Source organism: Anarhichas minor, unplaced genomic scaffold (genome assembly GCF_050575085.1).
Source record: "Anarhichas minor isolate MPS153535 unplaced genomic scaffold, ASM5057508v1 ptg000055l, whole genome shotgun sequence".
Classification (NCBI taxonomy): Eukaryota; Metazoa; Chordata; class Actinopteri; order Perciformes; family Anarhichadidae; genus Anarhichas; species Anarhichas minor.
This window is the reverse complement of record NW_027466501.1, coordinates 4,428,451-4,567,923: the sequence shown is the minus strand read 5'-3', so window position 1 is coordinate 4,567,923 and position 139,473 is coordinate 4,428,451. Positions and strand designations below refer to the sequence as shown.

At 43.5% G+C, this 139,473-nt stretch overlaps 2 protein-coding genes across 10 annotated transcripts; both read left to right on the top strand.

Annotated features, from left to right (window-relative positions):
• Positions 1-5,396: 5,396 nt before the first annotated feature.
• Positions 5,397-13,675, top strand: LOC142931894 (uncharacterized). Of its 2 annotated transcripts, XM_076076020.1 has the most exons (8): positions 5,397-5,557; positions 5,679-6,125; positions 7,063-7,384; positions 9,095-9,318; positions 9,404-9,473; positions 9,599-9,689; positions 10,261-10,364; positions 11,356-13,675. In XM_076076020.1, the coding sequence occupies exons 3-8, from the start codon at positions 7,105-7,107 to the stop codon at positions 11,706-11,708; spliced, it is 1,122 nt and encodes a 373-aa protein (XP_075932135.1). In that variant the 5' UTR covers positions 5,397-5,557; positions 5,679-6,125; positions 7,063-7,104; the 3' UTR covers positions 11,709-13,675. The 2 variants fall into 2 exon arrangements, with proteins under 2 accessions (XP_075932135.1, XP_075932136.1); XM_076076021.1 differs by lacking the exon at positions 5,397-5,557 and having other exon boundaries at positions 6,108-6,125; positions 9,098-9,318.
• An 8,658-nt stretch (positions 13,676-22,333) lies between these two features.
• Positions 22,334-110,535, top strand: kcnc2 (potassium voltage-gated channel, Shaw-related subfamily, member 2). Of its 8 annotated transcripts, XM_076076187.1 has the most exons (5): positions 22,334-22,937; positions 101,332-102,265; positions 103,362-103,532; positions 108,375-108,507; positions 108,998-109,677. In XM_076076187.1, exons 1-5 carry the CDS (start codon positions 22,383-22,385, stop codon positions 109,281-109,283), a joined length of 2,079 nt encoding a protein of 692 aa, XP_075932302.1. In that variant the 5' UTR covers positions 22,334-22,382; the 3' UTR covers positions 109,284-109,677. The 8 variants fall into 8 exon arrangements, with proteins under 8 accessions (XP_075932302.1, XP_075932308.1, XP_075932307.1 ...); XM_076076193.1 differs by lacking the exons at positions 108,375-108,507; positions 108,998-109,677 and adding an exon at positions 110,516-110,535; XM_076076192.1 differs by lacking the exon at positions 108,375-108,507 and having other exon boundaries at positions 109,453-109,514.
• Positions 110,536-139,473: the final 28,938 nt, after the last annotated feature.

Below are 139,473 nucleotides of genomic sequence, written 5' to 3'. Positions count from 1 at the left end.
AGGTCGTCACTGTCACACATCTCATTGTACCCGTAGTAGGAGGGAGAGGGGCAACTACCTATGTAATATTGATTCGCGCAAGTGTTGAATTTGTGGGGAAAATATCCTTTCACCAGATCCTCAAACCCCAAAGCTGCAGGTGTTTTTGACAAGCGCATGGGTAGGAAGCTGAATGAATCAATCCAGCGCTGTCGGAGTACGCTGTCATACATCAGTCTAACCCGACTCCCCCCTCATTGTCAACATAGGTGTAATCTGTTGTTTGACAAAGTACTCCAGCAGGATGTAATTCAAATCCGGATGCATTATGTGCGATGAATGTATACCCACGGTATTTGGGTTCTCTGTAACGCTTCACAAAAGCATCCACACAGTTCAATGTATTGAAACAGAACTTGTTTCCCTCCATGTCCATAGCACATACAGAATTTGCCTCATGCTTGCCGTTATGATACAGAGTCTCAAAATCAAACAATATGTAATTCGTGTGCACATCTTTTTTCTCCAGAGGCTGAATAAAACACTCATGAGCTTCATCACTCTCCGCTCACCACAGTGTGAACAAACAGGGAGTGCGCATTTGTGTGTCTTTTTACCAGTCTTGTACGTTTTACCACAGGCCTCACAGTATTTCATAGCATCACAGGGGATGATCCCATGGACAGCTTCTGGAAGCTTGTCTTGGTCAAAACAGTGTGGAGATTTACAGATTCGTTTACAACCGTCACATTTCTGTGTCTGGCCTGGGTGCGTATGGCACGCTGTGAAACAAACATTGCAGTGGTGTTTACAGTTATATATAACCAGACGGTATGTGTGTGGGGTGTGTCATGTGTCTGGAAACACTGCAGTCGTTTAAGGCCGCCATTGTGGTGAAATGTTATAATTTTCACCCCCAGATGTGTCTCAAATTTGGTGACATCAGCGAATGATACACTGTGCATGTGATCAAAGCCTACTGATCTGTGCAATAGGGATGCATATTCTAATTTATCATGCTCGGTCATAGAGGCGTTGTTAAAATGTGCGAGACAGAGAGAAACAGATTGTGGCCGCCTTGAGGTGCGGGGTTGTATAGAAGACGACATTTCTTAGCGAGTATCTCATCATATGGGATATTTCCCAGCCTAAGACGCCCTCCCCCGCTTCTATTTTGCGCTACAGTGACTATCAGTACCAAGTCGTCGTCAGACACCGACTCATTACTCTGCAGGACCTGTGCAATTTGTTCCATTAACAGGTCTACATTGTATGCATCGTCTGCATTTAGAACAGTCTGTACATCACTAGCCAGGGAGGGACCACGCAGCACCACATTTAAAACACTGCCAGCAGGGGAATCATCTATAGCCCGAGTAATCACGCCCGACAGGAGGCCTCGGACCATGTTGGGACTTGTTCAATGTCATTTAGGTTAATTCCTCTGAAATCAACATGTTGCCTCAGTTCAAAGGCATCAAAAGAGGGTATTGTCCGTCTAAGAATAGGGTTATCAGAACACTCTGGGGGGCCCACAGGGGGCATTACCCCTCCATACTGAACAGTGACGCAGTTATTCGTCTCCGACACAATAAGCACCTCTGACCCCTCTGTTGACTCCACAGGGACTTCCTCGTCTGCCCCACAGTGATCAATGGAGCCAACACACCTCTCTGTGTATCTATCACAACACACAGGATGACTAGGGGGGGGGGTCACTATCATTAGCACAATCACAGACTTCAGTACATAGAGGTGTTCCTATCCCTGTTGTGGTTAGGGCCTCATAACATGTTGGGAGTGAATATGAGGAGGGGGAGGAGAGGGGTGAGGAAGAGGAAGAAGAGGGTGAGGGTGAGGATGGAAAGCATGAACCCATGACTGATTCATGAGCCCCATACAACATTGGAGTACTATGTGTATGTTGTAAGTCTATACTTTCATCACCGCATAATAAAACACCAAGTAGGTCTTTGTACCCCTCGTCTACATAAGATAAAGGCTGTTCTGTAAAATGCCTCCCCCACCCCTTCTCAGCAGCTGCATAATCATCAAATGCAGCAGCATCCTCAGCCTCATCAGCCGCAAGCATGCGTTCCTTCCGTCTACGCATTCTTTGGGCTTGTATAGTCAGCCTTTGTATCAAGGTTTGTCCCTCATTGTTAGAGCCATGAGTGCGTATAGTAGATGTAGGGGCTATGTCATAAAAAGCATGGTCAGTAACGAGAGTGTCTTTATCACAAACAAGCACACGGTCACCCCTATTATTAACATCTGTACTAAGTTTTAAAAAAAATTCGGGGCGGAGACATAATGGCGCCAATGCGCTCCTCGACACCATGGTCCGCAAAATACGCTGAGGGTCCCTCGGTGATCTGTGTAGTAATATCCTCTGCTGTCTCCTCAGCGTGGATGAGCGCTTCCACTGTTATGGTTTGTACAGGATCGACCCGGGTCGTAGTTCGTATGGCTGAGGCCTCTCAGTCAGCACCCTGATCAACAAAATATTAGTTAGATATAAATATATGTATAAAAATAATACACAAGGGCACATTAAATAACTAATCTTTAATGAGTGCATACCTTGTAGTTTTCTCCCTAGATGGCTGGGTATCCACCGGTGCGTCGTTAATTTCTTCACACACATGAGGACCGTAAGATACACAAGGCTCCGCATATAAAGAGGAGCTTGCGTATGGTTGCGGCCTCTCAGTCAAAACAAGTTAAATATACATATATAAAAGAACTTTGTAAATTAAACTAGTCTTCAATGAACACATACCTTTTTTAATCATTTTTCGCTCCTCCGCAGGTTTTTCAGTCCTCTTAAACTTTAAGGATAATCTCTCGGGCTGGGGTGCGTTGATAGCTATTTACAGGGCATGAAATGAATAGTCTCTTGTGGTAAAAGAACTAAATGGCTTTACAGACGAGGGTCATTACTCACCAGTTTTCAATGTCGTGGGCTTCTGGATAGAAGAGGTCTTATGGCATGTTTTCACTGTGCCCCCGTTTGGTCAAGGAGACGATTGAAAATCGTCTGATGAATCTACAAGTATATACATTTGAAATAAATAGACGTAAAATAAAATGGAATAAAAGTATTTAAACCACAAAACTAAATACTTACCATACACTGGAGCAGGAGGCCTGTTTTCGGTATCGTCATCACTGATTTCTCCAAGAATGAGAAACTTTAAAAACAATCCTGATTTTAAAACGCACAGAAATAATTAAGAAGAATAAACTACTCACTTGTTCACGAGCCATGGATATAGCAGTGCAAGACAACAAGTTCGAAGAAATGAGATGGATTCATTCCAAAATAGCCTCTTGATAGGGGATAGAACGGCTGTCAATCAGAATCAAATAGGCCGCATCGAAAAGGAGACAGCACGCGCGCGTTGTCTCCCGGCAAACCTGGAACTCCTTTAACAAGTTTACGTGAAATGTCTGATGTTTCTTTACTCTCTCTGGCATATAGATTTCATAGGTGACCTTCCCAATCCGTCTTGTGACTTCATAAGGTCCATGCCACTTGGTCAAAAGCTTGCTGTCAGAAGTAGGAAGCAGTAACAGTACCTTTCCCCCTGGTTCAAAAACACTCTCTTGCTTTTTGGTCATACCACTTCTTTTGGTTCTGTTGAGCCGTCCTCATGTTCTCCTGGGCCAGTGCTGACATATCGGCCAACCTTTCTCTCATCTTGACCACGTATGCCACCACATTCTCTCCTTTTGATGTAGGACTTTCCCAGTAGTCTTTCAGAAGGTCCAGTGGCCCTCTCACCTGGCGTCCATACAGCAGTTCAAATGGTGAGAAGCCGGTTGAAGCCTGTGGCACCTCCCGGTAGGCAAAGAGCAGATAAGGCAGCCATTGGTCCCAATCAGCTCCTGTGTGGGACACAAACTTGCGCAGCATGTTTTTCAGTGTCTGATTGTATCTTTCAATCAGCCCGTCCGTTTGGGGTGATAAGGGGTGGTCTTAATTATTTTTAATCCTAACAGCTGATAGACCTGTTGTAGCAACCTAGACATAAAAGTTGTCCCACAGTCTGTCAGGACCTCTCTAGGTATGCCTACCCTGGAGAACAGCTGTAAAAGGCTTATATAGTCTGCCACTAACGAGGACCTCCACATCACTGTAAGATAGGTGACTCTGCCCCTTACTCTACAACACAATCCCCTAATCTACAACAAATACATTAAAATGGATGCCTAACATGCTAAGGTCAATTATCTATATGATCTCTATTGTGGTAAGACATCACCATCATATCAGGCCCGAACAGAGGATTCAATTTCCCTACCACCCCTCTAGTAATTACCACATGGTACCTTCCCGGAACTATAAAATGGTGCTCTTGTATCCTGGGGACTCTTTTAGGATGAACACCCTGGAGAGGAGACACAGCAGAGGTAAGTGCTTTGAACATGCATGTTATTTGACAGCACTATTAATATATTCAATCATTTTAGTTAAAGATAACCAAACCAATAATATGTTTGTCTACAGGCTCGACCTTCAATAATTACTCCTGAGACCATATCAGAACCTTACAATAAACATTCAACTCTGTGTGTGAGTCTCTCATTGTCTTGAACAGTCCACCAATGCCTGCAATGGAGAGGGTCCTTGTCACAGTTGCCTTTCTTAATGGCTATCTCATTTGCTTGTTTACTTATGACCGGGCGCCAAGGGACGATAGTAAATCTGTTGTGTTCACGTCAGTGTATACGTAGGATGACGTTTCCTGATTAGGGTAAGATTACCCTTTAACAGAACGAATTGGCAAAGAAACGGCTCCAAAGTGATGTGTCCAGAACTTATGCAAATTACTCTGTTCCAACGCACTTGTATGTTATCCTCAGTATAAATATCAGAGACTCGGATACAGACCTCTGAGCAGCCTTGATACATGACCTGTATGTGTTTCAACTCTGTCTCCTTCTTGCAAGAATAAATGTCCTGTTTAATTATTGTTACATCGGCCTCGAGTGAATTTTTCGAACATGTTAAAAAGCACCTTATTTGTTTAAAGTGTTTGCAAACCAAATGTTGGTGCACTTTTGTTTATATAGCAGTACTTTTAAAATACAAGTGCGAAATGCATCATTTTTGAAGTGTGTGTGTACTATTATTAAGTACAGTGACCATGTGCACAGACAAACTTATCAAAAGTCTCTCCAGCTGTTAAAGCCGACTGACAGCTGATCCAGCTGTGATCAGCTGATCCTCCGTCATCAGAAACAGACGTCGCTTCACGTGACGCTTCAGGGGAAAGGTCGTCTCATATCTGTTAACCATATTTCCTCGTTTCCTCTCTTCGTATGGTTTCCTTGCGTCTCTCCATGCATCTCTGGTGGGAGGGACTAAGACGCAAGGAAAGGACCCAAGTGAGGGAAACGGGGATGCAATTAAGAGACTTGGGATGTACCCCAGGGATGTACCCCATGTCGCTCATCACAGTAACCTCCCGTCAGTATCTACAGTGGAAGCAGATCCAAGTCGAACCCACCAATGGAAACTCCTGGCTCTTTCAGCAGCGTATGCCCCGCCCACTACATCCAAACTCAACTCGTAGGTTTTTAATTTGAAAACAAAGGTTTTTGATTTGCAGCCAAACATTCTAGTTAAGCAAAACGAACAAATCATTTATTCTCAGTTTATTTTTACTTACAAACTTGATTTTTGATTGCAGTGCGAGTCCCTGTGGTGAGGTCCCAAAACCTTATGCATGTGTCTCGACTGCACCATCTGTCTCGTGAGGATTGCTGTGTTGCACGTGAGGTGAGTTACCGGTAGCACTCCTGAGCACTCCTGTGTAGTCTGCCTCCCCACCAGTGGCCGCTACTTAAATCCCATGCACATGCTGCTTAGTTTATGTTGGATAGGACATTTTAAGATATTAGATTACAATGTAGTTTTAGAATTTTTAGTAAGGCCTTTTTTTAATATGTAGTAAATACTTATTTAAGATTGGTTCCGGTAAGTTTCCACACTGGCCACTAACCGGCCGTTGAAGTTTTCTGTCTCTAAACAGACATGTAGGGTATATCTGAAGCTCGCAGGGGGCAGTCTCGGGCTTTCCTTGATGTGTTAGCCTACTACCAGAGAAGAAGTCAATGGATTAGTCCCGGAAGTTTGGGTACGTATCATTCAAAATAATAGCTCAAAAGTTGTCATTCTTTAAAGTTGGTACATAATGTGTTGTGTATCTAATCATCACACCCATTAAAAACTAATTGATATGTTACATTTGAAAATACCATCACATGTTTATTTTTGGACTGTAAGGTTATAGGTTGCATAGTAGGAGCGACATATAAGTGGGTTACAGGTAAATTACATACTGACTATTCCAGAAGGTACAGTCAAATCACCCAGTGCACACTTTTTTTTTTCTCAGCGCAGTAATGTAAGTATTTCCAAAAAACATTATCCCAAGTATTTTCCAACATAAAAAAATGCAGGCCCTCAAATTCAGCAGTACTGAACAAAAGTGAAATGTAAAGGGCAGACCCACCTCTTCCAATGCTGATTCATATTGTGTATAATTCCATAATGTATAGCGCCACAAGAACAACCATGTCATACCTAAATGGTATAGAAAGGAAAAGTGCTGCCACACACAAAGACAATTAGAGGAATACTTCGACACAGGTACCATCCACAAGTTGTTTTCAGGCCATCGCATGCTAGTGTTTTAACATCTAGCCCATTACTTCCACATAAATTGGGGAGCATGTCTTTACACACCGCTGGTCGCCTGGCAACCTGACAGTGAGGAAAATAATCCCATAAATCACTGATCCCATGCAAGCTAGTCTACAATGCATGTGTGCGCTCCTGCCATCCGGAAAGCAATACAGAATACAATATTTGAAAAAAAGCTCTCATTGTTTCCTGCTAAATTGTATAATTCAATTAAAACAGACTGGATTCACCACTATTTATTTTGTTGTATATACGAGTTTAAAGTGCTTTTTAAAAAACAGGCAGTTTCATGGCATGATCTAGTTTTTCCATTTTACGCTTTTATTCTGAAAATGCTCTTCCCGGAAATCCTGGTTCTGTTATTGCAGAGACTCGGAGCACAGCTGTTTTGAGCAGAACAGTCTACATTCATGGTTCAGATAACACATTGCTGCTCTGGACGTTATCCTGACTACTCAGCGGTTCCTGTCCTCTCGTCTCTTCACATCTTCGAGCGGCCTCGCGTTGCTCCTTTTCGGCAGCCGTCTCGTGCCGTGTTCTGCGCTCACGAGAGGATGGTTTTGTCAACATCACACCAAGTCGCTCTGGCGTTCACGGCCGTGCTTTTCACGTTCGTCGTCCTGCCCAGGATGTTCAGCAGCGGGACTGTGGCGAAGGAAACGAGAGTGGACCCCCGCTACAGCAAAAAAGGTAGGAAAGCTCACTTTAGTCGCAGAGGAAAAGGACACGGCAACATGGGTACTGTGCGCGTGTCCTTACACATGTAATTTTGCCTCGAGCGCACTTGTCGCTCCACTTTGCCTCAGCTAACGCGTGGACTAACAAGTAAAGATCACGAAAGAAGACCATATGCACAGTTTATGGTGGAGACGGAAGGGATTCTGTCCCGCACATCAACGTGTGATTGTGCACCGCGTCTATTAAAGGTGCAACGCTCCGTTAAACACAATTCAAGTGATGCAGGCCAGTAAAATCGGTACCGACTTTGTGTCGACCGAATTGTTTTCAAATGTTCACATCTGTCTCTTAAATCAGCGCAATGATTTGAGCTAACAAGAAGTATACAGTGTATCATTTATGTTTTGTTAAATGCTCTCTGTACTTCCCACACTGGGAGTATCAAAGGGAGAGCCACTCTGGGTAAAGGAATATCATATCTGGCGTGGGTTTGTTCCTTTCTGCCAGCTGTGACTCATCTGTGGCTTGATGTCCAACCGACAGCGACACAATAGATTTCAATTCAATTTATTTTGTACACCCCAAAATCACAAATCTGCCTCAGAGGGCTTTACAATCTGTACACACGCAGGGGGACCTACTGGCCCCCCAATACACCCGGTTCCAGAGCGCTGTTGTTTAGGTCTGGGTTGGACATTAGCTGGACTGAATCACACTTTTAAGGAGTAGAAATTACATTTCATTATTTTTCTTACCATGGGCCACCTTGACTCTAAAGTAATACTTAAAGACGTTATGTTGCACAAGGGGAATTATTTGTCCCCCTCCAAATTACCTCAACTATTCCCTTTTGATTTACAAATGTGTTGAGTAAATGTAAAATTGCAAGCTTCTTCCTTGATTCAGACATTTCACATATTTATTGGGCGAATACATCAACAGCTATTTACGTTAAGAAGCTGATAAACGATGCTCTGAGGAGCTGACGGACAAATGCAGTGTAAGGTGATAATTCTTTGTTGGTCACATTTGAACAATTGTTAACATCAAAATATTGCTTGAAGCAGCAGCTTCATAATGTATATACCTCACTGGGATCATTTGACTGAATGAAAGATGTAGAGATCTAATCATTATGGGTGCTATCGCTGTGGTATAAATATTCATGTCAAAAAACATTTTGGTGTAACTTGCATTTGTGTATAACCTCAAAAGTTTGAACTTGTTATTAAAGGAAACACCAAGGTGGGAACCAGGTCTTCTCAACATGATCACACAAATGTCACGGTCCTCTATGATACATGATGATTTATGTGTGAATCATAAAGCTGGATTTATATTTTCATCTTTTGTTTACTATTATGATAAAATGCATTCTCGGTGACTGTACACAATTGGTCACTTTCTCGATAAACAGTCCTTCAGTTCAGAGTATTTTATCGAACCTCTTCTTTGAACTGCCATTTGGTAAACGAGATGTTCCTGAGTGGCGTTTAAAACGGCAGCTCGGAAAAAAGCAGGCTTTATTTTGAAATGCCTGTCTAACGAACTAAACCAGGATTTGAAGTGTCTCTTAGCTCACGTTAAGTCTTAACTTTAACACGTGTACTAACCAGCACGTCCACAGTGCAGCAGTCAAGAGTCACCTTCAGGGGGAACATTTTGTCTGCGTTTTAGGTGTGCAGATTGATTGTAGGACACTGATCATTGTTGTATTCGTAGCAGCAGGTCCGGGTGCAGTGAAGGGTCAGCCCGTCAACCCTAACGCCCCCGGTTCATCTCAGACCGCCGAGAACATGCAGCAGATGAAGAAGCTGATGGAGCAAGAGCTGAAGAGTGAAAAGTACAACCAGTACAAGTCCAACAGCAACAAGAGCTACGTGTTCACGCTGATGCCCCTCTACGCCATCGGAGTCGGAGTGTTTGCGGCCTACAAGTTTTTGAAGGTAAAGTAAAGACGCGTACATTGAGACAAGCTACAACTTTGAAAGAGAAAAAAATGCAGATATCACATCGTTCTTTTCAACTCAGATCAAGTCTGCAGACGACCAGGCGCAAAAGGACAAATTTGCAAAGGGAGCCAAAAAGTCAGTGGAGGCAGGTCTGTGTCGCGTGCGCTGGGCTTTCTATTTGCATATCCGTGTTATGTCTTCTGGTCAAACATATATTTGATTACCGCGAGTAATTCAGATATGGGGTTTCTTCTTGTGTGTGTTTTGCGTGCAGAGAACCAGCTGAGCGAGCTGGAACAAAGGCTAGCACAGACGGAGAGGATGCTCAACTCCATCCTCACGCAGCTGGACCCGCTCACTAACTGGTGAGTGATGATCGGTGTTAGTTTTCATGCGCTCTGTTCTCCACCACGCCTTGTGTACAGCTGCGGTTTTGAAACATGATCCCCACTTTACTGTCCCTTTTTTCTTTTAGCAGGCCTGTAGTATAAAGCAGCATGTGTAAGCATTCAGTGTACCTTCAGTAGCTAGCGTAGCATAGAAGCCTTCAACCCCTCCAGGTAACAACAGTCACTATTCCACAGCGTTTAACCAAGAGGAGCTCCAGATCCACCAAACCATTGCATGAGAGTCTATGGAGCAGAGTTCAGATCGTGGTCGGACCCTGGTCACAGCTGGCTGATGCTACGCTATGATTGGCCAGTCTGTGTTCGAGAGCCAGGACTTAGCGAAGGGTTAATTTGAGCTTCGGTGTCTTGCCCAAGCACACTTGGACAGGGATCTAAACCACCGACCTTCTCCACAGGCGCCCCATAAATAGCATAATAGTTATTCCAGTTTCTTTTCTCCTCCACTTAAAGGGCAGTGTTTGTTAGACCACATGCTCAGAGGAGCGCCTCTGAGATCGACGTGTTTTCACTTCTTATTTCTCTTCAGTGTGAAGTCCGTGGCCCAGGAGCAGAAGAACGAGATCATGTCTCAACTCCAGACCATCCGGCACCTGATGAAGAAGAGAGGAATGGACTGTCCCCCCCTGAACGGTGGGCTGACCGACTGTCTCCGAAGGAATTAATATTCACACGGTTACTTAGGCTCAATTGGCTCAGGAATCACAAACCTCCAATGTTCGCATGCGTACATGCAGGATGCTATCCGAGGGTGCGTTTTTCCAATGAAGACCCGAAACGGCAAACCCCAGGCCAGATAATAAGCTCTAGAACACACAGCCATGCTTCATGCCGCGGTCACGACGTGTGTTGGCGTGTTTGGTTGTGACGAACCACAATTTAAAATTCAAGTCGAGTGGCCACATTGAGACGCATCACTTCCAAACAAATAGTTTTGAATGTGATTTTACTCTCCCCGATGTGGTGGCAGTCTAATGTCTGACTCACGTCCCATTAACTTTCCCTGTCTTACATTGAGCTCTGGGAGACATTGATCAAATCAAATGTCTGTACTTTATTGATAGATGGTGATATAATGTGAAAATATTATACGGTAGGGACGGTCATTGATACTTTCAGAAGACATTTATACAAAGCAGATGCAATAGAAACATCAGATAAAAATATATATTTGTATTGTATTTTGTATATATTTTTTGATAACGATGAAAACAAATATGTACTATGCTGGACATTTATCTCTGGTGGACAAATGATGGGATGGTCACACCGTCTCTAAATCACTGGCAACACCTTGTTACTTAATGTGACTCCATTATACACTGAACACAGTTATAAATGCATCGCTGTTATTTTCTCCCCTTATTTGTAAAAGTTTTTCTTTGCACACAAAATGCTTATTTCTCTCCAAGCTTTGTGCACAAGTTTGTTTAAATCCACGTCAGTGAGCACTTCTCCTCTTGTCAAGATGATTCATCTCCATGGCCACAAATGTCTGTTTTTGTGTGACGTTGGTGTTTTAAAGGGTGAGTTTGGTTTCACCAAAGTCCCACTATAACTTTAATTAGTTTGTGTCCGGCTCCTCTTTGTACTGCATCTTCACTTTGCCTCGCTTGTCTTCCAGAGGCGTCCTGCGAGCGTAACCTGGACGACCTCATCGAGTCACTCGGAGCCGGCGACGCCTCGGCAGCGGAAGCTCCTCTGGCGGACGAGCAGAGCTCTCCAGGGACAGCAGAGGCTGAACGAGTCTATCAGAAGCGTTTGGAAGACGAAGCCGCAACAGAAGGTGAAGAGGTGAAGGAGCCCGTACCAGAGGAGTCAGACGGGGAAGCGGAGGAAGATGGCAATGTGGAGGAGGAGGAGGATAGAGAGGAGGAGGACGAATTGGAGGACTCTGAGCTCAACGAGACAAACATTGGGGAAGCTGGAGCGAAGCAGCCGTCGTCCGGCCTCAGGCGACGCAACAGGCCTGACTGAACTCACGGCGGGACTTCTGCACTGTGCAGAGATGTGACAGATTGATATTTATTACCTGAAAGACTTTCATTCCAAAAAGCTGTCAGTATAATCACCAAAAACATATATTGCATTATAACCTAACAAGGAAAGCTCGCCAACACACAGGGCTTTATTTTCCTGTCACACTCCCAAGGACCAGCACCTACATGTGTGTTACATGTAACACATCACGCCAAAGTCTCCCATAGAAGGCCGTTAGTGATGGCTTTGTTGAAGCACTGAGGCTTTAATGCCAGCTGCATTGAAAGCTCCGCTCCACTCTTTTTTTTGGTTTTTCATTATCATATGTTGTGTATCGTACCTGGTACATTTAAAAAAAAAAAAAAAAAAAGAAATTAATTTAATAAAAAATTTTGGTACCACATCAGTCGAGGTTCCAAGCGAGCCGTGGCGACACTGGAAGTAATTAGAATACTGCAGGCCGCTGACTGGTTAGAGAAAATCGTCACGGGACATCCTTCACAAACCCGCCATTTCTTTAAATCCCCATGATGCCGTCAATGGTGACCACAATTTTTTTTTGTCTTTATTAACATGACCCAATTTTTTTTAAATTGGCTGCTCTCAAAACTACGCACACAACTAACAGAATGCAGAGGTTCCTCTGTTCGGTTACCGATGAAAGGATTCAGCAGTTTACGTGCTGAATATTACGTATTGCGCGGTGTGTCGGCTGAGAATCCCGCCCACACTGAGGGTTTACTGTCTGCAGTGGAAAACTAAATGGAGAAAAGGACCAGGTGCCTAAATATTGTTCTGTAAATATTGACCCCATCTCAACAGCTAGCGCATCACTGATCCTCCTCACCATTCAGGGAGCTCTTGTTCCCTCTATGGAAGCATCTGTATTTGCTTTATTTCCCACCACATTTATTCCGATTGTTCCTTTTTAATATGTCACTTATCCTCATAATAATACCGTGCAGTCCAGACATAATTGATTTGTAGCGGTGAGGGATGAGCGATTCATAAAACTTCTCATATTACCCTCGCACAAAAAAACGTGCAAAAGGTCTGAAGCACGCATGACCGTGCAACACATTGCCACCATACTTGGTGCTTTTATAAATGGCAGTTTGTCATATTGGTCATTGGTTTAGGTTTGCACTTGCTTGAATGCCAAACGTGTATAATCTACATATAATGAGGTGGCGGTCGGTCGATACCACCAATGGTTTTGGCCTTTACCATTACATTTCTCACGGTGGACAACTTGTCCGATGTCACTGATAACAGTCATGACTGCGTTCTATTCAAATTCAGTTCAAGGACTGTCTTACTGGGACACTAATGGAACAAAACCACTGTTAATGTTGTTCGTTCCCCGTGTCTTTCCTGCCATGAGAAGTGATGATTCCACCACGATTAATGCCACAGGACATGAGCCTGGAGCTCTTTATAGACCCGGCTTCTCTGTTCTCATTGTTGCATCGTGACCCTGCACCATCCTGTGCTGCCTCCTGCTAGCGGGGATGAGACAATTGCAGAGTTGATGTTGCTTTCCTATTTTATTAATGCATAGTAATAGATGACTTTTTTTTATCACAGAGGGATGTTGCTGGATGTGATGAGCCTACTTTGACTCCAGAATTTTCTACTGTACATAGAGGAAGTGTGAACTCGGGCTTGCGGCATGCTGCCTATACATCGAAACGTAGCTGCATGTCTTTTTTCATCTTTTTTTTTGGGTGTCTACACATTGTGACTGTATGGTGTTTTCATTTATTTATTCAATAAGTTGATCATTTGATCAACCAGAGAGACATTAACTCTCGTACCATTTTTCTACCGTTGTAATAGGTTTTGTGTGATTGTTTGTTGGATGACAATATCGCGATAACGCAAATCAGAGCTTTCTATCAGTATGGCATGAAGTTGTAGAAGAAGAAGTTGGGGAACAGCGAAAATAAATTAATTTGACATTATGTGCGACATATAGCAAACAGTTGCTTTTTTTATACACACCGCAACATTAACATTCATTCGGAGTTGTGTTTCTGGACACCTGACAAATGTAAGTCCATGATATTATATTACATTTAAGCTCTCCTCCCACTTCTGAGGTTTAGCTAACGCAAGCATTCAGCGCATTGCTAGTTGAGTAAATGTAGCTATATAATTCAGTGTGGCACACTGTATATAATCCATCGGGCTTAATAATCATAATATTTATTCAGAAAGCTTGCCGCGCTTCTCCTCACACAGCGTTGCCAACACCTGCGTAAAAAATACATCAAAACGTGCGGCCTGATCGGGAATTATGTGCTTTCTATTTTCTAGAGAGATTCGCCCAGCGGTATAAAAATATAAAAAATAAATTATACAAATTTTCAATATTTGTGGTTTTGAAATATGGAATGCACCCAGTAATATTTGTAAAATATGATATCTGCGCAAAAGATATGCTTTTCCTGCTCGTCCTCTCCGCCTGTCTGCGCGTCTCAGCTGGCTGAGGCGCTGGAGAATCTGCCCACAGGAGGCGGGTCTTTGAAGCAGTTTAGCCAATTGCTGATTAAAGATCCAATCAGCCAATCAGCGTCCTCAAATAGATTCAGCGATGGGCAGAATTCAGATCAGAGTCACACATCTCATCTGCTCCTCTATTTCAGAAACTGCAGATTCTTACTATTTATGACATCAATATTTCTCAAACTTATGTTTTTATTTATAAGATACTTTCAGGTGAAGGAATATTCCTGATCATTTCAAGACCTACTTTAAAGTCAATTCACAGTTTCACTCTTACTCAACTCGTCAATCTTCACATCTTCATCCTCCTAAGTTACTGACGAGCAGAGGTACATTTTCTGTAAGATTTAGGAGAACCAAATTATGGAATAACTTTTCCCACCTAACAAAAAAATGTTCCTCTATAAAATGTTTCAAAAGGTGCCTAAAAGAAAATCTAATTTCTGTTTTGTAACAGTTCTTTTATGTCTTATTGTTCATGTCTTTCTTGTTTTAGCTGTTATATTACATTTATAGTAGTTTCACTCATAGGGACTTAGCATTAATGTTGCTTATGAGTTACTGCAGGTGAATAAAACACTCGACACAACTACATTATTTTTTTCTTTTGTTGTTTATAATGTATTGATATTATTATATATATTTCATATCTTGTAAAAACATCTTGGCAATAATATTTTACGTAGTCATATCTTATGCATATTCATTTTATGTTCTCTGTAATATTGTGACATTGTAATATTATATAAGTGGAGGCTTCAAATAAGCCCTGTTGGCTTTCTGCCTCTTTCTGCACTGTGATATTCATTTATCTCTCTTATGTTTGTTCATTTTGATTTTATTGTTTAAATTGTGCAAAAAATATAAACTGAACTAAACAGCAAAACAACATTTCAAATACCAATAAAACATTTCAGGTTTCCTAAATGTAAATCATCACATTGACATACTCGACCTCTTGATTGTGTCATTGTAATACAAAATAATATTGTTAAAATATAACAAACAGAAAGAAGCCAGATATGAAAATAAAGAATCTGTTATCGACACCTTGATATGATCTGCTATTAAACTGTAGTGAAGTACATTTGTAACTATGGACCATTTCCTTTGAAATTGTATCTGAAATTAGAAGGAAGCTCATGAATGAGATTGTAAAGGCTTTCATTTTGGAATCCTACATCAGAACGTCCTGATTGTCTCTGGGTAGCACCTTGAGGTGGTCTGCCATTAACCTGTAGTGAAACTATTATGTAACTATAGACCGATTCCTTTCAAATCTAATCTGAAATTAGAAGGAAGTTAACTCATGAATGAGATTTGAAAAGGCTTTAATTTTGAAATGCTACATCAGAATGTCCCAATATTCTCCGAGCTACACTTTCACGTTGTCTGCTATTATTATGAATATAAATAAACTTGTAACTATCGACAATTTCCTTTCAAATCTAATCTGAAATTAGATTGAAAGTTGTCTCATGAATGAGATTTGAAAAGGCTTTAATTTTGAAATCCTATGTCAGAATGTCCTGATTATCCCTGAGTGACACTCTGAGCTGGTGTATTATTAATCTACTATCATCTACTATCATCAATATGCTTATGTATCACTTTCACCATTTCACATCTGGATGCTGTCACACCTCTTGTGTGCATCTGCAGATTCCCAGTCGGCTGCAGTATGTGATCCCTGCACTGGATTCAAACTGAAGGAAGTTGGTGCTCCCCTTCTTATTCTGCAGATGGCGCCACAGGTACACAGTTAAAGCAAAGGCAATAAGGTAAGAGATGTCCAACACTGTGCACTGGGTGGCTAAAGCATATCATTCATATGATATATCAACTTATAAATACTCAGTTTTCATTCATTCTGTAGGTATAAAAAATATAAAATGAAAAAAGATGTATGTAGAAATGACTAGAAAACCATGAAATGACGTGCAATCAACATCAAACCGAAGGACAAGCTCCCCTCCTTATTAATTCCAACAAAATGTAAATATTTTCAAGAGCTTCTCCAAAGTATCTGGTTAATTAAACCACCCCCTCTAATCATAACTTATAATTAGACATACAGAGTTTATTAATGGCTTTCCCTCATGCAGCGGAGGAAAAGACCTGGGATTCATCGCAAATTAGCTCGGCTCTCTCAATTAGGAAAGCAACATTTAATCAGCTCAATTGTCTTCCACTGGGACTTCTGCCTAACTCCATCCAAGGGCCTGTGGTTAGCAGGAGAATGTGTTGTTTTAATTGTACACTATGGTTGGGACTGTTTGCAGCAGAGCCTGCATGAGCTGCGAAGAAAACTAATTCTCTCCACCACTCCCTTCAGGGCAAAAGTGGACTTCTACTCACACACACACACACACACACACACAAAAACATTCTCAAGGGTGTTAAAGCGTTTATGAAGGGTTTTTATGTGTAAGGACTGACATGTTTTAAGGGTGCTCAGTAGCGCTTTATATGCTTATTCATAGATTACATGCTCTTTGATCAATCTGATGACTTGGCTGTAAATGTTAGCTGCTGTAATTGTTTATATGATGGACTTGTACCCAATTTTATTCCCCAAACGGTCTTGGTTATGTTGCCTCAATCAGGGTAATTTAGATTTAAACGCTGGGGAGTAAAGCAGAGTGAAGAAGAGCATGTAAGTATTTCAGCTTTTTTGTCATTATTTGAGGGGGTATTTGAAATATATGTGAAGTTTCAGACAGTGAACTGTCCTTTTGGTCCCTGGATGTCTTCCCTGTCTGCAGGATTGTCTGTCAGACCTCTGGGAGGGAGGCGGAGGTGTTGTGCTTCATCAGATATAAACCCAGCACACAGTCTGTGCAGAGAGTTCAGACTGAAAGGGCAGAAAACTCTCCCTGCCTCTGTCTGACATGGCCGCTGCTCCGTAGTACTGTGAAAGGAGACCATTTCAATATTAATCATAATCTAATTCATTTCTCTGATTTTCAAACTAGGATACAATCATTCATTCTTTATTCTATTGGCCAAAATGTATTTGGTCCCATTGAGCATTTGTATCAGTTCCAGCTTCTTGTCCTCTGTGTTCTAGATTAGCTTTTCATTTTGAGCACCGTTTTGTTCCTGTTCATTAGGATAAGACACTGACACTTGCTTTTTCTTTTCACAAAACCCTCTACTTGCGAAACGTTGAACATCATCACATCATGCCCTGTTCTAGCATTTCTGATTGATGCACTTGTGAACCTGATTTGAAGCAGCCGAGGCCGCCCGTCTAGCCGCCAGCCCCCTCTGGAGCTGAACCTGTGGCTCTACTTGGGGAGAATGGACTGGCCAAGGACCATGGCTTTTCTTTTTTCTTTTTCACTCTCCAGTTCCCAATAAAGATCAGCAATCTGGCTGTTCTATTTTTAGTGAAGATATTACTGGGAGGGAGAAGGGGGGCGAATGAATGCTATTCGCTTCCTGTGCTGGTCAGTGCAAGGATGGCTGTTTATAGGCAAGGACCGTCTTGACCCACTATAAACTGCTTCACCACCTGTGATGCATGGCCTCGTTAGTAAACCATTAAAGTACTCACGATTTCAGAGTTCACCGGCTGGTTCGTTTTAAACTGAAATGGGAAGCAGCAGGTTGTGTAATGAGTGATGCTACCACAGGAGATGGTGTTTGACCTGGATGGGCCTCTGTTGGTGATCAGTGATGCGTCCTGTAAGGTTGACCCGGACCTGACGATGTAACTGATGTAAGGGACTCCACAGCAGATCGTACTGCTCTACTCCTCGATACACCAGTCAAAGCCAACTCCACTTCAAAATAACTGCACTTTTTATAAAGTACTGAACATATTGTTCATTGATTGGACAAAGTACTTTGTCATCTAAAAATCAAATATGTTTAGAGTCTTTTAAACAGTTTTCCACAAGTATGACTAAATCGAATGAGTCAAAAATATCCATTCAGTGCAGCAACTCCCAGTTCTGTATATTAGATAACAGCATCTTTATGAGTCCCACAGCGGGTACACGTGCTGCATTACAGCAGCAAAGTGCACCGTGCAACAACAAGAGACATCATGTTTAATGAATAAGTAATCGAACAGTGAAGGTATAATAAATAAGTAAACCGAAACAAAACAACAACAAGTAAAATACGATATAATTGGACTGAATGGGCGGGTTCACATTATTGCACAGATGAAGTAAATATGACGTGAAATATGACGTGTTGAGTTATTGTGTTACATTGATTTTGCACATGAATGAATGACTAATTTGCCAGTTTTTATAAATACTGCTGGTGTACCGCTGCTATTTTATCTTTTTCTTTGTAAGGTATTATAATATTTTTTTTTTTTGCACAATTCAAACAATAAAATAAAAAATAAACAAACATAAGAGAGATAAATGAATATCACAGTGCAGGAAGAGGCAGAAAGCCAACTGGGCTTATTTGAAGCCTCCACCTATATAATATTACAATTTTACAAAATTACAAACAACATAAAATAAAATATGCATAAGTCATTACATTACAACAAAACAAACAACGAAAGAAAGAAAGAAAGAAAGAAAAAAAAAAAAGAAGAAATGTAGTTGTGTCGAGTGTGTGCATGTGTGTGTGTGTGAGAGTCAGCATGGGCTTGTGTTTGTGTTTGTTTTATTCACCTGCAGTAACTCATAAGCAACATTAATGCTAAGTCCCTATGAGTGAAACTACTATAAATGTAATATAACAGCTAAAACAAGAAAGACATGAACAATAAGACATAAAAGAACTGTTACAAAACAGAAATTAGATTTTCTTTTAGGCACCTTTTGAAACATTTTATAGAGGAACATTTTTTTGTTAGGTGGGAAAAGTTATTCCATAATTTGGTTCTCCTAAATCTTACAGAAAATGTACCTCTGCTCGTCAGTAACTTAGGAGGATGAAGATGTGAAGATTGACGAGTTGAGTAAGAGTGAAACTGTGAATTGACTTTAAAGTAGGTCTTGAAATGATCAGGAATATTCCTTCACCTGAAAGTATCTTATAAATAAAAACATAAGTTTGAGAAATATTGATGTCATAAATAGTAAGAATCTGCAGTTTCTGAAATAGAGGAGCAGATGAGATGTGTGACTCTGATCGGGTTGCGATCCTAACATAACGTTTCTGGAGGACCAACATTTTTTGCAGAGTAGTAGGAAAAGTACTTTCCCAAACTACATTACAATATGAACGATAGGGATAAATGATACTGTAATAAAGAATAAGGAGACAAGAAGTCTAACCCTCCTTATTACTCCAGTAGATTTGTTTATTTTTCTACTAACATAGTCAATGTGTTTACTCTAATTTAAACTCTCATCAACAATAATTCCTAGGAATTTTGTAGATGACACTTGAGGCATCTCAACAGATTCAATTTGAATTTGTGAACTGCAGTAGCTCGCAAATGACACATTTTCACAACGGCCATACAAGACAAATAACAAGAGAAGCAGGTATTGGCTGCTCAAAATGTTGAAACAATCTCCCAGATGAGGTTCCATGTGAATTTCCATACATATTTAACCTATTAGCACTATGGGTTAATGGCTTTTCTGACCAATTAATTAACTTTATTCCGACTGGCATTGTTGTCCAATTCCCTCGACTAGTTAAGGCCCAATTAATGCCGATTAAAATGCTGAAGAGACATTATAATTTGGACCAAACTATGTCAGCATAGCCCACACCGAGTCTGAGCATCATTGTTTTATTTTTTTTATTCATTGAAAGCCATCTTTAAACACAGAATTTAGAACCAGAAATAAAACTTCTCAGCAGATTTAAACGATACGAGTAATGAGTAATTGGGTTACTCAGAGGTTGCAGCCTTGCATCAGGGAATAATGATGCATGTAATGTGTCTCCTCATTGATTGAGCTGCGATTCCTGAAAGATGTCACTCTTTCCTCCTCGCACGCTGTGGAGAGTGGAGGCTGCCGGGTCACGGGTCTGGTTGTAGACACTGTGCAGAGAGAGTGCCCAGATTCTTTAGCATTCATCTCTCTGTCACAACTCAAACTGGCATCAAGGCTTCTGTCTGTGTTGGGAGGATAAAGAGAGAGAGGTAACATCCCAACCAACACTTTCACCATTTGTCCAAAGGTTGGTGAATCTGCAAACAGACTGCTGGAGGACCCTGTGTGTCACTTGATCTAAAATGTCAACGTAAAAATAAAATCTTAATTTAATATTGTGCATATTGTTAAAACGCAAATGTCTGGTTTCTGGGGCCCTAAGCAACTTCATGAAGCTGTTTAACTGAAGCTCTATAATGATGACATACATGTGCATACCTCTACTTATACTACAACCTCTACTATAAGCTAAGGTGCTGCCTGTCTCTATTCTTAGCAGCAGTATTGCTATGGCCTCCACTACAATTACCCCTATAAGTACTGGTATTAGTGGGGCATTGCGTTAGTTCAGTCAGAGCACTGAAGTCTCACTGGCATCAGCTGCTTCATTCACAAGCAGTGACTCATTCTGCGTGTGCTGGGCTACCAGCTGACTTGTATCATTAGATCAGATATGTGCAGGTGTACAGCGTGGCCTTTAGAACCGGACACTTCACTTCTACTCAGCTGGTACCTTCATGAAAACACTGTTTGACATCAGGCACACCAGCTCTCTCCACCGCCCTTATCTCCTTGTCTCCTTATCTCCTTATCTCCTTATCTCCTTCCCTTATGTGAACACAGTTTTGGTTTTGTTGGCTTCGTAAGAAACAAAATCCTGAAAATGAAAAAAAAAACAATAATGTATGTTGGTACAGGCAAAGATGAAGTCAACTTAAACCCATTGGGAAATGATTAGAGCAGAGTGATCTCAGATTAGACACCACGAGAAGATGCCACAAGCTGTTTTATTTTTATGATGTATTATTATTATCTGATTATTAATATGACTGTTATTAATATTAATATGACCCCCCCCCCCCCCCCCCCCCCCCCCCCCCAACAGTCCAAACCTAAATGACTTACACAACAATTATTCACATCAGAGAAGCTGGAATCTGTCCATTTTTGAACATTTTTGTTATAAAATGCAACCATAAGATTCATTTGTTGTCAAAGTCATTTCCGGGATCATTTTCCGTCTCCTGACTGATGAATCAATCGTCCAGCTCTACTCCTGTCGACCTATAAAGTCAGGGGAGCACAGGTCACGTGTACCTGAGGCTGTGGGGTGTTAGGGATTCATGCACACATGTTGAGAGAGGATGTTGATGCTCAAACACAAGGCAGTGCTGTTCCCTCACTCTGTGAAAAACAACCTCCTCTCCTCTTAAACACACATACATGTGAAATCCCTCGAGCCTATAATAAATGAATCCAATTAAAGCAGAAGGTAATCATAACCCACTGAAACAGTTCGAGGATAAAAGGATGCTGTTAGCTGGTCCTAACATGACCTGTGAAGCATGACAGGCTTACTATCAAAATCAACAATCGTTTTTCTGTGAATCCTACTTTTTATAACAATTTATTGAACTTGTTGTTTTATAATAGTTAACTGTTCAGATTCAAATGAACATTGTTATTTTGTTCGATTCTCTTTCAGCACAAAGTTAGTTTCCTGGTTGGTTGTAGCTGATGTTCCCTCTGGTTTGTGTTTATCGAGCCAAGACGGTGACAGCAGCACCGGAGATGAGCGCCGGTTGGTTTCCCCGAAGCCAACATCTCCCCTCAAAGGCAAAGAAACAACAGCACAACTGAAATGTGAAAATCCGTGTAACGGGAGACTGATATCTCTGGTGTTGTGTTACATGTTTTTGAGTAACGAGGTCGACGCTGACGAGCGGCTGTGCGTCTTGGAGAGGGCAGGGACGCCAGAGACGCGCATCGGCAGCAGCGCAGTCTGGTTGGAGCCGGCGTTTGAGATCATTCAACACTCCGTGCACCGGATGTCTGAACGGATTGTGGGGTACGACACCTATACCGAAATCCTTCCGTCGCGAACGATGGACAGCCTCCTCGCCCCCCCCCCCCCCCCCCCCCAAATAGCCACGAAAGCGTCGGAAGAGTGAAAATCCTGGAGCTTTTTTGAACAGAACTGTGGGTTGTGTGCGCGCGTCGGGCTCGCCGTTGCCTCCCGACTGCACTCGCCAACTTCCCCCGCTTTCCATCAAGTCATGTCTGATACAGAGCGATGGGCAAGTTTGACGACAACGAGAGGATAATCCTCAACGTTGGGGGCACCAGGCACGAAACCTACAAATCCACCCTGAAGACCCTGCCGGGGACGCGCCTGGCCCTGCTTGCCTCCGACTCGGACATCGACTCCGTGCTGGATCAACTGCAACAAGTCCCCGGCTTCATCGAGTACAACGCGCGGACCAACGAGTACTTCTTCGACCGCCACCCGGGCGTCTTCGCCTACGTGCTCAACTACTACCGCACCGGGAAACTCCACTGCCCGGCGGATGTGTGCGGACCGCTGTTCGAGGAGGAGCTCTCCTTCTGGGGCATCGATGAGACGGACGTGGAGCCCTGCTGCTGGATGACTTATCGGCAGCACCGGGACGCGGAGGAGGCTCTGGACGTGTTCGAGCTCAACGTGGACAACGGGGAGGATGACGACGATATAGGGAAAAGGCTCGGCATCGAGGACGTGGCCGCCGACGGTAATGTCAGCCTCTGGAGGAAGTGGCAGCCGGTGATCTGGAATCTATTCGAGGATCCCTACTCCTCCAGAGCGGCGCGGGTAAGGGCGCACCGCTGCGCGTGGGGCTCTCCAAACACGCACAGTAACCCTCACTTCACACCTTCTTTTCATTCACAGTAAAGCGCTGTATAACGTGTCCACATGAACGCGTTAGTTTAACCCCAAATCCCCCACAAAGGGTACAAAAAGAAATCTCATGTACAAGTTACTATAAAGTGGCAGAAACTTGTTTTCCTTTAAAAAGAGAAGTGAGATGTCTTGCAAGTGGTATGACGTCATCTCTTTCCAACCAATTTATGGTGTATGAATGATGCTGATACAATTTATGTCTACTGAAGTATTCTGCCTTATTTAGACTCATTTCAAGATCACATTTTTTTAGAGCCTGATTTGGGAACAGGTGCAATTATCACTTATAAAAAAGGCAGATTTTTTCCGCTTGTAATATAAGCAAACTAGATGTTAACACCGTCAGGATGGATATTGATAGCTGCGGTGTATTTTAGGTGTGGAGGCCTGTGCCAAACAGAGTCTATAGCCCACATTTGTTGCACACTGATGCTGTTTATTTTAGTCATGCATCCTCTCTCCGTGTTACTCTGTTGTGTTTATTGGGCTACAGCTCTAGAAATGTCCCATCAACAGTCACAGCGTGTTGGTTCCTCCTTTAGATCTCATTCAGAAATGCTCGATTTCTGATCAACGCAAATTAAATGTGTGGGACCAAAATGAGTGCAGTGTCTCGTGCTGGTAATAAGAGAGACGTTAGCTTATGAGCCACATGTGGCATCTTCTGACATTTCTTTTTGATCATCATTAGGCTACTTGTTGTTTTTTAACACTCGGGCACAATAGTAAAGTGTGTTGTAAATAAGGTTAAGTTTAGAGGTTTGATCTGGATGGAGTGCAGCTCAGAAGCATGCACTCTGAGATTTGACATCACACTCGACAAAACTGATAAAACACCAGTTTGAAAATAACACCACAAAAACATGAGTTATTCTCTGATATTATAAATCAATACATCAGCTGTTCATCAGTAGTTTTCGAATACTTAAAATCCATTGTGTTGAGTGGCCTTAATATCAGCGTATCAAAGATCGTCTGCAGCAGTCTCTCTAAAGACCAATCACCTTTTCATTTGAGACCCCCACTGTACGTGAAGGACAGGGGCTCCGCTCAGCTTGTCGCAGGCTGCTGGTGAATTCTGGGTAATGGATCGCAAATTGATCCCTCATTGGCAGGCTGACGTGTTTCAGGAGCGACTGCCGGCTGTGATGTCATGTTGTGTGAATGGAAATAAATGCAAAACAGCCACACACGTCTTCGTGATGTCACAGGCAGCATGTCATTGTGATGCAAACACACCACGGTTAAAGCTGAAGTGTTGAAAGGAGCATTAATACAGCAGCAAACACATGTTGTCTTTGTAAAGACATAGTGGAGTATTGTCTACCTGATGAAGTCACTGTCCATCAGTGTGACTTATTGTCACAGCTTGTCCTTGCTTTGTTCGCTGGGCTGGCCGCATGTGAGCGTGCCCCACTTGTTAGCTAGCATTGCTCTCATTCGGTGGTTACAACTGATAACGCCTTCCCGTGTCCCCCTCAACACTGTGGGATGTGTCAGCACTTTTGCCTTAGTTTCTGCTTTTAGCATCATCAGCTATGAGCTCTCCGTCGACGTTGAGAGCCGCTTTGAGGCAATTTTTTAATAATTTAACACTAAGTAACTACAAGAAAGAAAACTCTCTAATGTTTTATATCTGCTGTGAAAGTACCTGCTGTGACATCACTGATTGGGGTGTGGCCAGAGGTGACATTGCCTGAAGGTTTCAGCCCCTAGAGGGCAGTGCTGCAGCAGTTGTTTAGATGTAATTTTACCCCTTTGAGCGTCAAATATATAAACAGTGTTTGGAATTGAATTTTGCCTCCATTTCTGGTGGCTGATATTTTGCAGAAATATTCTATTTAGATACAATTTGATTTGCTCTCATGGCAAAAAGCAAAGCACTTCTTCTTTGCCATGCTTCAAATAATTCAGATCATTTGTAATTTCAGAAGCGATAGATGAAAAATCATTACCACTCTAATGTCAGTCCAATGAATATGTAGCTACCGTTAGCATAGCTTAGCATACAAACTGGAAACTGGAGGATCTACAAGGAGTCTTTCAAATACATGCCCATCCGTGTTTTATTATCTACGCCAACTATTACATAATTGTAAGTTACTTTGTAAGCAACCACGGACGCATTTGGCTCAAAGTCAGCAGTTAACAAAGTGGTGTGGATGTTTGAGGAAGGGAACACTGTTGGAGAGAAGATGGCTCACCAGCATTCAGTATTGACCCTCGAACTATCAGATAAAATCCAGATTTTGTGTTTGTCCAGAAGAAAATAATTTGAGGTATGGAACCCATAAAGTGAAATGTACATTTATCGTCACCGATGAGTTTGTCCTGTTGATTCAATCAATATGTAATTGTTTCGTCCATCGCCTGATTCCAGAGTCTGACTGCCATCTAGATTTTGAACTGGAGGGGCTGGGCTGGAGGAGTGTGCGGTGTAGGTGAGGGTGGTGTTGGCATTGACCTTGCCCCGCATCAGTTGTCTTCCTCTCGCAATCCATCAGTAGTTCAGTAAGGATGAGGGCAGGGATTTGTCTTTATTTATGAAAGGACTACTGATACATGGTGTGTGCTTTATAATGAAAAGAGTGTAATATTTCAACTTGATATTACACCGAGATATTATCCCTAAAGCTAAATTTGAGGTTACGTTAACTTCACATTACAGTTCAATCATTAATTTTTTAAAGGGAAACTGGAGATGACCACAAACATTCTGTCAGTCTGCCGTCTGTTGTACTCTTCCACCAAATTGAATTGGTCATTCCTTGTAAAGGTTTTCCGGCGATCTCCCTGCAGACGGAGGAACTAGCGGGGATGTAAATATTGAGTTAGTTTCAGCGACGCTTCACTGGCAGAAGGGAGCGGTTGGACCCGAGCGCTCATGTTTACAACGCGCATATATCTGTCTCCCCGCACCCGACACCCACCCAGCAGGCACACACAGAAACAAAGTCCCGCCACAGTTCCCTGCCACCAATACCACACAGACGGCAGCATCTGTTTCCTTGAACTGCCTTCAAAGCTCCGTTGCCTGTGTGTGAACCAAGTTCCCCGATGGCGGTTCCACCTGCATTCACGTCAGGCCTCAGTTTGGTGTCACGGAGGCAGCGCGCAGATTGATGCCTTTTGTTTGCTCTGTTATTAAAGGCCAGCTGGCTTCTTAAAGTAACAGAAAGAAGGTTCTGTGTATGTGTCTGAGAGAACGCGTGGTGTGAAAGCGAGCGTGCGACTTAAAGAGCACCCTGGGGTGCACTAATCCACCCCCTGACAAGGGGGCGTAGAGAGTAGCATTGAATTATCCTCCATGGAAATGAAAGGTCTGATTTCAGCCTCGTGACCCCGTGCCAGTGGAAAGCTCTTACACGCTTCACCTTTGACCCCGGCACCACAGATGTGACGGTATACACTGAGGGGGTGCTCTTTAACAGCAGACAATCGATCGCCATTAGCAGAAAGGCTCTGAGTCATCATGGACATGCGCTAAAGACGTCTTTTGTCTCAGCTTAAAATAAGGTTGGCCAACTCTATTCTGTCAAAAGCTGTCTTCTTAGGTGACTTCTTGTCCACTAAAAATTGAAGTTTAATATAAAAAGCAATAAAAACATAAAGAGAAAACAACAAATGAATGGAGAGGTTGTGGTGTTTGTATTTTTCCAAGTCTACTGCATCTTAATAGAGGTGACCGAGCACCACGCTGTCTATCAAACTCTCATTTGATTATAGTAATTACAATGTATCCATTAACTTCATTAACAGCATAATAACGGACATCAGACCACCACTCTGTGTCAGATCAGCTGGGCTGTCAGAGAGCCTTTCATGGGTCTGTTTCTGCAGGTGAGCAGAAAACCCCCCAAAAGTCCGACGGTCTCTTTAACCAACTTGTTCTCGAGTGTTCATGTGCCAGCAGTCAGTGGCAGCGGGCGTTTTCTCACTGGGCTCCCCACGCTGTTTCTATTGTTGTAGCCGTCCTGTTCTCCCTCCGCTCTCAGCGCTGCCTCTTGAATCTGCATGCAGTGTGTGTTTAACAACGGCTGTCGGTGTGTGTGTTCACTCGTCTGCGTGAGATAGAAAGAGCGAGAGCTTCTGGTTGATTTTCCTGTTTATGAATTTTTTTTTTTTTTTTACTCAAATGAAGAGTGAGGCTCCAGGCCTTGTATATGGCTGTGTGTAGATGTATGTGTTCTCCAATGTGTTAGTCTGTGTGTTTGTTCCTCTCATATCTCTGTAGTTGGCCATTGCTGGATTGGAATGGTAACAAAAAATACATGAAAAAAACAACAATACCTTTGTCATATTCCATGTCTGTGTCATGTCAGAGGTTTAACCGATGGCCTGACTGTGTTGTCCCCCCCCCCATGAACCCATCTGAGACTGCAGCTTGCTTTCTTCCACTTTAGAGGTTAAAAACCCAAACAGTCTGGGTGCTGCCTGCGTGCGCCTGAAGATAGCACAGCCGGGCTGCACGCTCAGCCTGCCTGTTGTCATGGCAACATCATCGCTCATCACCACGGCCTGTTTTCATTCAGATCCGTCCGGTCTGTGAAACTAATTGATTTCAGAAACCTGCTCGACCATGAACCCTTATTGCCCTTGCGTGCTAGCCTGTTGGTTTTTTAGGCAGCGATGCAAAAATACGAAAGGGTGTCAGAGCATCACTAACACAACCAACTCATGTGTGCATGTCTCTTTAACTGCTTTCTTACTGCTGTCAGAGGGGAGACGTGGTGATGTGCCTCAGCGTCTTTACTTCTTATTCTTGTCTAACCAGAGCTACAGGTGCACAAGGGCCTGCCGGCCTCATCAGAAAGCCCAGTGGAATCAAAGTCTGATGTTGTAGGAGACCAGGAAACAGACGGCACGGCCTTGCTGAGTACAGACAGTCTGATGCGTACACAGCAGCAGACCTGACGCCGGGTATAAGAGAATGGCTGCCCGAGTGTGGACGGTGACGGCACGCCGCTGGGCATGTTTGTAGCCGCTGCCAGCCACGTTAATCTGCCCCGCCAATCATCATCCTGTATGAGCTCAGTGTGCAAGCGCAGTGTGTATAAGGAAGACTTTCACGTTAACACTTTTGGTTGTTAAAGGTGTAATGTGAGAAGTCTGCCTCTTTTTTTACTTTTGGTGGTGTAGTTGTTGCTAAGCGCCCATCACTGTGGTGTTCATGCACTGCAGTTTGCATTCATCAGCCGTCTGTGATGTCTTCTTCACTTTCAAAAAACTCTCAAAGTATTATAAACATAGATAATCCGTTATGTCACACGTTGCTGTTGGGTTGAGCCACTGCAGTAAATTGCAGTTCATGCCAATTTTAGTGAACAGGATATAATGTAGTGTCATCACTATTGTACTTTATTATATTGTATTTACTCATATGATGAAGAAGTGAGCGTCCACCACCAACAGAAATGATGAAGTGCAGGAGTGTGTTTTTGTGCTCCTACGAGAGGCCTGTTGGATTAATGAAGGCGACTGGCTCTGTATGCATGGTTGGAACCTTGCCTCACAGCTGTACACTATATACAGCGTCCCATCAGGCCTTGCTCTCTCTCTCTCTCTCTCTGTCTCTCTCTCTGTCTCTGTCTGTGTTGTGGTCTCACACACTCACACACACACTCCAGTGAAATGAAGAACATGCTCACGCTGTCACTTGCAAAGGGACTTTTAAATGATTACGCAGTAGATTAAAGTGCCAGATTTGTCATATATGATGCTGTGGTACTGGGTCCCCGTGACGGATTCTTTCCCTTTGTGTGGCCTTTTTTCAATTTTTGTGATGATTGTAGAATATTCATAAGGCAATTAGAAATTTTTTTAAGAAAGTTTTTAAATAGAATAATGTTCGGTTTATCACATTTGCTTGGAATCATTTCAAATTGTATCTCAAAAGCTTTGCCTTTGACGTCTTTTGGTTATAAATACTCGGATCATTGTGTTTCTTTCAGTTTAACCGTTTAAAAAGGAGAGAGGCAGGAGGAATGACGTGCGGATGCCTTTAAGGATGAAAGAGTAATGGATTGTGGGTAACCATTACTTTGGAAATCTCTTCGTCCTTGATGGAATAGCTAGCGAGCCTGTCTCTGCTCTCAGAAAGATCAGTTTTGCAAATTAGTCACAACACCAGTCGGCATGTCATGCATTTGATTACGAATGAAGCATCTTGAAGCATGAGTGCATGTATGACTTTCCATCTTTCCATGACGACAGTGCTCCTCGTTGTCTCATTAAAGGTTTCTACAGGTGTTCATTCAACAGTGCGTATGACATAAGCAGTGCATTTGTTGACTTGCTCCCACCCACCTTCTTCCTGCTCCAGGCCTGCTTTCTACAGGTGCTTGCCTGACTAAAAAAAGACCAGAACAAGGGTTAGTCATCAGATCGTGTGAAGTGTTAAAACGCTGTGTGTTTGTAGTGGAAATGTGCGAAATAAGAGTTCTCGGTGTGACAGTCACCTCAAAATGGAAGACACGGTGGGTGGTTTTCACTAAACGCATACGACTCAATGTCATCCAAATTGGACAAGCTTTATTGTTCAATTTGCAAATAGAAAATTGATGTCACCCGGAGTGAAGACGGCGAGGAGCGCTGTCAAAACCGGAGCGGATCAAAGAGAAGGAGAGAGGTCTTGTTCTTTGATGTCCATCTCAGCAGGCGGACACCCTGCCAGAGACCGGATTATATGGTAGATGGATATGCTTCAGAGTCAGAAGTGCACTTAAGAATGGGTCAGAGAAGAGTTCAGTTCCATGCATTTATAAATGTGATGGCATGCTAAAGGTATGCTCCCCCCGTCTACCGCGCACCGCCCACCTCCCGACGTTGCCCCGAGCTCCGTGATCCACTGCAGACGTGCCCTTTGTTTGGGCTTGATGCTGAATAATTAATGCTCATCAATTCACTCTAAAAGATTGAGCTCTTCCCAAGGACAATGGCTTTACTGAAAGTTCTTTTCTCTGCCACCAGCTGCACAACCCCGATGCTCACCCATTTAAAGGTAATTAATAAGTCAGACTGTCGGGCGGGTTTGTGTTTCTTGACAATGTCCCAGTTGACTGGCTGAGGCTGAGTCGCTGTCGTAAAGAGCACAGCGGGAATTCAATGAGACCAGGGGCCGTATTCATGAAGCTTCCTACAACAAAGAATTGCTCCTATTGATGAACTTCTAAGAAAGTTCTCAGAATGATGTCATTTTCGAAGAATTTCCCCTTAAAGTTTAGACATGATAAAAGTTAGGGTATGAGAGTTCCTACGGTGAAAAACTGTAAGGAGTAGAAAGGAGGACTTTTAAGAGGCTTAAGAGTTCCTCAAGCAGAGGAGAAAATGGTGAAAAGACGAGGACGGAGGAGACAGTGAGATCATGAAACACTACAGATTAGATTGTGCAGGGATGTATGCGGTTCATCTCATTAGAGATGCGCTCACAACTCCCATCCAACAGGGTTGGAAATAAAAGTGATCACACACACACCTGTATTAACGGGGCAGTCTCGCAGCAATAACAGCACCATCAATTACATTTATATAACCACAATGACACAAAATCACATTTTCCCCATACTTTTAGGATGACAACATAAAATATGACAAAAGACGAAGCTTCTTTCGAAAGCCTCAATCAAAGCTCCAAAAGTAAAGAAAACAGTGATATTCAATAAAATGTTAACTAAAGTGTGAGCAGGGTTGGATCCATGGAAAAGAGATTGCAGGCTGGTTTCTAATTAAGGATATGAAATCCACTCATGTTTATGTACAGGACTCTGTGTCAAACATGCCACTCCATCCGAAACATCTCTAGATGCACAGATTCTATAGATCTTAGTTCCCATAGTAAGTTCAACTCGCCTTAATGCCGGCGTAGGAAAAAGCGATTGCCGATCATCCCTTCAATCGTCAATATACGATCCAATCACCAATCAGCACAAGCCTGATATGCTTTAAGATAAAACAATATATATATTCCTGTCTGTCTACCTCTTCTGTCTCGGGTTTTAAGTCCCGTCACTTAGCAACTGAAGGCTGATCCAACCTAATAAGCTGCACAGCCTTCAAACCTTTTTTCCCACCTATAAGCCACAGTGTAAGTATTGAGGAAGCTCTTTCCCTCTGCTTAGATGAACTCACATTTGGTAGGAACGCAGCCACAGAGCCCTGCACACTTCACAGGCAAGGGTCAGTCCCCATTGTCAGAGAGGTGGTTATCTGTCACATGTATAGCACGGTAGGCTCTTGGGTGACAGCACAGGCTGCAAACAGAAAAAAAAAGTCACACCAGCAAGGAGACGACAGGGGCGTGATGTGTACAGAAAGAGTGTTAACTCGTAATAACCGTCTTTGGTCGCGATGGAAGCCGTAAAATGTAAAAAGCCTTTTTTTCCTGTCCCTACAAAGCGAGGCATGGTAATGAAGTGGATGTCTTGCTAACTTTGTGTGATGCCGATCGCGCGCTTGGTCCCACTACTGGATCAACCACTGGCTCTCAGCTCTACCCACCGATCACTTATGCTGGTTCAAAGACCCAAGCTTTAAAGAGGATCCACCGTCTAATACAGCCACATCTGAACAAGCGGGGCTCAATTAAGGCACCTGTGATGTCGAATCAACGCACCAAGAGACGGAGGTGGACAGAGCGAGAGACAGGCGGACAGGGGGCGTGTCATAGCTACAGTTTGAACTGTATTTAGCACTGCTCTACAAACCATTAAAGTGCTTCACAACCTAGAAATAAAACCTAAAAACCGAGATTTGTTTTTCATGCCTTTGCAACTTTTTCCGTGTTGCCTGCCTGTATGTCCATCAATCCATTCATCCGTCCCATTCTTGTAAACGTGATATCTCAGGAGCACTAGCAACATTCTTCAAATTTAGGTGAAACATCCGTTTGGACTCGAGGATGAACTGATTAAAATTTGTAGGTCAAATGTCACAGTGACCTCATGTCCATGTGGGGTGACTGTGGCTCAGTGGAGAGCAGGGCCGTCCTTCAATCAGAGGATCGGCGGTCCGATCCCCGGCTCCAGCTCCGTTAGTCGCATGTCTATGTGTCCTTGAGCAAGACTCTTAACCCCAAAATATGGATGAATGTGATAGAATCTGAAATTGAAAGTCGCTTTGGATAAAAGCGTCTGCTAAATGACTGTAATGTCCGTCCCATTCTTGTAAAAGCCATATTCTACGAACACTTTGGGGGAATGTCTTTAAACTTATCACTAGTGTCCACTTGGACTCATGTATGAACTGATTATAATTTGGTGGTCAAAGGTCAATGTGACCTAACAAAACGTGTTTGGCACACAAATGTCTAATAGGATGAAGTGATGACACTTTGGACAGACGTGGATGTAAACTGCGACTGGTTGGTGGAGGCATTTAGCCGTTTATCTGGTTGGTGCATTTAGCCGTGAGGCGGTATTTCTAGTTTTTAAAGTGCTAACAATCTAAAAATAAAGTGTAAACCATAAGGTGTCAAAGAAAGTGTAATATGAATAATAATTAAGTGCAAGTTATTAAACACTGAAAAGGCAGGAAGAAAAAGAACAAACTTATATTAGTATTTCAGTGACGAGTTAAACTTACTGCCACTTCCACAACGGTGCATGTATCCAACTAACAAGTAGTGTGTGTGTGTGTGTATATATAAAACCTGATATATCTTCTACCTCTGTGCCATTGTTGGGAACGAAAAGGAGCGTGTCCGAGTTATCAGCATGTATAAAACTAAATTATTGACATCAATAGAATTATTAATGTCAGTAAGATTATTAACGATTATTAATAATAACGGGGCACCACCCTGCGAACAGGGACCAATAACCAAACTATAAACTAAGTCTCATAATTAGTGTTCACTCACAATGTCAATAGTCTGAGTACTATTACACATTCAGAGTGAAAGTGAAGGTTTAAGTTCGAGCAACAGACCACATATCAGCTGTTATCACAATACACATGCACAAAGTAATCACAGACAGCTGCTCTTTAAAGCATAACAGAGTTTATTAAGTTCCAATAATGATGATCTCGTCAACTAATATCTAAAACTAACAACAACTATATATTCATGAGCACGCTATCTAAACTCAACAAAACTGTGGTAAGAGGGAGATTGTGTGTGTGTGTGTGTGTGTGTGTGTGCATACATGTGTGTGTGGGGAAGAGGCGAGACAACTGCTCAGACAACGTGTGATGTAATATCAACGTAGCTACGTCACGTGGAACTACACGTTGATGATAGGCCGAACTATAATCATGGAGTTTGCACGTGACCACCTCGCGAGACCACTAAATGGCGCGGGACTCTAACATGGCGATAGACAATAGAGAGAACGCTATCTACACGTGTCTGAAGCAGTTAGCTCACCCCGGAGCTACATTAGCTTAACGCTATATGTGTGTGTGTGTGTGTGTGTGTGTGTGTTAGTAAAATAAGAGAGAAAGCAAACAAAACAAAATAAATCCTCCAAAAATAAAATAGGATCCTCCCCGCCGCGGTGGAGTACGGATGATTGTTCTCTCATCTACTGAAATGAGGCCTTTGAACTGATGAGAAACAACTTCCGCCTCCGCTAGCGGTGAAACATCTCAACGCGATTGCAGCAGTATGAAATACACGGTAACTTCTACACTCCATTAACGATCTTGATCGTTAATCTCGGCGATTGTTGAGCACACACACCACGTTATAAAAATGACAGTAACTTAAAAGCAAGACAAACAAGATAATAAACACAATAACCTAAATCTGCCCAGACTCTTTGCCTTACTATGAGTAAATTCCGTGGTCTTATCGGTCGGTCCTCCGACGGAACTCAGGCGGCACGGCTCCATGCAGCACGGTGATGAAAAACTGTGTGTCAGAGATACTTCCTTCGGCTCAGTAAGGGAATGTGTCTTTCCTTACGGCTGGAACAAAGGCGGCTTGGGTGGAGAGGAGAAGTGTGCTTCTCTCTCTCTCTCTCTGAAGAATCCGTTTTTTCACGTCTGCAGGAAAATTGTCCACTTCTCCCTTTCTCAGGAAGTGAAACAAAAACAAAACAAAACAAGTCTCTATTGGTCCAGCAAATATAAAACTGTTTGACCTAGGATTTTCTTTTTTAAACAGCAACGTTGCGTTCTTACCTCCTTACTTGCGAACTGAATCGCATGGACTGGCATAGAGGTGGAGGTGAAACCAGTGGCGGGCCGTGCATTTTATACCTGGGCCTTCACTGCTGTCCTGCAGCTGAAACACAGCTACGGTTATTATTTGTTTCGTGTAAAAATGAAGCCAACACCTATAAATACACTAACTACAGAGAATACGCTGAGAGTGCGTCTCCTCTCTGCTCTAACTGCTGTGCGAGGCTGCTGTGAGAGTAGCCGCCTGTGAGTGCTTTTGGGCGGCTCAGGGCAGCACCCGCTGCTCGTTCACCACAGTGCAGAACGTACGAGCTTTCACGTCAGAGTCAAAACAACAGAAAAGTCTCCAACACCAGAAAAAGTCACTAGATTTGTCACTAGTAGCTTTTGACAAAAAAAGTAGACATGAGGGTTTGGAAAGTCACCAGATTTAGCGAGAAAGTCGCCAAGTTGGCAACACTGGCACCGACTAAATATGTCCCCAGAGCAACATTGGACGTAACAATAGTTCCTATCACATATAAAACCAAACAAAAATCAATCTTCATAAAAACAAGTTGTACAAATAATAATATATCAACAAGCATATTAAAGCTACTGCAGATGTAAAAACAAACACATTTAACTTACCAGAGCTGCTGTTCACTATTTAAAGACAAAGTCCATCCTCCTTTCTTTGTTAACAAAGAGTTTAATCTCATGGTTGTTCAGTACATCCGTGCATTTTAGTTCCAGTAAGAAGTCCTTCTCGATTCATGGACGCCAGTGAAGACAGTCGAGCCTCCCCAGTTGTATTTCTTGAATACGTTTTAATGCGTTTGAGGCTGAAAATGTCCACTCAGAGGCAGCAGATATTGGGATTGTCACCGCCCAACATGTCACGCTAGCCCACTGACCAATCACGTACTTGTAGGCCAGCTAGCAGGCTCTGACACGTCAAAGAATACACCCAACAAGTCAAACTAAAGATCTGATTGGTTGAACACTATGACAATCAACAATATCGTCCCCATTCACTTAAGCTGCACATGGATTCACTTGTGAGTCTGCAGGCCTCGGGCCTCTGTTCTTACCTAGAGACACAGAGGTGAAATCTGATTGGATAAAAGCTCTACTTAAAACAAGCTGCACTGGAAGCAGATCAACTGAGGAAGACAGTAGCTGTGCAATGAGAAAATAAGATAATGGGGAAAATATTTTTATAAATTATAATACATGTAGTGTATTTATGAAAAATTATTAAATTATAAAATAGATATAACTTTGTGATTCTGTTTAGGCCAGCAGAGAAGGCCTTGCTGGCCCTGACGGTCCACCACTGGGTGAAACACGGTTTTGTAAAAGAAGGGCTGAGCCGCAGGGGGTCCTGGGGTGTCTGTGGCCCTCGGCCAATTAGATCGCAGTGTTGATGTTTTATTGCTTTCGCATCTGAACATTGTTTGGAGCTTGCTCCTATCTCAAACTCAGATCAGGCTGCAGATTGCTCTGCAAAATAAGAAGGCCAGGTTCCTTTGTCTCAAAGCACATGGTCGGCACATGGCCCCAACACCATAGAGCTCCATTGTTGTCCAAGATCCATTAAAAGCACATCAGAGAGACACACTGTTTCATTGGGTGACATGTTACTTCATCACCACAGACTTTCACACTGTAGTTCATTTTGACCACATGCACCGTGCTGCTGCCAGAAATACTCACTATACAGCACCAAACGAAAACAGTCCCCAACAAATGCTCTATTTCCTCCACTTTAAAAAAAGATTATGTTGCGTGTTAACTTATGTTATGTCTTCTCTGAATTTCTTTGGTCTTGCTCAAATATATTATCATCATTGACTGGCTCAGAGAGAAACAACATAAAACATTCAAAGCTCCTGAAGGTACCTTGGAGACCAGCCTCTTTTCTATGGAACTGTAACTATATTAAGGTTGTTATAAATACTGTTAATGTAGCGTATTTCAGAACTGCCAGGGGTGTCTCTGGCTGATGATGATGACATATGGTAATGCAGGCTCTGCCAGCCTGATATCGACTGCCGTCGGTAACAGAAGCCTCCCAGGACATTGTCTCTTGGAAAGAAGAGTAAATGGTACAAAGGGTCGGTGCACTGCCTCCACCCTCTGGCACAAAAACCCAGTCACACATGGAAGTGGAGCTCTGGAAAATGTTTATTTGCGTAGCATCGCAAATTTCCCCAAGACAGGAATTTGCATGAGATGAAGATTTGATTTTATTAAGGATAAGACTGCATTTGATTAGCACAATTGCATGAAGTAATGACTCGGATGTGAAGCTAAAACTTAGATCTGTGTGTCCTTTGCTGATGAACCTTTGCTAGTTCAATTTTGGGAGAAAATTACAAAGAAATAGATTTTTTTCCCAATTTTTTTGAAACATATATTGTTAAATAGGTGCACATTATGATCTAAAAGGTTTAAAGTATTTTTTCATTTCATCTCCACTTCAACAAACTGAACCTCCAGTGTGACGTGCAGCCTGTCATGAAGCGGAGAACGTTGTTGGAGAGACTTCATGCTCTGCTGAACAATCTGCTCCATTCAAGCTCCCTTCACACAGTGCTGTGCTGTCAGTTGTGGTATGCCGTTTACTGTATTAAGAGTTTATTTTCTAAATGCTACTTTAAGTATTCACTTTTCATATTCAGATCATCAGATGATCCCGTTTCTTGTCACTTTTTGAATATTGGTTGGTACGGACGTTATGCTCTATAACAATCTACAGCAGTTGCACAAACACAACATTTCTTCAAGCAAAACATTTTTTGTGGGCACTAAATGAGCATGTAAAAATGACCTGGCAATTTCATGAAACATGTTTTTAATGGTTGCGTTTGTACTTAAAAGAATAGAAAAGTCTTGAGAGCTTTCACATAAAAATCATTTCGTATGCTTGTTTGAACAAATCTGTCTTTTTTGTGTTTTTCATCACAATGAATGAATGCTCGGACTCCGTTACGCCTTGTGGCTTTTTTGCACAATTTTAAAGCTGCATTAATCATTACTTTATACAAGCAAAGATTGAAGTGAAGGATTGTTTATAGTTCCTCATTTTAGCATCTGTCAGGTCATTGTTCATGGCCGGCACCCTTCTGTTAGGGTGTCAGCACGTTAACACTGTACTCTACCTGATCAGCAGACAGGGGCAGTTAGAGAAGCTGCTGAACATAGTGGAGCATTTAGCAGCTAAAGACAGTTGGTGACCAAAGCAGAGCGGTGAACACTGGACTCATTCATTGTGTGGCCAGTGACACAAATTCCAATGAATGCTAATGTTAGCCTGTGTCTGCTGGATGTGTAAATAGGCAAATATTTGCCATAATCAGTTTTAAGGCGATCATATGTCAGTGTTGTTTTTACAGCTCGTTCCACTGCCCCCCAAGTTTTAGGTTTAGGTTATAGGGGGCAAATGCAATCAAACTGTCAATTGACATTCAGTCAATTAACAAGTCGATCAACTTTGAATTTATCCAACAAAATGTGTTGTCCTTTATTGCAACTTTGTAGCTAATGACAAAATACCCATATGTATATAACAACCTTCACATGTATCAATCCAGAAAGTGTATTTTGGGCTGCATTATATACCACAATATTTAGTTTTTTAAATGGAGGATATTTCATTTGGCCTTAAGTCTTCATATTAAGAAGTAACTTTAAGTACATTGGTGAAGAAGTATAATTCTTCACCTGGGGATCATGGCATGTAGAAGAGGACAGTGTGTGCTGATCATATTGAATAAAGAATATACCTCCGATTTTAATACAAGCGTGACATGGTTCTCTCTCCCTATGAGTCCTGAGAAAGCAAGCTGTGGTGTGAGGCCGCATTACAAGTCTGGAAGTAGGAACATTTTGAGGGAAGACATGAAAAGGTCTTATCTAATAAGGCTGCTTGTTTTAATGGCATGTTACCATTTTGAAAAGAAGCAATGGCCTTAACCTTCAGCCTGTTCAAACTCCACTCTAAAAGTTTGATTTGTTGAAAGATGACTTTAATGTGAATAAAGGTGGACCCTTTAGCTTCATTCATATTAAAAGACCATGACTCATATTTCTCACACATCCCGAGGGAGGTTGGGGACATGGAATCCGAATGGACCATGTTCAAAGCCTCTATTGTGGACGCGGCCGCTAGGAGCTGTGGACGGAAGGTCATCGGTGCCTGTCGTGGCGGCAACCCGAGAACCCGGTGGTGGACACCGGAGGTGAGGGAAGCCGTCAAGCTGAAGAAGGAGACCTTCAAGGCCTGGTTGGCCCAGGGGTCTCCCGAAGCAGCTGACAGGTACCGGCAGGCCAGAAGGGCTGCAGCTGCGGTGGTCGCGAATGCTAAAACTCGGGCATGGGAGGAGTTCGGGGAGGCCATGGAGAAGGACTTTCGGTTGGCCTCAAGGAGGTTCTGGCAAACCATCCGACGACTCAGGAAGGGAAAGCAGGGCTTACCCCAGGCTGTTCTCAGCAGGGGGGTGGAACTGCTGACCCGGACAGGGGACATCGTTGGGCGGTGGAAAGAGCACTTTGAGGAACTCCTAAACCCGACCAATATGTCCTCTGCAGAGGAGGCAGCGCCTGAAGATCTAGGGGGAGGCTCACCCATACCCCTGGCAGAGGCCGCTGAGGTAGTCAAAAAGCTCCTCGGTGGCAAGGCGCCAGGGGTGGATGAGATCCGCCCTGAGATGCTGAAAGCGCTGGACATAGTTGGGCTGTCCTGGCTGACACGCCTCTTCAATGTCGCATGGGGGTCGGGATCAGTGCCCAGTGCAGACCGGGGTGGTGGTTCCCATTTTCAAAAAGGGGGACCGGAGAGTGTGCTCGAATTACCGGGGTATCACACTACTCAGCCTCCCGGGGAAGGCTTATGCCAGGGTGCTGGAAAGGAGGCTCAGACCGTTTGTCGAACCTCAGATTCAAGAGGAGCAATGCAGATTTCGTCCCGGCGGTGGAACAGTGGACCAGCTCTTTACCCTCGCAAGACTACTGGAGGGGTTCTGGGAGTTTGCCCAACCAGTCTACATGTGCTTTGTGGACTTGGAGAAGGCTTTCGACCGGGTCCCTCGGGGGTTCTTGTGGGGGGTGCTGCGGGAGTATGGGGTGCCGGACCCGTTAGAACGGGCGATCCGGTATCTGTACGACTGCAGTAGGAGCTGTGTCCGCATTCTCGGCAATAAGTCAGACACGTTCCCGGTGGGTGTTGGCCTCCGCCAAGGCTGCCCTTTGTCTCCGGTCCTGTTCGTGACTTTCATGGACAGGATATCTAGGCGCAGCCTGGGGGTGGAGAACGTCAGGTTCGGGGGTCTCGGGATCGCCTCTCTGCTGTTTGCAGATGATGCGGTCCTGTTAGCCTGGAGGTTTTCCAGGCACGTCCAACTGGGAAGAGACCCCGGGGAAGACCCAGAACACGCTGGAGGGATTACATCTCCCAGCTGGCCTGGGAACGCCTCGGGATCCCCCAGAATGAGCTGGAACATGTTGCCGGTGAGTGGGAAGTCTGGGTCAGCCTGCTTGGCCTGTTGCCACCGCGACCCGACCCCGGATAAGCGGAGGAAAATGGATGGATGGATGGACTCATATTTCTAAATGGTTTGTAGAAAAACTATTCATTTCTTGTTCTGTTGCATTGGCTTCATGGACCGACTGAAGTGAAAGCTTGCTGACCCTAACCCCGCGGTGCAGCGCCGGAGTCCATGTCTGTCTGAGTCTTCTATGGTTCGCTGATACCGACCTGGCAGAACCAATCCTATTAGTAATTCTCTGCTGGATCCAGGCTCCTGGGGACCCAGATGAGCCCTCCGCTCCGGCAGCCCCCCTCCTCTTCCCAGGAGTTTGCAGACAGCAGGCTATTCACGGCTGGGTGCATTTGCTCTTCAGTAAGAAACACGAGGGGTTTGCCGGCACAAAGATAGAGTCCCGTCTCTGAAGGACGAGGCTAAAGGGCTCCTGCCGGAGGAAATCTCCCTCTTCCCACTTTACGTTTGCAACAACTCTTTAAGCTGTTTGAGGCAGACGGATATTTTAGACCTTTATTGTTATCCACGGTGGTTGATGGAGAAGCCCCAGTGTGACCAATTCCTCCTGCATGCTTTTCATACTAGGAGTGAGAAATTTGCTTCATCGCACATTGGATGAACTGTAGTGCGAAATCAAGCACACAGTGTAGGATGTGGGGGGCAGAAGTTGAATCCACTGAACTTTATGCAAATGTGCCATGAGTTTGCCACACAGGAACCAATCCAATTGGCCAAAGAGGCTTTCACCCACTTTTCTATTGTCAATAAATACTCCAGATTTCCATGTGCAGGCCAATGAATGTGGCGCCCCTGTATTGGATAAGGCATCCTACCAGTGACAGGTGGTGGAGTGGTAACCTCCACTGATGACGTCGGGTCTGGGATGGGCCTGGGATGCGTTATGTGGCGTTATGTGCGTTATGTGGCCTGCAAATCCGCCGGCAAAAAAAAGAAAAAAGTTAAAAAAACAAATGAAGTAAAAAATTAAATAATTAAAAGTTAGACTTGATAATAAAAATATCCCCATAGTCGAAATTATGAGATAGAAAGTCGAAGTTATGAGATAGAAAGTCATAACTATGATAGAAAGTCATAATTCTGAGATAGAAAGTAATAATTATGAGATACTTAAACACAGTCATAGAAGCAGCTCTTTGGCTGGTTACTGTACACTTGACATGGAAATGTATTGTGAGTACATTGAAGACTACTTTAAACGTGGCTTTACAACACATGAAATACTTCACGTGGGATTGTGCAAACGCACCCTTGAAAGGATTTTAAACATTGAACAAAGTTATTGTCATAACTTGTGTTTGATATTTGTGTTTGATATTTTCTTTAATAGTTTGATCTTTGATAGAGTAATGTGGGTTTCTTAACCCTAAATTAAAAGTATTTAATAAGTTATAATAACAGAAATGTGCTTAAATATATTTTTACATTTATATAACTGCATGTACAATATTTTTACACTTGAATAAACAATAATCAAATGCAGAGACAGTTATTTACCAATATGTTAGGAGTAGTTACATTTACACAGTCTTACATTTACAACCGGCCCTTTGAGGGCGACCGTGATGCTGATGTGGCCCAGAGTGAAGATGAGTTTGAGACCCCTGTGATAGATCATTTTTCACTGCCCTACAAAATGGATCATATGACAATGGTTAAACTTGAGCAATAAATGGTTTCAACATGCTTCAGATGAAGTGATTGTTGGAATTGTCTCTTTTCGAATGTCTTCGGAAAAAAAGTCGTTATCCTCATTTTTACGGTTGGTCATAACTCCGTCCTCTCTGTGACGGCAGGCTTTATACCCAGCCTTCAAGTGTGTTCACCACAAACAGCTACAACACATTTGTTTTCAGCCAAGGTCAGGTGACACTTCATTGAATCCAAAAGCAAAATAGTTTGTTTTTAAGTGAATCCTGGCCTTAAAATTACTTGATTAAGGTTTTGAAAAGATTGTTTGGTTCTCTCAACCACAATGCCATTCACTGTTGGTAGGAAACAGGAAGCAAACCACGGTCTGTGGTGCCAAAGTTGCTCACTTTGTAAGCTCAAGAGATTTGGGCTGGAGAGATATTAACTCACAATGTTGCGCTACTTCTATTTCATTATTCACTGCAAAAAGTCCATTTTGGGGAAAATGTAAGCATTGGTTGTTTTTTAAACTTTTGACCAAATGACCAATGCTGTCATTGTTCTGTTGAGAACAGTCCGAATTTTACTCGTTGGTAGTGTAACAGCAACGCACTGGACTTTTCAAAACATGGACGTGCTTGAATTTCTATGGCTGGCAATGTGATCTTAGCAAAGGAAATAATGTCTGCAGTGTTTCAAACAACTCATTGGTGGCAGACTTTTGACAGTTTACTGACATGATTCACTTATTGCCAGTACATGGTCAATAAACTTCAATACGAAACAATATGTATGCAGGTCCACATGCATCAGACTGAGATTTAATGTGACCATGATCTGTCAACTTTTACAGAGTTTGAGTGAAGATTGTAACTGTATGTTTCCCAAAAGTAACTAGCATTTACAGTAACTACGAGGCTACCAAAGATTAGCTCTTGCAGAAAAAGCAAGTCAAATAGAGTTTGTAGAGGAATTGACAGGCAGATGGATGATGATACTTTATGCTCGCTTAACATTTAATGATGTTATGGTACCTTCAGTGTAAGCTGAGTCTGTTGAAAATGCCACTAGGTATGAACCTGACAAAGAATTTCACTTTTTCCCGCTTTAGCACACCGATCAATCAATTCATGCAAATCAGCAAATCATTTCTTAACAATCTCCTCTGCAGGTTCCCAAGTAGACATGTCGTGTAAGTTATTCATGATCGTTTGGCCCCAGGTGTCTTTACACGGATAAAAAAACAAAAAAAACGTGAGGTTCCCACAGGACGAGTCGGTACTGGCAGGATGTGATTCATTATTCACCTGCCCTTGATAGGATGTCAGCACTTTTCCATACACTGATCAATTCCTCACCATAGCTTTGGCATTAACAAACTACCTTAGGAGAGAACGAACGTACAGTGGTTTGACTCCCAATTAGACATCATTCTCTAAGGCTACATTTGAATTGTGCCTTCGAAGGACAGGTTCGTAATGGCTTGAACTGAAAATTTCAAAAAGACTGTTTTCAACTGCAAAAAGGTTGTGGACATTTACTAGTGTTTGTTATTGTTGTTGCCGAAGGCGTTTTTGTCTCTGGATCATTGCAGTGCAAATCTAAGTCAGTATTACAACTCTTACCTGAAACATTGTCACAGCTCATTTATCTTTCGGAGCGTTAAAATGAACAAACACTATGCCCGTATTTACAAGTTACTTGAACACCTTTGGTCACTATGACGAGCTGCCTCAGAGCTACAAAGTCTCACTGATGATTTTGAAGTCAGCACTTATCAACTCAAAGCAAGTGTCACAAAAGTTCAACACTCTCTAACACTGGTGTTGCTGGGTGTTATATCAGCTTAGCGTTATAACCAAAGCAATGGCTGAATTATTCCCAGACCCCTCTGTTTATTCCAATGTGTCATGAATTCCAGTACAACTTTAAATCGGTAAAGTAAAGTCAAAATGCTGATTTACACCGTATTGTCACAATCAGGCTTTGCCCTGTGTGTTCTGTGTCTTTGTTTCTTTCTGTAGCTCCTCACTCACCTAATCAGTTCATTCAGTGCACCTGCCAGTCACACTCAGCTCATTACTCTCACCTGCTCACTCTGCCTCCTTCACTATTTAAACCCCTGCCGCACACACACCCACTGCCAGATCATTGTTTGTTTTCCTATCTACCCGCCCGTTTTGCTCGTCCTGTTCCCAGTTTTCCAGTCTGCCTGTTCTGCCTTTTCCTGCCGGATTTTCCCCCTCGTCTTTTGTCTTGTCCCTGGATTCCCTGTTTGTTTTTGGTTATCATTAAAACCTTTTTCACTACACCTGACTGTCTGCGTTTGAGTCCTCATCATGCCCCGTGACAGAATGATCTGGCCCAAGATGGACTCAGCAGACCACGGTATGGAGTGTCGTCTCCCCGACTGGTATGAACAGTTCATGGGAACCCGTCTGGCCTTTGGAGAACCTCGAAGTGTCCAGAAGGCAGACCGTGACCTAATGGACATCCCGGTCAAACCTCGAAGGAGACAGAGGCAGAGGAAGGGCCACACTCCCTCTCCCGCTGGGCCGCAGTTATCCCCCGCTCCCGCTGGGCCGCAGCCGACTCCAGCTCCCCGTGTCAGGTCGGCGGTTCGACCGACTCCAGCTCCTGTGTCCGGTCGGCGATCCAGCCGACTCCAGCTGTCGCCTCGGAGCAGCAGCTATCCCCGGACCCGGCAGCCGCGGCCTCGGAGCAGGAGCTATCCCCGGACCCGGCCGCCGCCACCTCAGAGCAGCAGCTACCTCCAGTCCCGGCCGCCACCGTCTCCGAACAGCAACGACCTCCAGTCCGGGCCACCGCCGTCTCCGAACCGCAGCGACCTCCAGTCCCGGCCGCCGCCGTCTCCGACCTCCCGTCCCGGGAGGTCGAGCTCCCTACCTCCAGCTCTTTACCCCACTGGGTCATCAGTCTATCCCCCTGAGCCCCAGTCTATGGACTCCGGTTGCCCGGAGCCCCATCTCCAGCCCCTGGAGACCTGTTCCCCGTCTGATCTCCAGCCCCTGGAGACCTGTTCCCCGTCTGATCTCCAGCCCCTGGAGACCGGTTCCCCGTCTGATCTCCAGCCCCTGGAGACCGGTTCCCCGTCTGATCTCCAGCCCCTGGAGACCGGTTCCCCGTCTGATCTCCAGCCCCTGGAGACCGGTTCCCCGTCTGATCTCCAGCACCTGGAGGTTCCCAGTCTCTCGGGTGCAGTTCCCCTCCTGGTTCCCAGTCTCTCGGGTGCAGTTCCCCTCCTGGTTCCCAGTCTCTCGGGTGCAGTTCCCCTCCTCGTCCCCAGTCTGACTATTTTGCAGGTGTTTGGTCATAAACCAAAGCATTTGACTCGTTAACATTTTAACCTGCTGATGCTGCTGGATGCAGAGCCTGTGGATCACCAACGTCTTCACACTTCGGCCTGGACCAAAGTGAATCTGACAGACGGACCAATATTGCCATCCACAGAGCTATGCTGCTAGCTATTGTGCGATACAAAGAATGTGGCAGGATTTACTCACAGTATTGATAAACGCAGGGCGTAATATCATCTTTGCTTGGATTAGCATTAGTATTGAGTCGGGGTTAGTGTGTGGAAAAGCAACACAAAAGTGGATGGATCACTCAAACATCTCCTGGTGCTTTATTAGATTAGTATCAACATTAAACTGTGTTCTTTATTATCTCTCCCGTCCTGTTTATGAGCGGATGTGACTCATATCTTCCTTAATATTTGCCTTTGCTGCTGGAAACGCACATAAAAAACGCTCTTTTGACTGTACCCTAGTCTGAGTATAAATATTTTTCAAAGTGATGAGAAGTAAAGAAGAGAGGGTATTTTATTTTACATTTTTTGCATGTGTGTCAGAACAATGCTGATTTACTCCCACGTGAGCAATTTTGTCATCGACTCACACATCTTCAGTGTTGCAGGAATCTAGCTGGGATGAGAACATTACCCCGGGCCCTTTCCATACATGACTTGGAATTCATTTAATTTGTTTGCTGATTATACTCTAATTAAAAGTCATTCATGGTACAAAAGCCTTGCATCTAACCCAGTGACGTCTAACCACGTGTCTACTGAGAGATCCAAGCTGCTGCAGCTCATTCCACTGATTTTGCTCCCAGCTGGCTCAAGGTTTTCATAATCGGAGAATAACCTGCCTACAAACATGATGTTAGACGGATGGTTTAGTTTGCTCATTTATTATTTTATGGGGGGATTTTTGCCCGTTAACGGAAGTGAATGGTAAATGGACTTTCATACACAGTATATACAGATCCTTTCTGTCTTCTGACCCCTCAAAGCGCTGTGACTGCAACTTTCACACGCACATTCATAAAGTGATGGCTCAGCCTTCAGGAGCAATTTGAGTTATCACTATCTTTGACACGCGGACCGGAGGACCCGGCGATCGAACCGGCGATCTTCCCGTTAGTGGACGACCCGCTCTATCTCCCGGGTTGAAGCTTGTACAAACTTGAAGTAAAGTCTTGCCGCTCTGTGCTTAGAATAAATGCTAGCTAATGATTCAGTGAAGAATAGCTGTCAGCAGTGCAGTAATGTAACACACACAAAGAGAGAGATCAGCTTGAAGTGTATTAGAATATTCGTTGAGGCTCACAGTGGAGAAAAACCTGGCCAATCGGGCGGGGAGTGGTGCGACAGTAGGTTTTGCGATGTTATTTAAAGAGCAGCATCCAGGGACTGATTGGAACAAGGAGCTCGGCAGAAAGACCATTTGTCAGATCAGGGGTCTCATTTATAAACACTGCGTCCGCACAAAACAGGGTCTGAAAGAGGCGTACGCCACTTCCCACGCAAACGTTGTGATCTATACAAACAAACTTGACAGGAGAATGTGATCACCTGTACACAAACTCTGACCCATGCGTACGAACATTTTGGAGACACGTGGTGAGGTGGTGAATTGAAGTCGGATTGTAGAAAGGAAATGAGAGGCATCATTACAGCTGTAGTGATGCCTCTCACATTTCATTTTACTGGATATAACACGTTACTTTGCACTTCTATATTCTCTTTTTCATTAACAGTCAAACCAGCCGTGTTATTTGTGCTGGTGCTCGTGAGCCAGAAGCACTTTTTAATTGTTAAAGATATAGACCAACTCAAACCTCAAATCAAATTTCACTTAATATTTAATCAGCGCTGTCTGCACCTCGGAGCGCAGAGCAGAGACCGACACCGACACTTGTGGTCCGCTGATGAAATTATCATCAGCTGTAAGATAACATCCAATAGTGTTAAAGAACTGCAGGACAGAGAAATAATCTTATAACAGTGTGAAGATATCACCAAGTACAATCTCAGCTTTCATTAAGTGTTTGTGAGTAGAATCGCTGCAGTGAACACGACTTCATTGATTGATTTATGGTTTATATTCCATAGTGACAGACGCAGCAGACTGTACACAGACAGACTGTAAACAGCCATCTGATGAGAGTATCAGAGCTCACTGGACCAGAGGAGTCACCATGGTGACAGTCACACACCTTCATCTTCATCACCTGCACATAACCATGTTGGAAATTAGCAAAGTGTGTAAATAAAGCCAGTGACAGCTCTCGTACGATCACTCACACATCCTCATCAGTCCTAATCATAATGCCATAAGAAAACACAAGTAAATAGTGTTCACCTATCAAACCTCCTTTATGAAATGATATCCAGGGTGGTGGACTCCACCGATTGTCGCGCTCAGTCTGACTGCTGTAAACATGAATACTACGATGACACTCGTGATGTGTGACAGTAGATACTCTAGAACTGTTAGGACTGTGTAAATGGAAGAATTGGGAGTGAACGAGTGTTCTTCCTCTCCGTAGTCTGTGATTCACCATAAAGACCTTCTGATCAGCAGCTCATGTTTATGCATCAACATTCATAAGGTGCTTTGCATCGACCATTTATGGTTGAATGTGGGGGTGTAGAGGGCGGCATGTGAGGCTGAACCAGCTGCTCACATTTACAGGTAGATTTTGGATTTATAAAAGGAAGCAGACATGTGCAATCTGAATATGTTTTGCCGAACGTGTATTTCCTCTTTTGAATGTACGCAAACATTTAGTGTGGATCCTACGCTCTGTTTTATAAATGAGAGCCCCGGTGATGTCAGACTTGTGAATGGAGAGACTTTGACAGCGTGTGAAAGCAGAAGTGAAGGAGAAGATTAGAATACAACAATAAAGGCATTTAAAAAACTTCATGTGATTATTTTTTGTTAAAGATATGATTGTCACCTAAGGCCAGCTGGTGGCTGGATTTAGATGTGGTCATTATTGTTATGATTGGCTGTGACTCTGGCACGCTACTGGACGATGATGTTGGATTAAACTGATGCAGACCAATAAAAATTGTGACATCGACTTTCAAGTGTGACTAACAGGAGGTGTAACTAATTCATGTAGCAGCTACAGTTCAGCTCCAACCAATGTTAAACAACGGAACATGTAATTAACATGAATGCACTGTATTGTACATCATTTGAGCATTTACTAAATGTTGACGTCCCTCGCAGTGTACAAGCTCCGTACACTGCGAGTGTACTATTTATTTATTTATCTGCCCATTACTTTCCTGATTTATCGAATAATTATCTATTCATAAAATAGAAAAAAACCGTGTAATATTTGTCAGAGCTAGAGGTGAGGTATTCATGTAGCTTGTTTTATCTGTCCAACTGTCCACACACACACATCAGCGTGAAGCTCACTTCCAGTCTGAGCTCTCCCACCTGTTCGTTGACAGTTAACCTAAATTCTGTGGGAATCTGATCGTAGGGGATAACAAAGCATCTGCTCACGCAGGCCGAGGGGCCATTTTAAGAGCTTGACTTCAGTGCTGTTCGAGCGCGAGGAATGCAGCCTCTCAGCATCACGCCTGCTGCCGTCCAAGGACGACCGTGTCTCTCTCAGGCCCTGCTGTGCAGAGGGAGGATGTGAGAGTCCTCATCTGAGCAGTCGCCTGCCACCGTTTGCCAGCGATGATGTATCTTAAATTGCCACTGCTGCTTACTGTCGGAAGGGAAAGTGGTGTTTTAAGTCGGGCACGTGTCTCGGCTAAATGGCTGTTAAATCAAGCAGCAAGCATCACAATTCGGTTCAGTGCAGCTTTACTGGCGGTCCCCCTCGCACAGCTGTGGAAATGACTTTCTTGTTGGGAAAGCACAATGCAAATGAGAGCAAGTATGGATAAATCAAAAAGGCACTTTGCATCAACACAACATTGTGCAATGTGGAAATACAAAGTCGAGTATGTGACTCCGTAGAACCCAGTTTAATGGAGGACCCGATCCCACGTGACACGTCAGTAGGAACGTGTTCAGCAGCACAGGCTGGTTTCCCTACGGTACGACGTGCGCTCCTCTCTCACGTCGCGTGGCTCCAGCAGTGATAGAGGCAGCCAATCAAACCATGGAAGAGATTCACTTTTTTTACTGCTTTCTTCCTGTTTTGATGCCGGTAGATGTTGTAGGAACGGTGGGAAGTAAAGGCAAATGCAGACAAACGGTTGATATTAGAGGTATGTATGTTTCCCCCCCCCCCCATTAATCACATTTGATCGCACGCGTTCCACAGGCGCACCATGCTGAGGGCTGGGTCAACGTAATCAACTACAAAAATACGTCGATTTGAACAACAAACATGGGAGCGAGAAACAACTCGCCCACGATGGCGATTATTAACTCATGGAATGTGTTTCTAGTTAGTAGTAGTCACTTCCAATTTCTTTTCCAAATGTTTCTTTATAGCCTGCATGTTAAAGGTAATTTGGGCGCCACTGCTGTTATGTAACACTACACCATGGTTCATCTAATTAGTTATTCAGCTGATTTATATTTTCTGTTTAACGACCATGTTTGAGTGAGGAAATGGCTTTAAGTAACGTTAGTCGGTTGTCGCAGCATGTGACCATTGCTAAAATCTGTAAATGGTATCGTTACTTCCCCATGCCTCGCCCTGATGCCTCGCCCTGATGCCTCACCCTGATGTCTCACACTGATACCTCGCCCTGATGCCTCGCCCTGATGCCTCGCCCTGATGTCTCGCACTGATACCTCGCCCTGATGCCTCGCCCTGATGTCTCGCACTGATACCTCGCCCTGATGCCTCACCCTGATGTCTCACACTGATACCTCGCCCTGATGCCTCGCCCTGATGCCTCGCCCTGATGCCTCACCCTGATGCCTCACACTGATACCTCGCCCTGATGCCTCGCCCTGATGCCTTGCCCTGATGCCTCGCCCTGATGCCTCACACTGATGCCTCACACTGATGCCTCACACTGATGCCTCACACTGATGCCTCACACTGATGCAACAATACTTTAGTTTGTCTTAACTGCATGTTACTCCAGTGATGAAATCAATCCATGTCTGGTTGCAGTGTTGGTCCAGTTCAGGGAGAGGGTTGCTAGGACATGAAGTGGTTGACTTAATCAATATGTCGCAGCAAATTTTTCGTCGTTACATTTATTTTGTTTTTAAGATATGTATACAATACAATATTGAAGTATTAATGAGACAAGTTTTTAACATTTATTTTTGGTAAATTAATTACTATATAAATCAGGATTTTAAAAATGATCGTTATTTTATCCACTTCATGACATCTCTGTTTGTATGACCCAAGTCTGCACATTTGGATTCAGCCATTGACACTAGGGAAGTCTTTTTCTTTTGAAACGTAAGTCACTACATTCTTTTTCTTTTGTGACTGATCTCAATATCTCAATCATAGTTGATTTTACAGTCAGAGAAAGGTACATATTAAAAATGCCAGCAGAATTAACTGCAGTTTAACTGTGTTTTTCATTCAGCAATGCAACATAAAAACACAAGAGCATAATTAATGGTATTGAGTTCTTTCTTTTGATAGCCGGTCTGTCCAAGAAGTGTTGACGCTGAGAGTCGACTTTGATGTGGAAATCTGTGTTCTCTCAGACCATAGTCCCTCCTGTTACCTTGGTGATCCATCAGCCAGAGGTGCCACCTTTATTCACGACACATTTCATGAACAAAGTCGCCTCCTGCTTATTTCATGAGCACTGAGAAGAAGAAAAGAACGGATGAGGAGTGTAGTCACCGTGTCTGTTATCTAAATGACCTCAGGTACCACGTTCACCCAGATGCTGAACTGGCTCTGATTCTGAGGCAAACCGCTCGACTTTGGGAGGATTACACTCAGAGTTTACGGTCGCAAAAAGTCGGAACTCCTGCTAGACTTAAGACATGCTCAAGTGTCAGTCCTAGACCTCATGGACGCTGGGAGATTCAGACCGGCTCAGAAGTGAACGCTGACATGCTGCACTCAGCAGACCGCTGCAGGCTGCAGGGCTCAAATCATCTGAGCTTGATGCAAATAACTGTTCCACATTGAAAATGTATGACACAGTCTGGTCTCAAACTAACAGAGCGGCACCCTGCTGATTGTCCTTCAATTCAAACTGAGATTTGAATTTCTTCTCACTTTTGCCTCAGTATAAACTGCAATGATACTGCAGTTGTGCATCTTTTTTTTTCAGGAGGATAAAGCCATTTGGTAAAACTTTATATACCATCATTAATAAATAGTAAAATTGACAGTCAATTAAACTTTAGTTAATAGTTATTTTGCCATTAACAACAATGAAATGATAATTAATGTTTAATAAAGTTTAATAAAATAATAATTTACCATTTAATGATGGTTATTAAGTGTCACCAGTTTCTCTTTCCACTTATTTGTGGAACCTAAAGCACAAGCCCTAGTGGGTGTTTCCTATGTCAGTGGTTGACACCTCAGTACATGAGAGCTGGTCTTCTGGGGTTCTAGCTAATGTTAGCTGGTTCTCTTTCATGGGTCCACTTGTGGTGACGGCAAAGAACCAGACTGTGAAAACTCCTGTAATCTCACAATTTAGTTTGGTTTTCGACTGCAAAGACGCTAAACCTTTACTAGCCAAGTTGTGCCTCTTTTTCCCAACTCAAAAACGTTTACTGCCAGAAAGGACATATCCTTGCTCTGTATGTGCAACGTGAACCATCATTTAGAAATATGGCATCAGTAATATTGGTGTATACTGATCTTACTTTTCAATATTTTAAATTACAGTCATTTAGCAGACGCTTTTATCCAAAGCGATTTACAATTCAGATTCTATCTTCATACACCGTAGGCGCAGCTACGGGATTATTTTGGGGTTAAGTGTCTTGCTCAAGGACACATCGACATGCAACGAGTGGAGCCGGGGATCGAACCACCGATCCTCTGATTGAAGGACGGCCCTGCTCTCCACTTAGCCACAGTCGCCATTTTTCAAATTTTCAATATTTTAGACAACAGACAGAATTCATCCAGAAGTTTAGATTCGGAGTATCTTCAGAACAGTGGTAAGTGTTGTTAAATTGGGGCTTATAAGTAATATCTCAATACTTTTAGACATCAGATTGGTATTTTTTGACTAACTGTTTACACAATTGAATTTACATTTTTCTCTGAAATACAGTTTGCGGGCAGTATTTTTTTATTGTCTTTCATTATATTTATTTTTTAATATTCATTTTGTTATTTATTTTTTTACTTTTGTAGTAATTGACAAACTGAATGAAGGAATGTGAAACTCTTATTTAAACGTCACTTCTTGCTTTTATTTTGACGTCAGTTCTTACACGCTGTTATCGTAATGCCTAGTATATATAAATATATATTTACCACACAATTATGTGGGGGCTAGTTCGACTTTTTTTTTTTTTTTTGAAGGGGAGGCTTGTATCTTCCATCACCGTTACTGAACTCAACACTACTTCACAAATAGAACAAGCCCACCCCTTCGTCGAATGATCTTCTGCATCTTTCAAAGTTTGTCGGGTATTTCTTTTTTGAAAAGACTGGATCTTCGCTCTGTAACTTCAATGTAATGGTAATACTCAAACTGGGGTCAAACCTGTACCTGCTCACTCGTTGGCTAAAAACAAGCGCTTAATGCCGTAACTAAGCGCGACGAGACTCCCACTTGCTCTCCTCGATTCTCACCTGCTAGCGTTACATGCGAGCTACTTGCCATGCGGTGCAATATAATTCCACTATTTATGCAGAAAGCGGTCCATGGGAGTAAAAACAATCAGGCGCCGCAGGAGTTCTGCAGGCGTACCGCCGGCCACAGCGTCAGATTTAAATGCCGTGGTGTGTCTGCTCGCGCTCACAGCTTGGCATGTAAATATAACCCTCTCCTCTGTAGCACCCTCGTATTCCCGCCCTCCTCAGACACAGGCAATTATGCTATTCACTCTCTGCCGAGCTCTGCCTCGAACCGTGACTCTCTTCCCATTAGGAAGTCACTTAAGCAGCGTGCTAGAGGAGGCTGGTGGAGTTGTGGAGAGGGTCTCTTTATCTCACACTCTTATAGCGGTGCGTTTAAGTGGCTCTCCAAACACTGAGAAGTCTTAACGTGAGTGAGAGGAGCAGCAGCTTGTCTTCATCCTCCATCGTTCACCTCCCCCCCACTTGAGCTTCCAGCACCTGCTTAGACAGGAAAGTTTCAGACATGTCTGCTTCCTCCTGCTGTCCATTTCCTCTATTCTTGTCTTTTTTTGGTGATAATTAACATAAAAATAACATAAAAAGTCAATTTGATGTGAACACACCATGAAGGTAATTATATTTTGAAAAAGAAAACAAGGTGTCGATTTAAAATGGATCAAAACAATCAAATCGTTGCCTCTTTGATACGGTCTTGCAGACTCTACTCTCAGCATGTTGGTTAGCAGGTGATTTAACCCAATACAGTACCAGTATATCGTAGATGCCTATAATGATACTGATACTTTTTACTAGTATGGACACGGATGTACATTAATGGAAGAAGATGTTTTCTAAATATATAATTAAAACAATTATATCCCTTTCACAACATGATCTTAACTCAAGTTCCACTTGTACATTTTTTTTCCGGAGCTCTCTGCTGCATCACACAGTCTGCAAAGTTGTCGTAGAGAAGACGTTTGTACACGTCACATGACGTACACGTTAAATCGGACCAAAGCGCCACACTCAGGTCATGTGATGACAGTGTGCAGCCTATCGCTAAATGAGAAAACTCAGTTTGTGTCTCTCTTGAATTCAGGCGAACCAGATCTCGAAAGTAACAAGAACCTGCTTACATTGCATGAGCCTTCTTGAGGTTTGCAACAAGAAGCCCACTGTCAGATCAGAGGATGGTAACTTTACTACGAGTCTTCGTCACCGAGAATGTGGATGTGTGAGTCCAGTCATTGTTGCTACCGTGCGAAGCGTCTCCGCTCTCCCACCGTTGATCTTTTGCTCCCCGTCTGTGAGAGCAGACGGCAGGAGGGCCCCGCCCTGACACCATCTGTGCAGCCCTGGTTCTCCGCACTCGCCATCCATCACATGATGACGCCAACGTCACCGCGCAGCCAGCAGCAGACCGGCGTGCAGCCATGCGTGTACTATACAAACACACACATTTCTATAGATACAAACTATATTTACATTCACAAGACTTGGCCGATACTTCAATACAAACTTTCAGAGTGATGAGTGTTAATGATTCAAACAACGCTCCGTACAGGGTGCTACAACATTATCTCACATAGACTTCCACTTAAAAGTAGATCAGAGCTCGTAGTGTTCTTTACAAGGAGCTAGGGCTGCACAATTAATCGAATTTTAATCGCGATCACGATTTTGGCTGCCACGATTAAATGAGCATGATCGTCAGCGATATTGACTTTAAAATGCGTGCTCTGCTACATACCAAATCAAGCTCTTCCTCAACTAACAGTCAGCCGACCACCAGGGGGCGAACGAGTTGGGAGGTGTCATGCGCGCACCCTGCAGCGGCAGCATCAAAGAAAGTTCTGTCTGCAGTCGAGTAGAAGAGTAGAGAGACAGACAACAGAACAGACGGTCACGGGTGTCGTGTGAAAGGTAAATCTAATGTCAGGAGCAGAAGGTGAGGAGCTAGCCCCTCGAAAAGGATCATCATCCGTTGTCTGGAAGTTTTTTGGATTTAGGGCAAGTGATGTTAACCAAGAACAAATCATATGACAGAGTGCGTTAGAGTTGTGTCTGCGCCGCATAGCAATACAACTAACTTGTTCAACCACCTGAAAAATCACCACAAACCACAGTACGATGAATGCATTAAGGCCAAAACTAACGTTACCTCACTGAATCTCCGTCCATGTCCAACGTCAACCCAGAAAACCATAACAGCGACCCTGCATAGCGCGACAGCGTATCCATCCACCTCCCAAAGACACGCTGAAATAACGGATGCAATCGCATTTCATTTGGCCAAAGACGTGTCCAATAAATGCTGTGAGCAACACACATTTTATTTATATTTTGCTTCAGGTGATCAGTACCGTATACGTTGTATTTTGATGCAGAGACGTGTACATTAGCTGGAATGTAGCACAACAATGGATGTGGAAGCAGTGTTCTTGTTCATTTAAACGTGAAAGTGCAATAAAAAGATGTTGTCCCTAAAATGAATGAATAATCGTGATAAATAATCGTGATCTCAATATTGATCAAAATAATCGCGATTATGATTTTGGCCATAATCGTGCAGCCCTACAAGGAGCTGCCGGTTGTATCAAAAATACTTTCCTCAAGACGTAACAAAGCACTGAGCTGATGTTTATCCCAATGGGACATGATAGACAGTAGGGTGTAAGCTAGAAAGGGCAAGAAACTCTTTGAAATATTGCGTATGGTGAACGCTGACTGGCTATCGGCTCTGATAACATGGTGCGTTGTAATTAATACAGGAGAAATATGTGGTTTTTGACGCGAGTCAGAAACTGAACTGTGAAAAAGTGCAGGAAACACTGATGTGATGCTACTTTTTAAGCCTGCAGCCGCTCCTTCTCTCTGTTTGGGTCTGCTCTGGTCGATCTCTCTTTGGATCAGTCCTGGTTATACTCGCGTCTAACTGGATTGTAATTTGGGTTCCTTCTAGTTCTATAACTAGTAACTAGAACATATTTACATGCTTTAATGTTCAAAAACACTTTACTGCCCGTCTCTTTAAACCCTCCCTCTCGAAACAACTTAGCCTGCTCTGATTGGAGTGAACAAAAAAAATATGGTGGTGAGGTAATTCACAAGCCATGGGTTGAGAGACTCAGATGGGGGGGTTTGAAAAACTTCAGGGGGAGAGAAAGACGTTAGCTTACCAGACCTCTGTCGTCTGCTCCGTATCTCTGCTTGAGGCTGGTTTTTACTTTAGTTTACCGGTCTATTTAACAAGGGCCATGCACAACAGATTTAGCTATGTAGCTAATTTGCATCTGCGGTCCCTGGGCGGGGACACATTTCAGAACAATACAATGCAGTACAATACAAACAATACAATTCACGTTAATAAATGCAGTGTATTTGGCTTCTGGAGGAATACTGAACTACCTGACTAAAATAGACTAAGTATATTGTTCTTGCTTTTACAAGTTGCTATTAGCTGTACCTAGGCTGCTTCAGTGTTAATGCTTTTGAAGTTTCTGTCTGTGTAAGGTAGGTGTGATTTAGTTTTACTTGGTCAATTGCCCTGTTAAGTGCCAGGGGAGTGGCTTACACTCCTGGCAAACAATGAGCAATCAGTAGGTAGCTGTCCCTAACCTCTGCTGGTGGTTGGAAGCGTCAGTGTCAGCTTCCAAGCGTCGGGCAAACAAAGGCAACAGGGCGACTTTTTCAAGTCAGACTTCGTCAAGCAAAGACTTCTCGAGTGTGTACTTGCGGGTCAGTAATCTGTTTATATTGACTACCATGTGTTTGCATCCTATTTTTGTCCGTTCCTCTGTCCGGTGGTCACGTAGACATCGGGTCACTCCCAGGTGCTGTGACCCCACTAACCTAATCTATCCTTCTCTCTCAGCTCATGGCAAGCAAGTGGTGGCAGTGGTCGGCAGTGCCGAAAGCTGAGTTCATCTCAGGCTACGCTTCCTTGCTCTCCCTCAACTTTCTTATTCTAACTGAGACCTGGATCACGCCAGAAAACACTACCACACCCACAGCTCTGTCAGATGTGTACTCTTTGTCTCTCACTCTGAGAGCTGCGAGGCGAGGTGGTGGTACTGGCCTGCTAATTTCCCCAAAATGGAAATACACTCTTGTCTCTGTTCCACAGTTCTCCCCGTCCTCTTTCAAAATACATGCTGTCACTGTCACTTATCCAGTGAAGCTCACCATTGCTGTTGTGTATCACCCACCAGGCCCTCTTGGTGAGTTCCTGGAGGAGCTTGACACATTAGTCTCGCGCTTCCATGACGATAGCTCCACACTCATCCTGCTCGGCAACTTCAACATCCAGACTGATAAGTTAGAACCTCTTCTTTCCTTCCTCTCCTCCTTTGACCTTTACCACTCCTCTTCTCCTCCTACCCACAAGGCCGGGAACCAGCTGGATCTTATCTTCACTAGACACTGTTCTACTGCTAACCTCTCTGTCACTCCCCTCCAGCTCTCTGACCACTATTTCATGTCCTACTCCCTCTCCCTCTCCTCTCCCCCCTTACTCCCTCCACCTACCCACATTTCTACCCGTAGTCATCTCCGCTCCCTCTCCCCGGCTGATCTTTCCTCTTCTGTTACCTCGGCCCTCCCTGACTCGGAATCCTTCTATCTCCTATCCCCTGATACTGCTACTGATCTTCTCCTCTCCACCCTTTCCTCTTCTTTGGACAACCTCTGTCCCTTCACCTCCAGGTCTGCACGGACAACTCCACCTGCCCCATGGCTGTCGGACTCAGTGCGTACTGATAGACGGAGCCTAAGAGAGGCTGAGCGTAAATGGAGAAAAGGCAAACTCCCGGAGGGCTTTCTTAACGTTTACATCCATTATCGTTTACCTTCTTTGACAAGAAGGTAAACGATATCAGATCCTCCTCCTCTCAGCCCCCCCTCTCCCTGTCCACCCTCTCCCTCTCCAGCTCTTCCCCCTTAGCTCTCCCTACCCTCTCCATGCCTCATCTTATCCTATCTTGCTCCCCTCTCCCCTAACGAGGTCCTCAACCTTGTTACATCTAACCACCCCACCACGTGCTCCCTTGACCCGATCCCCTCCCCTCTTCTTCAGTATATTGCGACTGAACTCCTTCCTTTCCTCACCCACCTCATCAACACATCTCTTGTTTCAGGATGCTTTCCCACGGCTTTCAAGACTGCCAGAGTCACCTCCCTTCTGAAGAAACCATCACTTGACCCTTCCGATGTCAAGAACTTCAGACCGGTTTCTCTTCTACCCTTTCTATCCAAAACACTTGAACATGGTGTCTTTAACCAACTGTCTTCCTATCTCCACCAGAACAGCCTCTTGGACCCCAACCAGTCCGGGTTCAAGGTGGGTCACTCGACTGAGACAGCCCTCCTTGCGGTGACAGAGTTGCTTCAGGCCGCGAGAGCAAACTCTCTCTCCTCTGTCCTGATTCTCCTGGACCTGTCTGCAGCATTTGACACTGTGAACCACCAGATCCTCCTCTCCACCCTCGAGGGGATGGGTGTCTAAGGCTCTGCACTCTCCCTGCATCCTACCTGACAGGTCGATCCTACCAGGTGACATGGAGGGGGGCCGTGTCGGAACCACGCATGCTGACTACGGGGGTTCCACAAGGCTCAGTCCTGGGCCCCCTTCTCTTCTTGCTCTACACAACATCTCTGGGCTCTGTTATTCGCTCGCATGACTTCTCTTACCATTGTTATGCCAATGACACCCAGCTGGTCTTGTCATTTCCCCCCGGTGACACTCGAGTGGAGGCACGCATTGCTGCGTGCTTGGCTGACATCTCGAAGTGGATAGCGACACACCACCTGAAGCTCAACCTGGACAAAACTGAGCAACTGATGAGACGGCGCAGGTGCTCATCCAGGCTCTTGTCATCTCCCGCCTGGACTACTGCAACTCACTACTTGCCGGAGCCCCGGCATCTGCCATCAGACCTCTGGAGCTTGTACAGAAAGCTGCAGCTTGTCTGGTGTTCAATCGCCCCAAGTTCTCCCACACAACTTCCCTTCTCCGTTCTCTACACTGGCTCCCTGTAAGAGCTCGCATCCAGTTTAAGACTCTGGTGCTAGCCTACAGGGCAGTGAAAGGAACAGCTCCTTCCTATCGCAAGGCCATGGTCAAGCTCTACACCCCCGCCCGACCACTTCGCTCTGCTGCCTCGGGGCGATTGGTTGCCCCGTCGCTCGGAGGTCCCTGCGGCCAATTGACCCGGTCACGGCTTTTTTCTGTCCTGGCCCCACAGTGGTGGAATGAACTCCCCACTGACGTCAGGACAGCGGAGTCGCTGCCCATCTTTCGGCGCAGGCCGTACTACCCTGAGCCTTCCACTTAGCACTTATTGTATTCGTATTAGTTTGTTGCACTTATTGTATTCATATTAGTTTGTTTCTGCACTGTACTTTTACTCTGGTTTATGCTCTTAGATGCTTTAAAAAAAAAAGGAGATGCACTTATGACTTCTGGTGACTAGTAGTTCTCTTGAATACCAATGTTGAATACACTTATTGTAAGTCGCTTTGGATAAAAGCGTCTGCTAAATGACTGTAATGTAATGTAATGTAATGCAGAGCAGTTTGCAGATTTTACAAAAAGCACATCATACATATGAGGCGCGAGGCCACACATTAGCCGCTACTAGCTGAACTCTCTGCCCAAGCTGTCGGTGGTAGAGTTGCATTGTGGGTAATGTGGAATAGAAAAAGACAATATCTCTGTTTCTGCTCCATTGGGTTTACTTCTTTTTTCACCTGTCCATCGTAACTCAATAATTGTTGTTGGGGTGCAATGCTAAATCAGTGGACCACTTAATTTGAAGATTTACAAACGCTGCACCACATATAGTCAGGCTTTTATAAGTCTCACACAGAGAATGTCTCCAATAATTTTGTAGAAAGGTGGTCTGTCTCAGAGTTTCCCTTACCAGTGAGTATGTGGGGTGAGTCATCATGCGTGCCTCAGATTTAGTGTCCCATAATAGTCACAATGCTGTCTTTGAGGCGTTTCCACCTTGACAACATCAAAGTTGTCCTTTTTGAAGTCCCATGTTCCACACGCACACATTCCACCTGTTAGTTGTTACAATTCCTTCAAAATAAGAAAGACCAATAAATTGGTCTTGTTTTCCAACAAATGCTAATGGTGTGCATGAACCTGCAAGTACCTTGGTTATATTAGACAGACTTTTGATTCTGTGATGAATTATGGACTTCTTGCCCTCTTTGTTCTTGAGTGTGAGTATCAGTCTAATCTGCAGTTTGACCATGGCTCATTTTGTGATGCTCCGCTTTCCAACTGTGAGAAACTACAGGCTGCCACATGTACACATCTCTCTCCTTGAACCCGTGAGCCGTGGCCTTTTGGAGGCGTGTCTGTAGATACTCCAAGTTTGTTGTCACTGTGAACATAGGGTACCAAAGTTTGAGGAAACGACTGTCACTTTGATTTTCAATAATTTGGTATATGAGTTTGGCTGACAGTGCTCTCCAAACCGAACACATGGACGAGACACATCAGAAGTCAACTCAACACCCTGTTGCCCAGTTGCCCTTTAAAATATGTTTTTATAAATCCTCATAGTTAATTTACTTATGTAAGCCACATACATGTTGGCCCCTTTTTGTAATGTTTGCTTTATAGAGTTGTTTAAAAGTTGTGGCATGTAAAGCTACTCAGGAGAAAGTGGGAACAGCGCCCCTAACACCCAGCAGACCGCCCACTCACCACCAGAGAGAGGAAGGGTGTTTTTAATACCAAACATCTCCGACAAAGTTTAGTCTCTTGAACTTCGCCAAAGAGATGTCAAACTTATAGCATTGGACAAGCAGCTAAGTCTGACTTAGCAATCACTTCAGTGCTGCAACTCATTGTCATCTGCTATAGTTGTTGTTTATTCACATCAACTGTGGACAGAGAAGAACCTTTCTCAAATAATTATAGACATTTGCATCTTTTCACCAAACCCCTTCACCTGTCCACGCCCCCCCCCCCCCCCCCAAAGTTTTTTTGAACTTGCTAAAAATCGAATACGTCATTGTAAATTTAATGCAAATGTTTAATGTCATTCTTTGTTCACTTAGCTGTTCTCCTTCATTAAGCTTTGTTAATCACGTAATTAAACATATTTTGTCTGCGCTATATTACAAAATGTCTCTTGTAAAAAAAAAAAAATGCAGAAAATGTCCATATCTAGATTTAGAAAAATGACAGAGTAAATCTCTGCTGAACACTGATGTCATCGTCAAACCTTCTAGTTTCACATTAAAGGCCTACCACTACCCTGACATCAAAATGCATTTATTGTGAAGTACATGCAGGAAGTGGCGTAGTAGCCGCTTGATTGGGTCAGTATTGGTGCTGATACCTAAGTGATTTATTGGATCTGTCCTTCTGTAGTTTCATTTATGGTTTCCATTTTAGTTGATTGTTACGTTGTGAGAGACTAAAATTGATGCTCCAACCTTGACCTCTTGCACACGACGCCCCCAAATTTGGGGGCTCTCGGGCTTAGGGGGGGGTTGCAAATATCGTCCAAAAATGGTCATGTTGATAGCGATTATTGTCCATGTGTACATTTTATATACCGGATTAAACAGCAACGTATGGGCAACACTATCATATAAGTCACTTTTTACACACTCCAAACACAACTATACACTGCTAATATAAGCAACTAGAAAATGTGGCATAAAACCATGAATTCCTGGGCAAAAATCGCCGTTTTATTTACTGCGCTTCAATATTGGAAGACCAAGCTAACGGCTACACTGCTAATCAATACGTCCCAGAGCTTTAGCATTCAACGCAGAACCCATAAATGCCTTCGGTTTTTCTCTCCGTGAAACCAGTACAAAGCTGTGAGTGAACAACGGCAACACAACAGTTCCCTTCACCGGAAAAAATCGTTGGTATCTGCTTACCTTTTATGAAGAATCACAAAAATAACGGCGAAAATGATCCGGTTCAAAGCTAGAATCATTGTTGCCAACTACATCCTGTCTGTTTCCCATCTGTTTCTTGTATAAGGGGGGTCAATCTAACTTGCTGGACCCGTGGGTGGGTGGTCAGACTTTTGGTGAATGGAATTTTACGCTCTGGGATGAGCGGCACTTCTTGCAACTTTACTTGCTGAAAGTTCTGTCAATCAACACCCGGCTTCGACGACAGCCTTCCTGAGACTCTGACGCGTCGAAGGCGGGCTCATTGACTGAAATCGACCGATGATAGACGGAGCTACACTCCCATACACACACAGCAACTTGAATTCAGACGAGAAAATCCCATGGATGAGAGCCAGAAACAGGCTCTGAGAGGACCCTGGCTCTCAAAATGATGCCAAACGGCTGTATTTGGATGTATTGAATAATATGAGTGATAAAAAAAGTGAAAGTGAATCCTAGAAACGCCCCTGAGTTATGGTAGCTTCTCCGGTTTTGGAAACGTCTTGGTTTCACAAGATGATGAAGGAAACAGCCATAAATCACTATATAAAGTATGTTTTTGTGTTGGTGCACGTTGTTCTTTCAACATCTGCTCCACCCCATGAGATCAAAGCTAACTAAAGTACAAGGTTGATGCTAATCGACGTCTTGTTCTCTCCGTCCTTCCTTGATTGTCCGGATACCATCTATGTGCCAGGACACCCAGGACACCCTTCATCCTCCTTCTTCCTTTTGTCGGCGGGCTTTCGCTAGTCTGTATTTATGCGTGTTTAGTGTCCCTGAACACAGGCGATGGTGTCAGAATGGACTTGTAAAACTGTCATGTTGGGAATGGAAGGCGCCCGCCCCCGAGGAGAGCGATTAGAGCATGGGAAAAAAATCACGTTTTATGGGTGCTTCTTTTAATCCTGTGACTCAAAGATAGCTTTCCAATAACTGGTATCATGAGATCAGAATACATTATTTTGAGGTTTGGTGCTAAATGCATTTGTACTTTTGAACATAGCTGATATTTGATGTCAACTCTTGGCAGTTGGATGCAAAACAAGATAATTTTCTCGCCTTTATCATATATTTTCTATAAAGGAATATTCCTCACTTTCGTAAGAAGGGAATTAGATCACTTAAAATGTGTTAATATGCACTGTGCCCTCTTGTTGTGTTCCATCCTTAGCTATCAGTTTGTTTTTTCAAGTATTGCAAATACCCCATTGAAACCAAACTCCTCTCCTCTAAGACTGAAAGTTTTCTCAGAAGTCAATTCTGTTCGATTTTCTATTTCAAGACGTACAATGGAAAGGATAAATCTGGAGTTTAAGCCTGAGAGGGGACCGGGTACGAGGAGTTCCTGTCACCGGGACAGAGAAAGATAGCCACAGGCCTCAGATCCGGACCACATCTGAGCCTCTGTGTACTTGTGCCAAGTACAAAGTGGTTCTACAAAATCACACTTCTTTCTTCACCCCAATCTCATTCCCTTAATCCTCATCTGTCAGCAGTTTCTAAACTCGCCCTCTGGCCTTTCCATTTAATTCAGGGTCATTTTATGTTTAATCTTACACTGGCAGCATTTAGCCTGCGGTAGTACTGCGGACCATCATTTCCTCTTGGTCAAACAATCGAGGCAAATTAAAGTGGCGTTAGGTAATCGGTGTGTGATTGACCTTTGTTGGAACTGAAAAGAACAACACAACCAGATATATACCCGTAGGTGATAAAAAAAATCACCAGTGTACAAGGTAGTTAAGTTGAACAAAGAACCAACAGCAATTGTTTTGTGCAAAAAATGTCAAAGTTTCCTAAACCATTAATAGCTGGAGATGCATCAATCCGACTTTTCTAGTCCCGATACCTGGGCTTCTGGCATCAGCCACTATTGATTAAAGTTACTATGAGGAACTTTTAACTGGTTATAAAACAGTCTTAATACTGACGCCTCTATATGACCTACACAACTAAACAAGACCCTTTTGTACAGAGAGAGGATTGGCTATTTAAGATATATGTAGATATCCTTAATGATTGCAATCGGTGCCACTGCTTGTCATCTGTGGATTCCGCACAAAATCAGATAAAATCATGCAGGTTCACCAGAAAGTCCTTTAGCTCAGAATCCAGCAGGGCCTCCGGAAGCAACCAGCCCACTGTAGAAAGACCCATATCACCACGATGCTCTAGGCCCAGTTAAATGAGAGGTTTTCTAAATGGACTCTGGTGCTGGGAAACATTGCCAAAATCAACATAAAATGAAAGTTCCTTAGTAGTGGCTTTAAAATGATTAATCGTACACCAGAAAATAAAAAAATCTTCAAAATGGATAGAAATTATAATTCAAATGTAAACCTATTTAATGCTGCACTTTATCAGTCAAAACAAACAGTATATAATGTATATTGTGCATAAACGTAGAATAGAATGGATCGGCCCTATAGTCACAGATACCTATTCAGCTATTTGAGTCATTATCGGCCCGATGTCCGATATTGGTATCGGTGCATCCCTATTAATTACCCCACCTGACAGAATTCTGATGGCTATCAAGAACAAACCGGAGTCCTTTTGGTGATTGTGTTAAAGTGCTGCAAAGTATCAACAGACATAAGATAAAGAGTGGAAGCTGTTTGAATAAAAGAGGCTTTAATCAATACCCGTTAGTGGAAAGTCTAATGTTTAAGTGCTTTGAATGGCAACAGACTCGAATGATTCCGCCTCTTGTGGCGGCACCTTTCTGTGTAGCCGACTACAGGCCTGGAGCTGGAAGAACAAAAGGAAGGCGGTGTCTATTATTACCTCGACACAGTTTCCGGGGATGCGTCGCCCTCAGTACATCAGGAGAAGGGTTGAGTGGTCACGAAGAGACAGCCCCGGGCCTGAGATGATTACTCAGTTGGATCAATTTTTATTTGGGACAGGCACCCGTCACCACGTAATGGTAGAATAATGTATGCTGCTATCTCAAGACAGATGAATTTGTCTGGGATTGTGGACGCTAGAAGCGTTACAAGCATTCTGGGATGTCCTCCTCTTGTATGTGTGTAATAATAACTGGGTGGGGATGCCTCTCGGGAATTCTGGTGCCCCTGGACAACATACTGGGTAATCGACCTGTGCAAAAATCAGAAACCTGTAAAAGGATCTTAAATATGTATTTGACGGCCTCATCCATGATAACCTGTAACCCAGACATGCTAACATTAGCTACTTATCTTAGATTACACTGAAACAGTCACATCCATTACTTACACTATTGCTCTCTTGTTTTTTGGTTTTGAAAAGGTGCCAAGAAGATACCTTCTATGACTATTACTACAATTGTTGATGATCCCTTTCAGTGCACTATGAAAATCAACTTGCTTAAAACAACAAATCCAATTCATGCTTACTTTTGCTTTGATGACCTATCTCAAACAATTGTTGCTGCAATTTGCTTTTCATGGTGTGCTAGTATGAAATGAAACGACGTATCCTCATACAACGGTTCATATGATATCTGACAACAAGTTACTCCTAATGAAAGCCAGCTACTCGTGTCAATTTTTGTTCATTATACCCATACAGTCTTTTCAAAATAAACTATATACTAAACCGTCTTCACAGGAAACGAATCAGTTAGGTTTAGGCAACAAAACTACTTTGTTATGTTTAGGAAAATATTGTAAAGTACTTTGATAGGTTTAAGAAAAGAAATCGCCATTTGGTTTAAAATAAATCCGGAAGTGCGTTACGTGACAAATGTTGGGAACGAAAAGGAGCGTGTTTGAGTTAGTAGCATTTAAAAATCTAAATTATTGACATCAATAGAATTATTAATGTCAGTAAGATTATTAACGATTATTAATAATAACGGGGCACCACCCTGCGAACAGGGACCAATAACCAAACGATAAACTAAGTCTCATAATTAGTGTTCACTCACAATGTCAATAGTCTGAGTACTATTACACATTCAGAGTGAAAGTGAAGGTTTAAGTTCGAGCAACAGACCACATATCAGCTATTATCACAATACATGCACAAAGTAATCACAGACAGCTGCTCTTTAAAGCATAACAGAGTTTATTAAGTTCCAATAATGATGATCTAATCAACTAATATCTAAAACTAACAAGAACTATACATTTATGAGCACGCTATCTAAAATCAACAGACTATGGTAAGGGGGGGGGGTGTGTGTTTGTGCATGCAGTGTGTGTGTGTAGGGGGAGGGGCGAGAGAACAGCTCAGACAACCTATGATGTAATCTGAAACGTGGTGACGTCTCTCACGAGACCACAAGATGGCACGAGGCTCTACGATGGCGGTAGACAATAGAGAGATCGTTAGCTACACGTGTCTGAAGCCGTTAGCGCAACCCTGGAGCTACATTAGCTTAAAGCTATATGTGTGTGTGGGGGTTAGTAAAAGAAGAGAGAAAGCAAACAAAATAAATCCTCCAAAAACAGATTAAGATCCTCCCCGCCGCGGTGGAGTACGGAAGAGTGTTCTCTCAGCTACAGAAACAAAGCCGGCGACTCTTTGTCACAGCCGCGGCTCTGGCCTTTGAACTGTTGAGAAACAACTTCCGCCTCCGCTAGCGGTGAATTATCTCAACACGATTGCAGCAGTATGAAATACACGGTAATTTCTACACAACATCAACGATCTCGATCGTTAATCTCTGATTGTTGAGCATACACACCACGTTATAAAAATGACAGTAACTTAAGCAACACAAACAAGATAATAAACACAATAACCTAAATCTAGCCCAGACACCGTAAGTAGCTTACTATGAGGTGATTTTGTGGTTGAAGATGTGGTCCTTCTGAGTTTGTCGGTGGAACTCAGGCAGCGCGGCTCCATGCGGTGCAATAGATTCTCTCGGTAGCAGAGAATTTCTTCGGCTCAGTAAAGGAATGAACCCTTGCCTGCAGAATCGGCAGGCCCAGATCTCTTTGTCTCAAAGCACATGTGAGGACAAGGAAGCACGTGGGCCCAACACAAATCAACGGTTACATGGTGAACGAACAGTCGTCTCCTGGCTGAAAGATCGCTGTTTGTTGGACCCATCCACCAATGCTGCAGCCTGCCCTGTGTGTGTTCTGCTGAGGTCTTTATACTTCCTCATTCATAATTACCTGGATAACATACAAAATGATTTGGTAGGATATCTACGGCCTGCGGCGTATCCTTTTTAGTTGGTATATCTACGAATGCGGGATGAGACCAGCCTGAATGAAACCAGTGCCTGTCTGGTAAAGAAGCTTGCTAAAAAACCTTTGGAATATGAGCTGCAGTAGCAGAAATAAAACCTGATTTAAAGTTAATGGACTAAAACCTGTAAAACCACCAGCACCGTCTTTGATTGGTATGAACATTAAAGGAGGAAGGTAAAACAAGATGTTAATAAATTATGGTAAGCAAGCAAGACGTTAGTAGCTCTTTAGCACAGTGATTTGTCAGAACTATCGGGCTGATGGGAAAAGATGGGGTTTTAAAGTTCAGCTGGAGAAAAAACCTTCCTGTCACCGGAAGTGTCCCATCTCCTTTAGTTCCACTAGTTTCATTTCTTGACTGTGAGCAGAAATGCTCTCTAGCCGGCTGCAGCCGTGTCGTCGTAGTTCTATTTCTCAGAGCTCCGGTCAGCATGTATTCTCTGCTCAGGTGAGCAGCAGAGCAGGCAGGCTCACCTGTAGAGGAAGCGGGGGTGATGATCAGGAACAGCAAGAACACACAGACACACTGGGGACCAGCTCAAGTATCCTGGTGCTCGCTTTACACTTCTCTTTGTACTGACTTTGGCCTACATTCACAACCTTTTTAGGTTTCTGTAAGCAGGATAATCTTAGATGTGGGCTGTCCCAAGAACATCATTCTTGAGGGGGCGATTGTGGTGCCTCTTTGCGTTAAAGTGGATCCAATTTTCCGACTGATATAATGTTTCAACTTGTCTTTGGCACTTGTGTCAGGGGTTCAGATCCCACTAGTAGACTTAGTCCATATTTCCGCCCTCTGTTAGCTGTACTTCTCTGCGTTGTTTTGTTCAATGAGAAAAGGATCTTTGACTGAAAGAAAGCTGGACACTTGATGACCATTAATCAGTGAATCACTGCTAATGATGCTCATTTTCTGTAATGATACATTTGAATTTCTGTACTCAGAAGATGAAGGGCACTTTAGACAATTCCTTTCTTCTGCTAGCATCCGTAAGCACATTAGCTTTGTATGTAGCAAGCTATTCAAAACCCATCTTACCCCATAAACTGCTGAATTGTTCTTTTGGCAGACGAGCAAATTCACTTTGTTTGCGCTCTCTCCTCTGTACTTCCTTCTTTCTCCATGTTCTTTGTCTCCCATGTTATCCCCACTGAAATGCTACACATTCCCCTCACACGGCGGGGTAAGACGAGATGTGTGGACGCCTTTCTCCAAGTCTGCATTGATCCTTCTTCTTTGAGGCAAAAAGCTTTTGCACACTTTTTTAACGAGACAGCGCGGCTCTGCTTCCCCGGCCACACAGACGCACAAATACCAAAGAGCCTATTTTCCTGCTACACACAGCATGAGTTCTGGATGTATTTCCAGAAATTCTTCTTTAAATTTTTTTTTGTATGTGTTTTTTGTACAGCAAAGCCATCCTGCTCACGTGGCTTCTCTGTTTTCCCACCTTCCCACCCCTGGAGGTACGCTGCTGTTTGAATGCGGGTATTTTTAGAACATTAATGAATTGGGTTAAGGTGTAAAATGGCTGCCACGGTAAGTCAGACGCTGGTCATTTGTCATCGGGATGAAGTAAGCAAGCTTAAAGACGTAAATAGCTTTGTTTGGAGTGCCAAGTCATCCCAAGCCAATCTACTGGAACCAGAGGGCCCTGCTATTTTGCAGGCCAGATTGGGGAGCCAGGCTCTCCATCTCTTCCAGGGTCTCCTTCATCTTGTTCCTGTCACACATAGCCTGAAGGCATTGTCGGCCAAACACAGGCATAAACATCCAGCACCATAAGAAAACGTCTCTCCCAAATGTCTAATAGTGCCTGTGAGCATTGCACAATAGTGTATATAAAGTGCCTTCGGTCACCACAGGGAAAAAACGAGCCTCCGGCGAAAAATGTTCTCATATGTCCCACAATTTGCAGGTATTCCACCAGCTCACTTTTTCCTTTCCTGTAACAATTTATTCCAATTCCACTGAAATCCCTACACTTCTATTAAGGAAGGAAATCGGCTCCATTCATCAAACTTACAGAAGCTTCAAACCAAATCTATCTGCGCCACTGCAGTTAAGTAAGTCGTATTTGTGAAGGTTATGATGGGGGGGAAAAAAACCTCAATGTACAAATGTAATAGCAGTGAGCAGTAAGGGCGCTGTAAGGCGGCAGCCAGCAGCTCAAACTGCCCTCTGAGGGCCAGAACAGGACGTCTGCTTTGCTCATTGCAGGCTTATTGGGTTTTAACTCACTGTGCCTGACATGCGCCAGTAGGCTTACTCACTGTCCACTGTGCCTTTTTTCACCAAGCTCTAGTATAGAGAATATGCAGCCACAGAGACAATGTTCAAAATGATCTGACTGACTTCAAGGACTGATATTGAAACATTTATGTTATATTAATTTGGAGTTAGAAAATGTCTATTTATTGCGACTACATGTGCTGCAAAGAGTTTCAGGCATGAATATACAGTTGGTTTGCAGAGACACAGGGACCATTTAAAAAAATGTTCTGAAGAAGTCATTATTGAGCTCTGCATCGTGACGCGTGTTCTGATATAAATATCTGCAAGCACGCCATCTGGAAACACTTCTCACAGGGATGAAATGCAGCTCCCCCGTCAATAAGACAGGAGACCGTATCATGAATGAAAATGTTTAAATTGAAATGTTTGTGAGGCATAGTGCTGCGCCTGCTATCGTAGCTCCTTGTTGCTGTGTAGTCCCGGACCAGATTCTGTTCTCCCTGTGGGTCCAACGTCTGAGTGAAGCCCAATAACTCGTTTAAAAGAGTCTCCCAGTCAATTGAAAGGCCTTTCTCTTTCGTTTACCTGCCGCTGTGACAACAAGCCCTCAGTCTCCATCGAGGGCTCGCTTTAAAGGCTGTGATTGGACGAAAACCTGCGAGGTGGATGTGAAGGTGGAGGGGGATGATGTGTGAGGTGTTTTTCACTCCAGGTGCAGTAGAGCGTAGCGTCCACTCTACACCAGACAGCCTCATTGGTAGACATTTACACATGAAACGGACCATTAGTCACTGGTCATTTATCATGTCGTGGACTGATACAAATACCACTAAGTACCATTCATTTAGTACTGTTACTACGAATCACTACTGCAATTAAAACTGCTACTATTCCTGTGACTACTACGACTATCCTACCAATATGCAAGTACTACCACTACTACTGTTTCCACTTACCAAACACTATTACTGTGGTACTTCCCTTATCTGTGACACATTAAATGGAAACAATCTCTCAGTGCAGTGGGAACTGAAGTTGATCTTAATTCTATTTCCCCCTCTATTGGGACTAAGGGGTCTGCTCTATAAACACATGGTTTTGTATAGTGTAGCTCTAGGGATGGCTATGCTGGATGTTGGTATGACGGTCAGTTAGGTGGACCTTAACAACTACTGGATCGATTGTCATGTCCCCTTCAGGATAAATTGTAACAACTTTGTCTATCCCTTAACTTTTAATCTGGCATCATAATTCGAGATTGTCATTGTGAGCATTTTAGCATGCTGTCGTTAGCATTTAGCTCAAAGCACCGCTGTGCCTCACAGAGGTGCCAGCATGGCTCTACACTCTCTGAAGTCTGGGAGGCACAGCGGCCTCTGTCTTGTTACAAAAAGAATGCTGAATTAATTACAGTACAGTAAAATGTGCATATACTGCTTTTTGTGTTTAATCCTTCTTCTACTGCAGTCAAAAAATCTGGAAAAGATCTAAAGGAGAATAGATTAAGAGCCAATTAAGTCCTGTCTATCGTCCTCAGTCTTGCATCTCCTCAATCATTATAACCACACACACACACAGAGACCTCTGTCTCCTCCCCGTCTCTGTCTCTCTCTGTCCATGGATGGCAGTGACCTTGAGGCAGTGGAGAATTTGGAAATCACAAACTCGTTGGAGAGTCGAGGGAGGGATGGATGTCGATGTTTTTTTTCTTGGCAGATCCCAGGCCTCATTTAGAAGTTGGGGAGTGGCATCGGGGGAAGTGTGTGCTTTCATTATAGGAGGTGATACCCAGACTGGAGGGAGAGAGACACAGATAAACTGGGGGAGAAAGATTAGACGGAGAGAGAGAAATAAAAAAGCTACAGGATCCCAGATGAATGCTGGGTAATGTGAGAATACTTCTGCCATTCTCTTTTTGAATCTTCTTGAACTCCCCCCGTCTCTACTTTTTTTCTCTTGACTTTCACATAAATACAGCAGACACAAATGCAGACGCTACCATCACACTGCTACGTGACAGCTTGCCACTCACTCTCCGAGCCGCCTCATTCACAAACAATACACATACCCACGCACACACGTTACAATGCTGACACACGCACACCCTCAACCTCCATCGCCGCTTGATCTCTCATCATATCCCAGAACACTGTACAGCTTCCCTCCCTCAGGCAATTCATTTCATGTTAACACAACATCAGTCGGCACCGCTGCCCTCTCACTCCACACATCCATCCATCCACCGCTGCGCGGCTAATCTCCATCACCTTCAGGGAAAATAAAAGATGTTTATATCCATCACCTCCACCTCACTGTTTGTGTGGATCCCTACACGCTGCACCGAGGCTGGCTGGCTCATGCTGGAGTACGGCGTGTGTAGGCAAGTGCTGTGCTGTATCTGTCCTGCTGAAGTGTACCTGAGCAACACACTTCACTCCTCCCGAACTCTAAAGGGGCCAAATGGTTTAAAGGTGTGCCATGTAGCATTTTAACTTCAAAGAATAGTTACCACATATATTTTGAGGCTATTATATTACAAACGAGACTATTGTGGAGATAATGTTTAGTGTATTTAGCCAACATCTTCTCACTCCCAGCTCATCAAATACCGTCGCTTGGTTGGTAGCCCTTAGCTTGAAACTGTGACGCTCTAGGTGCCCATCTAGCATCATTCTCTGGCATGTCAGGGACAGCGTGTCTTTTCAAAATAAACTGTGTTCACAGGAAACCTACAGTTTCCGCTCGTTACTTTCTCTCTCTTTTCAAAATAACTAACGTAGTATCCCCGTCATGCAGTTGGTCATTTAAACGTTGTATTCTGGTTTCAGATACCTGGATAAGCCCTCATCTCAGTTTTGAAAGTCCTGAATATTTTGGCTGTAGTGCTCTGATGGAAACTGTGATCCTGTGATATGTGATCACCTTTTCCTCCTGCCGTGTGCACAGGTGTCCACTTTGGTGCAGCAGCAAACTTATGGGAGACTCTTCCCAGAGCCACACACCCTGTCTGGCAACAGCAGTCAACCCGTCCTCACTCCCAAAATCGCCAAATTCTGCCGCTTGGTCCTTGGCGACAGATACCAACGCACCGAGGCACCCTTTAGCATCCTCAACCAACTTCAATCTTCAAACTTTCACCATGGAGACAGCTGTTCATGTCTCGTGTCAAACCAATATAAGACTGATTTATTTTTCTGTACTTTTTTTTACATAATTTCTGTATTTAACTAACGGCAGTCACGTATCAAACATACTTATTTTACGTAACAAATGTACCTATTCTTTTCCTAAACCTTACGAAGTAGTTTTGTCACATTGTAAACTTAAAAACTAGGTGAGGTTTATTTTGAAAAGACTACCGTTCTGTTCTGTTCTGTAATGAGTGGAAACAGTTGGAAACATGGTGCATCCTGAGAGTCTTAGTTGAAGCTCAGGCCACTAACCAAGCGTCAGCATTTGACGAGTTAGAAGTGAGAATGTGTTGCAGCAGAAGGTGTGATCAGCAAATGTAAACCGGGATCAGACCGGGATCGGGATCAGAAAACCGGGATCAGAAAACATTTATTAATTTGTTTCCTTGAGAGTGTTGCACTATGTTATATTTTAAATTTTACTTTGAGTCTTTTAGGTTAGAATCACAGGATTTGAGGTGCTCGTCTCTGTTCTAATCACTGCTGTAGGGCTTCGTCAGTCCTCTGTGAGACGTTCCTCTCAGCAGCTTCTTATGAGATGGCTCCTCTCGCTCCCTACAGGCTAATTGGCCCTAACTCGATCTGAGACGGCAAATAGGTTCACCCATAATGCCTAGCGTTAATACCTATCCCCTGGGGGCTGCGCTTCTGTGTTTCAGCTAACACACCTCACTGCCTGTGTGTGTGTGTGTCTGTCTACAAGTGCGTGCCAGACTGTCTGCATGGTACAGTGCGAACACACCGAACTCTGGCTGCTCCCAAATGTCAGTCTGTGCTGTGCAGGTTGGCTGGCTGAGTGAGGTTGAGTGAACGCGCTAATTTGACGAGACGCCACAATGTGGTGAAATTGATGCAGATTTGCTCACTCTTTATCCAGATTATCATAATTCCAAGCATTACGGTATTATGAAAGCTTAATATTGGAAATAATGAATCCCATTATTGTAATTGCTGTGAGACTGGGAGGCTCAGTCGGCTGTTTGGCACATCGCCATGAAAAGGTTAATGTGAGTCTGTGAGGAATTGGGAATTACCTTTTGTAGGTTTTTAAAGGAGCTGCATTCAACATTCAGAGCATTCATTTAGCAACAAACAACTATTGTAGGAATGTCTACCTGAGCAGAGAATAGAGTAACTCTGTGTGTTGTGATCTGAGCTTCTCAAGGGTGTAGGTTTGCATATGAACGGTATACCAATATTTTGGGACGACAGAATTGTCCCCACAAATATTTGAGCAAACTTCTCATATAACGTTTGCATTGACAGAGAGAGGAGCAGAATCGACTGGGTTGTGGTGTGATCGTCGTGGCCATAGTCTGCTACGAGGTCACAGTATTATAAGATATTATCTAAAACTATTGGCGTTCTGTTGTGCCATTCTTTAATGCTATTTGTTATGTTATATTTCTATAACGGATGACGATAATTTCATCAGTTGCTCCACAGCTGACCATGAGTGTCTGTAGCAGACAGTCCTCCCTCTCCTCTGACCTCAGCAATGTGATGGGAAGACAGTACTGATATATTACAGCACATATTGAGCACAATCTGATTTAAGATCTGAGTTGGCTTTCATCTTTTACAGTTGAAAGGTGCTTACAAGTGCAGTTAATAACAAATAGCACTCGGTTTGAATGTTTAGGATCAAGTGGATCTCCAGCCTGTACTTTATCAGAGGTGGGGAAGTTTACATTGATGTGGACAATAAGACACATGTTAGTGAGATGTATGCCTTATCAAAAGTGTTTTCTGTTAGTTTAGGTTGTAGAGGGCAGGTCGATTCTTTTCTTGAAATATTATGACTTTATTCTTGTAATATTACGTTTTTCTCAAAATATTTAAACTGTTTCCTCGAGAGAACACAGATATGTGGGAAATGTTGTGAATAATGAGGAGAAATCTTGTTGAAACACACATGAGCTAATAAATTGTTGAGGGTCAGGGAATCAATGAAAATAAATTGAATCTATCAGGTGAACAGCTGACACTATGAAGAGGTTAGAGACACAAAACAGGAGGAAGAGGAAAAAAATGAATTGAGACAAGTTGATCTACAGCAGAATAAATATTTGAAAACAATACAGAATTATATAATGGAACATAATGCAGCCTTACTGCATTATGTTCCATTATATTTTTATATTTTCAATTGTCAACTGGTGCCTGAATTTAGTGTTTTCCTTTTCCACCACAAATTGATGCAAGAAAAATTCACCACAATCCTCATTGCTTTGTTGACATAGCCAGGCCAGCCGTGCGCGCCTTTAAGTGCATGTTGGTACATGTTAGCACTCGGAGTTACAGCTCATCTCGGAGGCGTAGCGCCAACCTTCCGGTTCCCCCTCAGGTAAACACTGCTCTGCCAGCAGTCGAAATGCTCCCAATCTCCCATCTTGCATCTTTAAAAATGTTGCGGGCATTGCTGTGTTTTGCTAGACACTATACTCTGACTGATAATGCTACAGAACAATGTAAAGGAATGAGATTTTGTCAGATATATACTGAAGGTTTTGAACTCGGAGGTGATCGATGCCTGTGGGGGAAGTCCATGTCCTCCATAGAGAGGTCAGGTTTAGCTATAGACCAGCACCGTAATGGTAATTTTAAAATGTTCATTGATTGCATGTGATAATATAGAACATGGTATTTGAGGTTGAAGCAGTGAAATAGAAGTGCACAGTGAAGATTGAAAGGAACTGAGGAGTCAGTTAAAGTATTAAATCTGAAAGCCGTTGAAATCAGTTGAAGTTTGATTGACTTTCAGTTGAAGCCCAGTAGGAAGTTGGTTTGTTAGTTTGTATTTAAGTCCTAAAAGTAATTTTAAAAAGTTTAGGAGTAAGAGTTAGAACTGTCCGCTGAAGTGTCGGAGATGAAAGCAGATCAAGTGTCAGTTTTCTTTGCTAAAACAGGAGAATCCAGTGTCACCTTTAGCCAAAACATGGCCACGTGTTGATTCCAATGTTGCAAATGTTCCTTAACATATGGTGCATTTATTGTTTACAATACGTTATACACCACTGACTGCTCTGTTTGAAGTTTTACTGTGAATGTTGTTTTGTTCTTTCACCCCTAATATGTCCACCAATCATAAGCAACCAAATCTCAAAGCTTGTTCTTCCGCACCGTCAAAGGGAGCAGCTCCATGCAAAGCACTCTCCTGGTGTAGAGTTGACTGAAAATGACTGTAGTTCAGTGCCGACCTCTGACCTTAGAAGCACACCGAGCGTTGCCACTGCTGTGTTATTGTTGGACAGTTCGAACAGAGGAGGGGATTGTTTGGAGCTGCTACAGTTGGGCTCCTCCCCGGCCTCCTCTCCACGTATTGCTCACAGTTTCTCGGGAAGTTGGCGTGATAGTAATGGGAGCCGCTTCATGAATCATTAAGCACATTTTCTTTTGTCGCACAATAGAGTGCAATTTGGCTAAATGGATGTGGCCGATGAGAGCCTTTCCATCTTCTCTGTATTATTTAACGAGGACCGGTCGGACGATGGATGGTCCGGACCGTAGTGCGCGAGGCTCAGCGAGCCGCCACATTCATTATCATCCCTCCCTGTCCCCCCCCCCGTCTCTCCCTCTCCTCTTTCATAATTTATTTTATCTTGTTTTCCCCCTGCACTCTTCCATTCTTCATGCCTCCCTTTCAGCACCACTAGTTATTCCTTCCTGCAGCCGCTGTCTCTTTATCTCTCATTCTGTCTCTTTCTCCCTGAGGGATTGTATCTAATCAGCTCTCTGACAGAAATGTCATTATTGTACTAATGGTATATTTGATTCCAGAGAGCTTTTTGGCTCACTGCCATGACACCTAGGCATAAATAAGTTGTAATCAAGGAGTATTATTCGACATTTTTAATTTAAAGAAAAAAAAAAAGAAAAAAAGCACCCTATTTTAATTGTGCAAGTGTGCAGTGGTGGTTCTCGTGTACACAGTACAGTGTTCTCCACCTGCTATTTTGGTCCATAGGTTTAGCATGATTAATAAACACTTTACATGTAAATCCAAATCCTGAACATTGGATGGTGCTTTAGAAAGGTAATTGAGGGACCAAAATGGACAAGTTCATCCTCCTGAACAAATATATATACAGTATGTTCTGAAACTTATGTATATATAGATATAATAATCTGCCCAATAGTAAACATGTGGCTTGATTTGGCACCATAAGGTGGCACCAGAGAAAAAATCATCATGCTCTTGGGATTTATGACAAACATGCCACGAGTGGAGATGTCTCGTTTCCTGTCCCACAGATCACAGTAACTGGATGCAGAAACGTCTGCTTGCATGTGGATACGTGTGCCCGCTCCGCCACCCGTTAGACCTGTCGTTGAGAAATAAGAAGTAGTGCAATTTCACCAATGCAAAACAACGACAGGCTTCATTTTGCAAGGATGTGGCTATTGGTGGCATCCGCACCACTAATTCATCACGTTTCTGTGGACCATCCACCACACTCAAATCTCAGCCATCATTATTGTTGGTCAGAAGGACGATCGATTGAGGACGAACACTTTATTCAAAATGTTTTTTTGTTGAAACTGACTTGACAAAGTGCCTCGCAATCTAGGATGAAATTAAACGAAAACTGACGAGATGATGCCTCGCATGTGAATAAATATTATGAAATTCATCACAGATAAATCATTTTAAATCAAGTATATAAATGTGTCTTTGACTGGCATTTTAGAAGTCTGTGCAGCCAGAAAAACAACCTATATCAACCTAAAAACAAGGTCATATCATATCACACGCCACTATCTCAGCTAAAACCATGTGTACTGGTCTGAAGTCTGCGTGAGGGGCGTCCGGTTGCCTTGTCTCACCTAATGGCGTATGAATGATTTTTTAAGTAAGTAATTCAGCGTACAATGACAAGGCCATTCCTGCTTTTTGCGTCTGATTTTACGCTGTGTAGTCTGTACTGAATACAATGTAGACGCATACGAGTGAATGTGCTACGCTCAGAGCTAGTGATGAGGTATAAAAAGTGAGAAAGACTACTTATGGTGGGCAGCAAGGGAGGTGGATGGGTCAATCAAACACAGGACTTACAACCAAGTTATTCTGAAGTCAGGTTAGTTATGTTTGTGACGTGTTTTCCGTACTTTGGTCACATTTGACTTACTTTACGAACTTATTTTAAACCCAACCATGATGTTTTTACTAAACCTAAATAAGTGGTTTTGTTTTGTGTGGCCGTTTCACAGTAACGTGACCTAAACTGACCTAAAATGAAACCTAAAATGAGTAAGCATGACACACAATGTCTTTTTAAAAATGTGGTGCTATTTATACGCCTTCCAATGAGATCAGGTTGGTTGTGCACATTCTCACAACACATTCTTCCTTTTAGAACTACCAGTTTGTGTGTGGGAAAAGGTGTAGGCGGGGTCTATGCATCCGGCCACTGGTCCCTGACCACCGAATTTCACTGAAATACGTTCACCTGCTTAACAAACAGACAACCAAAGATACAAAGGTAATAACGATTGATATGGTTGCTTTTGAACTTTTGAACCAAACCTCCTTAACAGTAATGGGAAATAAATGGGTGTAAATAATTCCACTTGATTCCAGAATGCATCATCAGAAGAAAAAATACAAAATACTAGAAGAATGAATGCTGGAATATTTTTCGAAAGACTTTAAGTGAGTGAATTTGAAATGCAACCTGAGATTCACCTCTACGATTCAGAGAAAGCTTCAACATGACACCGTTACCTGAGTGATCAGCCACGACCAAAATACACATCTGATATGAATAATTCAGCAGGCAAGCCGAAAATAGACTTACAGGAGTGGCAACAGACGCAAGGCTTTGTTCCTTTTTGAAGAATAAACGGCTGCAAAAACCTGGTTGTTGCATCAGACATCCAGCATGATCACAGCAGCACTGTTGAGTAGAGGTCACCCAAATAAGCTGGCTTGAATTTTTTACTTTTTTTTGTGTGTGAAGTGTTGTCAACGTTCTGCCACAACAGATAAATAATTCATCTCCTGGCCAATTATCTTGCTCATAGCTCCCATGGGTGGAGACAAACTGATTGTTATATTTCCGTGACACAGGAAACGAGGTGTGTCAGATTGAAAAGGTGGTGTTGCACATTTAGCCGCGGGACACTCATCAGTCACAAGGCTTAGATCCCATACCAGCACAGGCCTGATTTTAGGGGAAAAGAAGAAAAAAACCCACTGCCTTGACCTTCATTTGCATTAACATTCAGGTTTCTAGACTTCCCGTCTGCCTCCCTGCAGGTCCCTGGAGCCGGTACAGGTGAGATGGGAGTGTGGACTATCTGGCCACATCAGAAATTAATTTATTCATTGTTAAGGCAGTAAAAACCCGAGAGACTTGTAGAATCTGCTCCATTTGGCAGGGACATCACATTCCAATTTAGAGGAAATGTGATTCATGGTGGTCGACACTCAGGATTTGGATCCTTTATTTGTTCATTTAGTAAATTATGGTCCCATTTAGAGTAAAAAGACCACAAAGCAGAACATGTTTTAGGGCTACAAGAGCTACCGGAGAGGTATACGGCATCTCTACGTCACTCCGCAGTCCAAATATGGTCACTTTAGTTCACTGGTTGGAAAAATCCAAGATGGTGACAGCCGAAATCCAAGATGTCAACGGCCAAAACACAAAACTTGAGGCTTCAAAACGGCAGTCCACAAACCAATGGGTGACGTCAGGACGACTACATCCAATTCTTCTATACAGTCTATGGTCTATGGTCTACACTGAACAGTGTTTCTCCTATATTCATTCTACTGCTGTGCGAAGATTTTTCACAAACATTATTTTTCCTCTGTTCTTGTGTTTCCGCAACTGCAAAGCTTGGTCTCTCTACACAAGTGAAGATATTGCTAATGTACGGGTGACAAACCGGCTCCGTAGTGAATACTGTTCGATTAGATTCCAGTGGTGGCTGCGTAGGATTGTTTTCCAACATTTCCAAAAACTCAAGAGTGTTGTAAATTCCAAAAGTTGCAAACCAAATCCCGCACACTGCCTTGCAAAAGATAATTTATTGCACCATTTCAGTGCCAGATCTTCATCCGGAAAATGATTTGTCACAATGAGAAGCCATCTTGAATAGGAAGTAGCTGCAAGTATGCAACCAGTCACACATTTCATACCTTAATACGTGCAATAGGAGGGCATTAATACCAAACATCAATATACTCTATGGCAATCACCATGTATCACTCTGTACTGTAACAATCACAAATGTGTCCCAAAATGCTTCCACTAAATGGGGAGATCCCTATAAATTGAGTGCTTAAGGCCCCAAAAGGTAAAATCCATCCTCAAAAAGATACATTCCCAAATATTGCAGGAAACATTTGTTGATGAAGTTACATGCATATATCTACATGACAGATGAAGAACAGGATCAATAAATGAACAGAAATCTCCCTAGTAAATGAATTCAATTTAATATTCATTAAAAGGTTGACATTCAACGTGCTTACTGTTCTTACAGGAAACAAATAAATATGCTTAATCAAATAGCATTTTGCTAGCCTTTTCTTCGGAACTTTAAGTAATGATGTATGTTTTCACTGACTAATAAGTTCATTTTGAAAAACAAATTAATTCATGCCTGAAATTACCACGGCTTCTCCTGCTTCACTGTCCATCATTTTAAATATAGCAATGTTTATCTGCCAATGACAGGGCTCATAGAAATATGGGACGGTTCAGATTGTGTAGACCGATGGTGTTTTACTTTTACACAATAAATATGTAAACTACATTACATATGCGAAAGTCTTTGTACTATTTGTGGTAATTAGAATTTGAACACTCCATTTGGAGAGTAAATTGCTTCGTAGTGTGATTTCTCTCTTGTGCAATCTCATTTACACATTGACAGTACACATTTTTTTAAAAAGCAAATAAAAGTGATTTTGATTTCATAAGTCAAATGACACAATTTCGAGCAGTAAATTATCAAACGGGTGTTTAGCGTAATGGACTATTTTGCAGTCGATGTCATGATAACGTCACAGTGTTAGATGGAGGCTAAACACGGGAAAGACTGGAGCCAAATATCCGAAACATGTCATATTGTTGTGTGGTTGGGTGCCAGAATAGATTGCATACATTGTAGATGATAAACTGTGTTTCTTGTTTCGGAGTTGGAGAAAAAAAAAGTGCAAATAGTTTAGCTTGAAATTCTGCTAACTTCCTAAACCATGCAGCAGACGAAATTGGTAGAGAGACGGAGAGGAAGGTTGGCAACAGGCTAAACTATTATAGAGCTAGCTTGCTGATTTCGACATTCACGCAACACTGGTCACAGAAAATGATCCGAAAAAATGAGTCACTCATCTGGCAATAGCGATGTGCTTTCCTACGCTGTGGAGGACGTATTTAGTTAAATGTGACTCATTTAGTGGCTGGCTAGTTAATTTGCTATTTCCACCATGCTGTCACGCTAACGTCGCACTGGTTACAGAAAATGAGCCCAACAGCGGGCTGGCGGCAAGCTACAGCGCTGGTTTTAACGGTCCCTCTGCTTACGCCTTGCCGCTAGGAGAGCAGGCGGGAGCTCCAGAGACTAGCTAGATAACTACTCAGCTCTGGAGATGGACAAGCTAGCATCGAGGGCAACTCAAATTCTTAATTGACCGATATTTAAAACTTTAAAACTTCTTCACAAAGAATCACACTAAGGCACTACTTTAAATCCTGTGTTCACCAGAGATGTGCTCATTATTTTTTTGGGAAATAAGTCATTCAGCATGAAAAAAAGCATAAAAAATTACTTATTTACTAAAGAAATCATTGACTAATAAACCCTACTCTTGTTGTTGATGTGTGTATTTGATATTTTGGCTCGTGATAGTCTTCTAATTTCATCATGTTACTGAGTGTGGCTTGAAGAGAGGCATATCAAACAACACATCTTCACAAATGTTGGAAGTTGTCCACTATTTCGTCCACTTATCTTATTTCCACCCAGGCATCGATATTGAAACTCCAGCCCATCACGCCACTCCATACCCCGCCTGTATTACGTTCTTTGTGACCTTTAGTGGGTCAACAGTAAATCCCACGAGGGATTATATCACTGGCCGGACTACTCTATAAGGCATGCTGCTATACTCACTCACAGTTTGCCCGTGGGCGTCTATCTTGCAGAGCATAATAGCAAAGTGAGACCTGCAATTTGAAGTTGCCTGAGGGAGGGGGGGGGGATTTCACATGGGCCAGCTCTGCCCTGCAATTGGACTTCAGCATGGGCCTCCCTGCCGTCCAGCTGGGGACAGATACTGGTTCGAGAGGAGCGAGGCGATAATAGAAGACCTGCTGTGAGTGGCATTAGAATGATTGGTGAAGGACACTGTTTGGACATTTTTCATTTCGCTTGTTTCACTTGACCACATGTGAAAACTACAGATAAACACAATTGCAACTCAGTCTTTTTATCACACATGACACATCTCAGACAGTAAGGATTTATGGGTGTAGACCAGGGGTCTTCAACGTTTTTCAGGCCAAGGACCCCCAAACTGATAGAGAGATAGAGCAGGGACCCCCGACTATATATATTGTATAACATTGTGTTTTATATTAAACTGGGCCTAGTGCCATGTATAAACATACCTCTTTATTGTGCATTCAATACTAAGCTATTCAAATAATACACAGGTTAATTTATTCATGTTTTTATTTTAAACATGTGCAAGGTACAGTGAGTAGGGAGGCCGTGCCACTGCCATTTATAAACATACCTTGTCAGCTGATACCAATGCCAATATCAACATTGTCTGTCAATTGCATGATAATCATCATACAAGCTATTCAGATTGACGTTTCTATTTTAAACATAAATGTGGAAACGAAAAATGAGTGATGGTCTATTAGTGCCACTGCCATGCATAAAGATACCTGTTATCTTTCATACAATACTGAACTATTAAAATAATGGACACATTCATGTTTAGAGAAAAAAAAAAAAATCTTTTAATTGTCTAATCAACCAAAAATTTCGCGGACCCCCTGCAGTACCTCCGCAGACCCCCTAGGGGCCGTGGACCCCCTGTTGAAGACCTCTGGTGTAGACTAATCCGCCAGCAGATTTGTGTTGTGCGCTCTAGCAACGGCGCCATTACTTTAGGGCGACTGTGGCTTAGTGGAGAGCAGGGTCGTCTTTCAATCAAAGATTCAGCGGTTCCATCCTCAGCTCCGCTGGTCGCATGTCGATGTGTCCTTGGGCAAGACACTTAGCCCCAAAATTGCTCCCGTAGCTGTGCCTACGGTGGGTGTGTGTGTGAATGTTAGTTAGTCCTGATGGTGGGCATGGTAGCCCCTACCACACCCTACCACACCTATGGGTGTGAATGATGACAAGTAATGTGAAAGCGCTTTGAGTGGTCGGAAAGCCTAGAAAAGCGCTATACAAGTACAGTCCATTTACCATTTAGTGCCCTCTCCAACAGATAAAGGTAGCATTACATTTAAGTTATTCCAACAATTGATTATGACATGTTACCCGCGGAGTGGATGTGTGTGTCCAGCTGCGTTGCTCTCTGGGCGAATTAAAGAGCAGGCGAGAAAGCAGATAAGTCAGTATGGTAAACGTTTCAAGTCAGAGTCGATTCTTCTTGATCAACTCTTCTGACCAGCCGTTATAGAGACAAATAACGTTCGGCGGCTAATCAACCGGAGTCGGAAATAATAATAAGGAAAGCTCCTCTTGTATGTCACGTCATTAGGGTTAGTTACCGATTAATGGGAGACAGACTATCGGAAGCAAAATTAACCAAAACTAACATCCCTAACTTTGAAGAGGTGACCGCTCCGGGAGATGGGCCTTCCATTGGCGGTTAGCTGTAGCTAACCCTAGCATTCAGCCAGTGCTAACCCAGCGCCGGGAGTCCCAGCGGGTGGAGGGTGCTGGGTCTAACCCATGTAACGGCTGCAGCAGAATGTTTGCCGGTGGGAGAGGAGTCAGGGCAGTTCCTTGGGATCGTTGCTAGGGTGGGGGAGATGAAACTAAAAATGATTTACTCCAATGAACAAACTATCAAAATACACACGGACCGTACAGCCACTGTTAGTGTCACATTGAACACACAGATAGCTAACGCAAACTAAAGAGCGACGCCACAGGCGAAGATTATGAAATAGTGTTATTATGACCAGAGTCTCAGCCGTTTGGTTGAATTTAGCTTGTCCTGCTGTTAGTCAGGTAGTAGTTGGCATTTTTTTCTTTATAACTGATGTCTGTAAATTTATGGACCCAGTAGTAGAGGTGAAAGGCTGACTCCTATTCATTTGGACAGATCGTTGACATTGGACCTTTTAACCAAAGCCTAACAATAGAGAAAATTGGAAAATGGACTCATGAATATTTTTCAGGGTAATTTTGAAAGGCATTAACAAATGACCTGCTTTGTCGTTTTGAGGACTTGTTGAACTGTATACAGACAATCAAAAAGGCATATCGAAGCGGTATGTCAATTCTAATGAGCACAATATGTTATGTTATGTCAGTGTTCCTCACTCTCAATGTTTTGTCATTAAATTACACAGAGCACTGAAGGCAGCACCAATGGACTGCAGAAGTTCCTTTTATTTTGGTGCATGCTATATTCAGTGTCTGAATGTTTACTGCCTGCTGCCTTCAGTTGGTAGAATGGGCACCGAGCGCTGCCAGACACAACAGAGTCTTAGGTACGAGTCCGTGGTCGAATGTCGGTCCACCAACGTCGTGATGTCCAAACACATCAGCATTCAGCTCAGGGCCGATCAGTGCGGGGCGTTGTCGGATCTGGCCTTGTCTTTTGTCACAGCCGCCACTTACACGTTCCTCATCGCCATAGCAACAGTGGCTTTTCCCTACCTCTCAGCGAGAGCCACGGCCATGCGGATGTTGAATAATGCTGATCTGCTGTGGCTGTCGGTGCATGGAGCAGACGTGGCGTGATGTCTTGCACAACAAAGACATCCACCGTTCAACGTGACTCATGTCAATTCATCAGACTTCTTTCATGATCAAAAGCAAATTATTAGTTATGAAAATGATAACACATTTACACATTTAATTTACCCTTTAGTTCTCATGAACCTGACTATCCTACACTGGAAAAAAGGTCCACGTGCATGCATAAATCATTTTCTCCGATGAACTTGAAAAACTTTGTGTTAACTGCTCCCAGCAACGGTTACCACGACGGGACGGGTACGCCACCCGTTGGTGATTGGTTAGGGCAACAATAACAACTCCTCCCAAACAGAAAACGGCACACAAGGACATGATGTCAGACTGAATAATGAAGTCAAACAAGATGGCAATCCAGTCTGAGAAGGTGACCGGAATACATGCACAATTGCTTTAGCAGTGATACCATGAAGTCATTGATGGAAAAACTCTGGTGTTAACACTTCATGCATGCATCAGGGTTTACCCTACTGACTGGGTAGACGGTAAACTGGAATCATTTATACTCGCAGGAATATGGAATCTCACCAGTCTGGTACTACCTGTACCACAACGACGGAGGAGGACTTAATACCCAGACTGCTCTCCTTCGGACCCTGCCAGCCCCAGCTATTTGGGTGCGACCCACTTCGGCGCAGCTTTTGGCTAAAACGAGCCCACGAAATCTGGAGCAGGAAGCTCGTCAGAATACAAATAATAGCAAACCAAAGTGACCAATAACAGACTCATATGTATCGGCGAAAGGACACGTTTGTTTTTAACAGGCTGTGATTGAAGGGCAGGGCTGCGGGAGCCGGCAGGAGATGGGGAATCCGCTTTCAGAGTCTCGGCTTGTGGACTCACACAAAGCGTATATGTAGAGCGGTTTGACTAGGCTTGTTCCTCCCTTTTATTCTAACTCTTCATGTAATTGCATATATTCAGGGAATCTTGGGAGGGCTGAGCAAATGCCTGCCAACTAGCTTTTAATCACAAAGGAAAAATAGCCCCGATACTGACATCAATTTTTAGCACAGAGGCAAAGACACACACACATACACATACACACACAAATCATGTGTCCAAATATTGGTACAAAAAGGACCTTACCATTGTTTCTGTTTTAGTCTGGGACTGCTCTCACTGGTTACTGTTGTCCAAAATCCATGTCCAAGTCATATCTCAAGTCAAAGGCTCAAGTCTGAGTCTTTTATTCATTTAACCGACCTAGCCAAGAGGCAGCGACAGAAAGCAAGTTGATACAATACAAATACAACTAGTGCGCTAAAACAGCATTATACGGTATATACAACAATAAAGATATATGTACTGTGTTCCAGAGAAATAAATTCAAAAGCAGGTGGAGTGATCCGAAACTATGGCTTGTAATGAGTTACTAAAGGAGGCTAACGGAACAAAGGTGTGGAGTTTTATCATCTTTTGCATCTCGTTTCAGTCACTAGGAAGTCGGGCCTTCTGTGCTGGTCTAAGTTCACACCAAACGCGACCAAACCAGCCGACATGTGGCTTGCGAGATACAGTGAATACAGCTTGGTGAAATCAACAGAGCGCCTACGGATGATGTTATGAACCCAGACATGACGCCGTTCAGTTTCCCAGGATATCTGGGACTTCCACAACTTGTACAAAGCAGCAATAGTGTTTTTTTCAGCCATGATTGATGAAACGTTATCTACACTCGGGTAAGCCCCCATCGGCCCGTATAGCTTGAGTGACGCGAATAAACACAAATCTGAGCGTTAATCCCCCCAATTGCTAAATTTCGGAAACATGCCAAAAAGTGGGCAAGGGGTGAAAGCGGGCGCCAGCTTCAGAGACGGACCGTCGTGGATTTAGCAACTCAAATTCAGTCAGCGCAAAACCCAAGCGCCTCTGTCTCCGGCGGGGCTGGTTGTTCTCCTCCTGGCTGTAGTTTCTTAGCGGCAGGGAGCAGGGACCCAGCGCCCAAGCTAACTAGCCAGCCGCTATATGAGAAAAATTAAACAACTTAATACTTCGTCTACAAACTCTTGTCGTGGAGGAAAGCACATTGCTGTCGCCAGATAATTATCATTAACACGGATTCACTCTGTCTCAGAATTGTTCTTGCAAGATTAAAACAGTAGACGGCGTTATGAGCCATTTTCACCCATGATCATACAAATATGTTAAGAAATGTCAATGTCAGTGTCATGTGATGCCTTTCATCACAGTACGGTCATACTATTTAGTTTATTTTACAGCTTATTGTTTGCCGTTACTCATTAAACCCATACCCATGGCTTTAAGACCTGACCTGACTAAGTTAGACTGGTACTGCTTTTGGTAAGACTGTATTATTAACTATAAGGTAGCGTACAGTTCATGGTTTGTGTAAAGCTAACATTAGTACTCATTCTTTAGTTGCTCAGCAACAATAAAAAAGAAGTCGCAGCATATGTCAAAACCTGGCTCATGTCTGTTAGAGCAACAAAAAGGAAGTGCGGTACGACTGGTGTTTGTGTTATTAATCTATCTATTAATCACTTGATCAGTTGTCTAGGAAGTGGCACAGGTGGGCTTCAAATACATCATTTTCTTATTATAATGAAACTTCATTTTTGTTATCTGCACTTTAACACACATTGCATATTTCATTATTTCTCGAGACACGTATGTCTGTGCTATTTTTGTCTGTTTTTTGCTTTTATGAGGCAGTCAAAGTAGTGAGACATGGGATTTAATGCCAAAAACAATCCCCTCGGATGTCTGATTTTCACAGCGAGTGTCTGAGCCACCTGGATGTTCAACTTGTCAGTTTCTTCCTGACAGTGACAGAAGACAGAAGCAGTCGGTGTTGAATCAACCCAGAATAAGACGCATTAGACAAATATGAAATACCCAAAACATTCTACTTCACACACTTTTAGGAAAAGAAATCACCTTGCAGGGCCTTCCTCCACCTCGACCAACACATCAGCCCCTGACCCTGCCGTCAAACACTTTCTCAACTCGAGACACAGCCGAGCGCTTTGTGCCGCGCTGAATCAAAGGCGTCGCGGGGGCCACTGAAATATCAAGGCTGTTGAGTCAAATCAGGCTACTCGTCTTCCACGCTCGCCCTGTCTTCCTGATCCCCCTCTGTTTCAGATTATCATGTCGGACTCTCAGATGTGTCCCAGCCTTGAAATGTGATTAATGTCACATTTAGTCACCGAGGATTTGGGAGCTGGATTTTAACGCGGAATCAAAGGATTGTGTCTTTTCTTGGGGATATGGGCAGTCAGTGTCCTCGGTGGGAAATGGGTGTATGTAATGGCATCTTTTAGGCTATTAAGATTAGCCATGATTTGCATAGGGGGGGGGGGGGGGGGGGGATGCTGCGATTCAGCTGTGACTTTTATAAAGAGTAGGGATAGAAGTGTCTGTTGATGTCAAAGTTTCAGATGTTGGCACATGCTCAGATAAACATCAGCTTTCATGAGTCAATGGCACGTCTGCGCTAAAGGCAAACCGCTGCAACACTGATGGGCAGATGAACAGATGAAAGGGAGAGGCAGTGAGACAGGCGTGTTGGTTATATTTAGTATCACAGCCATCCCGGGATCTTCAAGCTGAAGTATTTTCGTCTGACTGGAGAGGTTGAATACAGCCTTTGTTTTATTTTGAGCGTTGTACGCTAGGCGCTCACTTGACGTCCACGTTTCCCGCTGCTTGCTTTGATCTTTGGCTTTAATTCTTTGTTTTCTGACATGTTTTTTGGGGGCAAATATGAACTTGAATTTAATGATACAGGACGATCATGGCGTCACCAAACAGATGTTTTAGACCCACTTCATGGATTGTTAACAGGAACGTTACTCATATTTGTTGCCCACAACATTGCTCACGAAAGGGACCAGCTCAGAAACTGTAAAAGCTTTCAGGAACTGTTTTCAACCAAAGATTCAAAGCCTTGCCCAATCGCACAACCTTAACAAAAATAACTTGTGTATCTGCTTTGGGATTCGTTTTTGATCCAAAATTTCATGGCTTCTTCATCGACCAATGCTACACTCATCCACCAAGTTTCAACAAAATCGGGCCTGTAGTTCTTTTCCGTAATCCAGCTCACAAACAAACCGAACCTTCTTGGCGGAGGCAACTGACACCTCGTTCTAGTTCTATTTGAGCCTTTGCTCTTGGCAACTACAAACATACATTTATATTTGTATGTATGAAATCGGCAGAGTGCCCCTCCTTAAAGAAAGCAATATCAGGACCAAAACCTTGCTCACATCTACAGTTCCAACCACCTAATGAATGAATCAAAAGTCATGAGCAATGCCAATTGTAATAAAAGACCCTTGAGCATATCTGTTGCAGAATAGTCTATAATGGCCATTTCTAGGAGGTTGACCAAGTAAAAGCACATGATTTGAAATCCATGTGGCCAATTCTACACTTGATTTTATTTTTTTAAAGCCAACATTTATATTTGAATGGGCTTGGGGTGTGGTAGACACCATGAAGATTTGTTGCTTAATTTTCAAACTTAATCGCCATTTATCTTGCAGCTACAGTACCAGCAACAGTCCTTTTTCACTACTCAATTTGTGCCATGATATTGTCACAAATATAGCATTTTACATACTACTTCATAGTAAGATTATGAAAAATAGAACCCCCCCTTTTCATAGGAGATGACATTTGTGTGCATGAGTCTGTATTGACTGGCTACTGGTAAAAGTCACTTGGGTCCTTTGTAAATGAAACCTTTAACATATTGTTTTTACGTATTTGTGTCTTCTCTACTTCCTGCATCCAACCTTGTTAACAGTAGATCACCATCTTTTAAATCTGCCTCTCTTTCTTGACCCTTTGAGTCTCTATGTCAATGAAGGCGACGTTGTCTGGCATGGATTAAGCCGTCTGCACCTCTAGCCCCCCCCCCCCCCTCCTTCAAACGATGACTCCACCGACTTAAATCGACAGTAAGAACAGCAAATCCTCCAGTCGTGTGGAAGCGCTGCTGTTTCTGTTCTTTCTTTGGCTCGGAGTCGGCAGTTCTGTTTTCAGGCGACGCCCGCCCCTCTGTCAGTTGTTGATTCTGAATTAGCGGTGAAAAAAGCAATTTAATGAAACCCATCCTTTTAGTTGAGTGAGTGACAGCAAACCCCGCTGTTGTTTTGTCATCTGTCTGTACTAAAAACTACCAAAACACCCTTCATTGTTTTATCATGTTCAGGGAAAGGGAGATAAGGAGCGAGGAAGACGGGGAACCTTTTCCCTGCCAAAGAGCACACCCGTTTATTTTCTTCCCCTTGAGCTGTCGAAAAAAGAAAAAGGAAAGGTGTCATTTCCATGGCGGCGGCTGATTAAGGGAAAAAAGTGCAGCCCTGTGTATGACAACAACATGCTTTTGTTTGGGGACTTGAGTGTAAATAGGGCACTTCATTACCAGCCTCCTGTTCTACGCTGCCTCTGATATTCCCTGGGACGCATCACCCAGGCACCCGCTTTATTTTTATCCCGCTTTATTTAATTAAATAAATCATCCAGCCTTGTCTCTATAGCAGAGGTCTTCAACAGGGGGGTCCCTAGGGGGTCCGTGGAGGTACTGCAGGGGGGGTCGTGAAATGTGTGGTTGATAGACAATCTTTCATGTTTTTTTTATATTTTTTCCCACCAATTGTTTTTCTACAAATCTCTTTAAATACACATTAACATGAATCCAACATATTGTAGCGAATGGATAAATGGAGGCAGAAGATGTTATCTTTCAGTCAGAAATGCACACATTCAGCACACAGGAGCTCTCAAGCTGGGCACCGGTTCACTCACAGCGCGAGACTAGCCTGGACCTGTCCCTCCAAGCCTCCTGCACACAAAGAGAATCTGTCCATTATTTTAATAGTTCAGCATTGTATGCACGATAACAGTATGTTTATACATGGCAGTGGCACTAATAGGCCATCACTCATTTTTCATTCCACATTTATGTTTAAAATAGAAACGTCAATTTGAATATCTTGTATGATGATTATCATGCAATTGACAGACAATGTTGATATTGGCATTGGTATCAGTTGACAAGGTGTGTTTATAAATGGCAGTGGCACGGCCTCCCTACTCACTGTACCTTGCACATGTTTAAAATAAAAACATGGATATTTGAACCTGTGTATTATTTGAATAGCTTAGTATTGAATGCACAATAAAGAGGTATGTTTATACATGGCACTAGGCCCAGTTTAATATAAAACACAATTTTATACAAGATATATATATATAGTCGGGGGTCCCTGCTCCATCTCTCTATCAGTTTGGGGGTCCTTGGCCTGAAAAACGTTGAAGACCCCTGCTGTATAGAATAAGGCTGGGATGGAAATCAATTACTCGGCGGTTTAATTATGTATGCGCTCCTTAAATGAACCATTCAGCTAACTATTCTGCATAATGTTGATTTAACCGCCGTTTAATTTTAGAACGGGGAGCTCGATGTGACAGGACTCTGCGAATGCAGACGTCATGTCTGTTTCCCCAGCATGCACCGCTCTTCCTCCGGCGGGCCGGCGCAGTCATCACACGGCATGTCTAAGCAGATCTGCTGGATTGTGGATGTAGCTAATGGCCTGGCCTCCACAGAAGACAGTCATCAAAAGGTTCTGTCACCCCACAGGACCTGTTAGGTCCATCATTTCACACACAAACCCACAGAACTCACTTCTCGTCTTATATAGCATGTGCTGTAGATACGATGATGCACTAAGAGAAGAACTTTCTATACCCGCCAGCTCAAGACACTTCATTTGGACTTGTCAGACACTTTCCCCTTTGTTCACACTAAAAGGTCAAGGTCGATTGTTTTCCGGCTAACACACTGACTTTTTATTCTTCTGATCGTGTTAGTGTCTGCTTCTACATTTCAGTATAGGTTGAGTTAGTAAAAGAGCAGAAAGAGAGTAAAACAACCTCATTTCTAGATTCAGTGTTTCAGCCAGACATGTCTTGCTGCATTGCATTCTGGTATATTGATGCCACCAGTGGTGGGCCGTCAGGGCCAGCAAGGCCTTCTCTGCTGGCCTAAACAGAATCACAAAGTTATAGCTATTTTATAATTTAATATTTTTTCACAAATACACTACATTGTATTTGTGAAATTATTTTTCCCATTATCTTATGTTCTCATTGCACAGCTACTGTCTTCCTCAGTTGCTCTGCTTCCAGTGCAGCTTGTTTTAAGTAGAGCTTTTATCCAATCAGATCTCACCTCTGTGTCTCTAGGTAAGAACAGAGGCCCGAGGCCCTCTAGGTAGACTTTGCAGATTAAAGTAAATGAGTTATGTTGTTGTACGATAATGTTGATTGTCATAGTCTTCAATCGATCAGATTTTTAGTTTGACATGTTGGGCGTATTCTTTGACGTGTCAGAGCTGTCTAGGTAGTCTAAAAGTATGTCAGTATCAGTGGTGTATAAAGTAAAAGTCTTAAAGTATCTGATATTTATTGTACTTAAGTATCAAAAGTAATTTTCTGATATTAAATGTACTTAAGTATTGAAAGTAAAAGTACAAGTAAATGCTGTTAATAAAAAAGCAAAGCGTCAGAATTATGAAGTTTATTCTTTTAAGTGCTGTGGCACCATGACCAAGGACAAGGAGCTGTGTTGACAATAATTGGGTTGGCTGTGATCCATCCAGGAGCAACAATGTTCAACATAATATATTGTACATAAGTATACTTTTGCATCTACTATGAACTTATCACCATAATTCTCCGAAAAGCAATATGACACTATGAAGGAGTTGTAACAGTGCGTTTATAAGTATGCTCATTCCGACTAGAGGATGTAGAGGGCAAATGCATAATATTGTGTTCAGCAGAAAATATCCACTTGATGCATCAGGTCAGTGTTGTGAGAAAGGACACCTGCCTTGTAAACTCCTATGGGCCTGAATTGAACACAATAGGCAAAGGTTTTTACTTGGAGGTGGACCAAGTAAAAGCACATGATTTGAAATCAATGTGGCCAATTCTACACTTGATTTTTTTTTTTCAAAGCCAACATTTCCTTTTTGAAATATGGCCTCCCGTAGAAAAATTGGGCTTCTACATGCCCGTCCACTACTTCCATAGTGGATCAAGTGTGAGTTTTGTCTGATATGTGTATAAGACACTGGGCTACATATCTGTATCTACATTAATATATTAAAACATCATGTGTAGATACATAAAGGTTTTAGTGATATGGAGAAGGGTGATGACCAGCTGTTCTTCATGCTCAGAAAGCTAAGCATAATGGTGCTCTATCGGAGTAAAATGCTCAGCTAAAGTTAGCAAAGCTGGTTAGAATCAGACTACATCCAGCCGCCAAAAAACCTCTAACCTAGTGGGATCACAGGTTGCCAAAACTCATCAACAATCACCTGTGGAGTCTATTTGACTTTTGTTTACAAGTCCCGGTTCACTGGTTGCTAGGCAGCATGAAGAGAGGCAGGGAGAGAGAAAGATGCCCCCGTCATGAAGTAGGTGATCAGTGTCGCTCCCTGGTGTGTCGTCAGTACCGGTCAGTGGGTTGCCGGTGATGTGGAGGAAAGGAAGGGGGGGGGGGGGGGGGGATCTCTCTGAAGAAACACAACACCACTGAGTGACAGACACCGAGCAACAGACGGAGGGATTTCTCTTGCCGGGGGTCTCTGCTTCCAGCTGGAGCTGAGCTCTGTCTCTGTGGGAGAGAGAGAGAGAGAGGACAGATTTGCTGTGTGCATCCTTATCTCTGCATATAAATAAACACTGTTGCGGTCATTAACTGTAAAAGGGTTAACTCTCCGTCACTTTTAACAACATTAGCAATTCATCTTTACGTGACTAATGGTTTTGTTGTTGTTTTATTCCCCTTAAAAGATGATGTTATTTGCATATGTTTGAGGCTGCAGATGAGGGATATGTGATGCATTATTAAAATAACATTGGTTCCACTTTGCTATCAGGCTGCCAATATAAAAGGTTTATAAGTTGTAATTAATGGCTGAAACTTGCATTAAAGCTTGGGTAGGTAACATTGGCGAAAACAGCAAGAATATGATCCAACCTGTAAACCCAGCACACATGTTGCATCACTAGCTCTAAAAGTCACTAAATCTAGAGAGAAAGTTGGCTAGACTGACAGCCCGTCCCTTCAGGCCTCCCTCCAAAGCCACTCTCCACTCCACTCGTCATGATGAACGTAAACGACAAACATGGCTTCTGTTAGTACTCACAGCAGTCAAGCTAGCAGCTTGTGGAAGACTCCGGTGACGCGCAGTGAGTGGAGCTCCGGCAGAAGGTGGAGAGTTCTACGCCCAGTAGCAGTGGCTCCCTCTCAGGCCAGCAGCAGAGCTGCTCCCCCGCCCCCACAGGAATCCAACCCCAAAACCACGCTGCTGGAGGCCAAGGCCGTATTGCTGGGCACGCTGGAGGGAAGGGAGGCACGGGAGAACCAGAACCGAGAACCAGAACCAGGACTGCTAGCAAACTGTCAGACCCCTGCTGCAGTAAAATATGAGTATTTCTTCTGCCTGCGGCCTTTAAACTCAGGGACTCCATAAGGAGTCCTATTGAAGGGCAGAAGTTGGTACTCAGCAGAGATACCAACAAGCACGTCTGAGCGTGCTCTTGCGAGTTGCTCAAGGTGGGTTCACACACAGTCTTACATGCTGTCTTCGCATACTGAACAGCGACGGCAGCGTTCATGCATGTGGACGTGCAGTAAACACGTCTGCAGACTTCATGTGAGGAAAAGCCCTAAATCCAGATCAAAATTATAAGCGGGCAATCATGCAGAAACAGAAGGCAAACCACATATGAGCTCAAACCCCCAAGCCCCACAGGTTAAATTATGTCAGTGTATAGAAGTGTGTGTGTGTGTGTGTGTGTGTGTGTATGTATGTGTGTGTGTGTGTGTGTGTGTGTGTGTGTGTTTGAGATCCTCTTAGCTTGTGTTAGCACCCCTGGGGTCTCCTCAGTCTGATGATGTTACGGAGGCTTACAGAGGGCCGAAGCAGTATGGCTATGGACGTGCCAGGACCGGAGCACACAGCCTCCACTCATGGTGTCAAACAGATGGTGACAGCCCCAAGGAAGCGGGAGCAGCGAGCGCTCGGATTGGCCGATCCAGTGGGGCGGTTTCGGAGCCTGAGCAGAGCGGTGGGTTGCCTGGTCGTGTGTGTGTGTGTGTGGGGGGAGGATACCAAGGACTGCCCATCCAACGTGTTGCTGTCTGAACAGATGAAAGGACGCAGGCCACGGAAAAAAAGTGTGACCGATGAGGATCGTTCTGTTTTTAGCTTTCTGATAGCTGGAACTGAATTTAGGATTCGTTTTGGCAGATCTCAGTCACAAGATGACTAATCACTTTCTGGATGGCCAATAATTTCCCTTAATATAAGTCAATAATTATCTCTATTCCGAAATACTGTTCAACTGTATAAAGGCTTGGTTCAAAATTCCAAAGAAATACACACACTGTGTCTGAAAATACCTGCAGTTTGCCTACAGAGCCAACAGGTCTGTAGACGACGCAGTCAACATGGCCCTTCACTTCATCCTGCAGCATCTGGACTACTCAGAAACCTACGCCAGGATCCTGTTTGTGGACTTCAGCTCTGGTTTCAACACCATCATCCCGTCTCTGCTGCATGACAAGCTCTCCCAGCTGCACATGCCCGACTCCACCTGCAAGTGGATAACAGACTTCCTGTCTGACAGGAAGCAGCATGTGAAGCTGGGAAAACACGTCTCAGCCTCCCGGACCATCAGTACCGGTTCCCCCCAAGGCTGCGTTCTTTCCCCTCTGCTCTTCTCCCTGTACATGAACAGCTGCACCTCCAGTCACCAGTCCGTCAAGCTCCTGAAGTTTGCGGATGACACCATTGGACTCATCTCTGGTAGGGATGAGTCCGCCTACAGGTGGGAGACTGACCATCTGAACCTAGAGCTCAACGCTCTAAAGACAGTGGAGATGGTTGTGGATTTCCGGCAGGAGGCTGCGGTCCCTCAGGAACAAGACCTCACGCCACATCAACAGTTTCTTCCTGTCTTCAGTTGGGCTCATCAGCAAAGCCCGGGACCCCCACTAACTCTGTCATCCCCAGGACAATTTCCCACCAATACACTGCCCTGCACATCCCTTCATATTTAAATGCACTTGACACTTTTACATTACACGTGTTTAAAGTACTTTTATCAGTTTGTCTGTACACTTTATTTTATATTTTATTGTTATTATTTTCTACTTTTTGCACTGTGTTGCCTGTTTAATGTTATGCACCATCCACCAAGTAAAATTCCTTGTATGTGCAAAATAAACAGTTCTGATTCTGATTCTGACAATAAAAGTTCCATTCACCTCTATTGCATTGGTGGATACTTAGGATACCTTTAGGGGTAAAGGGAGAAATGTGTTCTGGTTGAACTTCAACGTTAAAGACTTATTTCTGACTTATACCCCATTTAAACTTGGCCACTTTGTACGTGTCGAGCAGATCTGCTCTCTGATATCAAAGAAGCGAAGTGCAGATGTTTCCAAGAAACCACCTCAGGAGGCGCTTTGAGACGTATTCCAGCCAGATGTTGAAACCATGTAGATGCATCATCTCCACAAGATTCAAACCCTCCCTGCAAGTGTAACTTCGTCAGTAAGTGTCCTCTGAAAGGAGACTCTAGATGTCTACAGGCTCAGGATCTCACATGAGTGAGAACTAATGTAGATGAGCAGTCCCTTTGTGTCCTTCATAGGGCACAAAGGTTATCTAAACCAGTTCCTAACAGCTTCAGGTACATGACCTCTCCCCTTTGGACTGCTTGGTCCTGTAACTAAACTGATGATTGGATCGTACTGTACATTTGCTTTGCAGTTATTCTTTAGAGCAGCACATTGTAATGTCTGGGATAAAAGAAGTGGTTTGACAGGAGGGAAAAGTAGACACAAAGCACTCAGACAGTCACAATCGGGTGGGGATGTGAAAGGGAAAAGTCACTGCCGGTCAGACACCAGGATGAAATGAGTTTGTTCCTTCTTAATTTATGGAATACATTGTATAATCTGCTGTAGGCATACATAAACAGGCCAGAGGCGACAGTTTAATCACATTTGAATTCTCCCTGATGGTTGATAGGCCTGCCCGTCCACTGTAACCGGCAGACCACCAAGTTTTTCCTTTCCATTAGCGTGCTAATGTGACGTCCATGCCGATGTATCAGTTACTGCTTACCACCCGAGGCTGCGTAGCTCCAGGCCAGGGGGGGTGAATCAAAGCTGTTTGATCCGGCATTTTCCTCATGTCTCTTTTATTGGCCGCCAACAGGCAGAGTTCCAGGGAGTGGCCGAGGCGTCTCATGAAAAATTATGTGATTATGAGCAAAGGCCTCCCCGCTTCAGGACTGTGACAGCGATCGCATCCCATCAGGGTTCGGGGTGGTGATAGGGCTGCCGGCTGAATCTGTTAAGTCCTAATAAATCTCTCAGTTTGTACAGTGCATGTGAAGAGATACACAGAGCCGAGCTTTTAAAGAAGACGGCTGCCATTTATCATTCTGCCCAGTTTTTCCCCGCTAACAAGTTCTAAGATGTGATTACAGCGTGTGTAAGGAGATCGATTCTTTGCCGGAGGAGACGTCCGGCTCTTCCTGCGGATGTTGAGTGACGGATAAGAGTCTCAGCCTAATGCGATGCAGCTCTGATATGAACGCATTCAACTCAGGCATGGTGACACGCAAGAGCTCCTTGTGAGAGGAGAAAGAAGATCCTTGATACGTCGGTCACACTTAGAGCAAAGCGTAATGCCGTGCTAGTTGCCCATGGAGACTGAAATGTTCATCACAGTGTGCGAACAAACCTGTAGTGTGCGCCCCAAAAAACATTGCTATCACTGACGTTTTCATTCCAGGGCTTTCACACAACAACAGACATATAATCAGTGAAATCAGCCTCTATAATGATTATTCATGATGGAAACCTACATGGCTTTTGCCGCCACATGTTGAGAGTCAGGCGTAAAGTTCACACCCTTGGCCTCTGCAACAGCGCCGTCATCAGCTGTGCCCGTGAGCGAGAAACTCCAGAGATGAAAGGTCTGACCGTAATGAAAACGGGCCGATTGTTTGGGCCAAATTTGATCTGCATTGTTCAGAGATGAACCGTCTGCGCTACATCCGCCCTGCATTGTCTTCAAAGAGCCATTTATAAAAGTACAGGACTTGTTTAGCACAGGCTGTGTGTGTGTGTGTGTGTGTGTGTGTGTGTGTGGTCTGGAAATCAGGATGTCGAGAAGCATGTGCCTGTTGCAATCACATGGTAGAGTAGCACCTTTGCATTTTTAATGTTTGTCATAAATAACCGCTGTGAGGCTGTGTGTGTGTGTTAACAGGGGGTGTCAGCGTGTGCACCTGCATGTTAGTTCGATGTGGTGTATGGTGTGTTTAACATGACATGATTCAGCTCCGGGGGGGGTAATATATCCTCACTCGGCAGACACGAACACAACAAAATTCCGGCTTATTACGAGACGGCGGTTGGTCGTCATTAGCGGGCGCAGCATCCGAGCAGCCAGAGGAAGCGGCTCAGGTTGTCCCGCTGCTCGTTTCAGCCAACGTCTTGAATTGCTGGGAATATTTAGTTGTAAGTAGACAGATAAGTAAGATAAGTACACAAAGTATGGTAGAGATGCAAAAGAGTCGCAACTTGTGAGCATTCACATCGTAGGGCAGCTCAAGATGGAGTTGGTTATGTACAGGTTTAAAACCATACATTGTTATTATAGCACTATATCCATTAATGGTGGGTTTCATGATGTGGAGTGTCAGACCTTGGTTCTGAGGCATCCATATTTTTTTAATTTTTGAGGGATTAGTGAGCACCGACTTGGAGATATCAGAGCTTCCAGGGAAATCAATGCTCTTAAATATGACTTGGATGTTTATGTGAAAATTGAAGAAAGCTAAACAATGTGACGCATGCATTCACACACCTCCAACAAGTGGCAACGAGGAATGGTTCATGAGTTATGAAAGGAGGCGTGGCTCATTGGTCTCAGCAGAGACCAATGATACCACCTACGTCTATGACGGAGGGAACACAAACTCACACCTTCACACCCACACACTTGACCTCCAGGGTCCTAGGGCGCTGAAGGATGGGGCGATTGTACGGACCATGAGAGTGAACTATAGAGCTGCTGTTCGCAGCTAAAAAATAAAGTTTTCAGTTGTAGCTATTTTGCATTGCTACGGACTGGTGATTTATGTGCTGTGCTCTCTAACAACGCCTTTATTACTGCAGTGGCCCAGTCCAACTGAATGTATTCACAGTTTGTGAGAGTAGAAATGTTTGGTTACGGCCGACAGTCGTCCCCTCTGATGGTAGACTGTGGAATGTTCATGTGGAAGTTTTTCAGTCTCAAAAAACAAGCGTGAGATAGCGTTATGACACAAGCTACGTGAAAAGAAATCATTCTACAGTATGGGTGTAAATTCCCTATGTTGTTACTAAACCCTTTTCTAGTTACTTGACAGCTTATGATTATAAATCTGCAATCCGGGATTTCTTCTGAGTCGCAAGAAACTGTTCATAGAATTTCAATCGGTGAAATTAAAAAAGATGGTCTGGTTTCAGAGAGTCCGTTAATAGAGTGAAAACCATTGCATTTTGTGTGACCGTGCAGGTTTACAAGTGAGATCAGCAGCAGAAATGGTGTCTTGTTTACTTCCGCCTCCCACCCAGATGAGTCTGTAGAGGAGGGAAAACGTCTGTATAAGAACCAAATGCAGTGCAGTCACACACCATGTTAGAGCTGGGAACGTGGAGACCTGGATGTCTTGTTGAAAGGATGCTCTAACTTTCAGTACATCACTAATGTATGCTGCTCAAGTTGAAAGAAAAATGGGTATCAAAGGGGTCTGTGAACATTTTGTGAATGGGAATATGGCTTCTACCGATGACACAAGATTGAAAACATTCAGCATTATCATTTACTGCCTATTTTGTTGCACGTACAAAGTGGATGATGCTAAGTGACTGCTGAATGATGATGTCATTCTGCTGGAGAACACACAGGCACTTATAAGTCAAAAAGGCCATACACCAGTGGTGGGCCATCAGGGCAAGGCCTTCTCTGCTGGCCTAAACAGAATCACAAAGTTATAGCTATATTATAATTTAATATTTTTTCACAAATACACTACATGTATTATATATTTGTTCCCATCAGCTTATTTTCTCATTGCACAGCTCCTGTCTTCCTCTGTTGCTCTGCTTCCAGTACAGCTTGTTTTAAGTAGAGCTTTTATCCAATCAGATTTCACCTCTGTGTCTCTATGTAAGGAGAGAGGCCCGATGCCCTCTAGGTAGACTTTGCAGTTTAAGTGAATGGGGACGATATTGTTGATTGTCATAGTCTTCAACCAATCAGATCTTTAGTTTGACATGTTGGGCGTATTCTTTGACATGTCAGAGCCTGCTAGCTGGCCTAGCCATACGTGATTGGTCAGTGGGCTAGCGTGACATGTTGGGCGGTGACAATCCCAATATCTGTCGAGCGGACATTTTCAGCCCTCAAACGCATTAAAACGTATTCAAGAAATACAACTGGGGAGGCTCGACTGTCTTCACTGGCGTCCATGAATCCAGAAGGACTTCTTACTGGAACTAAAACACACGGATGTACTGAACAACCGTGTGATTAAACTCTTTGTTAACAAAGAAAGGAGGAAGAACAGCTAAATAGTGAACAGCAGCTCTGGTAAGTTAAATGCGTTTGTTTTTACATCTGCATTTTACATTTGTTTATATATTATTATTTGTACAACTTGTTTTTATGAAGATGGATTTTTGTTTGGTTTTATATGTGATAGGAACTATTGTTACGTCCAATGTTGCGCTGGGGACACATTTAGTCGGTGCCAGTGTTGCCAACTTGGCGACTTTCTCGCAAAATCTGGCGACTTTGCAAACCCTCATGGCGACTTTTTTTGTCAAAAGCTACTAGCGACAAATCTAGCGACTTTTTCTGGTGTTGGAGACTGTTCTGGTGTTTTGAATCTGACGTTAAAGCACGTACGTTCTGCACTGTCGTGGACGAGCAGCGGTGCTGCCGTGAGCCGCCCCGAAGCACTGACAGGCGGTCAGTCTCACAGTAGCCTCGCGCAGCAGTCCCAGCTGCAGTCAGAGAAGAGAGAAGACACACTCTCGGCGTATTTATGTATCTGCACTCTGCAATTAGTGTATTTATAGGTGTTGAGGTTCATTTTTACACAAAACAAATAATAACCATAGCTGTGGCGTCATAATGAGATTATTCAGCTGCAGGACAGCAGTGAAGGCCCAGGTATAAAATGCACGGCCCGCCACTGACGTGAACACACTACTGCTTTATATCTGTTCACTGACACTTTGCATTGATATTCGGGGACTTGTTACTTGAAAAGGAACAGCAGTAGTAAAGCTTTATTACACACTATGATGATTACACTGTAAAAAAAACAAAAAAACATTCAATAGATCAGCGGTTCACAAGTGATCCGAACCGTGAGGTGTGATCCGATCCGTGATCCCTGAAGAGATTTTTGGAGGGATTTTTTTTCAAAGTTGGCACAAGCGTCCACCTGGACTCAGGGATGAACTGATTAGAATTTGGTGCTCGGTCACTATGACCTCACAAAACAGGTTTTTGACCATAACTCAAGAATTTATACGATAATTATGATAATTTCACTCAAATGTCTGCTCGGATAAAATGCTGAAGTGATGACAATTTGGGCAACCATGGATGCAAAACTGCAACTTCACTGGTTGGTTGAGGCATGCAACCACGAGGTGGTCATTCTAGTTTCTCTTTTATTACTTTTACCTCTGCTTTTCGTTCCATTTGAATTCTTCAAGACTCTGAAACAAAACATTTTGTAATCGACCCGTTCACAACAAGTACACATTTGCAACCTGTGATGTGGAGTCTCACCTACAAATCACTTCATTATTAGGGGTCACATGCATGATTTAAAAACCGAGTATAGTACAACACCCCAACATCACATGCAATGCAACTACAAGGAGATGTGGCATCACTTAAAATGCTATAGGAAACAAAAATAACCACCTTTTCCCAATTCCCCACTGATTCTGAAGTCTGATGTCTGCTTTTAACCACTTTTCTCCCTGCTTTGCTGCCAACAGCCCAACATACCAGCAGCAGTAAATTAAATCTGACTGCATCTGCAATTCCCGTGTTACATTCCCACCAGGAACAAGGGGGAAGTGTGTGTTTATTTGTTGGTCTTGCTAATAGATTGCTCCTCTCTCTGGAGTCCATTCAACTTGATGCAAGTTAATTAAACTTGTCTGAGTCCTCTCTCTTTCTCAAGAGTAAATTAATTGATTTATCACGGTGTATGACTCCTCAGCCGGTGTATAGGTTCAAACCATTTGAAATGTAAGGGGTGCATTGATGGTAACGTGTGTTTTTCTCTTCTCCTCTCCTGTAGTTTATAGCCTTTGCATCTTTGTTCTTCATCCTGGTCTCCATCACCACCTTCTGCTTGGAGACTCATGAGGCTTTCAACACCATCATCAACAAGACGGAACTGATGCGGAACAGCAGCGTGCCGGACTCAGGCCCGCAGTACGAAATAGAAACTGACCCCGCGCTCACCTACGTGGAGGGCGTTTGCGTCTTCTGGTTCACCATCGAGTTCCTGGTGCGTGTGACCTTCTGCCCGGTCAAGTTGGAGTTTGTTAAGAGTGTTCTCAACATCATCGACTTTGTGGCTATCCTGCCTTTCTACTTGGAGGTGGGGCTGAGTGGCCTTTCCTCAAAGGCCGCCAAGGATGTGTTGGGTTTCCTCAGGGTGGTGCGCTTTGTTCGTATCCTGCGCATCTTCAAGCTCACGCGCCATTTCGTGGGGCTAAGGGTGCTGGGTCACACATTACGGGCCAGCACCAATGAATTCCTGCTGCTCATCATCTTCCTGGCGTTGGGAGTGCTAATTTTCGCCACCATGATCTACTACGCCGAACGAATCGGCGCGAAGCCCAACGACCCCACCGGTAGCAACCACACCAAGTTCAAGAACATCCCCATTGGCTTCTGGTGGGCCGTGGTAACCATGACAACACTGGGCTATGGCGACATGTATCCAGAGACCTGGTCGGGCATGGTCGTTGGCGCACTGTGCGCCCTGTCGGGCGTGCTAACGATAGCCATGCCTGTGCCCGTCATCGTCAATAACTTTGGGATGTACTACTCCCTGGCCATGGCCAAGCAGAAGCTGCCCAAGAAGAGGAAGAAACACATCCCTCAGGTGGTGCAGGGAGGGTCCCCCATATACTGCAAAGCAGATCTCAACACCACCTGCAACAGCACTCAAGGTGACCTGTGCCACGTCAAAGGGAGCAGGGTGCTAGAACGCAACCGCTCAGGTAAGACCCGATCAAAAAATCATGAGCAGCCACACCTCGGTATTAAAGTAGAGGTTACATCGAGTGGTGTTCTATATGTAGTGACAGCAAGAAGACCTCCTCTCAGGTAGAAATATGTGTCCATTTGACAGACTCCCCCTTGAGACTATAAATGGTTTTCCCCCGGAGACCCGCTCTGACCACAGCAGCTCCCTCACAGACGACTGAGCTCTCTTGCCTCGCAGCCTTCATCTCTGGTTGCCACAGTGACGAGGAAGGCGATGCACAAGGTACTGCGAGTAGGAGACGGCTGTGTGAAACGGCTTATGCTGATAAGAAGTCAGAGTCCTTGTGTCCAAGTTTTTCTTGCAGCAGGGATTGTTCATTCGCTGCTCAGTCCGTAGGTGGCTGTTTTTCCCCTCCAGGCGCACATCAGTAATTTACTCTTACACATCTCATATTGACGGAAACCCTATGGGCTCTTCTTTATTAGGTCTCAGAACCTTATATTCAATAAGCATACAATGAATCACGGCTCAACTGAATGCACAAACAGAATCAATCTGGTTTAGTCCTCAGAGGTAATTTCAAATACACAGTCTGCAAGTTACTTTCCTCTTCAATGGGAAGAAAATGGGACACTGGTCTCCAGTCACACAGACACACGTAATGATTGATGTAATGGTAACAGACTGTGACCTGAACCCTACTCCTTTTCTTTAAGTATGGCATATGTAGCCGTCCCACAAGTACATCCAGATATTGCTGTTACTAGAGAAATGTTACTGACATTAAAGTTGCACAAGGTTAAATGCCAAACTTTAAATTCCACAACAACTTATATGTAAGAAGGGAGGGATGTGATTAAAACAATCTATAACTATCATATTACCTAATTATTTAGTATGTCCCGTTAAGGTAAGTTCATTTCTTTGGGCTTTTTTTGTTATAAACTCAGGATTCAAATCTTAAACCCTTCTGTTATGTCAGAATAGTAGAATTGAAAAGTGTATGAATTTAGGAACGCAGAATAAAATCTAAAATAAATAAATAACAAAAAACAAAGCCCAGCCAGAATATTTCCGATCTCTAACCTGACCCATTTCTTTTCTCACAGTTCTGTCAGCAGACTGCAGCAGGGGCAGCGACCTGACCATGTCTCCAGAGGAGAGGGTCCCCATGCGAAGGTCCAGCACCCGGGAACAGGACCAGCGGAGCGGGGGGACATGCTTCCTGCTCGCTGCTAGTGACTACAGCTGCCCTGCAGACGGAGGGATGCGAAAAACAGGTAACTGCATGTGTAACTCTACTGGCTTTCATTGACCTTTAATGAATATGTCACGCATTGATTCATTTATTATATGTCAGTTTCGGAAAAAAATAATAATATTAGTTTCAGAATCATTCTGAAAATCATGCTTGCTATTGTGCATTGACACTTAATCACTCATTAGTCATCACGTACTAGTCAGAGTTAGGTTTTCCTGCGGCCGCTATTTTCAGTATGTGTGGAATATGCTTTATATGTATGTTTTACCATAGGAATACAATTGTCAGAGCTCCACATGTTTTAAGACAATCAGTGAAAATCCTCATCAGCTGATCCGTATCCTTAGTGACTGGGACACCGACATCCCTGGAGGGGGGGGGGGGGGGGCTGTTTGTTCTGGCCTAGTCGGCTCAGGTAACGTAACCTGTGGATCTGCTACCGCGGCCCTCAGCAGCACTACTTTTTTTCGGCAATTCTGAGGGGAAACAGCGTCCATGCGGTTGACTGTTGCTTTCATCACAATTTCTTCATGTTTTGCTGTTGCCTGGAAACACTGGAATACATTTCCCGCGTCTCACTGATTTCGCTGTTGCCAGGTTTCATTGCCCGTCTGTACCTCCCAAAGAAATTGCCAAGTGTATCATCTGCCCCTAAGGTGATGGTACACCAGCAGATGTCAAAAATAGATTTTAATCCTATCAACTCATAAATGTTTTGACTTCTTCATTTGTAATATTGGAAAATGCATTTTGTTGCTTCTAAAAATTTGTTTTAGCTAATCACCAGCTAATACAGTGGAATTATTTACATTCAAATCAAATAATATACTACTATACTTGCTGACCGTGGAAGTGTTTATCTGACATATCAGACCTGTTAAACATATCAGCCCAGTCGCCAGGAAAGAATTTTGGCGTCGAACATTTTTGCATTCAGTCATATATCCAGCGGGCGTTATTAAGAGTTAGGTGGTATAGTGAGGAGTATAAGAAACGATAACGGTTGGATAACGGCGATATCGGCGGTTGTTATTTATTTACCCTAGTTACATGGTTCCGTTACCATTTTAACACGAGCCGTGATCTTTTTTCTAACCTTAAAGATAGGGTAGGTAATCTTCACAAAATTGAAATTCTTAAAATATGATAACAGCAATCCATGGAACAAATCCACAAGCTGCTATCTTAACATCTTTGAGTTCTAACAATAGCCATGTTTGTTGTTTACGCTCATAGTGATTTTTGGGGGAGTGGCTTTGGAGGGAGGCCTGAAGGGACTACGTAAGGGTCAGTGTTGCTAACTTGGCGACTTTCTTTCAAGATCTAGCAACTTTTGGAGCTAGTGCTGGTAGCTACTTTCATTGGAAAAGAGTTGGCAACACTGCTGGGTTTTTAGGTTGGATCATTAGCGTACTCTTGTAAGTTTCTCAATATTACCAACCCTGCGTTTACCAAGTAGTTTTGTTGTCTATACCTAAAAAATTGTTTCACAACGTTAACCACGTAGCGATAAGCGTATCTGCAAGGTGTGATACGAGGCTGATTTAACATATCCTGTGGTTTATAGATACAAACTATGTCAAAATGTTTTGGCGACTAGGTTGCATATATTCTTTTATAGTATTAATATGCAATTCCAAGCCCTTTATTTAATGCTGCCACTGAAAATTTAAATTTGATATATCAATGAAGAAGTCGATTTGCCCAAGTTGAACATTCTGAGTTGACCCCAGCCCTGATTCTTGTTTCTGATTGTTGAACCTTTGTAGGCTCACCCTAAAGCTTGACTAGATTTTGAAACAGTCCACATCGTTTACAATTAGAGATATCACTGGACGATGTCAGATTTGTCCAGATGATTTGCCTGTCGGTCATGTAGAATTGCATCAGTGGAAAGGTCAGACTCAGAAAGGGCTTGACCTTCCAAACACTTTGACCCAAGCTAAAGGTCATTGTGAAGTCCACATCGGCCAAATTACCACAAAGTCCCGTTGCTGTTCCGTGTGGTTTCAAAAGGCAGAAAAGGTCATGAACTAAAATGCATAAACTGAGCCACTCACGCCGTGGAATTGAGGTCGTGTGGCAGCTTGTTCGATAGAAAATCACAAAAGACAGTATTTCTATGAAATACTTTTGGTTGCAGCCTCCATTCGACTGCACTAAAATAATATTCAGACGCCACGCGAGGCCTAAAGCATGTTTGTTAGGTTAATTCCTCCATTTTATCTCAAGCTTTTTGAGGCATTAGAGTGTTAATCTGGACTGTAATGTGGAAACGTAAGCCTTGGCTAATTGCCTCCTATCAGAAGTTAACTGTCTCTCTAGGAGGCTCTCAGTGTTATTACTCTGTAGCCTCACAGTGCTACTGCACTCACTCTACAACAGGCAAATCAATGCTATCATACCATTGGAGTGACACTCTGCGAATCAAAGATTACGTTCAATTGAATGTCAGCTACTATTTCGTAAGAGAAGGTTTACTTTTTGTCCCGCAATGTACGGACAAAATTAAAACAAGGAATTAATGATTTCCACGCTGGGTACTTAGATAGCCTAGCAGTTTAGACCACTTTGCATGTGGTCCAGATCCTCTAGGGAGCACATCATGGTGGTCTCTGTCACAGCAGAGCCCCTCGCCAGTCTCGTTTGCTCGACATAGGCGGCCGAGCAGCTGTGCCTTGGTCTCCGCTGCTTCAGTCGGCGGTCGCTTTTTGCCGCAACACACTGACGGCTAATGCATAAAACATCGGGTCCCTTTCTAGTCCCCCGCTACCTGTTGGCATAGACGCAGGCTGCTCTTTGTTCCGCCTGCTCATTCTGGCTCTGAGATAGCCTCGGCGAAACAAATGGTGCCGCGTGCGGTATGGTAATGAGGCCACGTTTCCATTAGCTGCTCCTCATCAATGTTCACGCCAGCCGATCGACATGCTCCATTAATGATCTGGCTGCTTGGGCTTGCTTGTTTATTTTTTGCGCCGGCGTGGCTCATGATGCTGCAAATTTTGAGAAGTTTGAGCTGTTGTGTGAATACGTACAGATGATTTAAGTATTAAAAATGAAGGTCTCTTATCCTCATCATCATCGGTACGTGCAGGCTAAAACCTGAATTTAAACACGCATAAACAGTTATATTTGATACATGATTGGTAGTCTTATTAGATATGACAATTATACAGTGTGCGAAATACACAATGGTAATTTGGGGGGTGCCCGCTGTACAACTTTTTACTTTAGCACGTCTATCACAATTCAGTCACAGCACACATAGGTTAGAGAACAAAAAAGCTTTCTGTCTTACCTTAAAAAAGAAGGAACCACAACTTTGCTTGCAGCTAGAGTGCTGCAGGAATGAGTCGTAAAACCTGGAAATGAGTCATAATTTGTTAACGGAATATTGGTTAGATGCCTTAAATAAGGTCTGTAGTTAACAGAAGCTTAAGACATTTCAATGTTTCGTTCTATGACATAAAATATGTCAGTAAATACCCCTCGTGAATTTTGATGCTTTTTTCGTGTCTTAAAAAAGACAAGACAAAGGCTAACAAGTGGCTAAATGATACTATAAAACAAATCATGTCAAATTATTAAATACAAGCCTCTCCGTTGTAATTCTGTTCCTTACGATATTGGGGACTTCAACAACCCACGTGGTTAAAAAAAACTAGAGAAGTGTCAACAAGCCGAAGGTAACTTTCGCTGAGGTTTACAAGCTACATGTATCACAATAAGATCAGCTAATTAGCTTAATTCCCCTTTTATCTGCTGTGACTACAATGCTAGCAGCGGGAAGTCTTTGAATAATGAAAGCTCCCAAGATGGAATAACAGGAAGATTTTCCATCCAACATGGCATGAAGGCAGCATTAAGCCAGTAGCTGTGCTGTGTTTATGGATCTCCTTCCAATGTCACGAAATCTCTGGGCACAGTCACTGCAGCAGGGTTTAAAAAAGAACACATACTGTCACAGCAGGAAAAGCACAGATGTGACGAATCACATTAATGAGAAAATGGTATGTAGCTGCTTTTTTGGGGGGGATTAGTTGAATTGACTGGAATTAAAGGAGCAGTGTGTAGGATTTAGCGCCATCTAGTGGTGAGGTTGCAGATTGCAACCAGCTGAATCAGCCCCTCCCCGTTGTAGATATGAAGGGCTCATTATAAGGTCAACGAAAACACGATTCTTAGTTTAAAGTGATTCGACGCTAATGAAATCATAGTTATGAATACTATTTTTCATTTCCGCTAATAGATTCTTTTGACATTCTAACTTTGGATTGTATTGAAATGTAACTGCCAGCAACAGTTGCTTTCCAGCCATTTTCCCACTGGTTTGTTGACATTTTTTGCTGAATGATGAGTGAGTCATAGCTCGACTCAGACATACAACTAGAAGGCTGATGCAGACGGGGTTTTGTTTTTCCTACTCGGCTGCTTGTTATTTCCAGTCAGATTAAGCCGCCTACTTTGACAGCGAAGAGTAAAACAGCTTAGCTATCTTTAAATGATACAATTTTCCTCGATATTAGCTGTGTCCGAGATTACTTTAATTTATCCCCAAGTACCAGCCAATGAGGTTATTTGTCCCTCTAGAGCAGCTCCAGCTATGAAACATTTTGCCTTTCATAGACTCCAATGCGCCTCACTGTCAGGAAATGTTGCTGTGCATGCACTCACCATACAGTATGTTACCGCTGCTCTGTCTCACTCCTGTCTCCTGTCTTGTCCCGGTTCACTCGGCTGGCTCGGACTCGGATCGTTGCCTGCCTGCCCGCCTGCCTGCCTGTGTGTGTTCATGTCCTGTTCCTGCACCACCACCACCACCACCACCTCTCTGCCGCGCCCCCACCCCTCTCATCCGAAGGCTATGAGAAATCCCGGAGCTTAAACAACATAGCGGGCATGGCTGGGAACACCCTGAGGTTGTCTCCTGTGAACTCGCCCTACGGATCGCCCTGCCTGCTGCGGCGCTCCCGCTCCCCTATCCCCTCCATCCTGTGAGACGTTCAGTCCCCCCCCCCCCCGGGGGAGCCCGCTTTGGCCTGAAACAACCCCACAAACAAACCACTTCCCTTTGGTACTACATCTGAACTTCTAGGTGTTGTGACTAGTGGATAAGTACTTAACTTTGTAGCTAGGACTGATGTTAGTGGCTCGGGCTAGCCTGAGCAACTCCCCCCCCCCCTTCTTGAAGATAGATGTGCTTAGCTAACTTGTCCTCCTATGTGACTCGGAGTCCCCTTTAGTTCAATTTAGTGCAATAAAAGAACTCCTACTGGTGGCTCCAGAAGTAGCAGCCATAACATTTAATAAAGGACACGTAAAATAATCAGGGATATCAGATGTTGCTATATTTAGATACCTTTTGAAAAAGGACGTGCTTCCAAAGAAAGAAAGAGAGATGTCATTTTGTTTTATCCTCACACAACTGGGACTGGTGTCTTTCACTTTGTCTACTTTTATTTTTTGGGAGGGATGGCCGTCGAGATGGAGGACTGCTCGCACACGTCTGTCGCTCCTCACCTGCTGCCGGGGCCTGCTCGTGTTTTTGCATGGATCATCCTGTAACCATCATCTGCAAGCAATGTGGCAAGGGGAGAAGGGACGAGGCCGACTGCGGGTAGAGCTTATGGAAATATATACGTATAGCCTATATGTCTTTGAAGGGGTATTTTTTTTATTTAATGTAATTACGTTGGGGTTTAGGACTTGCATTGTGTCTAATTTTGCCGTCGGCTTCACCAACAATCCACCGAGGAGACTGAAAACATAGAAAGCCCAGCTGGGCGTTCGTTCCTCTCCGCATGTGGGTTGTCTTTGTGTTTTTTTTCTCTGCTCGTCTGCTGCTATTTCCCATTAACTTTCTCCCCGTTGCCTTCATGTTTTGTTTTTTACTATGATGGAGCGCCACCAAAGCCTGTTGTGTGGTTGTTTACTCACAGATAACTGCAGAGAGGTTGTCTTTACTGGTTTCACACAAGCAGAGAGCAGCGTTCTGTCTTAGGGGCTTGAGGGGATAAGGCGGTAAAGGTAAACCTTCTGAGCGGCTGTGAGGGTCAGGTTGCAGTGAGGAACCCTCTCACCCTTTTTGGTCATGAGTTAAGATTGTGGCCGTACTTAAATTGGGGGTTATTTGATAATCCTACATAGAGACACCTGTGTATAGTTGCAGAAACATGCACTCTTGATGGCACTAGTGAAAGGGCTGCTTGCAGCATTTTGATCATTACCAAGATATAGGTATAATTAGTAAACTGCAATTTGCATCTTGTGCCATCAGATTTGTTTGGAAATTTACTCTCCAAGAGCAGATTTAGTTTGTTGCAAAAAAACAAAAAACCTGATACATAACTTTGTTTCTGTTCTTTTAACTGCACAGCCTCACTTTGTTATCAGCCATCACCAAGGGCTATTAACTGCTCTCCAATCCCCAAACCAGACGGACTGACCTGAATCCCCTCAGAACACTTCTCACACGGAGTCTCGTATTGAACCGAAGCCGCCTCTGCTTTGTCATTTATCCGTCTGCTGTATTTCATAAATTGCCTCCGTGCACCAACAGGTGCGACCGACACGACTTGCCCATGCCTACAGCGTGTCTATACCAGTAGCAGATGGTTGCCTAGCAACTGGCTTAGTAAGATGCATTTTGCACATGGCTCGGCAAAAAGTCAAACAATTAAAAAAAGAAGACCAAACACGCCTCTTTGTCCGAACACCAAATTACTGAATCACCCCCATTTGAATCACTACAATATTCAATACAGCTTTTATAATTCTGGAAAGAGCTCCATAGATTTATACTATGTATTTTTTTGTGTGTGTGTGTGTGTGTGTGTGTGTGTGTGTGTGTGTGTGTGTGTGTGTGTGTGTGTGTGTGTGTGTGTGTGCATATATTGAACATAGCCAGTCTGTGCATGGCATGGTCTTCTTAAATGATGCTCAACAAAGACAGATTATGCATTTCTGATATTTAGGGATGTGTTTGTATTTTATTTTATTTAGACCATTCATTTCCTATTTGAATGACGGGGGGGAAAAGTCATCTGTGCAAGGACCTATTGCCGCGGGAGGACCCCTCCCCCCCTCATTTGGAGCCACTCCTGAGGACAATACGGACGGGGAGGCACGCTAAAAAAACACTTGACGGGACGGCCGCCCAGCCAGCGGCTCAGTGAGCGGAAGTGGAACTCAAACGACATCCTGGGAGGACTTTGATAACATTGGACCTGATTTCTCTTTTTGCTTTCCTGTTTTGGAGCGGTGGAGGTGAGAAAAAGAAAAGGGAGAGCAAAGCAAACTGGACACGTCCTTAAAAGAGACTATCTACTGTATAGATCAATGCTCCTGTAAATAAGACAACGACACAGCACACCTGGGCCAAGCGGCTCTGTCCACACATCTGTCCGCCGACGGCGAGTCAGTAACGAGGTGGTCGGCCACGACACTCAACTTTACTTGCCGTGGTGCCCTCGCCCCCCTCGCAATAAGTGTATCAAGATGTATCGGTCGAGGCACTTTGTGTTCTAAAACTGGAGTGTGTTGATATATGAGATTCTACATTCAGTATATACAGTATAGAGAGACAAATGTGCTAAGTTGAATAAATGTGACAGTACGGTCATCTCTGCTTTTGTTTCCCTCTGTGATTTTCAGTTGGTGAATTGCTCTGATGAGTGTGTGTGTGTGTGTGTATCCTAAAACACCAGGGTCAGAACTGCAGTTTGAAAGGCCAGAGACCAAATGAGTGGACCTAATGCCGTCACTCTTCCAGTTAGTTTTAGCACAAACATCAATGAGACAGAGTTCCCCTGTGATGCAGTCGCCGTTGTAGAAGTCCCCCCCCCCCCCCTTGCTGTGCATTTAAACATACAACCCCCCTGCGTTTGTGCTGCAGATTGTTTGTTTTTATCCTCACTGAAATATTCCTCGTAACTCTCGGTGGCTAAATGATAAAAAAAAAAGAAACTGCATAACTTGATTCTTCCAAAGTTTTCGGAGCGAAAGTGTAGCAGAAGTTCAACCAAGTTCTAAAGCGGGACTTCTAGAATGGCTACGTCTGCACAGTAGCAATCTCTCGCACCCAAACAATCGGACCGGATTTGCAATAAGCAAAAAAGAAAAAGAAAAAAAAGCGCCGATCCACACTGTGATTTCAGCAGCCCGTTATAAACAAAGATGGAAAAAGTGAAGATGCTGCTCTAAACAGCTGGGGGGAAAAGGACACAACTCTTGTCTCACGTCGGCTGCCAAGTGTCACCGTGTACCCACAATCCTCCTTGTGTAGTTCACACGCTGCTTTGCTCTTTGAATCGACACAAGTACCTTCCTCGTGTGTCTCTTTAGGATGACGTCGTAACTTGCAAAAAAAAAAAGGAAGATAAAAAAAGGTGTTTATTTTTTTGACTCCAGAACATGTATTTTTGTGTCTCTTACTGTCGGGTACATTGCTCTTACCTGTGAAAGTCATGGTAGTCTGATGCTGTGCTTCTCCATCGTGTCCTCAAAACTGTCCGGCTTTTTGATCCGTGTTCATGTTTTTGTATGTTTTACTGTGAGGAAGATTCTAGTTTGAAGTCTGTATTTGTGGAGCTTTTTGTTGGCATTCTAATGCATGCTGAAAAAAACAAACATTATGTCAAATTGTAAAAAAAAAAGAAAAGGATGACATACTGTATATCATGTTCAAAACAATGTGTATAGAGTAAAGGTAAATGCCATGTGAGAGAGTCGCATAAACGCATAATCTTTTAACTGATTGTTTCTTTCTTTGCCTCGTCTGACCTCTTTTCTTCCTGATTGGGTAAACTGACAAATACTCTGAGTCATTTTTGATGTAATGATAATTCTGCATTCATAGAAATCCAGAAAACCTTTCTAGCCTGCACACAGCATGGTCCTGGTTAACACTTACGTTTATGGGTCCTCATTTTTCTTTTTAATTTCACAAAAGGTTTCCTGGAAATAACTTGGTGCAACTTTTAGGAAACATGGAGACAAACTTATTTGTCAGTTTGACAGTTATTTTAGTTGATGTTGTCCCTAAGATTGGAAGTTGCATATCAAACCACCTGTTGGGTGTTCTAATATGCAACTTAGAACTTTGCCCCTAGTATACCGACTTATTTGCAGACCTATTTCAAATCGCACATATTCTTGGAAACTTTATTCATTCCATATGTTGAATTGTTACCCGCCTCATAACAGACGGACTCACCGTGACGTCATCCATTGGTTTGTGCACCACGTTAAAGCCTTCATTATTACTATTTTGGCAGTCGCCATTTTTTTGCAGCCAGTAGTGACACGAGAGGGCGGAGCTAAGTCCAACCAAATGCTGAATAAGACATTGTTAGCCAACCAAAATGTTACAATTAACTTTCCTGAAGGGGAAAGACACTGTGAAAGGGTTAAAGCTGTAAGAACAATACACAGACAACTCTCAGACCGGACAACACCATGTTAGCACCCTGTCAATCACCGTGTAGCCCCGCCCTAAAGCATCCCCTGCTTTATGGTCTGTTTGACTCTAAATGGACCATAATGTACTAAATGAACATCATGCTGTATTGAAGAAGACTTGAAACTAGAGACTGAGACCATAAACTCATGTTTACAATGTTTACTGAGGTAATAAATCAAGAGAGAAGTAGAGTCATTTTCTCATAGACTTCTATACAACCAGAGGAGTCGCCCCCTGGTGGACACTAGAGAGAATGCAGGTTTAACACACTTCAGCATTGGCTTCACTTTTCAGAACTGGAAGTTGTCTCCTAATGCCGTGTTCACACGCGAATACGCGGCGCGAATGATTCGCGCCGCGTATTCGCTTCATTCGCACCGCCGGTCTCGCCGGGGACTATTTGTGTTCATTCGCGCGAATCGCGCTGGACGCGCCGGAGAGGGGGCGGGGCTTATCGCCCTGAAAGCCGTTCAACTGTTCGCCATTAACCATGGAAAAAATAACCTCTATTCCTGCTTAGTACGTGTTGTGGAAGTCACAGATATCACGGGAAACTAAACACCGTCATGTCTGGTTCATAATATTGTCCAGAGGAGCTCCGTGGATTTTATCGAGCTGTATTCACTGTGTCTAGCAAGCCACACGTCGCTGTTTACTACAGCTGTATGAACACTAAATAAACTGATCTGGCTGTGATTTAACGGCAATAAACCGACAAAAAGGGACTCCGAAATATCGACGTAATGATGCCGATTTGTACTTGTCTTCTCAATGGAGCTCGGATATGCCAGGGTATGCTAACATTGTAGCAGCTCTATCAACACTCAGAATAACGTCATGTAGACGTAAATACAGCAGCGTCTATTCATTGTTTGTACCATATGGTTTACACACACACATTTATACACATAGTTTGGTCCGGTCTTTATTGATATGAGGTATCGTAGAGCTCTGGGTGAACACAGACGGCTACAGGATTTATTTCCTGATTCAACAACGGCAGGAAGTCAGTGATGACAGGGGAAGCATCTCAACGCTGATAGGCTATCGTGCCGGGGCGTAACGCGAATATTTCACCGAAGTTGAAAAATTTCAACTCGCACGTTTGGGGCGATTTGCCGATTGACGCGTCAAACGCGCTGCGCCATCGCAAATTTGCCCTGCGCTATTCTCATCGCGTCTGTGCATAGACTTTGTATGTAATCTACTCGCGCGAATAATTCGCGCCGCGTTTGGTGTGAACGCAGCATAAGTTAAACAAACACAGGACTTTCCCCCAGATACAAACGAGATGCTGGTACATCAGGCTTCAAAGCGACAGAGTTGATGGTACTAAATGTATGTATGAGTACACAACTATACGCGATGACCATACTGACAGATTATTCAGGTGTGTTTCAAACCCCAGCATCACGCCTGGTGCAGCTGTCGATGTCATGTGAGAGTGAAAGGAAAAAAAACAAAGTGTCACAACGAGCTGCATTGGTCTAGCGGCCGGCTGAGATAATGTGCACTTCCCCGTGTGCCCTGCTCATTCTTCAACTCACGTCCGGCAATCGGCACCACTTGGCGCACTGTATCTCTGACACATCCCCCGTCTATCTTTACTCCCGTCGCCATGGAAACAGCCACAGACGTGCCGAAGGGATGTAAACAGCCAGACCTGGGAGTGTGTTTTTCAGAACAGGTCCCCCCCTCCACCCCCTGTCTCCCTCTTCTTCTCCCTCCCCCTCCACCCTCCTCTTGGTGGCATGTACCAGCTGCCCAAAATACCAAATACCAAATTCGTGACATGAATATTGCATCAGAGGCTGTTTTTAAACGTCTTGGTTCTCCCTCAGTGAAACACAAGACAACCTCACAGTAGTTCATATATATTTCTGTCATTTATCATTTGTTTATTGTTGCCGTTAGTCCTCAAGGCAGACAAGACATCTCGGACCTACTGTAGGCTTATTGCTGTATTTGGCCCGATGGTGGTGCTGATGGAAAGGTCAGGAGGTCATCAACAACTGTTTGTGTGTTCGCACTCATAAAGGGACAAAACTAATATGATATAAAAAGCCAGTATGCATACTAAAAAAGCGCCCGATGTTTGCGTACACTATACACTGTGGCCCCACAATCCAATGCAGTGCACAATGAAAATGACGGGGTTACTCAGAGCCGAATGGTGGGTGACACGCCTCCGGAAAGATCTCAAAAAATGTATATTTCATCTTGAGAAAGACATTTTGCTGTCTCATAGCATTGTAATCAATGCATACAGTGAGTATAAAATGGTTACTTCTATACGTACTTCAAAAACCGTATACTGTACAGTATATAGTGCATACAATAATTATTTGGTATGAAATTGGAACACGGTGTAAGATTCAGACACTACTGGCCATGAATATCCACAGGAAGTAACATGTCCACTCACTCCCAACCCGCCAAATACAGCAGCTTTGTCAGTGGCCCAAACTACGAGGCTCCACGAACCCCTCTAACGTCAGGTGCTAACGGCAACAGCGCTTTTTACCTGATGAGGAACCAGAGGGTATAGGTGCTATATGAATTTTTGCTGCTATAAAAATGCTCTGAATATCGTAGAGAGAACCTTTAAGAAATAGCCTCACAGTAGTACCCAAAACCCCCAAAATAGAGTCACAAAAACAACTTGGCATGACATGACAGAAAATACAGAGATCATTAATATGAAACTGACAGAGTTAGAGGTCCATTTGTGATTGGAGACACTTATGATTCAAATGTATCCTTACACAGCGATGCCCCGTCAAGATATTTGGATAAAAGCTGCTGATGATGGGCCTCTGTATATATACACACACTGTGTAAATGTAAGCAAGATGCTGGGCTGTGAGGCTGTCATACTGCGTTGTGGCATTTAAATCCTGATTAGGGCCACGTAATGACACCGGCGTGGTTGACGAGGGCAGAGTGTGTCAGGCGGTAGAGTGGGGGCTCCTTTTCCAGGCTTTGTTCTCGATACGTACTCCAAAACGCTTCCAATTACTCTCACGTTGATGGAGCCCCTTATTGACAACCACAAGGGCAGCGTGTAGTGTCACGGGGCGGTAAGTGCCGGGATACACAAGGGCCGTAAATATCAGTGTCAGCTGTGGGAGACAAAACGAAAAAAATTATGATGTGAAAAAAACAAAAACCAGCAGAGATGAGACGAGGATTGAGCTGTAAAGACACTCCAGCTGCAGCAGGAAGTGAGTCCACACATCGGCTGCGCAGGAAACCGGCCCTTCAGCCATCCTGTCCACCACTTCACTACTGTAAGTATGTGGGATACTGATGTGTACTCCTTTTGAGTTTTTTTGAATTTGAGTTTTCATCCTTTATTTAGCTGCAGGAAGAGGGATGGATGGAGACACTGCTATGCAAATGTTCTCTTCAGCTACATTAAAGATATTTCATAATATTGTTTCTGAAGGTTTGTAAGATTCCAATGATCCCTGACAGTAATATAAAAAAAGGTGCAGCTCCAAATTTAAAAAAAATAATGTTTTTTTCACCGCAGCATACGTAATGACACATCTGGTCCACTGTAGAAGAACATCGGTTTTCTATCTAGATATATATGCAGTATCTTTTTATCAGCCCACAGAGGGGGGTCAGAGGTCAACCAGAGGAGCACTGATGCTGGCATTTACTCAAGGACACATCAGACCAACTACCATGAACTGTGATTTAAAGCAAACACACCCTATTAATGTGTCACCCACATTAACAAAAAATGTAGTACGTTGAGAATTCACTGAGTCATTTTCTTTGCCTTTTAATAAATTAAATCTTACATTTGATTGTGTTTCTTAATATTAGACAAACTAGTCGGTGTGGTTGAAAGAAACATGACACCAGGTGAGGTTAATTAAGTTCAGAAAAGGGACACTAGCGCTAAATTACTACAGTGTACTACAGTGTTGAATGCGGTTATTGAATGGATAATACTGTCAGCTAAATAAACGTGAAACCAACCAGACTAGCCGGAAGTCAGCTTATAAAAATGTACTTAAACAACGGAGAGAATTAATGCTAGCTACTTGTTTTCCAGTGTTGCTAATTGCTAAACGACTGCAACGAACAACAAGCACAGAAGTAACTACAGTATACGACATGGACATGAATATCGACCACTTCACTTCGCCTTCTTGATGGAAAGAGGCCTCGGCATCGAGTAACGTGAGTCAGAATAGTTTTTCTGTCTGTTTGCTTGCTGGTGTGTGTTTTTTTCTTTTCTTTCTTATGTCCGGCCATGAATGTGTGTATTTACTGGAACTCCTCCCAGCAAAGTTAATGTTGTTAGTGGTAATATTGTTACGGAGGATACTGTTCCTCGTCTGCGTGTACAGTCAAAGTATTCTGTTATTACTGCTGTCTACATATAGCCACACAATGACTTTAGAATAACCTCCATTTTTAAATGTAGTGGTTGCTAAACCACCTGTTCATTGTGGAAGGTCTAGTACAGGAGTCTGTCTTAGCTTTGGTGACTAACTTAAATACCCTGTATGTAAGTACAGCAGATAGATAAGTATTTGATACATGCATTGATGTGTAGTTGTTGATGTGATCTCTCGGCCCTGTGTGAGAGTAAACGCTTTCCTGCATCGCTGCTTTCAGATGCTGTCTGAATGTCAGCCTGTGGTTGCTTTGTGGTTTGCTGTTTTATAACACAATACAATAGTAGCATCAATCAGACTTTTCTTTTTCTTTCTTTTTTAGCTTTGTTGGTTGGACAGAATATCTTAGATTTGTTCGGATGACCTGTGTGACTTTGCTTTCCCACAATTTGTTTCCGGCACTATGCTGCCGCTTAAATAACTTCAGGGTCAATTACACCGTCCCCTCTACAGTAACAGCTGGCCCCAGTGGGGCCCCTGGGGTTTAAATGGGCCAGAGGCTGCACTGACCATATCGTCTCATGGAAAAAAGAATGCACATTTTATTTTTATTTTCAAGCGAGAAGTTTGCACTTTTTTGATTGGATCTTTGTGCAGCAGGACATTTTTGGTCCTTTTTTTTTGTATAGCTGCAACGATTAGTCGACTAATGAGTCGATCGACAGAAAATTGATCGGCAATTATTTTGAGGAGTAAATGTTCATGAAAAAAAGGGGGTATAAATATTCAACTGAATATCTGTCAGGCTGACAGACCTGACGATGGGGTGCCTCACGGCGGGGGCGGCTGGAGACTGTTGAGGTTTAAAACAAAGGATGAGAGAGCCTGCAGGCCGCAGGTACTTTTCTGCTGCGAACTTCTTACTGCGCACACGCATCAGAAAAGTGAGCTGAATCCGGTTCAAAATTAAAAACAATATTTAATGTACTACACAAAGTTCTCTTACAAACTGAATTAACTATCAATAGTAATGTTCTCGAGAACAGAGACCACATGCACGCACCTCACTCACAGGTCTGAATTCAGGTACTGAAAAACGAGAGCGGAAGTGGTCTGAGGAATGCTCCCTTGAACGTTGTGTTTTATATTCCCTGACAGTCGGAAAGTGTCCTAAACTGTCCTAAAACGTGTGAATGATCCTCCGTTGATCAGTGATTGGCTCCATTTGAATCCTGTCCCCTCCCTGGATCGATCCTTTCTGGCAAACATCCTGAACTCCTCCTCTCTGACCTGCTGGTCAGTTGTCCGTCCCTCTGCTGCACCTCTGAAAAAGCCTCACTCAAAATGATCTCTTTCTGACCCTCAAAACTATTCATACAGTGTTTTAATACCTTTAGTGACTATGGTTTAATACATTCAATGAGTAAAATACTGTAACATATAATATCCTCTATAAGTAAGAATATTGTAAACATATAATACATTCTATATGGAAACATATTGTGACTAACATATTTATTATTGTGACACTTCTACTCACCACTAGGGGTGTTATTTAATCCTACTAATAATGTGTTTAATACTGAAATCCTCCACAAGACCTCGCGTCCGGCGCCAACGGGTGAGCACCCGCCACTCGGAACCATAAAACCAAGTCCCGGATTTCACCCGGGGGACATTCTGGAGGTATTGTGGCCGGGTGATGTGCCTCGTTGCTGGGGAGGTATGAGCCGAGAGTGTTATGGAGGTATATTTTATTTATTTGTATCCATCTAACCCTAACCATAACTTCCACTAGGAAGCCACGTCCCCACCCAAACCTAACCCTTAAGAGAGTCACGGTTACTCCCGGATTTTACACGCGGGCCTTTGTGGAGGTATTGTAGCCGCGTAATGTTCCTCGTTGCTCGGCCTGGATGAGCGCGTTTCTGCTGGAGACAGGCGGGGTGTTTTGGTGGTATCTCGGCCGACAACTCGGTGTTGTTCCCGTGCGTGGATGAGCGCATTTCTGCCGGAGACAGGCGGCGTGTTGTGATAGTATTCTGACCGCGTAATAGGGAGAAGGAGAGGCGGTGGTGGAGAGGGAAAAAAATGTTAAAATGTTGATTAGAAACGTATTTGTAATAAGTCAATGTAATAAGTCAAACACAAACGTAATCAAGGAGAAAATACGTTTATGGTCAAACGTAATTGAGAATGCATTTTAGTTTTGGGGGAACGTCATTTTTAGGAGACGTCAGGGTTTCAGTCGTCTGCAGTGCAGTGAGGTTCTGGCTAACAGCTGTCTGAAGCCCTCTTATTTACGTCGCCACCTGAACACCAAGCATGCCAGTGCAAGTCAAAAGCCCCTTACATTTTTTATATCGAAATTGGAGGAGTTACAAAACAGCCAAAAACAACTGCAGTCTCATTCATGTCTTGGGTCTACAAAAAACGCACTACGGGCTTCATATCTGGTCACAGAATAGCAAGAAAGGGGCTACCTCACACAATCGCCGAAGACGTGTGCTTGCCAGCTGCCAAAGAGATGGTGGAATGTATGATTGGAGAGAGAGAAGCAAGCAAGTTGGACATGATCCCGGTGTCCAACAACACTGTGTCGCGCAGCATCGATGCTTTGTCCGAAGACATCCTGGCTACATTAGTCGGTCGCATGAAGAAGAGTGAGTTTTACTCTCTGCAAGTAGACGAGCCTACAGATGTGGCCAATCTGGCCAATCTTCTGGTGTACGTCCGTTACCTTTTCGAAGGCACGGTGCAGGAAGATTATTTGTCTTTTTTGTGTTTTTTATATTGTAAACAAACGCCACGCGCGAGCAAACTGTTCTCTCATTGGTCCGATTTTTATGCGGCTATAAATAGGCTCTGTTGCTTTTTTTTTTTTGAAGGTGGGGGGGGATTGGGGGTGCGTGAACCCGGTCGGGATGTAGAAGGGGGTGCGTGGCCTAAAAAGTTTGGGAACCTAGAGTCTAGGTTCTGGACCTTGGACTTTGAGGGACTGGGATTTAGATCCACAGTTTATCGAACAGAGGGACTGGAACATGTCCAACATTCCCAGGTACCCATGTTTACAGTGGCGCACTGAAGAGGTGAAACACTTTACTGAGCCATAAAGTCCAGATGATAATCAGGGGGAGTATTAAACATGTCATGTCAGACATTCCCATTGATCAGCTGAAGCCTCTCATCCCGCTCCGCTGCCTCCGCGTCGCTACACGGTGAGAGATCATAGGCTGCGCCCCCAGCGGCATGTTAATGAGCCAGCCGCTCTAAGGGAAGCCTGTGCACACCGTTGCATCAGGAGTTGCGAGCGGCAAACTAAATTTAGAACGGTGGATTTGTGATCTGGTGCAGGTTGTTAGGCTGCTTTCCACTTTACATTGAGATGACATCTCATGCGCACAAATAGCTCTCTATAGGCTCTGGACTTTTCATTCAACTTCATAACAAAGAATATGAATGGGCCTTGTTTTCAGTCTGAGGTGTACTGTATACCGTTGTATTATTGTGTGTGTGTGTGTGTGTGTGTGTGTGTGTGTGTGTGTGAATGAAAAGTACAAACGGGTAAGGCTGGCCGACTGTTTCCATGTTTGTTTGTTATTTCACTTTTTGTTTTTAAATATGCGTCACCACAAAAACACAAAAATCTAAGCCCTGTTAATAGCCCATGAAATAAGGAATAGCAATCCAAGATTGTTCACGATGCATCAATGTGAATTATTATGGATTCTTTTCAGTCGGGTAGTGCTTGTTATGTGTGTGAAGGGTGCGTTTGTTCTCGTCGTCGTTTTTTTAACTTTGACACAACCTGCCACATGAGAAAAAAAAACTTGACTTTCTCTACTTTTCTAGCTGCTGTATATCTGACTTGAGATAAGTTTCCCTTCCAACTGACTGAGCAAATGGTGAGAGGCAACTGACACTCATTAAGAGAAAGTTCTCTCTCTCTATGCCTCTCTTTGTTTCTGTGTGTGTGTGTGTGTGTGTGTGTGTGTGTGTGTGTGTGTGAAAGCACCATATGATTGAATTATGTTTGAGAAAGATTACAGTGAGCTGGCCTGTACCAACATCTCTTACGGATTGAAATAAATATATCGGCGGTTCTATCCCCGGCTGCTAGTCCATGTCGATGTGTCCTTGGGCCCTTAACCCCAAATTGCTCCCGTTTCTGGCTTACTGGGACACTGAATGAAACTGAGCCTTCACGATACGTGTCGGTGAGCAAAGAAGACATACAGTTTGCAATTTTTCACAACTACAAGTCCAAAATAAGCCGTGGTGGAACAGCTTTAAAACCATTTTTAACAAGTGCCTTTAGCAGACATACATTACGTTCTAATTCATAGCCATGCATGCTGCTCTGAGTAATGGAGCTTATAGCCAACGTTAACGGGGGTTACATTGATCATGGTGCGTTCAAGCTCCACTCAGTAAAACTCAATATTCGGTGAAGGTAGAACATGATGTACTGAGTGTAAACACATGCTGCTTTAGTTTTTAATAACTGTAACCGTGAATAAAAACCTACCCGTCTTTACAGGAACAGTGTTTTATCGTCTTCTGTCTGGATCTCCAGGTGATGTGGTGATTCACTTTTACACTGTGATCTGTAGCTTTAGCATCTATTTTTTTAGGATGCTATGTTTCATTTTTGCACAGTTTGAGCAATATACCTGCGTGTGCCGCTTGTAATAAATACAAAGTGTAACAGGTAAAAAATATGATATCTCAGTGTCAGGTGTTGTCTTTTCCTTGTTTAAAAAGGCTAATTAACAGCAAAGTGATGTCATTTTATGACCCTACCACACTGTTCAAGCTGCCATTTGTTTACTTATCTTCATATGTTTATTTGCATTATCTAACTGCAAAAGATGCATACTTCCATTATGAATCAGTAAAACTGACACTAAAATAATTCAAAAGGTTGTAACAGCTGCTGTGTGTTTGGATACTGTTGTGCTGCAGCTTAAGTAATGTCCTACTGTAGCCAGACATCCCTTTAATGGATTTGAACTAAAACATTAAACACCACGAGAGCCTCTGGTTCTTGTTGTTTATTTGTGCCGCGGTGCATTCAGGCGCCAAATTACTGGGAGACCGCTGAAAGGGCCCGATAGTGTCTATTCCCGGCTTATCTCCTTGTATTCACTGCCTCTCCGCTGACATGTAATTAAAGGACAACATTTATAATCCACCACACTCAAAGTAAATGAGAAGGCAAATAGCTACAATGGCCCGTGCTTCACTACAAACGAGTCAAATGGCTGCTGGAGTCTTCATCTGTATGCACAGCAGTGAGCACAGTGGCAGACACTATGGATGGGTGCCTCTGTGAAAATGAGCAAATAAGTAGAATTAATACTGAATGGATTGAATAATATTTAGAGAATTTGGTATGTTTGCAGTTTCAGCTGTCAGCTGTCGAACCTGTAATGGACCATGTAGTGACCGTTGCTTCCCAATAAAAAAGACACTACGGTTGCTGTAATGCTTGTTCTGACGCGTGCCATAAATAACAAAGTTCAGTTTCGAATATAGGCATTTTATTCCTCACATAATCAGAGTTCACCACTTTCTCTTCAGTTATCCATTTTCTCCTCATACCAATAAATCATAACATTTGCATTTGTTAAATCTGCACGGTCAAAAACTGTTTGCTTCCACCTATTAGCAACAACCTGTGCCCAATGAACCCACTGATTATATTACCTGTGGCCAGGATCATACCGGCACTACGCCCCCATGTGGTGGGAGGTTGTACAAAAACAAAAACAACAAAATGGCTCTTACAGACCACACATGAATGTTAGTCCAACTCGGCATCAGCGCCTCTCCCCACAGCAACGCCGTGGACTGTAATTGAGCGCGTGACGAAATTTAGTAGAAGTCCGTAGTTTGTGACTCCACAGGCCCGGTGTCATTTATTAAAACCTGTATGTCATTTAAGGATGGTCTTTTCTCTGCATGGCTGGATTTGTGTTGGCTGATAACAACAGTTAAGACGAAAGAGAACCACAGTTAAGGTTGCACAAGGATCAGGCATTTAGGAGTGGGGACAGGGACTTGTAAAGAGGCAATATACAGGTTTAGCAAGGCGGTGAGAGATGCTAAACGACTGTACTCTGAGAAAATGCAACACCAGCTCTCAGCAAGTGACTCTGCTTCTGTCTGTAGAGGTCTCAGACAGATCACCAACTACAAGCCAAAAGCCCCTCACTCCATGAATGACCAATGCCTGGCAGACAAGCTGAACAAGTTCTACTGTAGATTTAAAAGACAATGGTACAGTAGTCCTGACCCCACCCCCCACAGCTCCATCTCTCTCTATCCTGGAGAGACAACAGGCTTTTTAAAAAACAGAACCTCCGCAAAGCAGCCGGCCCGGACTCTGTCTCCCCCTCCACCCTCATTGTGCTGATCAGCTGTCTCCGGTGTTTACAGACATCTTCAACACCTCCCTGGAGACATGCCACGTACCAGCGTGCTTCAAGGCCTCCACCATCATCCCCGTCCCCAAAAGAACAAGGATCACAGGACTTAATGACTACAGGCCCGTCGCCCTGACCTCTGTGGTCATGAAGTCTTTTGAACGCCTGGTCCTGTCCCACCTAAAAACCCTCACTGACCCACTCCTGGACCCCCTGCAGTTCCCCAGGAACCTACGCCAGGATCCTGTTTGTGGACTTCAGCTCTACTTTTAACACCATCATCCCGTCTCTGCTGCAGGACAAGCTCTCTCAGCTGCACGTGCCCGACTCCACCAAGTGGATCACAGACTTCCTGTCTGTCAGGAAGCAGCACATCAAGCTCTTTCCCCTCTGCTCTTCTCCCTGTACACGAACAGCTGCACCTCCAGTCACCAGTCCACCAGTCTGTCAAGCTCCTGAAGTTTGCGGATGACACCACCCTCATTGGACTCATCTCTGGTGGGGATGAGTCCGCCTACAGGTGGGAGACTGACCATCTGGTGACCTGGTGCGGTCTGAACAACTTGGGGCTCAACGCTCTAAAGACAGTGGAGATGGTTGTGGATTTCAGGAAGAACGTAGCCCCACCTGCCCCTATCACCCTGTGTGACTCCCCCGTCAACGCTGTGGAGTCCTTCCGCTTCCTGGGCTCCATCATAACCCAGGACCTCAAGTGGAAGCTTAACATCAGCTCCATCACCAAGAAAGCTCAGCAGAGGATGTACTTCCTGAGGCAGCTGGAGAAATTCAACCTGCCAAAGACAATGATGGTGCACTTCTACACAGCCATCATTGAGTCCATCCTCTGCTCCTCCATCACGGTCTGGTACGCTGCAGCCACAGCCAAGGACAAGGGCAGACTGCAGCGCATCATTCGCTCTGCTGAGAGGGTGGTTGGCTGCAATCTGCCGTCCCTCCAGGACTTGTTCGCCTCCAAGACTTGTTCGCTTCAAGGTCCCTAAAGCGAGCAAGAAAGATTGTAGCCGACCCCTCTCACCCTGGACATAAACTGTTCGAGCCCCTTCCATCTGGCAGGAGGCTGCGGTCCATCAGGACCAAGACCTCACGCCACATCAACAGTTTTTTTCCTGTCTTCAGTTGAGCTCATCAACAAAGCCCGGGACCCCCACTGACTCCGTCATCCCCAGGACAATTTCCCACCGGTCATTCCCCTTCTCTGTTTATTTATTTAAACACACTCGACACTTTTACACTCCACTTCATCATACTTGTTTATAGTACTGTTATCTGTTTGTGCACTTTATTTTATATTTTTATACTTTTATATTCTACTGTCAATTTTAATGTTTCTATTTCTTGCACTGTGTGGTTTAATGTTATGCACCACCCGCCATGACAAATTCCTTGTATGTGCAACATACATTGACAATAAACGGTTCTGATTCTGATTTACAAACCTTGTAGGGCTTTAGTTTACGGTTCTTGTGTTTTCAATGTATCCTACAAACCGAGGCGTTTCACTTATTCGTCATGAAGCATCATTTTTATACAAAGCAGATGTACGTGACTGACTGTAGGACAGAACAATGTAAGAAGTGGCACTGATGAAGCTATAGATGCATGACACTGCTTGGGCCCCAGTTCTTAAAGCCACTTCATAGTTTTTCATTTTGCTCCACCGCCACGCATTGTGGTTCTTTTATTTTTAGAGACCTGCCTGATCGATCAGCTGCCGACCCAAACTGAAAAAGTGTCAGTTTGGAGGTTCTTCAGTGTGAAGAAGACATGAATCCCACAATATGTCATCACAGCAAGTCCAAAATAAGCCCAGGAGCAACAACCTTAAAAATATTTGGAGCAACTAACTTCATCAGACTCGTATTGTATCGTAAGTTGTTCTCGTGCATGTTGGGTGTCATGATGTGTTCAAATGTAATCTTGTGAAATGTAGTTTTTCGTGAGAAACTTGAATATATCCAGTTGTTTGACGGAGATGTTTTTAAATCAACATAAAATAGATATTAGAGAAGAATTAAGAGCTGTTTAACACTAGCTCTAAGCAGCGTATCATTAAAACTACTAATGACAAGACTTGTTTTTAATCCAAGCAAATATTTAAATAAAAATACAGTCATTTATTTCATATTGCACGCTTTCTGCAAGAAACCACTATAGATGACACGAACAAAGTACAACGATAACACTTAGAATTCTTGATGGTTAGCATTGACTTTGGGATGGTTGACATTATTCCATGCATTCTGAAGGCATGTTCATTTACACTTTACGCTTTTATCGTGAATTGCAACTTTTAAGACATCAAAGAGATGAAACTGACTGTCTCGCTTTCCTCACCCTATAGATCGACACTGTTGAATCCGAAACAAGGCTTTGATGAGAACTCGTACCATAGATCACACGAGTGGAAAAACATGATGCATTAACACAGAATTTAATTTGCAATCCGATGACTCATGCTGTACTTGTACCTGTTGTGCTGAAGGGACAAAACCAGATGTCATGTTTGTCATTATGTGTTATTGACATTGTAAATTGATGTCGGTATCACATACGGCTCACATCCTACAATCAGTACAAATAGAAAGAGAGACCAAGGCGACTAAGGAAACCCTGATTCACCGTGGACCAGCAGCTCTGCTTCCATCCACACACCAAACACATTCATGCCTACGGCCAATCAATGACAATGCAACGGATACACAGGAGTTACAAATACAATCAGTACATGAGTAATGCAAATGAAAACACAACAGATGAATACACAACAGATTTTTTTAAAAATAAACAATAATCATCATCTTCTCCTCTCAGAGGAGATTCAGCATTTTCATCAACAGACTATCAAGTAGTCAGACATGAGAGAGAGAGAGTGTGTGTGTGTGTGGGTTTGTAAGTGTATGTTAGGGAGGGGGAGGTGTTATTGATCTTTAGGCACCAGGAAACCATGCTCTCCCATTTCCACTGTAATGAAACATAATCACTTTTAGAGTGGCAACTTTGCTTTACAGAAAGCCTACAGATGATCTGGGCCTTTTCCAGTTGGCACTGAGTCATGCTTTGTGTGTGTGTGTGTGTGTGTGTGTGTGTGTGTGTGCAAGATGGAGAGGAGGAACAAAGAGAGAAATACAATGCAGAGGAAGCGAGTACAGTATTAAATATGTATTTGGAGGAAGACTGTAAATGAAAACGTGTGGCTGTAGATGTGGCATGTGTTTTGTGAGATTGTCAAGATGTGACGATTTCACCGCTGCAAAAACATCACCGATTTCAGCTTGAAAGTAAAGCGGTAAAGATCTTTAAAGAGTAGCTGAACACCCGGCAGTGTTTGTTGTTGTGTTGCACCTGTAACCACACCCAACAGTGATGTCACGTTGCACTGACACTCCCTGGAGTACACTTAAACCACTTCAACCTGAAAACAATTAGTCAATTTGTGGTGGCCTGTTCTTCTATCCTCGGCCACGTTACGGGGCTCCGTGCCTCGACTCACACTTTAAACAGTCCAAATGATAACTCTGCAGGCGCTGATGCCATTGCCGTCATTTTATTTATTTATTTTCATTTTCAACAAACTTAACAGTAACATATAATCAGTCTAAAGTGAGTTTAACGTGAGGTCAAAGACTGTGCCGATGCCCCGTTCTACACAACCCGAGACTCAGTCCCACCCCTTCCTCTTATCCCAGCTGATCCTCATCTGATTAATAACAAAAGTTCCCAAAGAAAAATTATTATTCAGAATACGAATTTAACCTCCATTCATAAATCAAAGGAATGTATTTAGATCATACAAATATATTCGCAAATTTTGAAAATTAAAAAATATGGCTCTAATCAACAGAAACTAACCATGCAGCAACGTTTTTAAAAATCAATTCATTGTTTATTCAAACAAAAAAACTGGGTCCAAGTGCTCTATTTGCTGTTTTTTGGACCAAACAAGCATTTTGAATACATCAACTCAGGCTTTGGGGAATTGATTTATATTTATTCTGACATTTTTGCAAAATTACGGTTGAAATGAAGAAGTATCTGATCAAAGAACAAGTGAAGGAGAGTATGAATGTGAACAAGCATTTGGTGCCAACTGTCAGTAATCTGCAGTTTTAGATACTCTACGGAAACATTTTTTGAGGTTTAATTGTCAGCTGCAGTCAATTCTTGATGGACAAACAACACGGTTGCCTTATTTTTCATTTTGAATCCCCTAGTTTTATGAACCCCCCCACCCCCCAGCCATGTTCCATTGGAACCCCAAATACATTGACAGAGGAGGGGAGACACGAGCAAACAAAGACATGAGAGACAGAGGGAGAGAGACCTGTTGACACATTAACCCAACTGGCATTTACCCTCCCTGTTGTGTCTGAGCAAACAGGAGAGAGAGAGAGAGAGAGAGGGAGAGAGAGAGAGAGAGAGAGAGATAGAGAGAGAGAGGTGTGTGTCACTGAACACTTGCACCCCATTTGTGGAAAAAGGACAGAGGAGCCAGAAAGCAATCACTGGGCAATTTAGCGCTCTTTTAGCCGTCTATTGTTGCTGGTTCTGAGCGGAGCACAGCGAGAGACACACGGCCGGGTTCTTATCTGATGTGATGTTTATACACACAGCAACTATTCCTCTGCTTTCACTGCTTGTTAGTCCTTATTAGAGGAGAGGGAGTTGGTCTTTCTCTTTCCCGGTAATGGAAAATGAATTCATGGACATCACTTAAGAGGCAGGGTCTCATTTACGGATAGACCCGTGTTCTGATTGGAACCCTTATTCATTTCCTGCTTCCAGCACAAAGCAAAACATGCTGGAGCGTCGTTAGAGACGCGGAGCACAGGAGCTCAAAGGATGCGAGGAGCCTTACATCACTGTTGTTGCTACGCAACGCAAACTTCAACAACAGCTCGCCAGCTACTTGTAATTAGTGTTTAGCCAGCTAACGAGAGGAAAAAGGGAGATGAGGTAGTTGAGAAGTAAAAATGGAGAAGATGATGGTAGGGATTGTGCTTTTTGAAGTGTGTGTTTAAGGTGCACTTCATCAGAACATAATTAATATTCAACAGTGATCAGATCGGTCAAGGTCAAATAGATTACTGCGTTTTCTTCTTCTTTATTTCTCATACAGATTCCCATCTAATTGACATTTGTTTAATTCACTATTTACTGAACTGTATTGACTGTTTCAAAATACAGTACTGCTGTTTCCTGGACGACTGAACCCAGTCCGCATCCGTTTTCTGTATTCCGTCACAAGCGGCCGTGACTGTTTCTTGTTGTTTGAGTAGACGACACAAGGAAGACCAACTTTCTCTGCAGCATCTCGTTGGCTCGATTTTAGCAGTTTGACTTCCTTTTTCCCGTCAGGATTTCAGTGTGCCTGCAGCTGCAGCCTCAGGTAGCCAGCCGGAAGCAAGTGAACAAAAAGATCAGATGTTTTGATGTGATACAAAGGTTTTCTGTCATCATGACTCTGGTTGTTACTTTATAATTCTCTGGTTTATCAGTGAAGTGTAACATGAAAGCTCCAAGAGAAGCCTTATTAGACAGAATTAGCCTAAATAGAAATGAAAGCAATACGGGAGAGGAATTTGCTATTGTACAGTAAGAACTAGATGCATGTGCAGCACTCATCTGAACAGCTGATTCATGTTTTTTACACAAAGAAAGAAATAACTTAATGTACAATTGCCGTATTTGCCATGCACAAATTATTCTCTAGGGAATCTGGGGATTTCAAATTGTGGTTGCGGTTTACTTTAATATTTTGATAAATTTTACGTGTTTACCGTCAATAAAATTGTGTCTTTTTCATAAATGCAACGTTATAATGTAATGTCATTCTTTTACATTCAAACTAAGCTTCTATTATTGAACGAGCCTTCGGCTGTTTGTCGTCATATTTTGTTATGTCAGCGCCCTCAAAAGTCCGGGAAATATAATTTTGTTATATTTAATTCCATGTATACGCACGCATAAATAAAGCTGATTCTGATTATGTGTATATGAGATGGTAACAGCCATGTTGGCGTTGGAGACACATTGTGCGAGATGAGAGATGTAGATCACCGAGCGGTTTCACACTAAATGAAATTATGCTCCGACAAACCTACAGCAAATTGCAACGCTATTGACTTGCAAAATGACAACCATCATAGGTGTAATTCATGGCAGAATTCAAATGGGATCAAAAAATGATTTGACTTTAGCCGTTGACAATCCTCCATATTTTTTTTCCGAAATAAGGTCCCATGGGGGACACTGGAAGGGGAGGGACTTGGCCTCTCTATAAGCTTTGATAATCTGGTCACATGTCTCCTGCCTTCCTCTGTCTCTGATTAATACAATCTGATGATTATTGGTTGGTTGTTGTTGGTTGGGTTGGTTAGGTTTAGGCTTGAGGAGGGACATCTATCATGGGTAAACCACTCAGAGGCAGAGTAGGGTCATGCCTTTGCCATAGTGGGATTCTCAATATCGTGTCACGATGACGTCTCACTCCCTATTCCTCTGGTTCTCACCCTCATAGAACTGAAGTTACATCCAGTAACTACTATTCTTGTCTTGAATGTTGTATTCTATGTTTTTAATGTATAGCTTTTTATGAGCTATACATATATTTTTATGGTCCTGTTCGTGACTTTCATGGACAGGATATCGAGGCGCAGTCGGGGGGTGGAGAACGTCAGGTTCGGGGGTCTCGGGATCGCCTCTCTGCTGTTTGCAGATGATGTGGTCCTGTTAGCCTCCTCGGATCATGACCTCCAGCATTCACTGGGGCGGTTTGCAGCCGAGTGTGAAGCGGCGGGGATGAGAGTTAGCACCTCCAAATCTGAGGCCATGGTGCTCTGCCGGAAACCGGTGGATTGCTCCCTCCAGGTGGGGACGGAGTGCCTACCTCAAGCGAAGGAGTTTAAGTATCTCGGGGTCTTGTTCACGAGTGAGGGTAAGATGGAGCGGGAGATCGACAGACGGATCGGTGCAGCTGCAGCAGTAAAGCAGGCGCTGCACCGGACCGTCTTGGTGAAGAGGGAGCTGAGCCGGAAGGCAAAGCTCTCAATTTACCACTCGGTCTACGTTCCTACCCTCACCTATGGTCACGAACTCTGGGTCGTGACCGAAAGGACAAGGTCGCGGCTACAAGCGGCCGAAATGAGCTTCCTCCGTAGGGTGGCCGGGCTCAGCCTTAGAGATAGGGTAAGGAGCTCGGTCATCAGGAGGGAGCTTGGAGTCGAGCCGCTACTCCTTCGCGTCGAAAGGAGTCAGCTGAGGTGGTTCGGGCATCTAATTAGGATGCCTCCTGGACGCCTCCCACTGGAGGTTTTCCAGGCACGTCCAACTGGGAAGAGACCCCGGGGAAGACCCAGAACACGCTGGAGAGATTACATCTCCCAGCTGGCCTGGGAACGCCTCGGGATCCCCCAGAATGAGCTGGAACATGTTGCCGGGGAGAGGGAGGTCTGGGTCAGCCTGCTTGGCCTGCTGCCACCGCGACCCGACCCTGGATAAGAGGAGGAGGATGGATGGATGGATGGAGCTTTTTATGATGATTTTAATGTTTGTAAAGTCTCTTTGAATATTTTGAAAAGCACTTGAAACGTATTATTATTATTATTATTGTGATTCTTTGATTTATTTTTTTGCCTTCACGGCAGAACGTCAGATAGTGCTGTGGGCAGGACATTGAGCCAGACTTCAGAGTGACAACTACAGTCAGAGAGAGGAATCCTAGCCAAAGTAACGCATATTGAAATGTATTTATTATATTGACAATCCGATAAATAAAGACGCTGTTCCAGTAATTATAAAAATGCCGTATATATCAACCACTATTTCATAGTCAAACTGTTCATTTTGCTGTCTGGTTCCTTTAATATTTATATTAAAGTCTGGTTTACGGCTTGAGTGAGCAGCATCATTCACCTGCACCAGCTATTGTGGATACATTCTTCTCTTTTCAGACCCTGATAAGCAGAGCTGCATTGTGAATAAAAGGTCTGACAGAGACATGGTGTCCAGCATGCCACTAATAATTGTCCTCCAGTTTTGGAGAAACCATATTCATCCTTCTCCCTGCTGCACAAACCAGACATACCAGCAGGCCGTTCCCAGTTCTAATTTCAATGTTATTCCCGACCTAACTAAAATGTAGTTTTCTTAATGGTTCCTGGCAGCTATATATTAATGACCCATGTAATGTCCTACACTGAGATTTCCCGCTTGGTGACTACGAGTTTAACACTTGTAATATCCATCTGAGTTTAATTCCTCTCCATTCACTCCGCCCTGGCGACATGGACTGTTAACACAGCTGAGAATCAAGTGCTTTTAGGTGTGTCGCTGCCGAAGAGTGATCAGTGTGTGGGTTTATCAGCCTCCACGCCCAGCGCTCATTTCCCTCAGCAGCAACATTTGGCCCTCCATCCCACAGTTCCAGGGGCCGCTCCTTCAGGTTGTCTTTCATGAGAGAGTGTTTGGCAGTTTGCATGGCTAATGATGCTACACAGCTCATTTGGTCCTCTGCTGACGACACTTAGTGAATGAGAGAATGAGGTAGCACCACACCTAGATTCATATCGGTCTTTCTCAAGTACGATGTAGTCTAGACTATTTTCTTTTTGGAATCAAGTTGAAGTTCTTTTTTTTGACGCTTCCTTCACACTCCGAGTTCTTTCTTTGTACAACCGTGTTCTTATTTGTACCCGTTTGGCATTCATTCCTATCAGAATGTTTTACATCACAGATGAACCAGTGACTGTTAGCTTCTATAGATTGCATTATTTTCCATCACAGTGTATTCAATGGCCATATGTTGTTCATCTGTATTTTAGGAAAACACTTTCTTTAATAGCAAATTTAGAGTTGTGCAGTTGTTGTCAACTTTGGAATAATAATTTGGGACTGTAAAGAGTCTCCCAAGTATGTATGGTATATATTGCATTCTGCTCTAACAATATCTCTTGTGAGGTAACAAAGTAATATCTGGTTTAGAATCCTGTCTCTGAAGAAAGCTCCAATATTTGATCTTTGGATGGCATCTACCGTTACTGTAGTCAGCATGGTTTTCATGCCTCACTAAATTCAAAGATTGTGAATTTGAAGCTACATTAGTTGATTGATACTCTTATAGACCACTGGTGAATGTAAGTCTCAATACTTACTCATCTTTGAGCTGTTTTGTTCCTCGCCAACTGCTTTCTTTAGCTGCTAAATGCTCCACCGTACTCACCAGCTAGTTGCTAGCTTTGTCTGTTTTCTTCTGGGAAAGTTGCATATATTGCATTTTCAAAACTTACGTTTCATGCAGTCTGCTGGAGCTGGAACCAAAGTTGATGAGAGCATTAAGAATGAAACAAAACAGTAATGCTGTGTTCACGCTAAACGAGCTTACATACAAAGTCAATGCATAGACTCGAGTTGAAAAATGTCAGTATTGACATTCTCCTCCTGTCATCACTGACGTCCTGACGTTGTTGAATCAGAAATGAAGGAAAAAAATATTGTAGCCGTAGATGTGTGTGTATAAAACTCACGGTTCGGATCGTCTCACGGTTATTTTCTCGAGCACTTTAACCAGATTTTGAAATCCTTTGTTTTCCACAACGGAGAAAGGCCTCATGTCTGCAGCAATAAAGACCTCAATAGATGTGATAGCTTTAGCCCGGTCTGATTCGGCCACAAACGGTTTCTTAAATGCCGCGATGATACCTTGTTGTTGTTGTGCCTTGGCCCCCGTCACCAGGATGGTGGCGCTTCATATGTGTGGACATGCCCGATGTATCTCCGTTGTCATATGTCTTTCTCGTTAAACAACGCCTACATACCGTTTTGTCCACCACCGTTATCCCGTCATTATTAGTAACAGGGAAGCCAACCATGTGACTTAAATGATGCCGGGGGCTTCTGAATTTCCTCCGCTCGCCATGACATTCACCGTCAAATGTTTTTAACATGCTCCATTCACGTGAACACACTACTGCTTTATATCTGTTCACTGACACTCTGCATAGATATTTAGAGACGTGTTATCTGAAAAAAATATGAGCAGCAGTAAAACTTTATTTCACACTATGATGACTAAACTGTAAAAAAAAAAAGTAATAATCCGCAGTTCTCATGTGTGCCGAACCATGAGGGGTGATCCGTTACACCACTAGTATAAAACATATGGTACAAACAATAACTACCCTGCCGTATTTATGCCGATCGGAGCTCCATTCAGAAAACAAGCATTTCAAAATTTGTCTTTTTGGTCTTGCGGACAGACCTACCAAAGCATGACTTTTTACAAATCTGCATCATTATGTAGTAATTTCGGATCCTTTTTATCCGTTTATTGCAATTAAATCACAGCTAAATTGCTTTTTTTGGCTTAAATTGCCTGTAAACATGCCCGAGTGGCCATGGAGGCAAATGAAGAGTTCAGGAGTCCAGAGTAGTTTCAGAAGATGCTTCTTTTTATTTTTAAAAGGTCGACCATCGCAGTATCTAGTTGCCTTCACTACTCCCCACACAAACAAAATGAGGCTCTTATATACACACCTGGTCCAGCTAATTGGACCAGCCCTGCCATCTACGGGTAAGTATATTGCTAAACATATATGTATAATAAATATTTACCAGATTTTACCCACACCACAAGTATCTATAATAATGAACAACTAATTAGAATGCCTATAAATAAAGTAAATAATAAACACCATCATTTATCTAACTAAACACAGCAACACCTATTTTCACTTCCCCCTACCCGCTTCCTGTAGTTGGTATTTCCCGGAACTATAAATGGGTGCTCGAGCCCCCGGGGAAGTATTTTGCCCGAACACCCTGGGAAGAGGAAACAGGAAGAGGAAAATTGTTGCAATATATACACGATAATGTTCTGCCACATAGACATTTACTACAGTCAAGTCTAATCACTTTGTCACTGACTGCAGTTGTCTGTTTGTTGGCAGGGAGAACAGGACCAGCTCTGTGTCCTAGCTGTGCACATGGCTCCCAGCATCCACAGTCCCACAATAAATACATACAATAAACATGTGTGTTCCTTGACTCTATCACACCCTATCTCGCACACTATCCGTGGTCTAAGTAACGGCGGTGCGTCGTTACATTTCCATATCCTCTCTGGTGCGTAGAGTGGGAGTGACACAAACACAAATTGTCCCGCGAGTAACGCGACGTGAAAATTCACCTTACGTTTTGTGTGAACACAGCATTAAATTGCCGCTGTTAATCCAAACAAAGAGCTAACAGACGGTCAGAAGATGAACTGCAGACTCAAGTGATAATTCCCTGATGGCTTATCACTATGCACGGCTCATTTCACATTATATATAGTGATTGGATCCATTGCTGACATAAGAATATTGACTTGTGCAGCTCTGGTGTTGATTTTCTTGAAACGTCAGATGAGACAGATGTGATGTGACTGGAGGCCCCGCTGTGTGTTTCTCTTTCGTGCATAATGAATGGCTTTCAGTCCTGTTCAGGGACTATAGTGCCTCTGCAGCCGTTTACTTCAACCAGCCACTATTTGTGTCAAAGGTGTTAAACTGTCACCAGCCCACATCTTTCAAATTGTCGGTCAACCAGTGAAGGTAAAGGCATAATCCCTGGAGTCCTCGTGTGAGCGCTCAGCTGAGCCGTGTCCGTGTCTTTCAATTACAGTTGGACTGAAGGGCAGTGAAGGACTTGTACAGAATGAACTGTACAGAGACGGCCCACACACACACTCATAGGTCGGCCATTTGTTGTGATACTTTGAGTTAATTAGCCGTGTCGTCCAATTAAGCAGCCCCTTTAGAGGCTCGGTATTGATCTAAGATGAACACAAATGGGTCAAATACAAATTGGCAGACCAAACGGTCAACACTTTGTCCAGATGTGTGTGTGTGTCATGCTCTGTTTAGTGTCACGGAAACAGCACCGAAGCAGGACAGTTGAAAATAACCCAACGCTTCATCCGCCGTTCAGCGCTTCATAAACCGCTCACTTAGACATGCTAATGCGTTCATGCAGATAATGTTCTTACAAATGGCTTATTTCATTTCCATTCCTCCTCGTATTAATCGTCTGAATTAGGACCGGCTTGCCCTCCGACGGACAGATCAGGCAAGGTAATTACTTCCATTAGACACTTTTTTTTTCACCTGCTCCGATAGTCAGGATTCATTAAGCTTATCAGTTTATTAATCCACATGTAGTTGAGCGCTGGGGACCTCCAAGGTCCCGCTCAAACAAAAGCAATATCACTTGCCCCATTATCAGCCGGTGACATCCGGCGAGCATGGCCCCTTATATTCTGTCTTACTTCAAAGAACAGTCAGACAGGGTCGCCACCCCCAAACACCCGAATTAACCTTAGAGAAAAGTTTCTTTTGCGTAACTAAAGTTAAAATGTTCAATTAAGAAAGAAAGAAAAGCACAGGTCTGCTATTTTACTTAAGGGCAAAGTGTTTATGTTCTGTACTTGTTATAACAACCAAGAAAATATGACCAACTTCCCTTTTTCTCTCCGTTGAAACATGCTGCTGAATGAGATGTAAGCCACAAGAAACAAATTTCCTCAAATGAGAGAAAAAAAATGAAATTCATAGGCCAACAATCCACCACAAAGAGAACCTCCATGCCCTCTGCCTTTTCCCACCATCACTGGCATGCTTGGTTGCTTGGTTGGTTTGCAGACCTTTCATTATGATACTTAGATTGATGCATTTAACTTCAAAATGTAGAAAAATTACCCTAGAGGGTCCTGGGTCCACTCACCAGTCTCACACATTCTTATGGGAAACACTGAGTGAGAGTGTTTATTCAGATGTATTGTTTGTTTTTGTGTTTTATAGAGGATGGGTAATGGATGATAGCTCAGCTTTTTCCTGCTCCAACAGACGTGTGTGTGTGTGTGTGCGTGCGATAGACACTCTGTCCAGTTAAAGGTTAAAAGCTGAATACTGTTTCAGTGCCTTTATATTTTCAACTGACATTCATCTTTCATGTCATTCACTCTGTGTATTCAGCCACACTAGACCACTGACGTGTGTGGCTGAAGCAGATGACAGTTCCAACAGCTGCAGTCTTACACGTCTCGCGGCCGATGGTAATCCGGTTAACGTTTTTCAGCTTAAAAGCTCTTACTGGATTGGTCACACGGGTTTGTGTGAAGAGCTAGAGGTGCGTTAGAGAGCACCCTCTGCTCCGTACCTGCACAACATGCAGGATGACTCACACGGCTCGCACTGTCTTTTCATTTTACCTTTATTTATATCTGGTTTTTCATTAGTTGGCTGCTATCTGGCCTCAAGAGCTATTATAGCCTAACAATAATAATGTCAAAATGCAGTTACAAGGCACTCTATGTAAAGTGACAAATATGCATACCACACTTATGGTATAAGTCAGCATATATATTTGCTGACTTTGACGGTTATCTTCTTTTGCCGTTAAATATTTTAGCTACGGATGGATAATTATTCTGTTAAAGAATTTTAACAGTTGAAGAGGAACTAGCGCGACAGTAAAGACTCCTCACAATGAGCTGAAATACAACAAGTGCACAGAAATAAGATAAAATAATATTTAGTTTCTTTATTTCAGGCAGTGGTAGGGCAAACGTAGCTGCAAAATATCCTGCCTCCATTACATATCTTTGACTCAAGGGTTTGATGACCACGTTTGAGGGACCATTGCAAAGCATGTGTGTGTGTATATATAATATAGTGCTGGGCAACGATTAAAATATTTAATCGCATGGAATCTTTGCGATTAATCGCATTGTTATGGCAAAGTTCAATAATGAATTCAAAAGTAGTGTATTGCGCATTTTTATTTTAAAAGTACTGCTATATGAACAAAAGGGCAATAACATTTGGTTCACGAGATGCAGGTAGCATGTTTTATACTTAATGTGAATATAATTCATACTTTGTTGGCATCTTATTCTGAAAACCGGATGTTTGTCTGAAGAAACCGGATGTTATGTCACGTTAATCTTTCCACTTACTTTCAAAGTCCTTTGCTTGCTCCCGATCTGTGCTGTTTAAATGACACACACACACACACACACGGCTGTTTGCTGCCTTTTATCCCACTGTTCTTGTCATCCTCTTATGTCTATGTATTGTCTCTTGTCTTTCAATAAAAAAAATTTTAAAAATGCGTTAACGCGCGATAAAATAATTGTCGGCGTTAATTGATGAATGAGTTAACGCGAAATGAACGCGTTAACTTGCCCAGCACTAATATAATATCATACAATTTAGTCACAAGAAAGAAATGCAATAATAACAAAATACAATATAGATAAATTGAAATGTAAATCTATAGACACGTGTTGTTGTTGTTGTTTTTTTTATGCCTAGCATCGGAATCTGCATTGGCCCCAGAAAATCCTATATCAGCCAGGCTCCACTTGTCACGTCCGAGGGGCAGATCAGAGACTCAAGCGCAGACACAGACACGAGGTTAGTAAATAACCTTGCATTCTATAGAATGCAAGGTTATTTACTGGGCACCAAGCAGTCATAAACAGGAACTCAAAACAACTCCAACCGGGAGTGAGCAAAAAAATCAGAAAAAGGCAAAATCACAAAAAAGGCAAAGTCACAAAAAAAGGCAAAGTAACAAACCATGGAACGTAGAGACAACAGGAGGGACAAACACTGGAGACACGATGAGCACACGGGGAGGAGCAAGGCCGGAACATGAAGCACACAGGGGAACGAACAAAGACGATCTGACAACCAGAACAGGGAAAGCAGGGGAGTATATACAGTATGTGTGGGGTGATGAGTAGATTGCAGGCAGGTGAGTTGAATGAGTGCAGTGTGGGGTTGGCAGAGGAAAGAGCCAGGGGCAGGTGATTGAGCACAGGTGAAGTGAATGAAAGCAATCAGGAGACACTCAGACACAGGAGGGAGCCGGGAGGAGACCAGGGGCGGAGCCACATAGGCAGACACAGGAACACAGGGGGCAAAGCCTAAACCGTGACAGTACCCCCCCCCCCCCCCTCAAGGGACGGATTCCAGACGTGCAAAGTCCAAAAACACAAAAAAGGGTGAGCGGAGGGGGTCCGGAGGAGGGATGTCTCAACCGTTGCAACATCGAATAGGGTGGGTGGAGGGGGTCCGGAGGAGGGACGGCTGGATCCAACCCGCCACAGGGCTCAGGGGGACGGGCAGGAGGGCAGTCGGACGGGGAGGAGGGATCTGGACACAGGATCTCGGGTGGGTGGCCTGACTGTCGGAGTTGCTCTGGACCCAGGCGCTCAGGTGGATGGCCCGAAAGGCAGAGGGGCTCAGGGCTCAGGATCTCGGGTGGGCCGGACTGGGGCCACTGGGGCTCGGGCTGGGGCTCAGGGGAGCCGGACTGGGGGGGACTGGGGCTCAGGGGAGCCAGACTGGGGCTCGGACTGGGGTTCAGGGGAGCCGGACTGGGGAGACTCTCGGAGATGGGGGTCAGGAAATTGTGATCGCTGGCATTCGGCAGCGGGGTCAGGAACTGGAGATCAGTGCGGCTCGGAGGCGGCAGCGGCAGGAACAGGAGGTTGCTGCGGTTCAGAGGCGGCAGCGGCAGGAACCGGAGGTCTGGAACTGGAACCCGCTGCGGCTCAGAGGCGGCCAGGTCCTGGGGTAGCTGCGGCTCAGAGGCGGCAGCTGCAGTCGGCCGGACCACCGACAGGACACGGGGAGCTGGAGTCATCTGCGG

Excerpts from the sequence above, each read along its gene's own strand:
- kcnc2 (XM_076076187.1), top strand. The coding sequence starts at position 22,383 with ATGGGCAAGTTTGACGACAACGAGAGGATAATCCTCAACGTTGGGGGC. Across the intron at positions 22,938-101,331 it reads ACTCCTCCAGAGCGGCGCGG|TTTATAGCCTTTGCATCTTT; the intron begins GTAAGGGCGCAC and ends CCTCTCCTGTAG. Across the intron at positions 108,508-108,997 it reads TCCCCTATCCCCTCCATCCT|ATGGAGGACTGCTCGCACAC; the intron begins GTGAGACGTTCA and ends ATGGCCGTCGAG.
- LOC142931894 (XM_076076020.1), top strand. The coding sequence starts at position 7,105 with ATGGTTCAGATAACACATTGCTGCTCTGGACGTTATCCTGACTACTCA. Across the intron at positions 9,474-9,598 it reads CAAAAAGTCAGTGGAGGCAG|AGAACCAGCTGAGCGAGCTG; the intron begins GTCTGTGTCGCG and ends TTTTGCGTGCAG. Across the intron at positions 10,365-11,355 it reads GGACTGTCCCCCCCTGAACG|AGGCGTCCTGCGAGCGTAAC; the intron begins GTGGGCTGACCG and ends CTTGTCTTCCAG.